Source organism: Meriones unguiculatus, chromosome 18 (genome assembly GCF_030254825.1).
Source record: "Meriones unguiculatus strain TT.TT164.6M chromosome 18, Bangor_MerUng_6.1, whole genome shotgun sequence".
Classification (NCBI taxonomy): Eukaryota; Metazoa; Chordata; class Mammalia; order Rodentia; family Muridae; genus Meriones; species Meriones unguiculatus.
The window spans coordinates 76,738,537-76,860,432 of NC_083365.1; the positions used below are offsets into that span (position 1 = coordinate 76,738,537).

General features: G+C 44.6%; 2 protein-coding genes and 1 pseudogene across 2 annotated transcripts; 1 reads left to right on the top strand and 2 right to left on the bottom strand.

The window, feature by feature from the left end:
- Positions 1-29,487: 29,487 nt before the first annotated feature.
- Il10 (interleukin 10) lies at positions 29,488-33,891 on the top strand. The gene is made up of 5 exons (XM_021640129.2): positions 29,488-29,733; positions 30,566-30,625; positions 30,912-31,064; positions 32,022-32,087; positions 33,093-33,891. Exons 1-5 carry the CDS (start codon positions 29,569-29,571, stop codon positions 33,183-33,185), a joined length of 537 nt encoding a protein of 178 aa, XP_021495804.1. The 5' UTR covers positions 29,488-29,568; the 3' UTR covers positions 33,186-33,891.
- Positions 33,892-65,282: 31,391 nt separating this feature from the next.
- Positions 65,283-107,764, bottom strand: Mapkapk2 (MAPK activated protein kinase 2). The gene is made up of 10 exons (XM_021640131.2): positions 107,206-107,764; positions 70,148-70,287; positions 69,887-69,951; positions 69,602-69,681; positions 69,056-69,182; positions 68,487-68,562; positions 68,000-68,124; positions 67,555-67,640; positions 67,360-67,440; positions 65,283-66,830 (listed from the first exon to the last, which is right to left on the bottom strand). Exons 1-10 carry the CDS (start codon positions 107,440-107,442, stop codon positions 66,687-66,689), a joined length of 1,161 nt encoding a protein of 386 aa, XP_021495806.1. The 5' UTR covers positions 107,443-107,764; the 3' UTR covers positions 65,283-66,686.
- Positions 83,165-83,260, bottom strand: LOC132649128 (U6 spliceosomal RNA; annotated as a pseudogene).
- Positions 107,765-121,896: the final 14,132 nt, after the last annotated feature.

Consider the following 121,896-nt stretch of genomic DNA (forward strand, 5'->3'; position numbering starts at 1 on the left):
TGACTAAATCAATTACCTGAGCTTCATTATGTGCCACACACAGTACCAAGACCTAGGAATTCAGAGGTGACCAGAATACATTTCGTCCTGACCTTCACGTACACATAACACAAGTGAACACAAATTATACATGTAAGTTAAAATTAGTGAGTAGTGGCCTGAATCAAAGTGGCCCCAAGAATATAGGATGAAACCTATTTTTAGAACATGGGACCAGTTAACACCTGAGGAGAAAGGATGAGTAAACTACAACATAATGAAGGAAAAGCAGCCAGAAGGAGAGGCTTGAAGAGAGTTCTAGATGTAGAAAACAGGGTGAATAATGAGGAGAATAAAGATGTGGCACCCTAACAGAAAGAACTAGTAAGTGACTATGTGACCAGAGTGTAGCAAATAAACAGAACAGCAGGAAATAACATGCAGAGTCATAATCAAGCAGGATCTTGAAGCACCATCAGTCATGGCCTTGAATTTGCTGTCATCATGGAACTCAAATGTATTCTATATGCTAGCTGGAAGAACAGGCTATGACATTGGATGGAGATTCTATTGACTTGGATGAGGTCAGTTAAGGCTAACCCAAGGTCAGCGGTACAAGTGAACAATACAGAAAGGATCTTTCTTCTTTTGGAGCTTGTAAGCTGGACAAACATGAACTTGGAGGTGCTGTTTCCCTGTAGAAATCTACTACCCAAAGCACAAAGCCAACCAACCCAGAGGGTAAGCAAGCAATAATAGGGGTGGCACTGAAAGCAAACCAACTTGTGGGGAAAGTCATGGGGGTTAATGATGATCTGTACCTGTTTATCTTTATTATTCATGAGCACAATTTTCTCAAGGACAGTCCTGAAACTTGTACTTTCATACATATATTATAATTGATAATTTGCTTACATATAGAATTCTGAGTTATATGTGGAGAAGAAATCTGAAGCATGCTTCCCATTCCCTACTCCCGGAATATGAGTTTTTATATACTTTATATATACCTATAAACTTTATAGGCTTCACTTTTTTAATCTTGTAGATTTAAAAGTCATACCTGGATAGATCTGGAAGGAGATATTTTGTTAACCAGCCCTACATGCTGTTATCCAACCATGAAGCATCCATTCTCCTTCCTTCTGGAATTGGTGGCCCCACAGTCCTCTGGGACCCTCTCTCCCTGACTTACAGCCCTCATGAGAATGGATAGAGCTGACCCCTCCTCATTCCATCTGCCAATGCATTTGAGGCAACAGCCCTTCTTAGTCACATGGAGATTGTTACAGAGGTTGGGCTGATTGACTTTGTCAGTTTGACACAACCTAGATTATGTGAGAAGAGAGTCTGAGTAAGGGATTGTCTAAATCCGGCCTGCCTGTGAACACACCTGTAAAGTGTTGTCTTAATTTACTTGCTATGGAAAGATGCAGTCTACTGTGGGCAGTATCATTCCTTAGGCAAGGGATCCTGAACTGTATAAGAATAGAACAATCAAGCTGAGCATATGCAAGCAAATGAACATGTATACATTCATTTCCTCTGCCCTTGACTATGTCTGCTACTTCAAACTCGTACTACTGCAACTCTCCCACAATGGTGGATTATAACCTAGAACTCTGAGCTGAAATAAACTTCTTCCCTATGAGAAACAAGAGACTATGAGACCGATTTCTGGTGATCCCTTGAACTTGATTTCTGTCTATCAGCTAGTTTGGGCTGGACATAGCCAATTCCTTGATTGTGTGTGTGTGTGTCTGTGTGTAAGGGTCACATTCATTTTTTATATAAGATTTTTCTTAAAGTGAATACATTTTTCTTCATAAAGCTTTTGCTTCATATAAGTCTGTAAATTAATTTTAGGAACTGTTATTTGTGGGATGACTTTTTGATATCTGTCATACACATTTGTTCTAGTTTTTCATTTTCATTTCTTTATCTTTTGATTTATTATTCTAGGAACTCTATCTTCAATTTGGTTTTACTCACTCAGTTGGTTTTCTTTGGTGTCCATTTGTGAGTCATGACTTCATTTTAAATTTTAATTCAATAACCTTGTATTTTGACCTAATAAAGTTTTCTTCTGCTTGGATTGTCTCTTTTGTAATACATATTTTGCAATTCATACAAGTAAAAATGTTGTCAGTATGTGGTAGTATATGACACTTTCAAATAAACATAGTATGAAGTTGTCATTCCTTTTTCCGATAAATTATTGTCTTAGTCATATTAGCACCTCTTAGTTGGCATTGTATTTTTTTTTACATTTTATTAGGGGTGTGTGTGCACACACACATACACAAATGCTCTGGCATGGATGTGTAGGGCAGAAAACAACGTGAGAACCAGAGATCAAACTCAATCTTGGTGGCAAGTCTCTTATTCACTGTGCCATCTCACTAGCCCTACATAGTTTTTAAAACCCTGTTACATGAGATCTGCATACATATAAAGAAGACCTAGCTAGACTCTGTCACTGAAATAACACATACTTTGGCTGCAGTACATGGAACAATCAATCTCAGACCAACCAAGAAACTTCCTTCATGTTGACTAGCTGTCATAGTGCCAGCAGGGGCTGGGCAGGCTGCAAGGGGAAAAAGGGTATCAGTGGTCTTACCCAGCATAGGGTCAGTATGCTACAATTCTGATATGCCAGGCAAGTTATACCCACTGATGCAATAGTGGCATGATTGTCTTGGGGTAATTAACCACTGTTAGATTGAATTGGCGACCTGCCTCACAGAAAGGCATTTCATACCTAGTACTGTAATCTTGATCAGGAGCCCAAAACAGGGAGGCCATTGGGTAGAGCCTGAAATTACTATTTTGATCAATGGTCATATTGTCAAATTCCTTCTAAATATTTGTTTATACCCAGAAAGCCTGGATGCTCTCAACATGTGTCAGAGAAGCCTTTTTTTTTTTTTCTGTAAGCAACAATCAATGCAGAGATACACAATTGGTCAAAGTGCTGAGATAAGTCCTAATAGGGCTTATTTATTAGGACTTCCCCTATTCCTCACCAAGACTCAGAGAACATTGTGGAAGAGGAGGTGGAAAGAATTTAAGAGCCAAAGGATGTGGAAGAGTGCTGTGAAATGCAGTCTTCTGGACATGACACAGCTGCCACACTCGTGAACTCACTGCATCAGTGGTTATGTATGATCAAGCCAGAATGCTAGCATATGTGGAAGAGGTGCTTCCAAGGATCCACCTCTTACTAAGGAGCTCCTGCAGGAGGAAGAAGCCCTGTTTTAGGGTGTTAGCACTGGGGGATTTCCCATGTGCCAGTGGTTGGCCCCAAACCACATATGGGCAATACACATTGGACTTAGTGAATTGAAGAAAGAAGGAAGAATGAAGAACAAAGAGGAGGAGGAAGAGGAGTAGGGGGAGAGGAGGAGGGAGATGGGAAGGAGGATGGAGAAGGAGAAAGAAGAGAAGGAGAAGAGGAAGAAGAGAGGGAGGAAATAGTGGTGTTGAAGAAGGTTATGGGAGGAGCTAGAGATAGGAAATGGGGGTTATTATGATAACGTCTCATTGAAAACGTGTGTAAAATTCTCAAGAATGAAGAAAAATCATAATAAATGCATGTGACCTAAGCTAATGCCTGATACAAGCTGCCATTCAAGAAAAATGTGCAGATAAGTGGTCAGATAGGAATAAGTTCCTACCCTTAATGTTCTCAAAGTCTTCTTGAGAAGGGAAAACCAATACATACACACACACACACCTACTGCGATTAACTGAGAGCAATCGGAAATTTGTACCTGATAAAAAACTACATGAATTGTTCAGTTAGATGTAGGCCAGCCCACATGCTGACAGAAACAAAAGTGACAATCCAAGCCATACAACAGGCAAGGGCAGTCACTTTGTATTTGAATGATCATAAAAGTCTCCACAGAAGACCCAAGGATCAAACAGAACTTTAAAGGAGTGTGGTCCAGAAGCAACAGGAGCTATTGATTCTACCTCCCAAGAGCATCCCTTAGATTCCCATCACTAACCACAGAGCACCCTTCATTCCCTGAGAGCAGCCACAGCTGTAATATCAGGGAACTTCAGGGCCTAAACTAATAAAGAAAATTCAGAGACAGCCCATCATCCTCTCCAGCTGAGGAAACTGGGTAAAAGAAGTTTGTGGGGAGGTGGTACTTTCTGGTATCTCCGGTACCCCAGGCTTCTCCAATCAGGACACCTTACAGTACCAAATCTCCGTCTTATGGGGCTTCCCTTGTGTCTGGAAAGATGCTGACATCAAGAAAAGTTTGCTGTTGAGAGCAAAGACGCAAGTTATGACTCAAATGGTGCACAAAAGGAGACCAGACACTCTGATTCCTTCCATTTCTAGTTACTTTCAACTTTTCACTACCCAAATTATTCCAAATCACCTAACCTGGGGCTTATCTCCAGGTAGGGGATCTAAGAAGGTACAGAAAACTGACAAAAATCAAGAAAACAACCACTATGTGTGGTGGTGCATGCTATGAATCCCAGCACTGGGAAAGCAGAGGCAAGGAAATCTCTGAATTTGAGGCTAGCCTGGTCTACACAGCAAGCTCTAAAACAGACAGGACTATATAGAGAGACCCTGTCTTGAAAGGAGGAATAGAGAGGGGGGGAGATATTTTTAAAAATCAGCTTAACACTGAAGCCATGAATGGTCTATGCTGGAAAAGATCCACCATTCTCCCCTAATTTCAATGTGCAGAAATCCTCATCACTGTGATCTGGACATATGTCCAACTCTGCTTTCAAGATTTGGGATCTCCCAGCTATAACTAACATGAGAATTCGGCATGCAATTATTAGAGACCAGCAACTCATATTTAAATATCCTTGAATGTTGCTATCCAAAGAGAACTGCTAAGGGTCAGGCATAGTAGCAGCACATCTTTAGTCCCTGCACTCAGGAGGCAGAGACAAAAGGATCTCTGTGAGTTTGAGGCCAGCCTGGTCTACATGGTCTACATGGTGAGTTTCAGAACAGCCAGGGATACATAATGAGACTCTGTCCCAAACCCTCACCTCCACCCCCAAAAAAAGAGAAATAAGGGAGGAAGTTTGTCTGGACTTTCTGCCTTTATACTAGAGAAGGAAAAGGGAAGGGGAGGGAAGCTGATGAGTGATGAAGAAAGAGTGGTAATATTACAGGGTCTGATATCTCTCTCTCTCTCTCTCTCTCTCTCTCTCTCTCTCTCTCTCTCTCTCTCTCTCAGACCCATTCTCAGGAGTGCTGTCAGATCGATTGTTCCAAAATCCCCAGCTTCCCAGATCCCCAGCTTCCCAGAGCCCACTCCCTGACAGTTGGATTTGTGTGTGAGATAAGACCTGAACATTAGTATTTTTAAAGTATCAGGTAATTTCAAAGCACATCCAGGTTGCGATTCACTTCCTCAGGGATCCCTCAACTCGACCACAGCTTTAAAAACTCAGGAAGGATGGCTCTTCTGTCCTCTGGAAGTTTTCTGTAAGCTGTGGTTTGTACTCAGTAGTCCTCAGAGGTTCTCCTGCTCTGCCCCCAACGTAGGCTGCCCCAAAGGCCCTGCAAGCTTTGAGGAGCCCCTCCAGCTCAACCCAATTCACCTTACTCTCTCTGCTGTGGGACAGCCAACATGCTGACAGGAACAAAAATGACTTGTTTTTGAGAGTAAAGATCCAGGCTATGAGTCAGATGACGCACACACGTTCACGGAGGGAGACTCTCACATCCGACCTACCTTCTTCCGTCTACAGAGAGTCACGTTGCTACTCTAACCACATCACTAATTCCGAAAGATGGGGACTCCTACACACAGCCTCTGGGTCACAGCCTCTATCAGCATAGGGACCTGGAAGGCGTTCAGCTCTGGGTTCCTGGCATCCCCAGCTCCTGTATCAATAACAGTGAAAGCCATGGGTGGGACTGCTATGAGGATGTAGTTCTCAGTCTGTAGAGTATCTGGGGTGCTGTTGCAAAAGGGAGACTCCTCAGTCCTACAGAAAGACATTTTACATACTAGAGTCGGGCTAGGAAATATGACTTTTGAGCAAGTGAGCCAAATTACCTCTGAGGGAGGCTAGTGTTTGAATTGTACCAATCTGGGATAAAATAGCTTTAAAAGCAAAGGTAGCTGGAAAGAGACACAACTTTTTGCTACCTCCCCGGGCCATAAACACAGTGTTTCTTCATAATGTAGCCAAGTCCCACATTTCTTTGACATTGTCTCACTTTTCTTTTATACTTAAGCAATGTTCATCACATCATCACCTGGTGTGATGGTGTATGTCAATAATTCCAGGACTCTGGAGGCAGAGACAGGAAGATTGAGAGCTCAAGACCAGACTGGACTATATAGCTCAAGACCAGACTGGACTATATAGCAAAGACCTAGCTAGAAAAGAGGAAAGGAGGTACCCTCTATCATCCATTACCATTTCATGAGCCCCAGTTTTCTTTTCTTTCTCTTGCTAAAAAACCTTTATCAGGTTTTTGAGTAATGAAATGTCACACCTAATGAACCAGCATCATCTCAGCTCTTAATATGAGGCCTCCAGCCTTTTCCATTCCTCCCTCCAGACCTCCATATTTGTCTGTACCTTCCCCTACCATTCCTTTGTACCATAGACTCTTGTCATTCTATACAAAATATCCTACCTCATTTTTCTGATTACTGGGATTCTTTCCAAAGCCATCTTCATTTTATCCAACCCCAGTAGATGAGATATCTGGATAAGCCATGTAGACTGACAGAAGTCAGCCTAGAGTATAGGGCACACATAGGACAGGTAGCTGTAGCATCTAGCTGGGAGGAGTGCTCGGAATGCCAGAACAGAGAGAAAGGCTCTGGGGTCTGCCCTGGAAGAGTGAATGATACCTGAGAGCCACAGAAGAGGAGAGATTCTGCCTAGATAGGAGCCAAATGTCAGCCAGCAGAGATGGACACTGAGAGGTTAGAGAATTAAGATGGAGCTGGAAAGATAGGAGGGACCTGGGGTGAACCGTCGAGACCCTGAGGAAAGGCCCCAGGAAGGGGCTCCACTACAGTCCTTCCCAGGCACATAAAGACAACAGCAAGTGAACCTATGAGAATCATCCTGCACAAGAAAACTCTAGAAGCCTCTTGTGCTGATCTTTAGCTTATCACTGGCTAATAAAATTCCTGAGTGAACTATCCCAGAAGCAGAAAGATGCACATGGTATATACTCATTCATATAGACATATAATATAGGATTATTATATATAGGATTATTATTATAAAATCTGTACACCTAAAGAAACTAATCAAGAGGGAGGACTCTTGCTAAAATGGTCAATTCCTATCCAGAAAGGAAAAGAGGATGGACATCAGAAGAAGGAGAAAAGAGGGAACAAGCCAGGAGCCTGACACAGAGGACCTCTGGAAGGCTCTGCCCAGCAGACTATCAATGTAGATGCTGAGACTTATGGGCAACCTTTGGGCAGAGTGCAGGGAATCTTAGGAAAGAAGTGGGAAACAGTAAGATCTGGAGAGGACAGGAACTCCACAAGGAGAGCAACAGAACCGAAAAATCTGCGCACAGGGGTCTTTCCTGAGACTGATACTCCAACCAAGGACTATGCATGGAGATAACTTAAGACCCCCACACAGATGTAGCCCATGGCAGTTTAGTATCCAAGTGGGTTCCACTGTAATAGGAACAGGGACTGTCTCTGACATGAACTGATTGGCCTGCTCTTTAATTACCTCCCCCTGAGGGGAAAGCAGCATTACCAGGTCACAGAAGAAGACAATGCAGCCACTCCTGATGAGACCTAATTGACTAGGATCAGAGGAAGAAAAAGAAGTCCTCCCCTATCAGTGGACTTGGGGAGGGGCATGCATGCAGAGTGAGGAGGAAGGAAGGGATTGGGACGGGAGGAGGGACGGAACCACGAGGGGGGGGATACAAAGTGAATAAAGTGTAATTAATAAAGAATTAAAAAAATTCACAAGGCATGGAATATGAGCCCATTTCTGCTGACCTTAACACTACACATTGTCAGACTTCCTTAAATCCAATTTCTTAAAGTACAATTTTTAAAAAGTCCCACTTCCCTTAGCAGGGGGAAAACCTGGAAGACCCAGTGCTTTTTGAAGAAGGTTGTGGTTTTGGAGTGAACCTTTCAAAAGCCAATGTCTTCCATCTCTCTGAAAGCCATAGAAAGCAACTACTCAGCTAACGTAAGGCCTCACCGTATAGCTTTCTAGAACACAGTCCTGGCCAGTGCTGTTTTCTAGGCTCAGTCTGGCCCTAGTGCTGACACCACTGACACCAATGACTGACACCATTGACATCCAGACCTCAAAGCAGCCAGCTTTAGACACTTACCCACTGAATTTATATTAATTTATTTATAATTTTTTTTATTTATTATTGCTGGCCTTAGTACATAAGCTCAGGAAAGTCCAATCTTCTCTTAATTTCCTTCAGATTCCTTGTTCCCCAAACATGTCAGCCTATATTTATACGCAAACTCTCCTTCATGATAAACCACCCTATCTGGACGGGTCTGATCACCAACATTAATACCTGCTTTCCCTTTTCTTCTGATCCCCAAGCACACAAACACTTGCACTCCTAACCATCGCTTCCCTGGAGCACTCCTACCTGCCCAGAGACACAGCCACAGGTGATTACTCTGAGTCAAGCCTCCTTTAGCCACCGTTTTTCACATCCCAGAACTCTGTGCTCTTGTACAACAGCATATCCCCACCCACCTGTGTTGTACCCCCCAGAGAAGCTTAGCTCTTTCAGGACAGTGATGGAAATTTAAGCCTAACTGTCTTCGGCGCCCAGCCGAAGTCCAGCTTGCAGCGACCCCTGTTCACTGATAGCTCCATCACCAGATTTGAAGTCAGTGGGATAAGGACTTTTTTTTTTTTTGTCATGTTGAGTGTCAGATCCTGTCAAGAAGAAAGAATTCTTCTTGATATGTGGAAGGTAGAAGTGAACAGTGGAACACTAATTTACCAGATCCTGCAGAGTATGAGGGAGAGGGATGGAGTGAGGATGGTCATGAAACATAAGGATGCAAATGAAAGGAAAGAATGGCTTCTAATGATCCTTGTAGTTGACAACAATTATTTCGGCACAGCTAGGACATATGAACAAGTGCACATACTATACACACCTGCACACATACACACAAAATAAATATGTAGATAAAAACGTATTTAAGAAAAATGATTTAATTTAATCAGCTCAAAATAATTCATGTGTTGCTTAAGTTTCCTAAACATTTATTTATTAGAGACTATTTTGACTTCAGACATTTATTGGGTTTTTTTTTCCATTCCTTTAACAAAAGCTGTAAGATGTAGACAGATGAACAAAACAGCTTGCAGATAGGCAGGGAAGGAAATGTTTACAAAAACAGCACTAGCACAAGGTCTCAGCACCGTCTGACAACAGTAAGTGCCAAGAAGAGCAAGAAATAAGCTTCTGTAAGGAGTTAGAGAAGACTTTCTCTATAGGGACTGGCCAGGGGTCTTTATGAAGGGCAAGATATTTGCCTTGGGACGTTGTTTATCGTGCATTCCTGGTGACCCAGGCAACCACAAGTACTGGTCTTTGATTGTGGCTGACGGCAGCACAGACACCTGATTTAGACTGCACTGTTCCTCCGTCTCCCAGTCATTTACACTTGGGACTGGGGACTTGAAAGCAGGAACGCGTCATTCCTGGACTCTTGACCTCAAAACAAGTAGCTTCCACAGCTGTGTTGTGTGCTGTCTACAAGCTTCTGAGAGAGGAGGAGCATGGTGTTCTGGGGAGAAAGCAGGATCCAAAAAATAAAATAAAATAAAAAGGCAGTGTGGCTTCTGAAAATGAGTGGCCAGAAGCTGACTTCCAGAGCACTGCTACCCTCACTCCAATTTCTACCTGAGCATATTCTGGATGCCCCAGACTTCCTTGGACTGCACAATTTCTATTGTTCAGCTACCTGGGCTATACTTTGGCAAAGACCACTAGCATAAAGAAATAGACCAAGAGAGGGCTCATGAAGGGAAAGGCACAAAAATAGTCTATTTGTCGTTTCACCTTGCCTTTCCTCATTTACCCTTCTTAACTTCAAACCAGAAATCTCACCATCCTTCCCTGTCCAAACTGAGCCAACATCCTTCCAGTAAGAACTCTCATGACCAGGTAAGGACAGCCTTGGACATTTGTGGGTGTCTGGAAGTCCCATCTTGTAGAGCCTGGGAACAAACTAGGCATCTCTGGTCCCAGAAAATTACTGTAACAGGTGATTCACTCTGCAAGCACAACAGAGCCCATGTGTGTCAACACATGTGCATGTCTATATGGATGTAAAAGACCTCACTTATCTGTATAAGTGCTCTCTCAACTTATACTAACTGTGTTGGTGTGTCCAAGCCCTCCTCTATGAAGAGAATTTGTAGTCATCATTATAAAAAGCTCACTAAGCTCCCCACATTCTCGTGGCTTTGAGGTCTGCAAAAGTGCACACATGGCAACCTCTTTACAAAAACTTAACCCAGCTACTCTGAGTTGAATCACACACACAATCAAGGCTCTGACTGTGTGGGAGGGCTCCAAAGCAGAGGAATCAACAGTATTTCTCAGAGACTTGTGAGACTGTGATACTAATGAGGTGGGACTGGGAAGGAGCAACCAGAGATAATGGGTACCTATAGCATATGAAGTTGGAGGAAAAGGTCTCTTTAGTGGAGATATATTGGGCCTGTACTGGGTACAGGGCCTTGGATAGGGCATCAAAGATATCTTAATGTTCTAGTTGCATTGGCATCACAAGAAATAGACTGGAGATGAAAGTTTGAACTTCAACTATACTTTTCTTTTCTCTGCCCTCTACTAACTGAAGTCTTTATGAACTGTGCTTCACCAACAGAAAGCAGGAAAGGCTGTGAAGGGGATGACTGGGGAGGGAAACAAATGAGAACAAAATATGTTCATGCTTTGTTACAGGTGTGTGAAAATGTCATGTTGGAACCCATTACTTTGTATGCTAAGTAAAGAAGAAGAAGGAAGAGGAGAAGGAGAAGGAGGAGAAAAGAAGAAGAAGAAGAAGAAGAAGAAGAAGAAGAAGAAGAAGAAGAAGAAGAAGAAGAAGAAGGAAAGAAAGAAAGAAAGAAAGAAAGAAAGAAAGAAAGAAAGAAAGAAAGAAAGAAAGAAAATGAAAAAGAATAAAAAGAAATTGTAGCTCCACAAATGTGTCTACTCCCTTGCGGGAATGAGGAGTGAGACAGAGTGGGGTCATCTACAGTCTGGCATAAACTGGAAAGGGCAACACTGAAAGAAGACCAACCGACAACAATAGACCAGTTTGGCCAATAGACGACAGAAAGTTAGCAGCTTGGAAAGGAGCGAAATAAGCAGTTAGTTTCTCTCCAATCTGCTATTCCTGTATTCCAGAAGCTCTCCAACTTTATCCCTAGTTTTTGTGCATCTCTGCTTCATAAGCAGCATCCTTGCTGCAGGTGGCGAAGCCTCTTTCTTTGGCAAGGCAGGAGGGAGACTCCATCTACCTTGCAATGTAGCTAAGAGTACAAGCCTGAGGCAGGCTGCTTAGATGTGAAGACCAACTCTGCCACTTCTAACTCGACACTGGACAGGTTTAGCTTTCAGTTTCCTCTTTATAAAAATGTGATAAAACTCAGCCCTTACATAATACAGTTTTAGTGGAAAAACTTGGGAACAAAGTCTCAGATGGTAAGAAAATGTAAGGTTGACTCTTATGAGTCATAATTCACCAGCATTACTGACTGTTGCTCCCTCTCTCCACTAACCTTCCCTCTCTTACCTAGGGTTAAGGGGTTGGTGGAAGGGAGGTAGAGACTTAAATTCCCCAAATAAAATAGCATTAAAAATGAATGTTAACAGTAGACAAAAAATTTACACAACTTACCCCACTCTGTAGCCAAGATAAAATCCAGAGCTGGTAAGAGGCAAGGCAATGCCTCAGTGAAAAGCAAAATCAGGCGTACAAGTGAACATAAGTTTTCATTTTCTCTTAGCACTATTCTTTGGCCTGGAAAGATCTGGGACTGCTCCCTGCTCATCTTGACCTTGACTGGTAAGGAGGAGATGTAGAAAATACGGGGTCCACAGAAAGTCACCTGTCCATACTACCTATAGCAAGTATCATCTGCTTTTTTGTAACTCCAACTCAATGCTCTGGGTTCTCTAAGAAAAGCCAGAAAGTCTGTGGTTCTGTCTGTTCCCAGCTCTACCACTGCCATTAAGATTCATTTTTAGTAATAAGATCATAGTTTGGACCGCGTGACATCCAAGGTTCTTGAATCAAAAGCCAATGTCTCAGAATGTGGCACTTTCTACCAACAACACTACCTCTGGTCTCCCTCCTAGTTCTGGAGAATCCTGATTTCTGATTTAACATGGGCTGAAATGAGTATTTCCATGGTACTTTGGCCATGGAACCTACAGCTTTTGTGAGTGATGAAAATGAGTACAGAGGAGGCAGCAGGAAGCCTGATGATCTCCCTGGGTAAACGGTAAGGCAAGGGGCTCAGGGTGAAGCTAAAGCAAACTTTTGCAAGAACCTCTGAACTCTGCGGGCTAATGAAAGGGTTACCACAGTCAATGTGGAAACCATTTACTGCCTCTGATTCTCGTGCGGTCTTCATAAGAGTGTGAATGACATAACCCTCTGCTTACCCCACTGTAGGTTGCTCCTCTGGCCTGAGAATTCTAGAACTCTACATGAGTTAAGCAACAAAGAACAAAGGACAAAGACTGACTTGACAAAAATCCCAAGGGGCCCTGGTGAAATGGGCAGGTTTGGCAATGAATGTGTCACAGTGTGACCCCAAACAAGTGACCTGACCATGCAAAAATCAAAGACATTCACATCCTGTCCAGCCAGCTTCTACAAAGCAAGGGAGAGTCCTGACCCCTAAACTGACCCAAGCAGATCATTCAGGGAACATTCTCTTCCCTAAAGTCTTACCCAAGCCTCAGACAAGGAGGATTTATGATTCAGTCATGAAGCTATGCTTCCCACCTGCTGAACTATAGACATCCACAAGTTTGTAGCTCCAGAATGGACATAGAGTAAGGGGATCTCCACATGCTGACAACAGTCTTTGCCTCCAAGGCATTAAAATGATGGATGACACTGCCAGGCTAACAGGGATGATAAAAGAAATACCAAGAATACCAAGGAGCTCATGGAAAGGAAAAGATGCCAATTATTCACAACACAATGTAAAATTGTGATAATTACTTTTATGTGTCAAACTAGTTGGCTTGAGCATGGGCTACCCAAATGGATGTCTAAGCAAGCATTTTTTCTGAATGTGTCTATAAGGGCACTTCTGAAAGAGATTAGCATCGGAATCTGAGGACTGTGTGAAGATGACCCTCATAGAGTGGGTGGGTATCATCCAATTCTGCTAACAGCCTGATAGAACAGAAGAGTGAAGAAAGAGAGGACACATCCTCTGTCTGACTGCTTGAGTTAAAGCACTTCTGTTCTGTTGTGGGTAAGCCTTGTTCTCAGCCCTTCAGACCTGGGCTGGCATCCTGAGCTTTGGAACCATACCAGGCTTCCCAGATCCCCAGCCCATAGTAATTCTCAGCTTCCAAAACTGTGCCAACAAGTTCCAATGTGTGTGTGTGTGTGTGTGTACTCATTATGTTGATCATGAAGAACTCCAGTAAAAATAAGGGAATTAATAAAGGGAAACTTCTCTGAGAAGGTAATAGCGATAATATAAAAAGAAAATGAAAGGAGTCATTAATACAAGCAGGGGGCAGGTGCTGATCTGGGAACAGGAAAGAAAACTAATGGCCCTTGTAGAGACTGTATGAGCTCACAGCAAGGCCCTTCCAAGCCTGGAGTCTCTCCCCATTCATTAAAAAAAAAAAAAAAAGGGAAGAGGGTAATCAAGCCTCAGGTCTTCTACTCCAGCAGGCAACACTGGGTGAGTCTAAAAGTGTAGGAAAGGGTCCAAGGATGCAGCAGGGCATGGTGGCACACGCCTTAATCCCAGCACTCAGGGAGGAAGAAACAGGCAGATCTCTGTGAGTTCGAGGCCAACCTCGTCTACACAGTAAGTTCAGGACAGAGAAACCTTGTTTCAATACCAAGCCCCCACAACCCATGTAGAGAGCCACAATGTCTGTAGGGGGTAGGAAGCGGAAAGGGGCTACACTTTGAGAGCTACACTCCCTCCTCTAACAGAGACCACTATCCACAGGCCAGGTAAGGTAGGCCCAGCATTAGTGTGCTCTCAAGTTCTTCAACTGGTTTTTATCTTCATCCAGACATATCCATGCCTGAGCATATTACACAGAAGCTGTAGAGGAAGCCTGGCCACAGTAGGCTAGCACACAATTTATCATATTCTATCACAGCAAGGCTATGAAATTGACACAGGGAGGGAAGTAACAGTGGGGTGTAGCAGACCTTGAGTTATCTATAGATCACAAAGCATTAAGTGCTTTATCTTACCCTACAGGGTACACACTGACCTGATGTGCCAATATTCTCCATCTGATAGCACTTTTGTCAGCTCAAATGAGTACCAGATGCAGAAAAAGTTTGGAAAATGGAGAATGAGGTGGGATTAGGGCTTGACAAAGCACCAGGCTCCATATGGGTCATAAAACAAAGGTCCAGGGAAATCCCCAAAAGAAGCAGCCCAGCTGGTCTCCTCACCACTTTGGGTAACTTCCCATTGCCACACACACCCTGCCCACCCTCCAGGTCTCTTCTCTAAAACCTATTGCTCACTTGGTGGCCTTGCAAGGCACGGGACTCAAAAGAAGCAATGAGCCCAACTTTTAAGCCTGAGAAGTGACACTCTTTGTAGGAAAACAAAACTCACACTCCCACTTCAAGGGAGGCCCCAAGGTGGCATAAAACGGTTGGGGCCAAACCACAATATCAGAGGCTCAGGGAAGGTCCAGCAGTGACCTCCAGAGCTTCATGTAAAAGGGCTGTATATGCACAGTGGCATTAGAATCAGTGGACATATGGGAAGCAGAGAGTAGGGATTGAGGAACAAGGAATAGAACTTTGAAGTGTAGGTAGAATACGATGAGTTGTAGAGGTAAATCAAAGTGAAACAAGCTACCATTACTGAGTGGTTACTGGTTACTATGCCAAGCCCTTGCCATCTGCCATTTCAGCTTAGCCTCCCAGCTGGAATGGCAGAATCTTTACTTCCATACTACAGCTGGAAGAAAGCAAAATGATCATGACTTTAAACTTGACGTGGCAGCCAATGAAAAGTGGTCTGTGGTGGAACTGGGGGAATAACCTGATTTGATGGTGATGGGGTTTGCTTGGCTGGAGATACCAGCTTGGTGTCCAGGGTACGGAAAGTCACGACCCGCCACCCAGAAATCTGACCTGGAGCCTCAGCACCATGACTCACATTAGCCTCAAGGACCTTTACTCACACTTGGTGCCAAGCTCACCCCTGCTGTTTCTGCTGGTATTCAGCCTCTTTCCCAACCTCAGCATGTTCCTCCTGGTTCTGTGATTGGCTACTGTGATTAATTAACACTGTTAAGGAGGCCTGGGGTGGTGTTATCAGAAGTACCCAAGCTTCAGCTATGACTAATTCAGTAGAGCTTGAGGTTCAAAAGGTACTGACAATTTCCTTAATTATTTCTTCCTGTCTTTGTGTTTTTCCTATTTTGAGGTTCCAAGTATGAAAAGGAAGATGGATGGAGGTCCCATCTTTCCAGAGTTGAAGGATGTAGTAGTTTGCTCAGCTCCCCACCCATCCTTGCCAATCAAACTCTTCAGTAGCACCTTGATGGAGTCTGAGCAATTAGGGGCTAGGGTGAATAATCAACATGGGGAATCGGAAGGTTCTATCAGAGTGCAACTGCCAGTCGAACCATCGGGGGAATCCCTCAAGAGAACAAGGACCCATGCTGACCAAATTAGCCTAAAGGAAAACCCTGTGTTGCTACATGCCTCCTGATTCATGGCTTTCTCCTTCTAGGGCCTGGCTCAGAGCTGCCCCAAAGTAGCTACCATCAGCTACCCTGTGCCATTATTTTTAAAAATCTAAATTCCATATCTAAATTCTTGATAGAACTGGAGAGAGGAGAGTGCCAGAAACCACAGACATTACCTGCAGGAGGTCCTGTTGGCAACAAGCTGTTGAAGTGCTGAAAGGAGGAAGAGCTTTTCCTACCTGAACAAAAGCCCAGCCAGGCCAGGCGGTTGTTGGTAGCCTGTATGTACCCCACAAATACATGCCCATCCACAAGCTCTAGTCCTTTGAACTCTGAGCCTGAAAACCCATCACACCACTGTTAAAGCACAAAGCATTCCTGATGTAAATTGACTGACATTCACTGTGCAATTTACACACAGGGTGTCAGAGAAAGTACTTTATTCCAGTAGTAAGCCACAGGTGCCCCAGCCACTCTGTTAAGGGACAGCAGAGTATCTACAGCCACACTGATGGATTCACATTTTGACCCTGGCACTTGCTAGATGTATCAACTTAGGTCATGCACATCATTGCCTGAGCTCAGTCTCTCCAGCTGTAAGATGGGCTAATTATAGGTACTCACATTGCCATTAGAAGTATGGTGAGGATAAAAGGATTAATATACACATACCATTTAGAGTCATGCCTGAGGGGTTTCAAGGGTTAGCTCTCAGTTTGTTTTTATTATTTATTTTAAAAAGCATATGACCATCTAAACATGAAATCTGGTTCCCTCTTCTGGCGTGCAGGTATACATGCTAACACACATTGCATAAGTAATAAATAAATCTTTTAAAAAAATAAATAAATAAAAAGCATATGACAAAAACAGTCCTGGAAACAGCTCTTAAAAGAGAGGGAAGATGAATGCACTAAACCCCATAGGTATAACCAAAGCATCGTTTCATTTCCATTGCCCCATTTTTCCTGAAACAGCCCTATTTGGGATCACACATCCCTGCTAACTAAGATGGAAGAGGCCATTCTCATTATGAGATGGTAGGAGGAGATGATGCTCTAGGGACTGAATTTATACCTGCCCCTCCCTCAGAAATCCCATTAGCATTCTCTTCCTAGTAAGTAGGTGGGCAGTTGGAAGACTGGTTTATATTCTTTTAAGGTCATGTTCTACATTGTTTCCCACATTGTCTCAAAGAAAATGTTCTCAGACTCAGTCTTCAGAGGCCACAGATATTCCCAAGATGAGGCAATTTCTGAGCATCTGCCTGACTTAGCACCATTCACATCAGGAAGAGTGGTAAATCCACAAATCTGGGGAAAGCCCTGCCCTCCAGTCCAGTGCACGACCAGGAATGTTCATTGGTTTAAATAGCACCAGTGTAAACTATAGGTATTTTCCTGGGAAGATAAGAGGTTGCCATTATAATCTATTTTGGGAGTGTTTAGGTACCTTCAAGAAAATGGGGTGATGTGGGGTTAAGAGGCAGGGGAGGGAACACCTGGTAAGGGTCTTCTGTGAAAAGAAAACCACATGGAGGCTGTGATGGCTGTAGACCTGATTAAGGGGTATTGGAGGGCCCGAGGTGGGATACAGGAAGAATTGGAGCTGGTATGGTGTGCAGAAAATTATGATGAAGATCTAAAGAACCCTCCTCCCTGCCCAGCCAACTCTAGCATCAGAGCCATGGGGAATTGTCTGAGCCTTGTCCTGAAGAATTAATTAAATAAATAAAAATATATAAATATAAATCCTTGTCACAGGTTAGTTCTCTCTATCCAAACTTGAAACTACCTTGCTTACCAGGAGAGGAGTAGAGACAGACACTTTTGTACTCTGATTAGAATCAGATTACTAGTGAGTGTAATTGGCACTAAACCCCTTCTGTGCCTTGATCAGCTACTGACTTGGTAAATATGACCAGGCCTGGGAAAGCCCCCTGCCCAGAAACGGCTTACATACATAAGCGCCACACAAGAGGGAAGAAAAATAATAAAGCACGAAAAAAGATTTCAAAGATGGCTCAAGTCATCCTCCTCTTAGATCACAGCTCAAGAGAAAGCCATTAGCAGCAATGCATCTCTGGCTCCTCCTGCCAAGCTACCTGACCTATAGGAGGACTCTGGGGCAAGAGATGTCATGTCAGAGGCCAGTGATGAATTTTTAAACCTCCTGACACCTGCCAGAGCCCTAACCCCATGTCAGAGTATGACTCCATTGAGAAGACTGAAAATAGCAAGTGCTGCAACCCAATGGCAACAGCCAGCGTGGAAAATACAGCTCTGCTGAGGCTGCTGCTTCTGGGGAAACAATGCCGTTTGGCTCCCTTGGTTGCTGAGTCTGTGGTGGGGGGGATTTTTGTTTTTTTAGTTGGTTGGTTTGGTTTCTTTCCCCTTTTTCTACCTGGGAGGTGGTGGGCTCATTTGCTTCATTGCAAGGCAGGGACTGTGTCTCATGTCTCCAGGCAGATTGCAATCAGAAGAAAATGGAATGTCATGGAGTTGAGGTTTTCTTTTGGGATAATGAGAGAATAGAAGATTTTTGTAATCTTAGAAATTATTAGATTGACTGTCTCAAAAGCAATGAAATAATTATCAAGACTTTAAAATCTAAATTACTACTTGAAGGTACTCTGGCCAGCTCTAGCATGGTGAGCATAGCTCTGGCAGGCCTGGCCCTTCTCCCAGGTTCCTAAAGCTAGCCACCAAGGTCTATTCCCTTATCCGCCCACTTCCCCCTCCTGAGGCTGACTACCAAGGTCCAGCTATTAAAGTATTGAAGTCCAGCGATCAAAAGCCCCCTTTGGCTCACCTAATTAACATGCCCAATCAAAATTAAACAGCTCATCCTAACATGGGGTTTCCCTTTTTACCTTTATAAACTGCCATTTTCCTACGTGCCAATTCTGTCTCCTCTCTATCTAGAGGCAGTCCTTTGTCACCTGGGACAAATATTTCTTCCCCTCCCCTTTTTCCTTTTCCCCTTCTCTCTCATCCTCTCATCCTCTATCTCCTGTCTTTGTCTCTTATTCTCTGTCCTATGACCTTCTGGGGCAAATAATCCCCTTTGTTCTGAGGACTTGGTCTTGGATGTCGTGAGCCAATACTTTTCCTTCCACTACTCTGCCATCCTGGTTAAGTCCTTTAAATGGTCTGGACTTCAGCTTCCTCGTCTGAACAAAAGAGGGGTGTAATATGAAAATAAACTAGAAAAGAAATCCCACATTTTCCCCCACCTCTGATAGCTCCAATTATTTGGTTTGTATTGACTCTTAACTGATACACCCTGGCCTGTGCATGTCAGCTAGCCTGCTTCTGTAAAAGAGCAGTGGTGTAACCCTGCCTTGCTTCCCTCATGGGACGATGGTGGACACTGAATGGCCTAATGCACATGAAAAGACTTTGTGGACCTTGGTGCTCCAGATGAACTGGAAGCATTTGAATCATTTCCACTTTCCAGGGAAAATGTGGATAGAAGGAGGTTTCAGTGACCCGGAAGTCCTGTCACTCTGCCAAGCTAACAACAGTGAAACAGGAGATGGTTTTCCCTATGGAAGAAACTCGGTGACCTGTGGCAGCACTGAGCATGATGGAGCCTATACTGAAAGCTTCAATGAAGAGTACACAATTGTGTCAGTCATGATGGTCAAGACTTAAAGACTCATCCAAACTCTTTAGTTCCCTTCTACTTTACAGAACTACTTTAGTTTCTCATGTAAGATTTGAACTGGGGAACAATCTGTGTGGATGACAGCTTTTCAATTTAAGCTGGTCTAGTTCCATTCTCCAAGGCTTACTGGAATCTGGGGGTGGCTTCCTGGAGAACGCTTTCAGGAGCCATGAGTTCATGGGAAAGATGACAGTGTTTCCCAAAACTCTCAATTGGGAGGATGGATGTCCTGGGGAGCAGCTAGGAGGAAAGGAAGAGGGGTAGTTTGGCAGTTGCCAAGCAGGGGTGCTCATGGGTAGCTGCTCAGGCAAAGTGTTTGCTCTACCAACCTAATGTTGCTTTTCTAAAGCATCTGGGAATCAAATCTGCATCCAGATTTTTGCCTCAATCATGAATTAAGAGCTCTTGAGCATTAATTTATACTTCTATAAGTAGTATTAACAATTGGGCAAATTTGGGGGGTTATCAAACAAAGTGAAATAACACAAAATATAGGAAATCAAAGAGTGAAGAAGGCAGCCTGCTGCAGTTAATCACAGGAGTATTCCAAGCAGCCACACACACACACACACACACACACACACACACACACGAGTGCACACTATGTGGGAACACATGTGATTGCTGAAGCTGGCATCTCCATGGTTGAGAAGATGACCTAAGAGCTCTATAGGCCAGGGAGGCCCATGGGGAACCAAAAATCCTGGAAAAAGATAGATTTTAGAGGAAAGATTAATGAAAATAACAGATTCCCACTGACGTGACTGTTGCTGCCAGAGAAAAGAAAGTATTACCTACTAGGCTGCATCATGTGGAAAAGACCACAAGGCTTGATGTTTTGTGGTATATCTGCACAGGAGAAACTCCTCCTACATCCTCATCTGAGTCTCTGGTTCTAGGAATGATGAGACAAGAGAAGGGCTCTTTCATCTATTTAGCCTTAACGTATTTTAAACACTTTGAAAGCCCCTGATCTTCTACAAGGGAGATGAAAATAGCGAAGCATCTCCTTATTTCACAGAAATAAAAACTGAGGCTAATCAGAGTTGGAAGACATCGTCATAGCCATACAAAAAAAAAAGACTGAAAGCCAGCTATTTAGTTACTGTCCCCTTGCTCCAAAGAGATATCATGGTCAACTAACTTATATAAGAAACAGGTTGGTCCCTGGCCATGGCAGAAAGTATGGAGGCAGATGGAGGCAGGCATCCAGGCATGGATCCGGAGAAAGCTAAGAGCTAACTTCCTGATCTACAAACAGGAGGCAGAGGGAATAGGAGACTGGGCCTTGTATGGGCTTTTGAAACCTCAAAGCCTGTGCCTGGTGACACACCTTGTCCAAAAAGGACAAACTGCTCCAACAAGGACAAACTTCCTAGTTCTTCCGAAACAGTTCCACTAACTGGGAACCAAGCATTCAAATATATGAGCCTATGGGGCTATCCTCATTCAAACCACCACCAGCTCTCAATTTTTTCTGGTTCAAAGTCATTACTATTTGAGAATCTTAAACTCATATCCTAAGTAAAATGTAGCAACAGCCACAAGCTAATTGTGTCTCCTTTCAATTATTAGCACACATGAAACATGAATCCTCATCTAAAGGACCAAATAAATACACACACACACACACACACACACACACACACACTATGGGGTACAAGAAAAAAAAAAACATTTCTCAACTCTAGATAGTGTACAAGAGCTGTCAAGTTTGTCATGAGTGCTAGAGGGTTTTGTTGTTGTTGTTTTGGGTTGTTTTTTGGGGTTTTTTTTTTTTTTTTTTGCTAATCACAAAATAATTTGTTATATTTTTAGAGAACATTTGGCACTTACAAACTGTGCTCTTTCAAAAGGTTGCTATTGCCACTGTTGCGTTTAACCATGAGCAGAGCCAGCTAGGTTTCTATTCGTAAGTCCACTTGTCATATATTTGTTTTATTACTGTATGAGATTTTGAGTAATGAGAAGGTACTGTTTAGAATTCAGATGACTTGGGGCTGGAAGATGCCTCAGCAGCTGAGAGGTTGTGCTGTTCTTACAGAAGACTGGGGTTTGGTTTCCAGCAGCCTGTGTTAGGCACCTTACATCTATAATGCCAGCTACAAGGATCACTCTGCCCTTCTCCCGGCCTCCATGGAAGCGTACACTCAAATGCCCATACAGAGACATATAAGTATATTTAAAAGAACTCTGAAAAAAATTTATAGGACTTTAAAATTGCAAATGAAAAAAAAACAGCTCTATAAAGGTTCTTAAGCTTATGTGAATGAAAATTTGGTGATGAAATTAGTTCACTGAAAATCAGATGAACCTGGCTTGCGATGCACAGAAATCTAAAATGATGTAAGACAAATTCTCTTCTCTTCATGGCCCAGGAGCTGGGAGGGATGGTGTATGAGTTGGTTAACCTCAGAATGTGAACAGTAATTAGAGCCAGCTGCAGTTGAACTTGCTCGTGGCCTTCAGCTCAGCTGAGGTGCAAAGTTCAGGAGATGGTGGGATCAGTGTGAATTCTCAGCATCCCTCACATCCTTTCTCTGACTCAGGTCATGGTTGGTTACCCTAGCCCTGTACCCTGAAACTCCATTTTTCCCACCACTGCAGCCATGAGAGCAGATTCTGGGTCTTTGTGGTCTGAGAAACACTAGCCTCTTCCCCCAGTCCCCAGTTCCTCACCAGGCTTACTCTAAAGCCTTCTGGCATTACATGAAATGGAACAGAAGTTTCAGCCATTGTGATGATCAGAAGTCCCACAGCCTGTCATGGGCCTCTACCAAAGACCTTACCTGGCTAGTCTCCATCAGCATCTGCACCCACAGACAGGACTTGGCTCGTGAAATATTATCTCTTCCTCAGCCTTTGGGTGTTCAGAACTAGTTTGGGAGGCTAAGAATGGAAAAAGCACAATTGAGGTGGTCCCAACAGTCATAGCTGTTCTGATAATCACTGTATAGTTCCAGTAGGTAGAGTATAGGATATAGGCCATCAGGGCCAGCTACAGAATACTCTCTCTGTACCAAGCAAAGGGTATTATTGTTTTCTCACCTTGCAGATATAATAAGGTTCTCTTGGAAGAAGTATATTAGGATTCTTAGTTCCAGCAGCAGAGATGCAAGGAGGTATCTAAAGATATCTTATCATCTTTGTTCTTCTACCTCCAGCCCCAGGACCCCCTTTACCACTGCTCAGTAACACACAGGTTAACGCATGGAGATCCTTCTGGCCAGGAACATGTTCGTATGCTGCAGTGGGAGTCATTTGAGGCTTTTCCACAAATGTTTATATTTTGGACCTAGAACAACATCTTCCTAAAAACTATCAAAGCTGATTGTGCTTCATCTATAAATCACCTGGATTACAGTACATCCTCAGTTAGGTTCTCAGGAGCTGGCTTCTATGAGATTTGGATAGGAGACTTTCTTTCTCTGATTAGCTTAGGTGACATGTAAATGAACAACATTGTCACCTCCTGTCATTATGTAGTCTCTCTCCTGATAACACACCTGGGAAGGCTCCTGCACAGTCACCTCTCTTAGAGGTGAACTCAGTCCTTCATTGAATCCCACGCTCTCTTCCACTCTTCTGCTTAGTCAGGTGATCCCAGCATATCTGCCCAGCATCCCAGCTTCCCATCCAGCCCTGTGCACTCTGAAGCTGTTGCTGGCTCCTAACTCTGAATCAGCTGTTGTTTGTTTCCCATGCTTCTTTCCCACCTCTGCACTTGACTCTGGCTTTCTAGAAGCTACTGACCACTTTATATGAGAGTGCCTCACATCAAGTATAAGGAAGAACCGGAAACGTGGCCATTCAAGCCTATAGAAATGGAGCATTTCTCCATTGGAAGCAGCCAGCATCCTCCTTTGGACTATCAATCTGTTTCTATTTTGTGGACTTCCAGCCACTTGCTCCACAGTGCTTCATTCATAGACCCTTGAAAATGTTGACACAGAGCCTACATTGCATTATGGAAGATTCATCCTCATGGTCAAGCACCCTGTTTTCGGCACTGGCCCTTGAATATTGTTTTGTTTCCTTTTCTCAGTCAGATACAATGGAAGGGTTGGAGGACCTTAATGCCCCTAAGCCTACAGCTTCGGGCAACCTCACCAACACTGAGCCAGCACTCAAGTTAGCCCCACTGAGCTCTTTCAGAAGAACCCAGTGTGACCCCAAAATCACCTTTGCTAAGAAAATCTGTCATTTGAATCCTCTGTTGTGAGCTAATTACATCAAAAGGCCTCGATATGGACCAGGCCTGCCTTGCAGCACACATTAAACTGCCATGGGTGTGCTCCAGCACAGTATGAACCATTTCTGACTTTGTTTGGTTGGTTGGCTCTGTGGGTCTTTTGTTTGTTTGTGTGTGTGTGTATGTTTGTTTGTTTGTTTGTTTGTTTGTCTGAAAGCTTTTAGGCAAGACAGGGCCTCATTCTGTAGTCCAGCTTGGCCTTAACATATGATCCTTCTGCCTCAGATTCCTGAATGCTAAGATCATAGGAAGGCTCCAGCAAACCATACTGTGAATAGACTATTTCTTAAGAAAGTGGCAGCTCTTCCGAATAGATGTGATGCTCTCGAGGGTTTTCCAGTAATTTCTCCCTGACACAGTCAATCCGAGAAACCCACCATCTCCCTCCCACACCCGCTCACCACCCTAGCCATGCTCTTGAGGAAAAGGCAGCATCATGTCCTGCCACTCAGTGAAGGCCCCTCTGGTTTCCACTGCTCTCAGCAGGCTTGACTCACAACGAAACTGCAACCTCAAAGCACCCGAGGGGCCAGGATGGCGAGAAGGAAACACAGGTGAGCACGCAAAAGCTGCCCCCCAGGAAAAAGTCTTGTTCCTCTTACAGAATAGCACTCCAGGGCTGGGCAGGGACACTAACTAGTAGAGACTAAAGGGCTGGTCTTGTTCTGACCTGGGGTTTTGGCAGGGAAAATACACATTGGAACCTTGAGTGCCAATTAATTTCTGCCAAAGCGAGTAGACTAAGGGAGAATGGGGGGTGGAGGCATGACCATAAAATTCTAGATCTTAAAAGCAGCTTAGAAAAATGGCTCTGACAACCCTCTAATCCCCAGAGGAAGAGAGAAGGTTCTGGAATAACAAAACAAAACAACAATAAAAACTTGTCTTGAAGCTCCTGATCCAGTACCGAAGGCTAGAAAGGGGCCCCAGTGCATAAGCCGAAACTCCTTCCAGCATGGCGCATGTATCTAGAGTCAAGGTCAAGACCCAGTGGACTATGGCTGATGATTTAGAGTTTCTGAAAGGAGATGGTGTGTTGAGAGTTCGTAGTGGGAAAGCACAAACCATCATGCTTTTACACTCCTGCAGTCAAGCCTGGCCATTTCCCCAAGACAAAAATAGCTCAGCAGTCGTCACCTCAAAGGCAGTTCCTAAACACCAGGCGGAGTGTGACAAGTGCAGAAGAGTCATGCTGTTTGGTGGAAGAAAACGTAATTTCAGACTTTTAGTTTCTCTTCATTACCACAAAAACCCACACACTGCACAAATCCCAGAATAACCCCCCTCCCCTAGACATTGGTGGCCCCAAAAACTCAGTGTCTTTTTTTTTAAGGATAATTTATTTAATTTATGTATATCTGCATGTACACCTGCACACCAGAAGACGGCATCAGATCACATTATGTATGGTTGCTGGGAATTGAACTCAGGACCTCTGGAGAACAAGCATAGCTCTTAACCACTGAACCATCTCTCCAGCCCAAACTCAGTGTCTTAATACCTAATCAGGAATTTGCTACTAACAAGCAAACTAGGATTAGGCTTGGACCCTACTTTTCAAATTAGCCTATGTAGTGCTTGGGAGAGTAATTTTCTTCTCTGCACCTTTATACCCTGTATAACTAAGAAGTATGTATTAGATAATGTCTAATCCTCCTTCTCTTCTGACCTCCTATAAGTAAGGCATTGTCTACATCCTAACTATCAGGGAAGATTTTGTTAACATGCTCAGTGTGTGCTCTGGGTGCACACCTGTATGACAAGAGGACCCAAATGCTCAGCAGCATCATAGGTTCAAAGCCAATCTACTCTACATTGTGAGCACCAGGCCAGTCTTTATTTTACAAAAGAGCAAAGCTGTGAATCACTTGAAAGTTTGATGAGCATAGTAATAGTCCTGTTGAGGTCTGGAAATGTTCACTCTGAATTAGAGATCAAGAGACATGAAAAAATGAGAGAAATGCTTATGAAGAAAAATCCAGAGCATCTAGTGATCAACTGAACATGGACTAGCAGAGGTGAGGGAGGAGCCCACAAATTATCTTTTGAGATAGGTGGTATCTCTGTACCAGACAAAGATGACATCACAGAAAAAAAAAACACTTTAGTTAAGATACTAATCAGTGGTTCTCAACCTGGGGTCCAATAACCCTTTCACATGGGTCACCTAAGGCCATTGGAAAACACAGACATTTATATTATGATTCATAACAGTAGTAAAATTACAGTTATGAAGTAGCAACAAAAATAACTTTATGGTTGGGGGGTCACCACAACATGAGGAATTCTGTTAAAGGGTTGCAACTTTAGGAAGGCTGAAAACCACTATACTACATAAATTGAGGGCCCAGGGCAAATTAAGAAACAAGATTTCCTGCTGAACAGTCACTAAAAATTTCAAGACAGTGAGAGCATGATCTTTTAAATGGTGGACCCCTGCGTGGCTGCTAAAGTCACCATCCACGCTGAGACCTATTTGTAGGGTTTAAAGTGTCAACCATACAGAGAGGTTTTGCAAAGACTAAATTTCATCAAAAGACGAGTTCTGAAGCTGAAAGATGCCACCGGTGCCCCAGGCTCAGGTACCTATAGTTATCCCTGGTAGGCAGTGGAACAGCACAAATGGCTGTCACCTTTGCATAGCCAGAAATATCACCTGGTGCCTCTGATAAGAAAAATTTCTCATGTGAGAAGTTAGAGAGCAAGGTGTTGGTCCCTGGGTATATGCCAAATTGCTTTATATGGCACCACAGTTACACAAAGGGGAATTCCACGTTGGCTGTCCAGTGATCAGCCCTTCCGTTGTACTTTGCAACATCAGCCTGGCCACAATTCTCAGGACAGCCAGTTCAGTTTGCATAACCCTTGTTTGATTTACCCTGAGGCTAGCCTTAACTTGGGCTCCTTCTAAATCTATGACCCTCCTGGTTTTCATTCCAAAGTATTTCTAAAGATTTCAAGGCCAATGTCCAAGGGGTTGCTCTGAGGAAGACAATGCTGGTAAGTATGTCTGTCTTCAGTACAAGTGGATATGGATGCAGCGAAGCCATCAAGAAAACTTCTGTTGAGGTTACTAAAGAAGGTTACTTGGAAAACACTAGAAATTTAAAACCCTTAAAACAGTTTCACTTAAAATTAAAGTGAAACTATTTTACATGCTAGATAAGAAGAAATGAAACTCCGTTATCAGCCTTTTAAAGTTTTTTAAAATTTATTTTATTATTATTTATTTAACTGTGTATATGTGTGTGTATGTTATATGTGCACGTGAGTACTGATTTCCACATGACTGAGGATGCCCACATAGACCAGAAAAGTCTATCAGATTTCCTGTGGCTGGAGTTGTAGGTAGTTGTGATTGGGAGCTGAGAACCAACCTCCAGGCCTCAGAAACAACAGCACACATTCTTTGGTGCTGAGACATCTCTCCAGTCCCCCAAAATAACTACTAATAGCAAATAGGGTCAAGAGAATCAAGATCTTTAAAAGACTTTTTATCATGTGTGAACAATCCCATCCTTTCTGCCCATATCACACACTTGTTCCCCAGTGCTGACTCTATTGCCAGGCAATCTGACTGTTCCCTGAGTCCAGCAGCCTGGGTCCCTTAGCTTTTTCCTAGCTGTTCTATTGTGCCACTCAGGGCTTCCAGACTGTTCTCTAGAATTGCAGAAAGACAAGGAACACCTATATCAAGAAAGATGCCATTTTGTTGGGCATGAGTGGATTCCTCAAAGATCTTATATACTGTACATAAGACTCTCTAAAATCCACTATTGTATAAACGCACACGTGCACACATGCACACACACACACACACACACACACACACACACATACTCTTCTTTTCTACCCAGATTCTTCTGCAGTTAAAATGATAAAGTATACCAAGTAGAGTTCCCCTAAAGCATTATGATGTCATACATCAATGTAGCACTGAACTTGGACATCTTTCAATGAAGCTCGCCTGTTGTTCTAGCACTTATTAGGCTAAGACAGGAAGATGGTGAGTTCAAGGTTATCCTTAGCTACATAGCGGAACCTTCTCAGAACAAACAACAAATACTATCTTTTAAAGCCATGTTTAATAAAACTTTCTTTCATTAGCATCTGACTAGAAATAGGGTAGTGAGAGTCTATTTTGTCCAGGTCAAGGAGGACCTTGAGCCTACCCTGGATTTCAGATCCCTAGTCTACAGCACTGTGTCCACACCTAAAACATGCAACTCAGAGAGAGGGTTGCTTCTGCTGGTGAAAACAGACATCTCAAAACCCCAGAAGTCAAAAAGAAAACATGGAAGGAGTGGAGCCCTGCTTGGCCCCTTGCTCTGTGCTTGCTTCAGGTAGAACTCAGCCTAGAATAAATGGGAGCAGCTGTTCCGGAGTCAACTCCATTCCACCTAGCTTCTAGAAGATTCTTTTCCCTTCATAATTAGTAAGTTTCTCCACCAACATTTACCAGAGTATTGGAAGGAGAGGCTACAGCCCTTGATCCTGGTTCATCAATCACCACATCAGGTAAGACTGGACAGGCCCAACTGCCTGACCCACCAGCTCTGGTGTGGTAGCCCTCTCCAATGGAGCAGCCATGGAACCCTGTGCCAACAGAGATTCTCTGTACTGATGCAGGAAAGAGAACCCTGGGGAAGAGCCTCTACATGGGTCTAGTGTTATTTAAGCAAAAAGCTACTAGTCAACAGGATATGTATCACTGCCCCCTTCGGTCAGAGAGAAAACAGGTACCAGGAGGACAAGTGGCTTGTCCAGGGTACACAGTGAAAAGAAATGGAGGACTCCCAGCCAATGCTCTTCCCACCAAATTGAGGTAGTAGGAGAAATCCCTGTTAAAGGGAAGGTCTAGACATAATCAAAGGACTAAGAGAGACTTCCCAGCTATCTGTAGAAGTACTAATATGGCCACCTCTGTCCTTTGGCAACTACAGGTTACACATCTCCAAGCCTGGGACACTGTAAATAAGGGCCATGATGAGGATGACCTGGCAGTCACAGAACAAGCTTCCTAGAAGTCTGCACTCCTTCTCCTATCTTCCCATGCTGAGATCTAAGTATCTCAATGAAACAAGGGCCAGAGAAGGCACTGGAACTCTCCTCTGACCTTCTGACCCACAACAAACATACCTTTTCAAGGGATAGTCTTGAATATGAGATAGGACAACCAAAGAGAGTAAGCTGTAAGGATAATCACCTTTCAGGTAACTGAGTGCTAAGGTGACTTCCTAGTCAGCAAGAAATAGCAGGCATTCAAGCCAGGTTGAGTTGGGGAACCAATTATTTCTCAATCCTAATATGCTCTGGAATGGCCCATTTATTCACGTCATTGTGACCTAGGAGTGCGTGAATGGCCTCTGCACATTGAACAGCTGTCTGCTTCAGGAAACACAACTTTTTGTGTTGAGAAGCTAAAAAAATTTTTTTAAAGAGAGGTAGCTCATACTAAAATTAGCTATAAGCAGAAGTTCATTTTCACCCATTTGCTTACAGTGCAAAAAAAAAAAAAAATTAAGCTCAAAATTGCATGGTCTAGAACTAGAAGGGGGGAGGAGCCTGAATAAAAAAAAAAAAAACCTTTGCCAGGAAATATGTAAATGGGAGGCCCCACTGAGCCTGAGCCTCAGTATAAAAGGGGGACACAGGAGGGGAGGTCTACACTTTAGGGGCTTGCTCTTGCAGCATCAAAGTCACAAGGCAGCCTTGCAGAAGACAGAGCTCCATCATGCCCAGCTCGGCACTGCTATATTGCCTAATCTTACTGGCTGGAGTCCGGCCCAGCAGAGGCGAGTACCCCCGGAATGAGAGTAACTGCACCCACTTCCCAGTCAGCCAGACCCACATGCTCCGAGAGCTTCGAGCTGCCTTCAGCCAGGTGAAGACTTTCTTTGTGAGTATGATGCCTACCTACCCTTTTTCCTTGGACTAGCTTGAAATATGCATGCAGTCTGTGGAACTGTGAGACGAGCCCTCCTCTTCTGCCTCCTGCTCTCTTCTTCCTCCTGATCCCAGCACATGCTCCTCCTCTCACTCTAGCATCTATCCCCCTTAAATTTAAATCAAGAGAGTCACAGGCCAATCCCTGGTTTAACCCAAAGCCAGGCACACAGGAAAAGCTAACTGGAAAGTGAGTGCATTATTTCTCCTGTGCTCAAACACTTTCTGTAAGTTCCTAATGAAGCTACATATTTTGTTGATGAGGACAAAAGTCCATGGTAGGAAGCACATTCTGTCTCTGCTTAGTCTCTGGGTCTGGAAGACCAAGGTTTGGGGGACCAGGCATGGAACACTTTTGTTACAAGAGTATTCCCCTTCCAGAGCTCCTGGAGCTGGTGTAGGAGGTCCAGAGAAGGCAGAGAGCCATGCAAAGCAGAAGCTCTCCATAAGGGACTTTTGGAAAAGAAGGGTTGACACAGGTGCACTTGAAGCCTGATGTGACTTATCTGAAGGAAGACTAGGCCTGGGTCAAACTTCTCCCAATCTGCCAAAGTCAGTCAGAAGTATTGTTTTAAAATAACTCAATCCTAAGAGGAAGGACTTTGATTTAACGCCAGGCCCTGGCACCATCAAATCCTTTTCTTAAAACTCTCCTTTCAATAGTTGCCAGGGCTACACTGATTACAAATTCAAAACAAATTCAGAAGACAGGCATGCTGGGTACCCCCCTCCCACATCCCATCCCCCACCCCACCCTTGCATCCATGCCCCTTTTGTTCTTCCAGCAAAAGAAGGACCAGTTGGACAACATACTGTTAACGGATTCCTTGCAGCAGGACTTTAAGGTAAGAGTCCAGTAGGTGCTGGGGAGTGATGGAGTCCTTAGGGAAAGGAGGACAGCAGGAGTTAAGTCTAATGCCCCTCAGCTTTCGAAAGGAGAAGTGGGAAGACCTTAACTCAGCATATTGCCAGCAGTCAAGGGTTATGAAGAGCTAGCTCTGTGGTAAAGGAAGAAAAATGTAACTGGGGGATGGGGTTGGGGGTGCATCCCTAGGGACAAGACTGACCATCAAGTTTAGTTGCAACAGGCCATGCTTCCAGTAAGCCCCAATCTTTGATCCCTGCCTCTAGGGTTACTTGGGTTGCCAAGCCTTATCAGAAATGATCCAGTTTTACCTGGTAGAAGTGATGCCCCAGGCAGAGAACCACGGCCCAGAAATCAAGGAGAACTTGAACTCCCTGGGAGAGAAGTTGAAGACCCTCAGAATGCAGCTGCGGCGCTGTGTGAGTGGACCAGTTCTTTCCCTTGAAGACCCACCAAATACCACCCTTACAGCCCAGCCAAGCCGCATGCATCTAGAGACACAAGCAGGCTAGACTGGGGACTAGGTAAATCTAGAGAGGCACCTGGAGTCAGATCTAGTGCCGTCTGTTCCTGAGCGAGAGTGGGGGTGGCTTTGAGGCACTTACACGTGAAGATTTGTGCATAGTCTTCCTGTTATTCATGAGTCACTGTGGGTTATTAGCTACTCCCCTCTCTTCGTGGGAAGGCCAGGGCATCAGTCATGGTTCCCTCGTCTCTGGACCTCGGTCCTGGGCTGCCAGCTGAGGCTCCCAAACGGAGGAAAACATTCACCTCTTCATTTCATCTTTTGGAAAGCACACAGCTGGGCTGATAGGACTCTCCCTGGCATTTCAGAAGTGCCAGAAGACTACTTATCCCTAAGCCAGTATCTATGAATAATATGCCTAAAGTATCTATTTCTCTGGCTGAAGTGATCCCTTCACCACTGTGGTTTGCTTTCTTCTCTGGCTGATACTTCAAAATCAGTTGGTGTCTATTTGTGCAGTGGTTCTAGGCAAATGATTTGGACCCAGTATCTGAGGCTTTATTTCCACTCCCAGACACCTAGTAATAGTTCATGCTGGTTGATATTGGAGATAGACAAGAAGAGACATTAAAAACATAATGGATGTCTTGGATTCTGAGAGACAAAGCCCAAGATGCTTTGCAAACATCTCAGTGACTCCAAAGACATACGTTGCATCTTCCTGGGCTGTTCTAATCTGCCCTACTGCAATTGATAAGGGCCAAGCAGGGCTCAGTTCTTCCTGGGAGCTAAGAGGTGAGCACTGAAAAGTAAATCTGGCCCCTTCTTCATGTATTCAGATTGTTTCCCCCAAGTGCCATGGATACAGGACACAAGCTAGAATTGTCAACACTCTCTTTTTCTTCTACAGCATCGATTTCTCCCCTGTGAAAATAAGAGCAAGGCTGTGGAACAGGTGAAGAATGATTTTAATAAGGTAGGCCTGGGTTGCAGCAAAGAGGGTGGGCATTGCATGACCGAAGGGCAGAAGGAGGGCAGGACCTACTCTGCACCTGGAGTGTGGGAACCTGGTAAACAGTATGACCTCCTCTGCCAGTTAGGAGGCACCACCTCAGTTACATTTGTTTTCTGCAAAGCGTCTGTGGCAGTTTCTAAATGACTGCTCCACTTCTGCAGGCTTTTGGCTTAGACTGACCAGCCAACCTATGAGCACAGAGCACTAGGTGCTGGGGAGAGTGACAAAGGAAACAGAAAGTACAGAAAGTACCTTGTTGGCAAACAAGCTGAACCCACAAGTGCAGAAAGCAGACATGAATTAATGCACACAGGCACATCTTAGGGCTCAGCCTAGATGCCCCAAAAATCAGAATGAGCAGGAAGCAGAATTCTTACTTGTCCCAGTACACTTTCCACTTGGCAAACAAAATGAGGTTTCACACTTCCAACTGCCTGTGAACCTATTAAACCCTAGTTCCCAGAAGCCATGTGGCCCTACACAATCTCCATGGGCTAGGTGGAGACACCTGGCAGGGCTCTGACATCAGTGAGCATGACTTCCATGACAGTATGTCAGAACAGCAGGGCGGGGACTGCTCAAAACATAAAAACATTTCCTTGTCTATCTCTGTCAGTGTCCTGCTTTCAAACTGCTTGCTTCCTCTAACATCTTAGCATTATATTCTGCATAAGCATTACATGAGCACAGGCCTCTAAAAAAAGTTGAAAAGCGCCACTCTGAAGACAGTGATTTGCGACCTAAATGCTCTCCTTGCTGAGCCCCAACAGTGCTTAAAGTTGGGAGAAGGTGCAGGTGAAGGCACAGCCCCCTCCCAAGGGAACTAGACAAATCTTTGGGTCCCCAAGGTTCCCCTCCCAACACGAGAAAGCAGAGCCTTCTATACTCAGAGTCTTTCCCAGACAAGTGCAGCGGTCTCCTCAGACCTCCAACAGGTCCTAACTGGGTGCTTCTCTTTCTACACAGCTCCAAGAGAAAGGTGTCTACAAGGCCATGAATGAATTTGACATCTTCATCAACTGCATAGAAGCATACATGACAATCAAAATGAAAAGCTGAACTGCCCAGAGCACGTGTTGAGTCTCCTGGGCCCCAGGTCATAAACAGAGCTCTCTAAACCTGATCCAAGGGTCTCAGCTAACAGAAGCACCTCCTTGGAAAACCTCATTGTACCTCTCTCCAAAATATTTATTACCTCTGATACCTCAGTTCCCATTCTATTTATTCACTGAGCTTCTATGTGAACTATTTAGAAAGAAGCCCAATATTATAATTTTGCAATATTTATTATTTTTACCTATGTTTAGCTGTTTCCATAGGGGATACTTTATAGCATTTGAGTGTTCTAAGGGAAATTATGGTATATAATGGGGGGATCCTCCTTGGGAAGCCAACTGAAGCTTCCGTTCTAAGTTTGGCCACACTTAATAGCTGCAGAGCTGTTTACTATAATGTCCCTTTAGTTTCTCTCATCCCTGAGTTCAGGGCTCCTGAAAGAGTTATGAAGACTCTCATGGGTCTTGGGAAGAGAACCTAGAGAGCGCCTTTGATGATTATCCTTGCAACAGCTCAGAGGGATTCCCCTGACCTCATTCTCCAACCACTTCATTCTCAAAAGCTGTGGCCAGTTTGTTATTTATAACCACCTAAAATTAGTTCTAATAGAACTCATTTTTAACTAGAAGTAATTCAATTCCTTTGGGAATGGTGTATCATTTGTCTGTTTTTGTAGCAGATTCTAATTTTGAATAAATGGATCTTATTCAAATCATGTTGTGGTGTCTGTTGAGCTGTCTGATTTAAAAAAAAAAGAAAAGAAAAGAAAAGAAAAGAAAAATCCCTCAAGCTCCAGAGGGCAAGAAGGGGTGAATGAATTTTAGATTCCACAGAAAGGATGCCAGCAACTTCTGCAGGAAGGGGTGGAGTGCAGATCCAATCAGTGGAAAATCTTGCCTTGCTTTCAAAGCATCAGCACAAACCACTGAGACCTTCAAGCTCAGTCCTTAAAAATGTGTCCTGAAACCATTAAAGGGCATGCTATCTTCCAAAGCCGGGAAAGGTGATTCACACATACGCAGCCAACACTAGGCAGGAGGTCCTGGGGTGAATGTAGATCCGTCTGTGGGCATTCTGGGGATTAACAGAAAGCTGTCAGGAACTCCTGGAACTCCAAGATAGTCCCACTCCACAGGTCTGCTTGCTACTGGCAATCACATTCACAGGCCCTTCACATGCTGAGCAAACAGCTGCAGCTCAGCTAACTTCCCAGCCCTGAAATTCAGGATGGCCTTGAACTCGGTTCTTCCTGCCTTCGCTGTGCAAGTACTGGAATTCTTCAGGCTGAGGGCAGAGGCAACAGAGTTGGGCCAAAAGAATTGAATATAGGTAAATTGGCCTGCTAAATAGGTACCCAAAGGATTCAACCAGTCACTTCTTCCTGCCCCCTTCTTGAGCCACCAGACATGGTTAGACTTCTGACTGGGGTGGGGGAGTGGTTGGGGAAGCCCTACTAAATGTCTCGTGACTTCAAGAATAAGGGGAAATAATGAGCTGAGTAACACACATACACACACACACACACACACACACACACACACACACACACGTGCTAGCCAGGCAGCCCTGGGACAGGGCGGGTGGGAGCTGACAGGCTGTGGTCATTTTTTCAGTAAGGCCTGACTCACTTCGGTTAAAGTAACCATCGGAAGGAAGTGGGAAGCATCAAAGCTGAAATTCTGAGATGAAAGATTGGGGTTAAGAATGGGAGCTAAGGGCAGGTGGGGAGGTGTGGGGGAGGGATGGTTCAGTGGTTAGAGTGCTTTCCGGGCAAGGGTGAGACCGGAGTTCAGATCCTTAGAATCCAAGCAGATGCTAGTGGGCATGGCAGGCTGGGAAGGCACAGATAGGGAACCTCAGAGAAGGGAGGCTAGTTATTAAGTTCCAAACCCAGGACACTGAGGTGTCTGTTTAACATTTCAAAGCAGAACTAGCCTCCAGGTTGTCCCAGCATCCCTCAGTCCCTACTTGTTATAGGACTGGCACACCCCGTCCTCTACCCTGAACTCTCCAGCCCAGGCTCTTCCCTGTATAATCCAGACATTTTGTATAATGTCTTTTTTGTCCCTTTGGCCTCCTGGCTACTGCACCTGGTCCCCTCTCTCCCTTAACTCCTCCCCTTCTTCCTGAGTGGCTCAGGGTTGTCTGCCTCTGGCTATGCTCTCCAACAGGTCGATAATGCACTTTCTCCTCCACCACCCCCAGGGGCAGCCATGTCCTTTCTTTTCTATTTCCATTTGTCATTCACTAGCAAGACTGGCTATTTTGGAGAGCTTTGGGTCTCAGGGTGCCTGGTTGAAAAGGTGGAAGATGAATGGAGTATGCTCACTCACATCCGTGTCAGGCCTGCGCTGCACGACCACACGTGTACACTCACACATGTGTATACCCACACATATACGAGGAATGCATGCACACAACCACAGGGAAATTAAAAAAGGACAATGGGGGCTAGCAGAGGAGGGGGAGGGGTGGGTGAAGTTTTCATCCTGATCTAGAGAATTTCTAAGCCCCTAGCCAGAAAACTTCCACAGCTGGGACCCCATGGCAGCCAAGGACACGCGAACTAGCAGGAGGCCAGATCTCACTCAAGAGGCTGGGCATTTGGAACAGAAACACATCTGCAAAGGAGCATAACTGATCTCAAACAATAGCTACAATGTTACTGGAACTTCGTATGGGTGTGTCAGCACCACAGTCATAAGTGTATCAGGCATACTACATGCTTTTTAGTCTTGACACGTCCTATAGACTCAGAAATGTGGGAACATTTTCATTATTCAGTTCAATAAGGCACCATCCTACAGCTCATGTTGGAAGTTCAAGATTTTTTTAATTACTTTATTAACCCAACACTCTCAACCATGTGTTGATCGTAAATTAATCTTACATACTTAGGCTCTGTATTTGCTGCTTAAACTCTGTGTGTATCTATCCCTGAACTTTTATACTTAATATTTATATTAATAATAATGTGGTCATTAATTAAAGCCATTTCTGGCTACTTTGCTATATACTTCGTATATATTAACACGTTTGTTATCCTGTAACATAATGAGGTACTATTAAATTAGTATCTCAATTTTTTGAGACAGAGTCACATTTATAGCCCTGACTAGCTTGTAACTCACTCTGTAGACAAGGCAGCCTCAAACTCAGAAATCCACCTGCCTCTGCCTCCTGAGTGCTGGGATTAAAGGTGTGTGCACACCTCACCTAGACAACATCTCAATTTCTTACACATGAGAATAAGATTCAGTTAAAGATTCTACCTTCGGTCATCCAACTACTAATGTCAGAGTTCACAATCTTAATGAAAATATCAAACTCCTAGATATCATTTTCATATACAAATTACTGAACAGCTCTTTTTTTTCTATATTGATCTGCCTCCTTAAAAGATAGAGATATTTTCCAAACTGGTTTATAAATCTATAATCCTAGGAATTTGAAAAGCTGAAACAGAGAAATTTAGAATTTGAAGCTAGACTGGGCTATACTTCAAGACTGTGCCTCGAAACAATAATAAAATACCATACATTTACATTCTCAGCTGCTCAAGAGGCTGAAGGAGGAGGGTCACTGAGTCCAGGAGTTCAAGGCCAGCCCAGGCAACATAGTATGACCCTGTACCAAATATAACAATATATATATTTTAGTACTATATGTCTCCTTTCTTATTTGTCTCAAGGCATTTTTAATTTCTCTTCTCATTACTCTTTGACTCGCTGGTTCTTCAAGATCATGAGAAATGTTCTCATGTCTAATGTAGCCCATCATGTGACTGCTTGTAAATGATTGTGGCTCCTTCATGAGTGTCCACAGCACAGGATATATCTTCTGAGCCAACGATCCAGGAGGGACCTAAAAGGAAGATAGGTACAGCAACATTTCTGGCCTAATCCAGGAAATCTCATAGCACTGGTCCTGCCACAGTATACCTGTTAAAAGGTAAGTACAGACATATATAAGTGAAGAGGAGTTGGATTTCACCTCTTGATGGAAGCATATCAAAGAATCTGTGCACATATTTTAACACTTCTATACCCTTCAAAACCTTAAAAGGTAGTAGCTCTTGGCTGGTAGGTAAATGGAGGGAAGAGCTGGCTTAGAACCACCTGCATAACTGAGCCATCAACATGGACATTCCCATTCTTAGGTTCCTGTCTTGTAGACTTATCCCAACATATTTACTTCTCTTAGCCTTTATTTCTCCTTTGGAAAACTGGCAAAAAAAAAAAAATCTCTTCCTAGATGCTAGAGATTTAATGTCGATGTCCCTCTTCTCCATATCCCAACCAAATTCATATTGGAGGCTTCATTGCAAAAGTGATGACATTTGAAGATAGGGCCTTTGGAAGATGACCAAGGTTAGACAGGTCGGTAAAGTCTTCATGGTGGAGTTAGTGCTAAGAAGAGACCGGTTCTATTTTCTTGTCATCTTTCAGAAACAATCAAAGAAGAGGTTTTATGAGCATACAATGAGATAGGATCTCTCTTGAAGCAAGAGAAGAGGCCTCAGGATGAAACTGCCTTCCTGGCACCTTGGTCTTAAACTTCTCAGCCTCCAGAACTTTAAGAAAATAAGTTCCTACAAGTTAAGCCAGGCCTCCTGCAGTACCTTTCTATGACAGCTGATGCTCACTGACCCACAAAGTTTGGCATGGAGATATCACAGGTGTGACAGAATGTGTCTGTTTTGAAGAGGTGATATACAGATGAGGTTTGGGTGAGGGTGTGGAAAGCAGTTAAAAGCCTTTATTCTCTAAGAAGACCAGCTATCTCATCTTCCAAATTGTGCCATAGATTTGGGAGATGGTGAGAATCTATACTCATCTGTGGTTCTGGCTGCTAAAATGACGAGGGTGGACATATGAAAGGAATTCCTGGAATCCGGATAACAACGTGATTGCTCTTCATAGATCCTGGCAGAAATTAGGCAGGGAAAAAAATGCAACCAGTCTCCTCCATTCTGGGGATGAGGTACATTTTTAAAGGATGTGCTTGACAGCATCAGATGAAAAGGAAGAGGTAGGAGCTAGCTCAGTGGCAGAAGTCTTCCATTCTGTGCCATGTTTCTCCTTAAAACTTAATTTGGGATTTAATTGTGATAACATTTAGGGAAAGTATAAATGAAAGCTGGGTTAGGAGAACATAAAGCCTGAATTTAAAATGAGAGGATAGCCTTTGACCTTCCTTTATGAGCTACAGAACTGCCTCCAGAATGAATGAACCAATCAACTCTACATCTCTAAAGGTACAATGGGTCCCGGTGCACATCAGTTTCATTAGTCAATGCTTTTCTTCCCATGATAACTCATGTGATGACTTTGGAGATTTCCTTAGCCTATCTGGTACTAGAATTCCTCAATATGAAAACACACAACTAGATAATTTTTATCCTCGGGCCATAAAAGGCACTTGAGGGATGGAAATGGGGGGCACTGAGCAAGTTCCCAAACTTGAAAACACCAGCAGCCCCTCCATCACCCTGGATGGGAGCATTCAGAAGCACCCCTTCCTGGATGGCGGGGCTCCCAGCCACTCTGCAGAAAAGAAATGTCCACTCACTACTCCTTTGTTACGTATTTGATTAGCAGTTAGAACATGGCTTTGATTTTTCTTTAAAGTTGTTTAGCAGATGGGAAGGCCCCGGGGGGAGGCACTAGCTGTGTTCCTTTGCAGGGTCAAGTCTCACCACCACCGACATAGTTGGCATCAGAGTTATGCTCCAGCCTCAGTCCGGAGCTTCTGAACACTTCACTCAGCCAAGCCCCTTTGCACTCTGGTCTCCCCAGGACACATTCCTGAATTTGTACCAGCAGCTTTCCAGCCATCTGTGTATCTCCCAGTAGCTCCCTTCTCCCAGCAGTGTTGGGCAACCACAAAGCCTTGAATTTCCAGAAGCTTCCTTGGCCCCCAGATGGAGAAGATACGGAAGGGGAAGAGAGGGCAAGGAAAATAATGCAGCACAAAATGTGCTCTTACCCTTACAGCACAGCTTCTGAGGGCTGGAGGCTTCAGCTCTAAGCCCACATCTGCCACTTGCCTACCAGGCACGACACTGAGATACTACCTACCTCATTATTCTCCTAAATACAGACAAAAGATTCATTTTTCAAAAGATTGTTTTAAGAGATAAATATATGGATGAAAATAAAGCTTCTGGCACAGAGCAAGTAATAAAATGAAACAACAACAAAAATCAGCCAGGTGGGGATGGCAAACAGCTTTAAATCCCAGCACTCCAAAGGCAGAGGCAGGTGGATCTCTGTAAGTTCAAGGCCAGCCTAGTCTACATAGTGAGATCCAGGACAGCTAGGGCTACACAGAGAAAGCAGTGGTTTTTTTTAATTTATTTATTTTATGTATATGAGTGTTCTATCTGCCAGAAGAGGGAATCAGTTCACATTATAGATGGTTGTGAGCCGCCATGTAGTTTCCAGGAATTGAACTCATAACCTTTGGAAGAGCAGACAGTGCTCTTAACCACTGAGCCATCTCTTCAGTCCCCAAGAGAAACCAGATTTTAAAATTCCAAATATATATATTTCCTTTATACATTTGGGAAAATGGTTGTGGAGAATCAGATGAAAAGATGGATACTGACATCCCAAAATAACAGCTGGGCACATCTGGCGTTTGTGCCAAAATTAGACCCCTGCCTTCCTACCTACCATTCATGGGTAGAAAGCAAAACGGGCCTATCGTTGCACCTGGAATGGAAAAAAAGAAACTGAATTTTTGACTGTCTACTTTCAGTTTCCTGAAATCAATCCCAGGGGTGGTTTTGGCTTGATGAAGTGACAGAACTGTGTATGAATTATAGCATGAGATGGTCATAAATCTAGGTAACTGATTAACATATGTTCCTAATTGCTATTAAGCACAATAAAAAGTTATCGGGCAATTAAAGGCAAGTTAGTCGAACCAAGTGTCATTTGATTTGATTACAATACTGGGTTTGTGGTGTATGTATAATCTCCATCACTGCTGCTTATCTGCTAGCATTTTAAAATGCTAGGACTGAACATTTTTGCAAGGTCACATAGTCACAGCATGACATGGTCCACCGTTTGTCCAGTACACCTCCCAGAATCTTATGCCTGCTTACAATTTTCCTGGGTTACTTAAAACAGAAAGATGTCACTTCCCCAACATGCCCCTACCAAATCCCTTCCAGCATGGCAGAATTAGTAACTCTGACTAACACATGGCATTAACAGCTAATCTAATCATCCATCATAATCTCTACCCTCATATTTACCACTGATGAAACCCAAACCAGAAGAGAGGCAGGCTAGCCTTTCCCTGACATTCTCTTCAAATCAAAAATTGTATTCTTTCAAAACTTATTGTGCTCTAGGAACTCCGTTGAGTGGTTGGGTAAAAGCTGCAAAGAAGGCACCTGTCCTCCTGGACTCAACAACTGCTACAAAGCTGAGTTGACTGTAAGTATTTTTTTCATACACACACACATTTGAGACAGAGCCATTGTCACATTTAAACTACTACGCTCAAGCAATCCTTCTGCTTCAACCATTATTCCCAGCTAATTGTGGTGATTTCTATTTGTTTGTTTGTTTTTGGTCTTTGAGACAAGATCTCACTAGGTAGTCCAAGCTGGCCTTGAATTTTTGACCAGCTTGCCTCCACTTCCCAAATGCAGAAGAACAGGTTCATGCCCCCATGTCTAGTATGATTCATATTAATGAGAAGTGGGAGATTTAACAAAGCAAGCAAGCTACATTGGAAGGTGCTGTCATGAGAAAATGACGTCTAGCTGGATGAAGGATGACAGATAATTGGCCAAATGAAGATGTTCAGCAGATAAACAAGCATAAAGATACCTTAACACTACAAAGAAGATTAGGGAGAAAGTATCCTCTTTGAAGTGATGAGATTTGTGTTGATTCCCAGCATAGGTAGACCCTCTGGATTCTCTACCTGTATGTTGCTGAGACCTGCAGTCAGAAAGGGACACAGATGGTTTGAATAACTAAAAGATAAACCACAAACAATGAAGGAGATTAAGCATTTGAGGGAGATTTGTAATGATCTTGGTCTGATCAATTAGGAATAGCAGACTATTCATAAAAATGTTAAACTTCACTGGCAAAGGGAAGCCATCGAAGGCTGTTAAGTAGGGAAAAGAAAATAGCTCTGTCTGTCTGAGACAGCCCTAGGCCATTTGTTCCTGGTCTAAGTAAGAGGGTGTTGTCGTGGACTGAAGCTTTAACAGGAGTTGACAAGTTCCACATGTTCAGCAATGTTTGGGTGAACAAACTTTTCTCCTCAAGTCATGGTGTTTTATCACCGCAAAGGAAGCCCTAACCAAGTTAATCAGGTAGAGGCAGAAATGTGTAGACTCAAGTGGTCTGGTAGAGTGCATCAGCTTTCTCAGGATTTTTGTCCATGGTCTTGTATGAATGTAGAAAAAGCAGACTCACTGTGCTCTGTGAACAAAGGATAACAAAGGAAAAGTTAGAGTCTGGATAACAAGAGAAGCAAAGACAGAGTGAGAGGATAAAATGGGTAGTGTAGTTGAGCTCACATATTAGAATTTCTTGACCTTGAGGTCAAAAACCAGTTGTGAGGGAGAATCTGAATGGAGAAGAGGCTGTGGCCAGACAGCAGAACGCATGAATGGGGGACTTTGGAGTTATGATACAATCTAGGCATCATCATAAGCAGCTGAGTAGAGGCAGAAGAGAAGGTCACCAGAAATTTGGAAGTCACGAAATTGAAAAGCCACAGTTTCAATGAGTCATCTACGAGCCTACCAGGCTCAGAGCTGTAGAAGGAAGGTCGGGAGGATTCAGGAGCTGGAAGAAGGTGCTTAAATAACTTGTGAATAAGAGCAAGAGGAAGAATTCTGAGCACCCTGAAATGTTTGTAGATTTCGGTTTCCACACATATCAAGCTCTCCAAGTTGCATACAACCAGCAAATGGACATTTCAGACTGACTAAGCCCCAGAGAACAAGTTTAGTTTTCTTGAGAGAACTCCCTAATGTAATTTCCTAATAAACAGGACCTAATTATACACACACACATATATCCAGATTCAAGCCACTCTTAAACCATAAAAACAAATTTCCAAGCATTAACAGTAGAATCACTCAATTAAGAAGCCTATACTTTGGGCCAAGATCAACTATCATCCAGTGGCATATCCAACTGAGAGCCTGGAGTAAGGCTCTAGGCACAGACCTTTCTTTCCCACCACCCACTCCTCTTCCAGCTGTACATCACCAGTAAGCTCAATCTGTTTTCTACAGTAGAGAACTGGAAAATCACCATCAACAAATTATGTCCTTAAGTCTAATATAAATCTTTTGAGGAAAAGAAGTTTGTCTAAAAACAGGACAAAAGTCTAAGTTCTTGCTCTTACATCTGGTTCAAAATGACTGTTGGAATTCAGACACAAGACAAGTAGCTAAGGTGCCTATTTAACCAAAGCAAACCTCGCGTCTACGTTATCCCAGTCCCATCCTCTCCCCCATAGGCTCTTCACTACAAAATCCAGACATTTTGGTTCCCTCCTCTCTCTCTCTCTCTCTCTCTCTCTCTCTCTCTCTCTCTCTCTCTCTCTCCATGCGTTCTTTCTTGCCTGGCCCACTGTTTTTCTATCTCTCTCTGCATGGCAACTTAAAGAAAGGAAGGCTTATTTGGGGATCACAGTTTCGAGAATTTTCATCAGTGGCCACTTGGCTCCATTGTTTCTGGAGCTGTGGTGAGGCAGAGAATAGCATGCCAGGCAGTGAGTGCTGGAGCACATCTGCTCACTTCCTGGTGTCCAGGAAGCAAAGAGAACACAATTGTAGATCAGTCCCTCCTCCTGGACCTATTAGTCCAGGAATCCACAAGTGACGTAATTTGATTTTGAGGTTAGAGCTCTCATAATCTGACCATATCCTGAAACCTTCCCTATACTGCTTTCCTGGAGACTAACTCACACCACACAAGGTCTGGGGAGACTATACCACAAGATAGGTATAACTGTTTATGAGCTTCTAGTGCACTTTTTGTGTGTATTTTTAGTAATTATTTGAAAATGGAACTTGTACTTTGTATATCTCTATGATATTTTCAATACATTTTCCTCATAATTATTTTATTTCATTTTATGAAAATGATGATCCCTAATAGATTGAAATTTTTAAAGTCAAGTTCTTAACCAATGAGAGCTTGAAAAACACAGCACTAAATCATACTCTTTGTCCTGTTTCTGGATTCATGGAAACTCTTTAAATGGACAAAAGAAAAAATGAGACACCAACATTCAAAATGCATATCCACAAACCAATCTAATTTCAATGCCTTATTGCTGGGTTTCAAACCTGAAACAAATGGCTGAGGTGTCTATTTAACACCAAAGCTGTACAGTGGCCATTATTTTCTCAGCATCCTTCAATCCCTACCTGTTACAGGGTCCTCCTGGCTACCATACCCCATCCCCTAATGTGAACTTCTCCAGCCCAGAGGGGTGGGTTGCTCTTCCTATATAATCCAACCATTTTGGTTACCTGCTTTCTTTGTACTTTTGAGCCTCCTGGCTGCTGCACCAGGTTCCCCTCTCTCCTCTCTCCCTTCCCTTTTTCCTCTCTCCTCACATGGCCCAACTCAGCCTGGTCAAGTACATATGCGATGGACCCTCCCAGAAGTCTCTCCCTCTGGCTATGCTCTTCCACATATCAGTAATAAACCTTCTCCCCTATAACTAAGAACAGTCATTGTAGTAGAAAGTTTTAGTGACTTTAAAGTTATGTCATTATATCCAAAAGAGGCTCAAGTACACAATAAGGACATTTACTCAACCATGTTTGTAGCAGCCTTATTTGTAATAGCCAGAAGCTGGAAACAGCCCAGATGCCCCTCAGTGGAGGAATGGATGTACAAATTGTGGTATATCTACACAATGGAATATTACTCAGCAATAAAAAACAAGGAAATCATGAAATTTACAGGTAAATGGTGGGACCTGGAAAAGGATCATCCTGAGTGAGCTGTCCCAGAAGCAGAAAGACACACACGGTATATACTCACTCATATAGACTTATAGGATAAACCTACTAAAATCTGTACATCTAAAGAAACTAATCAAGAGAGAGGACCCTGACTAAGGGAAATAGTAGGTTACGGAGAGGACAGGAACCCCATAAGGAAAGCAACAGAACCAGAAAATTTGAACACAGGGGTCTTCCCAGAGAGCCATACTCTAACCAAGTACCAGGCATGGAGATAACCTAGAACTCCTACGCAGATGTAATCCATGGCAGTTTAGTGTCTAAGTGGGTTACACAGTAATGGGAAGAGGGACTGCCTCTGACATAATCTGATTGGCCTGCTCTTTGATCACCTCCCGGACAGCAGTCTTACCAGGCCACAGAAGATGACAATGCAGCCACTCCTGATGTGATCTGATAGACAAAGATCAGAAGGAAGGAGAGGAGGACCTCCCCTATCAGTGGACTTGGGGAGGAGCATGCCTGAAGAAGAGGGAGGGAGGGTGGGATCGGGAGGGGAGGAGGGAGGGGCTTTTGGGGGGATACAAAGTGAATAAAGTGTAAAAAAAATATGAAATAAAACATTTTATATTTGTAAAATAAATAAATAAATAAATAAAATAAAGTTATGTCATGTAAACATGTTTTTGTTTTATCCCAGGTGTGTGATAGGCAGCTGAGTAAGATTGTCCACAGCACAACTATTTGCCCCATGCAGTCTCTGAGAGGAGGTCTTTGCCAGCTGCCAGTAGTTTAATTCTGAGGACTCTGAAAGGGAAGAAATGCCAGAGCCCAGAGAGAAGGGGGACTCTGAGAAAGAAGGCTGATGCTTCCCCCTTGCTGCTCCTGGTTGCTGTTGTGTGATTTGACAAGAAGTTGGAGATATTTTGAAATGAAGATTGCCCCAAGGAACCAGCTGAGAGTAGCTAAAGAGAACTACGACCCCTCTCCCTATTAACCTTTCTCTCCTACCTGGTGTTGGAAGGGATTGGGGAGGAAAAAGGAGAAAGAGGCATTAAAAAAAATAAAATAGAGTTAAAAAGTAGTGCCAACAAGTCGTGTTTCCTTTCTTTTCCTTTTTTATTTCTCTTATTCATGCACTTATCTGAAGGCAGAAATAACAGTCCTTGACCTGCAGTTCTTTCTGAGAGGACATTTTCAAGAGTTACCATGCTATGGGCCCACTGTGACAGCTATTAGTTCTTGAAGGTCATCTACTTAAACTTACAACCCATTGGTCCCATGAGATCTCGGGTCCCTCCAAAGAACAGATGTTCTACCACAGTCAGTACAAATTGACTGACTCCAGATTCAGCAAGGATAGCAATACAGTCCCACCATCCCTACCCTAACTTCCATCATACCTAAAGAAACCAGTGTCCTGCCTAGGAAAGAATGTGGACACCACCATTGTCCACCATTCCCCCAGTGTCTCATAATAAAGAGCCTTAATTGTGTGCCTCTATTAAGCACACATGTGCCATGTGCATGCGTCAGTGGAACGGGCCCCTCCTTAGATGTAATGGCCTAAAAGTGAAACAGCACCCACAGGCTCATGTTTTGAATGCTTGGTCCCCACCTTTTGAATGTTGTGGAGTGTTTAGCAGGAGGCCTGGCTGGTCACTAGGGGCAGTCTCTGTTTCCCATTCACTGTGAGAAGCCTCTGTCACAAGCTCCCACTGCCATGAACTCCCCCGAACATGACAAACAGAAACCTCCCTAACATAAGGAGCCAGTATAAATCCCTTCCCCTCAAAGATGCTTCTGTCACAGTGATGCAAAAAGTAAAAAATGCACATGATGATGAAATGCACATTTTTTTCTGATATGTTACTGATTGGGGATGGTTTATGCTATCACTTAGCCAGTGAAAACAAGCATGACCTGCTTTCTCTAGAACAAAAAGATTGCAGGGAAATATTGATTTCTTACCCCTAAAAGCATGGGCACTAGGCTGGAATGGTAGCACAGGTCTGAAATCCCAACCCTTCAGGTGTGGAGGCAGAGGATCAGAAGTTCAAGGTCATCATCAGCCTCAGAGAAACAACACAAGACATCCAGGTAAAATAAAAATGAAAAGCTTCACCTGAACAAGTTCTGGGCTGCAGTTAAAGGAAGTAGGACTAAAGCTGCCGAGCCATTGCGCCAGGCTTGCTCCACTGGCTACATGACCAGCATTTGACCTTCATGCCAAGCCAACACCAGCGCTGCCGCCACACCACCACTGCCATGGCTTCCCACGTTGCTACAGCAACCATTTCCATAAGCAGGCCCACAGCCAGCTGAGCCACCCTACAGGTCAGCATCAGCTGTGGCCCAAGGAATCTCAGAAAGAAAAACCCAACTTGTGGAAAGAAAATATGATGAGGACAAGGCAGCAGGAGAAGCATCAGGACACATGAATGTAAAGTGAGGCCATAGAACCTACACATGACCACTGCCACGTGGAGCTACAAGGAATGGGAGCACAGCACAGTAGAACTCTGGCCCTTTGCCACACACGAGTCTTCCACATGCCCTCAGAGTGGCAAGCATGGAAAGCCTGTCTGTGAAAAATTAGATCCCTAATTCCTAAGAGGCTAGAGGCTAGGAAACATGTCCAGCCTTTGCCACTGTGACACAATATCGCCATTTACAAAGTTCATACCTGACAACCACATACGACAAAAACAAAAAGCTCAATGTTTTTAGTTAGTTTACATTTGTGCTAGCTACGCTCGTGGCTATCCTGGGACACAGGTTGCACACTCCAACTTGCAAGGGAAGACAGAGGAACCTAGGCCAGAAAGTAACCCATGCTTAAAGAAGCCCTTCTCATCCAGAAGGGTAAACTGACTCAGCTCATCTGAACTGCTGGTCACCAGTTCTTCCCCTGACCTGTAGAGATGGATAAAAATACAATCTGAGGAAAAAAGATATCACTTCATCCACATGAGAGAAAAACAGAATTAAAAGCATAGTATCTTCCATTTTGTGCTACTGCCTTTTTAAATTTTTTTTGTATTTTGTTAAATTTTAGGGGTTTTTCCTAATTTTTCTTTTTTAATTAATAATTTTAACTTTACATATTTATTTTTATTGTTATTTAAATTTTTATATAATTGGGTTTTATCTCCCATCTCACAAGAAAAGAACTGTGATTGTTCCTTACTTTTCTATACCTACAAAAACCTTCTTTATACATTTGTTTTCATTACATAAATATTAATACCCTTTACTCTAATAAAAAAGTCAGTAAGCTATATTTTCCCAGCACCTCAACATAGCTGCCTTTGAGCCTGGAAAGAGACAGATGTGACGTACACAGGACACAAAGGCACACAAGTACTCAGGCTTGTCTGTAGTGAGGCCTATGCTAGCATCTGGGAAGTTAGTAGAGACACTACAGCCATGTCACACCTTGTTTATGGCTTCCGTTTGCTTGATGGGTTAATTTCCATCCTTTCTCACTCAATTTTTTTATATCTTTTGCTATCAAACTGCATATTTTAAAAAGGCACATTTACTCATTAAAATATGACAATTACAAATATGTATGTAGCACATTAGGGCAAGTCACCCAATTTTATAAAGTAACCACTGAAGGTATAAAAGGGTACAGATCTGACAGAACTATAGTGAGAGACTTCTATATCCCACTCTCATGTTCAGATATGTCTTCCAAACTAAAAATACGAGCAAAGAAATTTTATATGTATAATGATAACACAGATCACCATCCATAGTCTATGTGACAGAGAATACACACCCTTTTCAGAAGCATATGGAAACTTACCTAAAATTAATCACATCACAGCCACAAAGCAAACCTTAATTTAAAAATTGCAATAATTCTTTGTATCTTATCAGAGCAATAAAAATAGAAATCAACAGCAAAAGACACTTCAGAAAGTACACAAACATTCAGAGGCTAACAATACGCCTTTGAATGACAATGGGTCATTGAAGAAAGCAGGCAAGAAATTTAAATTTTTCTAGAAAAAAAAATGAAAATAATAGAACAACCTAACAAATGCTTTAGGATACATCTAAGTCAGTTCTAAGAGAAAAGCTGCAAGTGTTCATATTTAAAAGTCAGACATGTCTCAAATAAATAACCTAATGATGTAACTCTAGGCTCTAGACAAACACAAATACAGCAAACAGCAAGAAATAATAAAGATCAGGACAGATGTCAATGAAATGCAGAATAAAATGACAACAAATGAAATGAAACAAAGAATTGTTTGAAAGGACTAAAAACTTTGTAGCTAAAGTAACATAAAGAAAAAAGGCTACTCAGAATGGATAGAATGAAAGAGGGGGATGGAGAAAAAGGGAAGAAGAGCCAACAATAACAACAAAAAATGTTTGAAAAATGCCATAATTAAACTTGTTTGTATGTTAATTTAACACATATTTTTGAGACAGAATCTTACCATGTAAATCTGACTGGCTTAGAAATCACTATGTAGATCAGGTTGGCCTTGAATTCACTAAGACCAACCTGCCCTTGTTTTCCACATGCTGGGTTTAAAAGAGTGTGCTACCCCATTGAGTATTTTAATATGGTTGTTTAAAAGCAAGGTCACTGGGGTGTTTCATTTGTTTCCTGTATTTGAATGGTGAACATATCTGAGGCCAAAATCAGAAAAGACTTTGAGTGACTGATAGAAAACTAAACACAAGAGAATGAATCAATAAGCAAAACACAACAAACCAAACCTGGAAACAAGTCGGGATGTTATGACTTTGTTGAACTCATGACTTTACCAGTCCTAAATCAGAACTACGGCCACATTTCCATTATGTATGAGGTAATGATTTTCCTCTTGATTAAGTCATTGTTAATTGGGTTTCTGGTTACTTGTAACCAGGAATATGTATAAAAGAGCTACATGAACTCTTTGGTATCAACAGGAGAGGACTTAATTCAGGGGCTTCCCCTCCTCTGTTCCTCCTTCTCAGCAGCTGAGTCACCTCTGACTCACCCATGAGCCCCAAATATTTGAAGGAGTTCAGGAGGCATGGAGTCCCTTCGCTCTTACCACAAGACATGGGGAAACTGAGCTTTAGCAAATTCTCAAGCCATCTTCCAGCCTGTCTTCCTCAATAGTTTCAAATAAGAAAAACACACACTGAGGGAGGGGGCTGTGGCTGGGATACAAAGTAAATAACCTGTGATTAATATAAAAAATAAAAATTAATTAAAAAAAACATACACACACACACAGAGCTAGAAAGATAACTGTAGACTTGAGGCATGAGTGAAAGCCATGATAAGCCTGACTATTGGTGGTTCTATCACAGGCTCCACTACAAGCCTTCTTGGCTGTCTGTGGCCCACAAGGGCCCAACAGTGGCCATCTGTTTCACACTTTAGTGTTTGCAATGAAACAGTCCTCGTTGCTTTGTGTACCACCTGCTTCATTTCCAGACAACTCTCATTATGCAAAGTTCTTTCAATTTTACTACCAGGCCCAAATCTGCTCCCTTATAACTTGTCTTCTTTACTTTTACTTACCTTCCCAAGATAAAATAGAAGACAACTGTTCCATGCACTCACATGATAGCACTACATATCCCATCAGCTATTAGTACAAAGCTCCATTTCTCAACTTACTTTCCGTTCAATTTTTCATAGTATGTGTAGCTTCTCTATTTTCCATATTTGTTTTATACATTTCAATTGGCTATTTCTCTCTGTACTGGGTAGGTTTGGGACTAGTTGACCAACACAAAACAAACTCAATGGTTATTTTTGTGAACTTTTTGCTTTGTTTTGGCTTTTTTTTTTTTTTTTTGGTCTTTTGTTTTTTATTTTTGGGAGGGCTTTTTCTTCTTTTGTTTTGTTTCAGAGAGAGAGGAAAAACAGAATAAAGTAGAGAGGAAGGTAAAGAAGATCTGGGAGAAGTTGGGAGAGGAGAAAGGGAAAAACATGATTAAAAATATACTACATGAAAACAATTTGAGAAAGAGAGAGAGAAGCAAAAAAGAAAAGGAAGGAAGGAAGGAAGGAAGGAAGGAAGGAAGGAAGGAAGGAAGGAAGGAAGGAAGAGGGCTGCGTAAGCTATGGGAACAAGCCAGTAAGGAACACTCCTCCATGGCCTCTGCATCAGTTCCTGCTTCCACTTGAGGCTTTGGAAAACGGTCACCAGGGTCTAACCTCATTAATAAAGCCACTGGTGTATTTATAAAACTTAAGTAGACTATTGGAGACGGGCAGGGCTTGTGGGAGGAAGGTTACACCTTATCTCTGGTTATCCCTCTTCCCATCTTTTTCTCTTCCCTTGCTGCCATGAGGTAAGCACCTTTGATCCACTATATATACTTCTCCATGATATGCAGCCTCATTTTACTCCCAAATTGCTTTGGGTCAAACAACTACAAACCAAAACCCTCTTGAGTCCAGATGAGTCCTTGAATGCATAGCCTGGAACTGCAAGATTTGGTGTTTTTCCCTGCTGGGTGTGGGCATTGGTCTGATCTTGTCTTGCTATTCCTTCATTCTCCCCTTTCTGAATGGGAATATTCACTCTGTGCCATTATATACTGAAGTAGAGCTTGACTTTTTGATTTTATAGAAACAACTCACGGATTGTCTTGAGTGTCAAGAGAGATAGGACTCTTGGAGTGTTGGGACTGTCAAAGACTATGGGAACTTTTTCTGGTAGAGTCTGTGATGTTTAAAGTGACATCACAACTTGATACGCACTAGAGAGACAAGGCTCAGGGCACATCTGTGAAGTTTGTACATTGGGTTAATACACAAATATCGCACCACTATTCATAGGCTAAGGTTCAGACTGAATTTTAAAAAGCAAGCTGAGCAGTGTCTCTTCTCCGTGTCATGAGGATGTTAGCTGAACAGCTGCCTCACGTTCCTGACGCCAGGCTTCCCCCCACCATGATAAACCAGAACCTCAGACTGAGCCAAAATAAACTCATCCTTAAGTGGATTCTTTCACAGCAATGAGATATCAAGTTTGTATGTGGTCCTTTCAAGGCTCTGAAATTCATAGTGTATTAAGGTTCCCAGTGGTGGCCTCTCTCTGTATTCTACCGTGGAGGATTCTAAATGGACTTCCCATGCCTACTGAGGAGCAACCAAAGAGGTATAATTCCTGATACACTCTCAGAACTTTTTTCTAGGAGGGATTAAACTCTGGGATTGTAGTGTTTGTGGAAGTTCACACAATTGTAATTATATGAAAACAATCTCAGTATGTTGAGGACTGGACCTGGCAGTGCTGTTTCCTTCCTGTTAATGAAAAAGAACACGATTACCTCTTTGCAACCTCAACACCTGAAGAAACCTCATTTCTGCTCTGAAGGAGTCATTCAGAGGTTGGAAGTGGGGATTCTTTAAGTAAAAGGCTTGCAGAAGAAGCTGAACTGTTACTATCAATTGGTGGTGTGACTTCAGAAAGCCCAAGAGAGACACTAGAAGCCTTCTGTGGGCCTCTGAGTCTGAGGTGTACAGGTGCCCACCCTCTGGAGCAGCGAGCAGCTGGGACAGGAACAGGGCTTTGGTCTGTTTGGATTTCTGTTCCACTGGGTAGAGTTCCTGATACATATATGGGTCTCCTTACAGTCTCATTTCCATTTTATTTCCTGGATTTGGATTTTCATTATTTGTGTTTGTAACTTACTGAAAATAAGTCTGTAAGTTTCTACGCAGGAAAGAGTGGAATACAGTGCTAAAAACAAATATATAACAAAGGGGAAAAGCAGCCACACACTTGTTTATATGATACCACTGCTGTGTCTAGAGGAAGCCAGATAACGTTCTAACCTTCAGCTTCACTCTTACAATTATCCAAGTGCAGGGATTCCTGAGTTTTACTCCAAGGGCACATTGTCTTGTTTGGGCTTCATCTGGGCTCCAAAGCCTATAGCACTTTTGTGTACAGCAGCCACATATGGTGAGTCAGGAGTGAAAACAGGCTGCAAATTAAGGAGGGCTGTGAAGGACAATCACCCACTGAGGACAGAGCAAGAGGAAATAGGTTGAACAGCAGACAGAGACATTGGAATTTGACAGAGAAGCTTTCTCCTCAGGAAGGAGCTATCTCAGGTCACAGGGACACTTTAAAAACGTCCTCTGGAGAATTTTATTGACTTCTCAGGTCTGGGGGCCTACTGCTGGCACCCAACATGTACTGCTGCCCCCACCAGTCATTTGGCACATATGATACCATATGTATCATGCAGTACCTTGTGTTCTCACACATTTGCATGTCCTGTATACTGCCTGATGCTTACCAACCTCCAGCCTTTATTAAAGAGCCTGCTCTGACAGGAGTCTTTCCTGAGACTGATACTCCAACCAAGGACTATGCATGGAGATAACCTAAGACACCCCCCGCCCCTGCACAGATGTAGCCCATGGCAGTTCAGTATCCAAGTGGGTTCCACTGTAATAGGAACAGGGACTGTCTCTGACATGAACTGATTGGCCTGCTCTTTAATTTCCTCCCCCTGAGGGGGAAGCAGCATTACCAGGCCACAGAAGACAATGCAGCCACTCCTGATGAGACCTAATTGACTAGGATCAGAAGGAAGGAAAAGAAGACCTCCCCTATCAGTGGACTTGGGGAGAGGCATGCATGCAGAGGGAGGAGGAAGGGAGGGATTGGGACAGGAGGAGGGAGGGAACCACGGGGTTGGGGGGGGGGATACAAAGTGAATAAAGTGTAATTAATAAAGAATTTTAGAAAAAAAGAATTTAGAGATGTAGACTGTTGTTAGCAAAGTTAGGTTAAGAAATTTTTGCCAGTGGCTCTGAGGTAGAAAATCTTGGGGGACAATTTAAAGTGTAAAGTTTCTGAAAGGCACACTCTTAACCCTTGAGCTAGGGAATTTTTTTTGTGGTCAGGGAACAAAATCAAGAGCAGCCTGACTGGCACTAGCTGACTTGCCTCTCTTTTGCTAAAGCTGGGCTGGTGGTCAAGGTGATGGATGATTAATTTCTTGTACCCATTTTTGCCCTCAACTTCCCAATAAGATTTAATTAAAAAAAAAAAACTGTTGATGAGTAGGTATGCACTTTGAGAATTTAAAGTAGGAATCACTGTTTTTATATGGAAGTTTTAGGTTTGTGATTCTCTTAAGTTTTTTTTTTTATAAGATTACTTTTTAAGATAAATAATAAGGTGATTGTTCCTTTCTTTGCAACTGCAATTTGCAGCCTGCCAGTAAGAGAAACTGGCCAACCAAAACATCTTGCTTGCTTACTTTCTTAATCTATAACAGTTGCTTAGATACAGACGTATGTGGGTTCTTGGGAATAACTTGTTTTCACCTGTAACACATAAAATATGTAATTATGTAAGGGTATTGGGAAACTCATTGTAATCATTAAAGAAAAGTAACCACACTGTAAAAAAAATAAAATATATATTAAAAAAAGAGCCTGCTCAGCTAAGAACATAAGAAATGAAGGTGACATCGAGGTGCTTGAGGAGCCAACATTCCAGACTCAACATATTTTCAGTTATCAGGTCTATGGAGAGGAGGGAAGAGTTTAAGCAGGGTATTTCTTTTTATCCATGTTGTAACTCATAAAACTAGCTTTTAAAATTAAGCCACAGAGGTACAGGATAGGTAGCAGCGCAGAGTGAGGGAAGTGTGTTCATCAGCTTTCTGACATTGTGATAAACAAGATTTTTTTTTTTTTTTTTTTTTTTTTTTTTTTTTTTTTTGCGGCTCACAGTTTAGAGGTTTTAATACATGGCCACTTGGTTCCATTGTTTTGAGCCTGAGGCTGAATGTCACAGCAAGGGGCACACAGTATAAAAAGCCTACTTACTTTCTAGCCACCAAGAAGCAAAAAAGACTGGGGTCCCAATATCCTCTTCAAGGTCATGCTCTCTACTAGAGCCCACCTGTTGAATGCAGCACCACAGACTGGAGACCAACCCTTTAGTACAGTCTTTAGAGACATCCCCTAACCCTAACAGGGAGCAGGGGACGGTCCAGTTTTAAATTAAACAATAAGGGTGGGCATCACTGAAAAAGTGACACAAAACAAAGAAAATAAGTTGTTGACTTCTCTGAAAGAAGAATTTTTCCATCTTGGGAACTAAGAGTGTACAAATTGTCTCATACTGGGACCTTCAGTCAAATACTTAAGTTCCAACTGGCTTGCCAGAGCTTTCCCTTGTCTCTTCACTGCCTGCACCGAGTGTCCCAAGTAAGCTTCAAACCTCCCCCAGGTGTCTGGGTCCAGTACTATGATGGCTTTCTTCCTGTGGACTTAGTTTAACTGAGTCTGTTTGCAAAGTAGAGTAAAGCCTTAGGAATGTTAGAAGTCACAGATTTAATAATTCACAAAAGATGAGCGAGCAATCTCTAAAACAAGCTTAGAGTTTACCCACTGGGTACCAAGTGTCTGCAATTGGACGGAGGGTTGATGTTAGCAGGCTGCTTCATTCTCACACACCATAACACTATCTCCCTACACTGTCTTCTTCTCAGGAAGACACTGAAGCTTTCAGAGGTTACAGGCTCTGAGCTGGCAGTGGCAGAGTCTGAACGGGAGCCCCGATCTGCCAAGACCCCACCACCTCATCCTGCATGCTTCTCTCTACTCTCAGGCTGAATTTTGTTTGATGTAATGATCTGAAAGAAACTCAGGAGCACAGTCAGCTCCTCCTATGCCCCCACTACAGATCTGTGCTAATGTCTGTGGTCTCTTTTGCCAGGATTCAGCCTAGGGGGTTTCCACTGCCAAATTCTTGTAAGAAAACAGTAACCCCTTCCCAAGCCTGGTTCCTTTTGTCAGCTGTGGGAGGGTTGGGAGGAGAAAGATCTGAGAACTGGGGAGCTCACTCAGCACATTCTAGAGAGCATGGAATAGGGTTCCTCACCTTTAACCCCTGACCTATCACTCTCAAGAGCCCACTCTTTCTAATATCTGACGCCACCAACTCTAGATGGTCCACTGAAACTCCAATGACCTCCTACCATGCTAAGCCCAGAAAGTTCACACATAAACATGGCCAAGATCCCTTTCCACTGTACACAAGAGTCACACGTCTTGCTGCAGCAGACTCTTGGCAGTAGCCTTCTTACAAAGCCAAAGCCACATGGTGTTCTTAACTTCCTTTTTCCCCAGGAAGGGGCCAACCCAGTGCACCCAGAAAGACAACTACCAGTGTTAGGAAAAGTAGGAAAGATGAGATGTTGGCACACACTGCTATCCCAGCTGTTCAGTAACATATATTTTGAGTTCAAAGCCAACCTGGGCTACAGACTGAAAGCCTATGTGGGCAGTGGGGAAGTCGATCATAAAGAATTGAGTCTACAGAACTAAAGGAAGAGTCAAGAAAACATGCTTCCTGATCTTCATATCCCACTCCTATGAATCTAAACCAATTTGACCAAACTGTATAACAATCAAGACTGCCAATGGAGATACATAACTAGCCAAAATGCTGAGAACAAAAGACTAAATGTTCAGCCCCAAATAGAACACCTGAATCAAAACCTCCACACCCCAAGGCTCAGGGAAGACATCAGGAGAGGAGGCATAAAGAACGTAAGAGCCAGATGATGGGGCAGAGTGCAAAGCAGCTGTGGTTACCTGCACAGGGAGAAAGCGGGATGTTGGTCTTCGGGTCATCACCTTTGTAGTGTCAACCAGCCTGGAGTGAGTTAAAAAATGGGTGAAGTTGAGAAAGGCAAGAAGATTTTTGTTCAGAAGTGTGCCCAGTGCCACAATGTAGAAAATGAAGGCAAGCATAAAATTGGGACCAAATCTCCATGGTCTTTTTGGGCACAGACCAGGCTGCTGGAGTATCCTACCCAGATGCCAACAAGAACAAAGGTATCACCCAGGAGAGGATACCCTGATGGAGTATTAGGAGAATACCAAAAAGTACATCCCTGGAACAAAAAATTGATCTTTGCTGGAATTAAGAAGAAGGGAAAAATAGCTTACTAGCTATTTCTATAGCTATTAATAGACCTAATAGCTTATCTTAAAAAGGCTACTAATGAGTACCTTTGTTTCAAAACAAATGTTTCATGACTTTTAATGTATCCCATAATTTAATTTATACATCAAAATTCAAATCATGAATGGCTAACAATGTTTTTGTTGGACAGTCCTGATTTAAGTAAAACTGACTTGTAGAAAAAAAAAAAAAAAAAAAACAACCTGCACAGGATCAAGCCAGCCAACTGGGGTAGATGATCTCCAGGATCCAGCCCTTGCTGAGAAGCAACTAGAAGTTGATAGCTGTTGGGGGAGGGAGAATGATTGTTTTTGGAGGATGTGACCAGCCACTGGTAAGATTCCCATGCTCCAGTGTGAGCCCCAAACCCATGCACAGATGGGCAGTACTAAAGAGACTTTGTAGGTTATCAAAAGACATGAAGATAGAAGAGGGACATGTTACATAGCTGGAGGGGGAAGGGCATAGATATATTTTATCATATGTCTGTATAAAATTCCCAACAAAGGATTTTTTATAATAACAAAGACTGCTTACTATGGTGTGTGACTGTAGAATAACAAACAAGTGTTATATGCCAGGCTGAGGCATCTACACAGTATTCTAATAGTTTAACTGTTAATGGGGCTTTCATAAAGCGTTAAAGCCGAGGAAGTAAGAAACATTAGCCTGTACTTGCCAAGAAATAAATGTCAAACTATGCAAGGTTTTCAGCTTTAAAGTCCTTATATAAGAAAATCAATAGTGTGAAGTGAGACTAGATAAGCCAACAGATCACATCTACCCCACTGAGAAGAGCAGGGGCCAACTGTTCTGACTACTACATAGTGTAGAAGCCTCCACAAGCTTCAGGGACTCCTACACCAAAAGCCAGCCAGTCATGATTCTTCCAAGAAAATGTGCCTCGTTCAGTGGCTGGGAGCAAAGTAAAGAGAAGGACATCCTCCACACAGATTCAACCAGCCTTCTAAGCACAGCAGTTGAAGCCCATGGACTATTAATTTCCCTGTCCAAGTCTCATGGTTGCCCTGTCTGCATTACATCAGCCGATAAACAGAAGCTCACAAAGGTCAAATCATCTACTCACAGCCCTAAGCTTTCTCCTGTGAGTATCTGAGCTATTACGGCATTACAGGCCTGATTCCACAATAATCCCAGATGACTGAGGTGTGATGAGTGAACACCCTATCGAGGTTTCTCTACAGGCAACGAGCTCCTGTACAGAAGAATGCTTGCATGTGTTCTGAGTCTTGTAACACCTAAACCTCTGAGCAAGAGCCATCTCCTCTACCACACACCTTTCCTGAATCTCCCTTACCTGACCCACCGTCTCCTGCACACTGGGTGTATTTTACGACCCCCACCTCCAGCCTGCCTATTATCTGCTCACCTGCTACCTTCTTCATGCACCATGGTCTGAGAAGCAGGCCAGGCAGCCCAGTTGAGACAACAAGGCCCAAACTAAAACTTTTGTCTGTGCCTTCAGCCTGCATGCCCCAAGTATATGCAAATAGCCACCATTTACCAAGCAAGCCTCTATGGCAGGGAGAGGCTTAAGGAATCCCCTTGCCCTGATTTTTCCAGTCGCCCACAGCTCTGCCAACTGTATGCATCTGTGAGTTTGGGGAAGTGCTTCAAATCTCCTCTTGTTCTTGGCTGACTTACACCATGCCCAGATTGCTCCACTGCTGGGGGAAAGTCCTTTCACAGACCTCTCACTCATAAAGCAACATGCAAAGCATGCTCATCACTGAACAAGCCACACTGTCTTTTTGACAATGCCTATGGCGCAGACAGCCTCAGATGAAACATCTCCGCTTCTAGGAAAGAATCCTACAGAATTACCGGTGTACTCAAAAGCACTGCACAATACATTCAAGACATCTATGATTACTAAAGAGGAGAGGGGGTTTCTGGACTGATGGCTCAGCAAGTAAAGGCACTTACTCCCAACCCTGAAGACCTGAGTTCAATCCCTAAGATCCACATGGTGGAAGGTCACACATGCAGAGTGTATAAAACATACCTGGGTGTACAGATATAAACAAATAATAAAATTTTTAAAGGAGGGTAGTGGAAAAAAAAATACCCATTAACACGTAAGTTAAATAATTATGGTATTTTATACCATAGAGTTAAATTTGTGTTTGTTTGTTTGGTTGGTTGGTTGGATGGCTGTTTGGTTGGTTAAGATTTCAAAACAGAGAGAAGGAAGATGGCTCAGTGGCTAAGGGAGTAAAGTTCAGCTCCCAGAACCTACTTAAAGGCCAAGCATGCATGCTAGCCTCCTGTAAAACTGGGACTCAGGGAGCAGAGACAGGGAGATCCCCACAACAACCTGACTAGCCAGGACCCCAGAATCTACAAATTCCAGATTCAGCAAAAGATCCTGCTCAGTAATTATAGTGTTGCAAAGAGGGCACTGGGTATCAACTTCAATACACACATATATGTAAACACACACACCTGCATGCTCAAACATGTATACATGCATATACACATGCATGCATACTATACATTCACATGCAAACAAAAAAAAAAACATTGAGGGTATAGGCCAGTGGGAAAGCATTTGCACTGAAAAATAAGTAAATATGAATGAACTGACTTTAGTCATAAAAATCCATAAGCTCTAAGAAGCCAAGGTATCAGCTCTAAAGCTAAGTTGCATATTATTTTATGAGCAGGAGAAAAGTCTGAAGGTTGCTTACACAACACCTAAAATAAACTACCAAACAACACACTTAAAAACAGTGAAGTCGTGAATGTGACATGGCCTTTGATCACAGCACTGTGGAGGCAAAGACAGGTGGATTTCTGTGATTTGGAGGCCAGTCTGAGGTTCGGGACAGCCTTGTGGGAGTAGAGGGGAGGTGAAGGTAGGAGCTAAAGAGATGGCTCAGGGGCTAAGAGTGCTTGCTGTGGAATCCTAAGGACTAGAGCTCAGAAAACAAGCTGGCCATCCAGCAAACACCTGAAACCCCAGCTCCTACTAGGTTCAGACAGGAGGATCAATGGGGTTTGGTGGATTCCAGTACAGCTGAGAAAACAGGACCCTCAGCTTCAGGGAGAGATCATGCCTTACTAGGAGAGCAATAGAGAACACCGAACTCTTCTGGCCTCCACATGAGCATAAACACATTCGCACTGCACACCCACAGGCACACAGATACATACACATATAAGTACATAAATCTTTCAAATTATTCCGAATGATGGAGATAAGTTTTGTCACTTTTTTTTTTAAAGCAAAAATCCAAAGCCCAGTTTTTAATGTACATTTTTTCCTTTGGGGCTTGAGCCTGATGTTGAGGGGAGAAGGATCCCAGGCTAGACGGCACCAGCCAATGGGCTTATAACCTCCCATCATTTGTGTCTTCTCTTTTCCTCATCACCCCACAGACCATCCTCCCATTCTGATCCCGTCCCTCCCCTCTGGCTTCCGGCCATTCCTCTCCTTTCCCTGCTGCCTCTGTGCTTCAGATGTCCCCTGCCCTCTTCCCACCACCACACTGCGACAACCCGCGTGTACACGCACTCACGCCGGGTCCATCCTTCCACTCCTGCGGAGCACTGAGCTGCAGACACACTGGGCAAGGCCGAGCGCCAGTGGAAGGCCGAGTTCCACCGCTGGAGCTTCTCCTACCTGGTGCACTGGAAGAACTAGTTCGACCATTACAGCAAGCAGGAGCGCTGGGCGGACCTGTGATCCCCGGACCCAGGGGCGGGGGGCTTCTGCCACGGAGCCCTCGCTATGTATATACTATTTAACTAAGGACTGGAGCATAGCACAACCAAGTCCAGCCCTGCGCGCGCGCGCGCGCACACACACACACACACACACACACGCCCTGGCCTCCAAGGGGTGCTTCTGCCTCTGCATGTCCCGATTAAGCTTCCCTCCCTGAGGTACCTTCGCCCCTCTGGGCTGCCAATAAACTCGTATTGTCACAACTTTTAAACGCAAATTGCAGAACAATATGCCTAATGACACGTTCAAAGCAGTTTGCCGTCTGTATATATAAGCTATGGATAATAAACTCTGAATACAAATCTAAGGTATAAAAGAATGGGTTTGTTGGTTGGTTGGTTGGCTGTTGGTTTTGTTTTTCAAGACAAGGTTTCTCTGTGTAGCCCTGGCTGTCCTGGAACTCACTCTGTTGACTACGCTGGCCTCAAACTCAGAGAGATGTACCTGCTTCTGCTTCCCAAAGGCGTGCACCACCATACCCAGCTCCAAAGGAGGTTTTTCTGAAGAAACTGGTATCAGGACAGAGAGGATCTACAAGAAGCTGTCACTCCACTCTGCATGGCGAAACAATTCTGTATCATCTCTACCACACTTGAACCACTACTGTTTGGTTTTGCTCAGATGGGGACCCTGCAACAGATACCAAGCACCCCTCTTTTTTGGAACCTTGAATAAGCAGGTCAGCCTGGCTTTTTCATCTGCAACCCTCTTCTTTGCAAGCTAGCTGAGAGCCCACCCCATCCTTCCTGTTCTTCCTTCAGATGAAGTAGGAGGTAGGGTTCCTGTCTTTTTTACAACAGTTTATGACCAGAAAAGAAGGCAACCAAGTGCCAGAAACCCAGAGGGGGTCCCCTTACTGCAAAAGCAAGCACTCTGCATCACAGACTCTGGCTAACCAAGGTCTAGGCCTCAACCCCAGAAGATGTCATGGTTTCTTTGCAATGTAAACCTTTGACTGGGGAATTCAGAACCACAGGTTTACAAATCAGAGGATGAGGCTGGAGACTCATCTCACTCTGAAACCTGAGGCCTGGCTATCTCAAAGGACATTTAGAAACCAGAGACTCACAGCTGTCAAGTCTGAGCAACAAGCAATCCCTCACATTTCCCAGGGACTAGAGCAGTCTGCCTTGGGCTTTGGCCAGAGCTCTGACAGGGACTCTCACTCACAGCCTTTGTGGCTACTCTAAAGCCCCAGGAACCAGACTCATTTAGGATTAGTAAGGCTGATACCAGTTCATATTTGGCCACACAGGGCCTCAAAGGTGGCAAAGGGGGGAAATTAGTTCTAGTATTTCACTTGCAAATCCTAGCAGGGGTATGAGTTGAGAGTAAGAAACTTTGCTTGCTGTCCCTGAGGTCATGAAAGTTAAGCAAATGAAGACATTTGCATGACAGCCCTGGTCTCTAATGATAATTTACCATACACAGGTTCTACTACCCCAGGACCCCTCCTGAAATCCCACAGCTTTGACAGTTGTAAGACTTCCAGGTCAAAGCTTTGGATAGTAACTTAGCTTCATAGTAATTCTCTAAAGAACACGTGTAAATGCCCAGGTAAGCTTAGCTTTGAGACGTACAAAAGGTGGGAAGCTTGTGCACATTGACTTTACCACTCGTTCCAAGGTGGCTCCCAAAGTCTTCCTATCTACTGACAAGATTTGCACATCAGGGCACATGGAAAACATCAAAGACCCATGGTAGTTAAGGCAGCCCTCAGGGACTACTCTTTCCAGTGTTCCAAAATTGGCTCAATTTCATGCAAAGCCAGCTTTTTCTAGTGATTCACAAAATGTCTAACTAAAAGTGACTTCAGACAAAGGTATCATCATGCAGTTTTTCATTATTAAATATTAATGAACTGAAAAATGAATGGGGAAATCCCTATTCAAGTATGTTCCCAATTTTTGGTTGTGGAAAGCAGACACTTGAGAATGAAGGAGGCTAAAGGAGTACGAAAGAGATGCAGGTGCCTTCCCACTGAAAGGGGCAAGCCAGTCTTCGGTGGACAGTGTCCACAGGCCTAACCATCAAACAAAAATGCTGAGTGGACAGCAGCTGAGGAAAAAAAACAAAAACAAAAAAAAAACAAAAAACAAAAAAACAAGGGGGTTGCCTACCCTTGAGGGGGAAAAAAAAAAAGGCCTGGCTCAGCAGAGAGACAGAGACCAGTGAGAGCTCACAATACTATTCCCTTATTTCTACCAGAGTCCCCTATGAGTATCAACCCTAAGGGCCATAGGGAAGCTCTCCCGGGACTCTGATAGCAGCTGCTTCTCTGAAGGCAGCATAGTCGACCCCTGCCTTGGTGACACCTGTGAACTCCTCAGAACCCACTGCCAATCTGTCTGCATGTTTCCACGAGACACCAAGGGGGTGTCTCCAAGGGGGACCAAAGGTGACATCTATACTCAATGGTGGCTGATCACCGCCACTGATCCTAAAGCAAAGGAAATGACACTAACCTCCAAACTCAAAAACTGCTCCCCACATTCAAAGTTCTTACTTAACGCTGACATACCACAAAGCAAGGATATGAAGGCTTTATCCATTTCTGGCTTTATCCATGCCACTCGCTAATCTCTCCTGTCTCAAAATTTCTAAGACTCTGAAAGGCTGAGGAAAGGGTAACATGTAAAAGTGGACAGTGTAGCCCTCTCCAACTGCAATAGTTCCTAAGCATCCAGGCATGTAAGAGTGGCACACACACTTGGCTCTGTGAAGCTCCCTAGGGCACAGTCTGGCTTTACACTCTCCCTCTCTCTCAGCATGGGGCATACTGAAATGCCTGGATATTAAATGTAGTAGGAAACCTCCATATGCTAGCCCCGACTCAGTGCAGGGTGAGGGTAAAACAATCTCAGTGATAGGTCCCTGGAGCTAAAGCCTGATGTCCCTTCTAAAAAGCAGCTTTTCCCAAACTCAGGCTCATGTAAGATAGCCAGGCACCTAACTGTGGGCTTGGTGAGGCAGATCCAGGAAGGGGTTGTGTCATCCAGGGTGGGGACAGAGGCTGCTCCCCAGACCTCTGTGCCTTCACTCAACCCCACATGTAACAGTAAGTGGTTTGCTTACACTCATGGTGGGGTGGCCACTTTCCCTAACCTCCTCCCTTGAATAACTGAATTTTCACACTTTTCAAAAGCTCCACCTATGACTTACCCACTCAGGCCCACACATGTGCTCTCTTGCCAATCACAGCCCTCTCTCTTCCTGTCTCCAACACAACCAAAAGAAAACCCTAGCTACCTGGTTACCAAGCCAAGCCCAGGGCAGACTTAACCCTCAGCAGGGACTAGAAGAGCAGGACAAAGACCCAACCTAGACTCCTGGCCCTGCTTAGTGGACCAGCCCCTAGAAGGAGGACCTATGCTCATACAAAGCCACCCTGGCAGGGCACTACAGAAAACATTAAATCTGTGGTCTCCTAAAACCCTCACAACACCCCCAGGACTTAGAATATCCTCAGGGGACACAATCCAATTGCTTCTCTTACTCCCAAAGGACTTATGTATTTTGAAGGAGCCCTAACAGCAGAAGCAGAAAACCCAACCAGCTGTGTGATCTCAGACAAAGCCCATCTATGAACCCAAATCTTTTCAGATAAAGGAAAAGATGGCTACCTAGAAGGACTTACAAGAATCAACCCAGCATCAGCATTTCACTCAGTAAGCACCCAAGGATGCCAAGAATTCCCCCTTCATATCTTTGAGAAATATACCCAGCCTGTTTACCACCCCCAACCTCCTAGTATCATCACGGGTTGGCTGAGTTGGACAAAAAGGGCTACAGAGCAGGTACCAGGGCCAACAGACTGTTTCCTCTCTTCCAGCTGACCCACATCCAATGGCTCACAATCACTTTTAACCCAGCTTCAAGAGATCTGACACCCTCTTCAGGCATCCATGGATATCTCTAAATATGTTCCATATATTAACAGTCACACAGAAATAACAAAACCAAACAAACAAACACAAAAAACACCCTGAAGTTAGTGATAGGGAATCTGAGGACCATGGGGAGAGGGGGAAGAGAGTAGGACAGAGGCCATGGCCAGACCTTTTTTAGTCATTTTCCTTAGAAGCTAACATTAGACCTTGTAAGATGGACTGAGAAGGAGGCAAAACACAGGGTTGATTAGTACTGGTGCCCTAAGACGAGGAAGCTGTAAGACAGTCCTCTGTGGCAGAACACTACCTCCCAAAGAAACACACTCTGTTCTGGTCTAGTATATATGTCATTGTCCACAGCATAAAGGACTTTGCATATGGGAGCAAGGTGAAGGCTTTAAGCAATAGGCTACCTGGACTAGCCCAATCTCAGGGAAATCATTTCCTCAGGGAAGTCCTTCAGGCTGTGTCAGGGAGGTGACAACACAAGGATAGGAGAGGTACAAAGTGGCTGGCATCAAAGACAGAGAAAGGGGACCCAAGCCAAGGAATGAGGCAAAACATAGAGTGTGGCCCTGCAGAGCCCTGAAAGTACACTGAGGCCCTAGCATGCTTCTCACCCACATAACCAGCAAGTGACATCCAAATCCGTGCCACTGCATTTATCACAGCCACAACAGGGACCCGCTCAAGCCTGTCACAAAGATGGCAGGCTTCTGACAACTTTCCTTCTACCAGCCCTCCTTCCTCCCCCACCCTGTACCCATCACTCTGAGTCTCTTAGAAGTGCAGGCAGAGTTCTTTAAAAGCAGAAAGGTCTGCTGGGTGATTCTCAACAGTGCTCAAGGTGAATGCTCTTAGGTTGAGCAGCAGAGACAAGATCCCTTTGATGGCTAGGCTATCAGGCAAGTGCATCTTCCAGAGAGAAGGCTGGTGGAAGACAGAACACTCCAGGCCCCAAGATGCTGGGTTCTAACCCAAACCAACAGCTGTGTGACTATAGGCATGGTGCCTCCCCTTCAGGGTTGGTAAACTCACAAAGCCAAGCTAACTAGTCATGCAGCCCCTGCCTTTCTCCCTGGACTGGAAAAAGAAGCAGTAGAGTCAGCAAACCAGCTTCTACGCTAGGCTCTGCCAAGGACACTCAGTTCATCACAGGGTTTTTCTTTGGAGTCTGGGTCACTGCATAACTCAAGGCACTTTTGTTTCTGCCTGACCTGTACTGCCCCCTCCTGGAATTCTAAGGTACTATGCCACCCTATTTTCCTAGTCTTAAGATTAGAACCCTTCATCACAGGCTCCAAAGGAGATCAGCTCATTGTCACAGGCCCTCAACAAAGAGGGGCTGATCCCATGCTCATCCATCCAGGAGGCCCTCTTCTCCTCCAACCCCCACACCCAGGGCATAGGGCTCTGCTACCCATCACAGAAAACCCCTTCTCCACAGGCTGGAAGAGTGAGGTAAGTAAGTGGTCACAGGCCTACGCCCTAGGAAGGAAGAGAATGAAAAACTTTCAACTATTAAATTTGTTTAGTAAAGACAATTTTGCTCATACAAAACAACAGTTTACAACAGTCTGAGTGCTGAACACACCATCAAAGACAAGGGAGGAGCTGCAGACATCTGGGCCCTGCCCCAAGGCCCAGAGATGCCCAGGAGCCCCTCCTCCACCAACCCCTGAGGGAGCCACCCCTCCTCCAGTAGGAGGGGCATGGGGGACCATGGCACAAAGACTCTTCCCCACCTGCTCCTCCTCAATCCTGGGGAGCCCCCACCCAGGCGGAGTAGTTAGAGGGTAAGGTGGCTAGTGGGCAGAGACAGAGTCAATACATCTTTGGTGCGAAGACTGTCCCACCCACCAGGCCACGTGGTGGAAATTCAGGAAGACCACTTGTGGTCCTGCCCTTGCCAAAGGGAGGTCGGCAGGTACCCTAGAGATCAGGGGAGATGCATGAAATGCAAACGCCTTTCCAGGCGTAGAACCTTTCCAGGCTCACCCATGGGAGCAGAGAGACAGCCATTGAGAAATGACTAAAAATTTCAGAGAACTCAACAAGAGTGGGTTAATAATGGCAAGAAGGGCAAGCAGAGGCTACTCAGGGGATTAGTGCCTCAGAGACCTAGAACCAGCACTAGTTTAGGGAAAGGTGTCCTGAGGGGACCAGTCCTCCTGATGGCTGCCAATGCCCACGCACCCCTCCCTGCCTCCCCTGCCCAGCTAACACAGAGGCTATGACTACCTAGGAGTTAGACTAAGGCTAGACTAAGCTACCTAGGAGTTTAGGCAGGCTCAGTTTAAGCAGGATTCCCTGCAACCCTGCCTTCCCTAGACCTTCCCAAGCCTGGTCACTGGCATGGACCCAGGCATAAAAGACATGTACACAAACATATCCCTCTCTTGTGCACACTGGTGATGGCTAAGGGCCTCAGCGAAAGGCAAATGGCCACTCCTTCCCCCTCTCCCTGGAGCTCCCACATTCTAGTGCCTAGGAACCTCAAGTTATAGTAGGAGGCCAAGGAGGACAGATGGAACGGACAACCCAGGGACATTTTCTGTAACAATCTCTACAACACCCTTGGGAAAGCCCCAGCATTTGCAGATGGGAAAACCTGGTGAAAGGTTGAGGAGTGAGGAAAAAGACAACAAAAAAGATTCCATAAAAATTCTACGCCAAATTACAGATAAAATGCAAAAGGAGCATGGGCTCAAGAGCACCTCACCCCTCCTCACACATCCTCCAGCCTCCATCTCTGGAGAGGCCAGAGCCAAAGGCAGAATTACGCTGGAGGCATTTCTGGGCTCCACCTAGCCCAGGAGAACAGGAGGCAGCAGTGGGCAACTTGTGTCTCTTTGTTTAAAAAATATATTCATGTAGTTATTGCTTGTCCTCCAGTGGGGTGGGAGACACAGCGGCTCAGTGGGCAAGGGCTGCAGCCTCAACGGCACGGGCTTTCTTCCGCCTCTTCAGAAGCAGAGGATTGGATGCATCTTCTATCTTCTTTATCTTGATCTGTTCATAGTCAACACGCATTGTGGCCAAGGCACTGGTCATCTCCTCCTGGGAGCAGGGTCGGGATTATGCAGCAGGGAAAGAGGGCAGAAAAAGATATAAGCAGTGAGAGACACACAGGCAAGGCAGTTTTCCTGTGGCACAGTGAGAACAGGCCAGTTGTGGGTCCACATTGCTGATAGCAGCATCCCCAGCACTAGGTCAGCACAGGCTGGCCACTGTGTAGCTATTCTCCCAGAAACCCTCTGACAAGCCCACAAAAGGGGAAAGAGCCCTAGTCCAGCCATCCTGTCTGGGGATTTAATGCCCTCATCTGAAAACTGAGGAGATAGTACCCGATGCCCTTCCGGTCACACTAGAGCTTCAGGGAGAGAAGGGCTCATGAGAAACAGACAGTAGAGTCTGGCCACAACCTTTGCCACAAGCCAGGGAAAGCAATGGCTCCCAGTCGTCTTTTTATTGCTGTGGAGACACTGGGATGAAGTAGACAGACCCAAACTGTCTTCGGCCATCACTCATGCTGGGGACTTTGTCTACATTGCTTCCCTAAGCTCTCTCACTCAGTTGTGTCCCTCACCTTGACATCCTCCCATCGTTCCTTGTCCTCCTTTAGGACACGGCTGGTGTGCAGTGGAGTCTGAGGGACCTTCGTAGATTGCTGAGGAGAGAGAAATGGGATCGAGTGGCACTCTGGGGCAGTAAAGTCCTGGTGAAGACACCATACTGAGCAACAGTCCCTTGCACCCAGGTGTTCCCAGCCCACAAAGCTTACCATGATCCAGGGGTGGTTCATAAATTCTGTGATGGTCATTCTCTGGGTGGGCTCTGTCTTCAGCAGATTCCGGATAAGCATCTTTACTATGGGGTGAGAAGGCAGAGGACACAACAGCTCAGAGGACTGGACAGCTCAACGGACAGAGACAGACAGCTCAGGGGACAGAACAGCTCAGGGACAAGGATGGCTCAGGAGCTATACTTTCTCTGCACTCTCCTGCATTAATCAGCTCAAAAGGGACTACATGGAGGCAGCTACCCAAGAAGCAGTGACTCCAAGGACCAACATGCTAAAGCACTGGAAAAGCCCTACACAGATAGCTCTGACCCCGCCTCAGGTCCTTCACAGAAGCAAAAGATCCCAAGAAAAAGAAGCACAGGCACCATGTGAGATAAACACCTACACCTACATTCACGCATACTCCCGGAAGGCTGGTTCCTACCTTCTTCTGATACTTCTGACCATTCTGGGTTAGGAAATTCATACTGGCCCATTCGAATACGAGTCTTCATGCCCGGAGAGATGGCAAGGCCATGATTGGAATAGAAGGGGGGATACCCACAGAGCCTAAGGAACAGAAGGGCAAAGTGGGTGTTATTTAGGAACCCTGCACCAAGAATTGGGTGAGAAACAGGCTCTTCTTGTAATAGTCATAGAGAAATAGGAAACTGCTGATAAAGACACAGCACGACTCAGAAGTCTAATGTGCCAAGAATGTCAACTAAACGGCCTAGCCCATTAGCTAGTTTCTACCACCACTTAGGAACCAGAAGCCACTAAGCATCAAGTGAAGGAGTGGTACAGGGGATTCCCAGGGAATACCCCACCCAAAGGGGAAATCCTAATGCCTGCCTCTTCCTCTTGTCCTATAGATGGACAAGCTTCCCCAGCTCCCTAACGCACTGCATCCCACGCCCCAATCCACTTACAGAATATACATGATGACACCCAAGGACCACATGTCACAGGACTTGTCATACTTCTCTGGGCCCAGCACTTCCGGAGCTGCAAAGCAAAGATCACTGTAAATTGTCCTGGCTCTTTGAATCCTGAGACCTACCCTGTTTCAGAGTTCTTCACCCCATCCTGACGGAAGAGCAGCTGGAGCGGGAGGGGTTAAATAGAAGCACTCCCAGAGAAGGGACCCTGCAGTGGAAGCTGAAGTGAAAACACTGCTGAACTGCTGACAACTTGCAGTCGCATGCTGCCCACAAACATGCTTTGAGAGTTCATTCTATGAGTCCGCAGGTACTTCAGAGCAAAATCAGAATTCCCAGGCTCCACAGAGAATGTGACAGGAAGAGAACACAGACACCCAATTCTGCCCTAAGCCCTGCAGACTATTTCTATAACCCTCGGTCACAGCTGACCTCTGGCAGTCCACTTATGGTAGGGTCCCAACATGCCTAGGACCTATGGTCTCCTGAGACAAGCAGAACAAGGGGCTGGGGCAGAGCCTTGGGTAAAGACTCAATCCCTGGGCCTCTCCTGAACTCACCCACATAGTATGGTGTGTAACACGGAGTGGTCAGAGAGTTGTGACTGGTGGTTTCCTTGGCAAAGCCAAAATCAGTGAGTTTCAGAATGGCATTGGGCCTTTTGGAAGTATATAAGAGGTTTTCAGGCTGGAGAGAGAGAGAAAGATGAGTAAGTAACAACCCTGCGGAAATGCTGAGAAACCCAAGTGGAAGGATTGTGCATTCCCTTATGGAACCAACACCCCCATCCAGTCCCTCTGCACTGTACACAATGAGGACGGAGTGAGAACGAAGAAGGAGGGCATGGAGTGAGGTACCCTGCTGCCTCAGAAAGCTGTATGGGACAGTGAGATGCTGATGAGGAGACCTACCTCATCATTTTGGAGTGCAGCCAAAGAGGGCTTCATTACTAAGTTTGTGGGTCCCACTGTTCCAGAATCCCACAGACCATAGACTTGGCCACAGACCCACCCTGCTCCAAGGAACCAGGCAACCAGGGAACCAGGCAAGGGGAATCACACTGTCTCATTCATCCTCACAGCTCATGGGGTATAAATAGGTGGTACCTTGACATCCCGATGAGCAATGTTGATAGAGTGCAAATACTGGATGGCCTCACCGATGCTCTTCATGATTTCTGATGCTTCTGAAGAGAAGAGAGAAAAACACAAGCTAAAAGTCTGAAAGCTGTATACACCAGCTTGCCAATGCAGCCTCAGTCTCCAACCAACTCATAGAGACACAAGGAGCTAGAAGCTGGCGTGACCTCTCCTATAAGCAGGTCCTGCAAAGGATCTACAGTTGCCTACTGCCCTGTCCACCCAAAGCTATCCCCACAGCAGACCCTCTACCTCTTTCTGTGAATGCCTGGTCTCCTCGGTCCTGGATTCGACTAAAAAGCTCTCCACCATCGAGACTAGAAAAAAAAGGCACAGTAAAAGACCTGGCAACCAGCAAATGCCTCTCCACCCCGCACCGCACTCCACTGCCCCCAAAGAAAGTTGGACACTGATATTCTAAATTTTAAGATCTACAATGGGCTGTACCCAGAGGCAGGAGGCACCTCAGTGTGGCATGGGGATAGGTGGGGCGGAACCCAGCAGGCTGCTTACCACTCCATGACAATCAGCAGACACTTCCTCCCAGCATACAGGTTCTCATAGACATCCACAATGTGCACAATGTGCGGGCACTGGGAGGCCCTCCAGTGCAGTTCCACCTCTCTGCGAGCCTTAGGACAGTCCTGGAGCATCTGCAAGACCAGCAAGTCCTGAGTGATACAAGTCTACAGAAAATGGCTAATGACCCCCGCCCCAGGCTTGCCGGAGGCCTGTGCCCACGTGTCAGCTTTCCCAGCAACACGACAAACGTTATTTCCCCAGGCAAAGGCCACTTCCGTGGCACCTTCCCCAGTCTCTCCTGCTCTAGGACCCTAGATGACTCTGCAGCAACTTTAACCACTCAACACAAAACTCAACTTGACTCTCCAGAACCTGGACAGCAAGGCTGAGACAACTCTCATTCCCAACAGGCAGCAAGGCCTCCCATCAGCTAACAGCATGAAGTCTATGGGCAGCAGTCGCGTACTGGAGAACAGTGTCCCATGGAGACAGACTGAAAAGAACCACTACAAGAAAAGAGATGGATTCCAGGATCAGCAGGGACAGAAACCAAAACCACCCAAACCCTATAGCAGATTCAGGTAGATAGCCTCTGGAGTCAGCCAAGTACTGGTCGGAACCCCGGAGTTTACCACATCTGCAGTCTTGACTAAGTTGTGCAACTCAGTCAGTGAGCTGCCTTCCCAGCCCTGCTTCTTTCCTAGACCAGGTGTCCAGGTGCATGCAGTGAAGCTGGACCCTCAGCAGACTATAAGGCTGGATTCTGTTCGGTCTAAATCAGCTCACTGATTTCCATCCTTTTGCTACTGGCTAGCTTAGGAACAAGCCTAGGATCCAAATGGCCCAGAAGAACTCTGAAGGCAATTTACTGAGAGACAACCACAAAAAAAGCACACACACACACACTTTCCATCCTTTTGCTACTGGCTAGCTTAGGAACAAGCCTAGGATCCAAATGGCCCAGAAGAACTCTGAAGGCAATTTACTGAGAGACAACCACAAAAAAAGCACGCACACACACACACAAAAAAAAAAACATTGTCTCTCCTGCACCTGGCAGGCAGGAGCATACTGTCACCATGCTGCCAGTAAAAGGACAGGCCTAAGGCTACAGAGTAGCACACTGAGAGAAGCAAGTGAGAAACAGCAGCTCCCTGAAACATCACCAAACATCCCATTTCCTGCCAGGCACACCTGCAATGCCGGCAACTAGGAGACCAGGCAAGACAGCAAGAGTTCAAGCTCAATGTTGGTTCCAATTAATCCAAGGCAAGTCTGAGCTATGTGAGACGCTGCCTCCAAAACAAAACAAAACAAAACAAAACAAAAAAAAAAAACCAACAAATAAGAATAATTTCCTGATTGCATAAACTCTTTTAGTAGAATTCCAAAAGAATTCTGGAATTCTTTTGGAATTTGCTGGAATCAAAGTCATCCTAACACACCTCTGCTTTGTACAACGGAGTAGCCGCTTTTGCTCACAGATACGCTATGAGGATTTAAACTGTGCTCAGTATTAATAGCTATCATTTTTACTGACATGCCAGTGCAGGCCACAGATGCCAAAATCCTTACGTCACAGACCCACACAGATTTGCCAATAACATCACTCTTCCAACAGTTCTGAACATTTTGTAGGCTGAGCTGGTGAGGAAACAGGGCAGAGAGCAACCAGACAGGCAGGCAGTAGGAAGGCACCCAGGCATGTGATAAGGTGAGGGCTGGGCACTGACAAACATGAGGTCAATTCGGCTGAGCAGATAAGCAGGGAGGGCCGAGGGGATAGCTGAAGTCTGGTAACTGGTATCAGACAGCCAAAAGCAAGCAGAGGACTCTTCAACAATAAAGCTAACGTGCTTTTATGCTGTGGTCATGCTGAACCATTTCAGAGAAGTAGCCTGTCCAAGGCTAAGCTAAGAAGACAGCTATGGTCTGAATCAGGCTTGACAGACGCCAAATTCCAATTCCTTCCACCCTAATGCCCAAAGCCTAAGAGAAGGCTAGAGGCTGAACCTTCTCAGAGTGGCTTCAAAGAGTCAGCTTCCCAAGCTGAAGCCCACAAAGAATCAAGCAGACAGCTACCTCCCAAGTCAGTAAGCAGGATGCAAAAGCTTCTCCACTGTGTCACACTACCACCTTGTGGTCAAATGAGGACCTGGCACAAGCTCTGTATTTTGGGGTTTGCTGTGTGGGTGTATTTTTACTTTCCCATGCTGTAGGAGGAACAGAAAGAGACACTGGCCACTTCCATGTGCATGTAATTCAATTCAAGAAGTGACTGAACTACTAGAGGCCACACATGCTATTAAATGTCAAAACCCAATGAGACTGACAATCTGAATGTTCAGACTAGTGCAGAAGTGAGAAGAGATATGGAGGTGGGCACTGGAAGTACTTATAATTCAATTCTCTCTTCCATGCTCCATCACAGTGTAGAATGAAGTAAAAAGAATCCCATGGGCAAACTCACACCCTCACACCCTCAAACCCTGCCTCCACATCTGGCAGCAGAAGCTATCAGAGATGAGCAGCCAGGCAACCAAGGTATCAAAGCAGGTTCGTGGCCAGGCCCTTGTGTTTTCCAGAGCCAAGTGCATCACTAGATCCACATATGTCAAACACTCAGCCCCACCCCCCCACCCCTGTACAGGCCACAAGGCCAAAGTAGACAAAATCCTAAAGATGGCAGATGGTACAGGCAAGTGTGCTGAGGAAAATCAATCCTCAGGCTGGCCACTTGGTTTGGGTTCCAGGAACATAACTGTTTTAGACTCAAACAAGACCCAAGCATGGTAGCCACAGCCTGGATTCGTTCGTGGCACTGGGTGGGCCAAGTTTCCCCTCAGAGACAGGAGGGTGGGACAGACAGGGTTAGGGTCAAAAACAATCAGCAGGGGAAGGTGTGTGCAGTTCCAGCTTAAGCAGGACAAATTAATTTCCAGTAGTGTCACATACCCATAATCCCAGCACTCATGGCTAAGCAGGCGTTCTCCACCAGCCTGGGCAATACAGCAAGGCCAGGCCAGCCTGGGCTACACAAAGAGATCTTATTACAAACACAACAAAAACAACCAAGAAGCTCTACTTAGGATACTCTTCTCTTACTCTAAAATGAACCCTTTTCATACTGATGCCTTCTCTCCACGACCCAAGTTTCAAACAGGTGAAATAAGATTTGATTTTTTCAAATCCCCCCTTCTCTCTTCCTGCACCTAGTACTAAATGTATTTTCTAGTTCTCCCCTACAGAAAAAAAGGGTATTGGGGGTGTACCCTTTTCCAACTCTACTTTTGTAGTGATAATTTTGGATCCTTTAAAACACAGAAATATTGTAAGAATATGTTTTCATTTTAATCCCAAGTGTGGGGATATGGGGCTGCTTCAAAGCATCTGACTATGATTTGATTTGCCTCGTGCTCTGGCAAGGGCATGATTTTCCCAGCTGCAGACAGTTTCTGCAATTGTGTTAACATTTGGAATTCTGGGGATTTTTCAGAGGATATACAGATGCTAGGGCCCCGAGAGAGACGGGGTGGTTTGTTGCTGTTGGTCCTGGTTTGTTAAGTACTTCTGCAAGAGGAAGAAACAAGAAATCAGATCTCCTGACAGTGAAGATCAAACTTGCTCCAAGGAGCTTGATGCCCCTAATCAACAGGAAGTAGTCTAACAATAGCATCACCCCTTCCAACCCCTGGCTTTATTCAGGGATCTCTTTCCTTTCTTCTCTATCCTTTTTTCTCTCATAGCTAATTTTTTGGAGGGTGAAAGGGTGGAAGAAAGAAGAACCCACAAAGTAGCAAAGGCTGGTCACATACTTTGCCTTATTATCTAAACTCTCTTCTCCCTCCTAACAGCGGGGGTCGTGGGGTGCTTACAGGCAGGCCCCTCTCCTCCCTCACAGCAGCTGGGGGTGGGGGGTGGGAGGGACACTAAAGGCACTCCTCTCTCCTCAGAGCAGCCAGGAAGAGGGCTGCGGGCAGGCCCCTCTCCTCCAGGTAAAATCAACTGGAACAGGAGTAGGAGAATTCTCAATTCTTAGAGCAACCTAAAATTTCCCAGGAAGGCAAGTAACCGAAATGAAATTAGGTCTTATCCTCTAGAAACTTGTTCAGGTTGGAAAGATGAGGCATAACTGTGAAGTGTTGGTTTTTGAAATATGCATCGAGTTTTTCGTGGAGTTCGATATTTGTTTTGTTTCATTTAAGATGGGCTCTCCCTAAATATCCCAGACACATGCTTATCAGACCTTCACTGGATGTGAAAACTAACTGAAGCTATAAAAGACCTTCCCACCAGTCAGGCAGGCTGGGTAACATCACAGGTCAGGGCCATGAGATGCCAAGGACACTTGCAGACAAGTGTAGCACACAGAAAACCTGGACAGATAAACCCAGAACATGCAAATCTGAAGTACATGACTAAGTAAAGAAAGTCAAGAGAGGTGGCCTAAGCCCTCCAAGCAGAGAGGGGACAGAAAGCTGTCAGAACCTCAGAGTGAGCTGTCACAGCAGGTGCACAGAAGCCAAGAGAGTCTCCTGTGAAAGGTCCCCCTCCTCTATGCAGCAAGGACACTGGAGAACAAAGGGCTCAGGACCTCAGGAGTGGGGCAGAAAATAGACTTTTCCACTAAAAAACCACAGGCTCCAAGAGAAGGCCTGGAAGAAACTGCAAAGTCTGTGGTATCCATGCCAAGCTTGGAACCATTTCTGTGCCTTGGCTCAGGCCTATATGGTATGTCTGAATTTCTCTTGAGAAAAAGGTCAAAAGATATGTGTTCTAAACCAAGTGCAAAAGTCAAGGTGACCCAACAAGTATGTCAGGGGTCAGGATCAGGACAGCCCACAATCCAGGAAGAAGTCCTAGGATAGTGCAGTGAGGGAATGTGAAAAACGGGCCCTAGACTCTGGTTATATACCTCTGACTCCCTTGCCTTCCCTCCAGATCTTCCATCGTGGGATCCCCTGAAAACAGTCTAAAATCAAACCAAAAGTCAGATAGGAAAGAGACAGAGAGGAGCTTGGGCCTGCGGTACTATTGACCACCAGCAGACATGAGAACAATAGCAACGAATTAGCTGCCTACACACACTCACACACTCTGCGAACTCCAGGGAGGCGGGGGGGGGGCTGCTAACCCTTGTGCCTCCCATTTTCTCATCTTCTAAACAGGCCAATAACAGGCCTCTGGGGTCGCTACATTAAGCAAATATAATGTACACAGATGAACACTACCACGAGCGGCTTGGCACAAAGTAAGCAGTTTATCAGTGTTGTGCTATCATTATTCTGCTCCTATTCCTGTATATTAGTTCCCCTGAGATGGGCAGCTGGGATCCCAGTCACACCCACTTCACTTAGGGGTTATTCATAGCTCTAGTCACCAGCCAGCAGGAATCCAGTTTACTTGTGCAGTCTTGAGTTTTCCCTCCACATACCACTTAAAGGAAAAGCTGGAGTGGGGAAGTGCTGATTCTGATTTGATGCCAAGAGTGATGCAAAAGTCCAATTCAGGCACCAAGAGTGTTGTCTTGTTAATCAAGACCTCTGCATTTCCAGGAAGCAGTTGGGGGTCAGAGGAAAGCCCTGTGGCACCAACTCACCACTCTCTCAGTCCAGGGTGTTCAACTCGTCAATCTGGACCACAAACACTTCTTTTGTAGCACATTGCCTCGGATGCTTTGCAGGATAAAAGAAAGGAGGACCTGGAAAGTCAGCCACTGTAGGCAAGTCTCAGCAGCCTCTTGAGTGAGCACTCAAGTAGCAGCAGGCACAGCTGATGACTGAGATAGAGGGGCACCTGTCTCCAAGTAAGTACTTCCACTGTGTTAGTTCGCCTGGCTGATGCGCACTCTGAGACGGAACATCCTGTTTTATAAATGAGGTCATCCATTATAAAGTAATCCCTCCATAGAACCTTTCATCCAGCTGTGGCAGCACTGGAATATGAAGCCCTCTGTGGTAGCACTTCTGCGCAGGCAACAACCAACAAATGCACAGACTAAGCTCTCAATCTCCAGCAAGAAAGCGGCTCACCCCCAGGGTGCAGGCTCAACGTCCCCTCAATTGTCTGCCATCCTCACCCAGAAAGGAACAGAGGAGACTGAGCATGCTCAGCCATTTTCTGACCCACTCCAGCTCTACTCATTCCTATCCTAGCACCCCAGAGAGCCCTTCGCATGGAGAAGTGGAATGTCATGTCTCCTCAAAAATGTTTAGGCCTCCCCTTCCAGCATAAAGCCTGGGGAGTTGAGCCTCCACACAAAACACAGAGAAAGTAACTTAACTCTAGTTAGACAACTGTAAAAGAAGAAAGGCCTGGAGAAGTCACAAAGCTTTGAGACCAGAACATACTGTCCTTACATCATTTGCTATCTCCACCAGATCCTCAGGAGTCCACATCCCAAAGCCAGAGGGGCCCAGTGAAGAGGCACACACACACACACACACACACACACACACACACACACAAGGCCCTCATTCTGAAAAATCTAGAGTGCTAAGTGTGCACTCTCACTGGCTCAAGGGGTGAGGGTACAATGGAAAACATTAACAACTACAGCATGAGACCCCAGCCATGGGACTTAATTATATTGTAAGGAGATACACAAGCTCCAGGCACATACACATACACATACACCTACACATACACACACACACACACACACACACACACACACACACACACGCAAAATGATTATAGTCTGGAATTTGTTCTGCAAATGAAATAGAAAAGATGCTTCTATAGAAGCAGCCACGGTGGTGAGGCAGTCTCTCAACTCCCAAACCCACTGAGAGATGCCAACAGGCTAGAAAGACAGGCCACATTTCTCTCTGTGTTCCCCCAGCTCTGCTCCAGAGTACAAGAGATGACCGGCAAATTATTTGAAAAGCACATCGGCTGCTAGGGCCTTGGCAAAGCTCAATGAGGATGGCAGATGAGCTTCCCTAAACCCTGTCTCAACATCAAAGCAACAACAGACCCTGACCCCTTAGAAGCAGGCAAACGGAAGTACCACACCCAGCCCTATGTGCCGGGGCACATAGACCATACATTTGGTCAGGACATAAAAATCAACTCTCCACTTGTTACTTGATTTTATAACTATGACTGGGGAAATCTTTACCCAAAGCAACACTGACAATGAGGGATCCTAGTCCCAAAAGCCCTAAACACCCTTGCCACACTGCCCAGAAGTGACCTCCAATAAGGGTGACTCTCCCTGCTATGATCCCTCATGCCCCAGAAAGAACTGCAAAGAACTGAGGTACAAAAAAAGGGTCACACTGTAAACGAGAGATTTTCCAAAGAGTTGCAATGCACAATGGATAAATGCCACCTGAACTTTAGCAAAGATCACCAACAACATAAAAATGACTACAGGATAAGAAAGACAGTTCAATGAAAAGAAGCAGTGATGGCCAACTTAAAATGTCTGCTGCAACTCAGGAAAAGGATCACTTATTAAAAGGGCCAATAACTGCACTGGGCTGGCAAAACTTTAACATCTGAACAAACTCCTAGACTGGCAAAGATTCAGGAAACATATTCTCACTGAGGACTGAAAATTCTAATTCTGGATAAATCTGACCATACCTATCAAAACTGTTTAAATCTTAGATCCAATAATGGCCCTACACATCCTTTTCTTGAAGCACTGCAAGGGCAGGAAGCCTATTAGCACCCAAATGTCGACAAATGAAATGCTGATCAAGACGTGTAACCTGTAGACCACAGAACATGGTGCACTCAGTGGGAGACTGAAGTGGCTTCTCAGCTGTTACTATGGGAGAACAGGATGTCATTATTGGGAAAGCAAACAAGGAACCAGGTGAGGCTTGGGCTGTGTTTAATGTCCTAAGTTTTTAAATGGAACTGCACTCACATTTCATTAGTAAATGTGAAAGCACAGTTCTCAAGACAAGACACAAACACAATAACAGATTAATTTAGGTTTATTATAAGTGGGAAGGATTACGGACAGCATTTTTCTTTTGTGTAGCTCTTAAGTTTCAAGAAAGAATTAAAGAAAGAAAAAATGACACTAAACATATAACTCCCCTTGTATGTTTTGTTGACGCTTTGTTTCTTAAAACAGAGGAAAGAGAGGCTAGTAAAGATTAGTCAATGAATAAAAGCACAAACTGTCAAGCCTGATGACCTGAGTTCAACCCCAGACCCATTTGATAGGAGAGAATAGAATCACACAAGTTGTAAATAAGGGTGTGTGTGTGTGTGTGTGTGTGTGTGTGTGTGTGTTCGTGTGTGTCAGAAGAGAAAGAATATACAGCCTCATGGATGCCTACAGTCTTCTTGGAAGAATATTTTTAGTCAATAATGCTGGGCTGGAGAGATGGTTCAGTGTTTAGGAGCACTAGCCTTAAGGAAAGAGGACCTGAATTCAATTCCCAGTACTCATGGTGGCTCACAGTCATCTATAACACTACTCATGGGGATTCAATGCCTTCTTCTGGCCTCTACACATGGTGCACAGATGTGGATTCAGGAAAAATACTCACATAAAATAAAAATAAAATCTCAAAAAAAAGAGTTAACAGTGCTGATCACCAGTAAGTAGGTTCTATAGAGAAAATTGTATTTTAACACCGCCCCCGCCCCACTTTTGGTCTACTTTTTGTTTGTCTGCAATGTCTTTATGATTTTCTTTTAAAGAAGAGCAGTGTGCCTTAGGTCTTGCATTTGAACCCCTCACCTGACACTGGGTGGAGTTGGCAGGCCAGGTATCCTTCCTTCCAGAAGAAAAGGAGCAGAGTTGAAGGACAGCATGGTGATGCAGGAGGATGGACCCTCTGCACAGGTACACAGGACAGTGAGAAGGCAAAACTACATCCTGGAGAACGGAGTCAAAGTATGACAAGATAAAATAAAATAGGTCCAAACTAGCTCTGCTCACAACATCCAACCTGTGTGGAAATTAACCCTCTGCACTACTGCTCAAGAGTCCTGGGTAGTATGGTGGTTTGAATAAGAAGTGACCCCAGAGGCTCAGAGTATTGGAACACTTGGTCCCTGGTAGGTGACATTTTTAAACAATGGAAGCAGAGACTTTAGGGTGTATAGCCTTGCTGGAGGAGGACATCACTGAGGTGGGCTTAAGGGCTCACAGCCTCCTCTACTCCTTTTCTCTGCTTCCTCTGTGCTACAGAAATGTAGTTAGCCAGCTTCCTCCCCATGTAAGCACTGCATGGATTCTGACTCTCTGGAATCATAAGCCAAAATAAACTCTTAAGTTGCTTTTGATCAAATGCTTTTGATCAAAGTATTTATCACAGAAAAATAGTAATCTAATCTAGATAAGAGGATGAAAGACTAGGGGAAACAGGTGTTCCTTTCTGTTCCAACAGATGACTATGATGTAGAAACAAAAAGAAGAATTTTCATTTATACAAAACCATCTTGTGGCAGTTATACTTCATGCAAGACAATATTGCTGCATTTACACCTAAGAGTCCTACAGGATACAATCAAGCAATTTGTCCAAGTTGCTAGTAAATGATAAATCTAAGAATCACACACCAATCTTCAAGTTTTGGGTGGGTTTTGGTTTGTGTGATGGTGGTGGTTTGTTTTTTCCATAAATGAGTTTTACGGAGTCTGAGTGACGAATACTTACTGGTGTCGCAGCTCATCCATCCTAGACATCTCCTGGTGTGCTCGCTACTTTTATGTCAACTCAAGGTGGACTGGAGTCATCTGACAGGAGGGAAACCAAATTAAGAAAATGCTTCCCTAAGACTGCTGTAGGCAAACCTAAAGGGCATTTTCTTAATTAGTGATCAGCGGGGCCATATCTGGGATGGTAGTACTGGGTCTGGTAAGAAAGCAGGCTGAACAAGCTATGGGGAGGAAGAAAACTTAGGAGAGGAAAGAGTTTATAATTAGCTTATAATTCCAAGTCACACGCATCATTGAGGGAGGTCAGGGCAGAACTTGAAGCAGAAACCACGAAGGAATGCTGCTTGCTGGATTGCTTTCTTACACAGGCCAGGACCGCCTACCTGCCTAGAAATGGTGCTACCCACAGCAGGCTGGGCCCTCCTTTATTAATTAATAATCAAGACAATCCCACAGACATGCCCACAAGCCAATCCAGTCTAAGCAGTTCCTCAGTGGAGGCTTGCCCCTCAATTTGACTCCAGACTCTGTCAAGCTAATGGTTAATGCTGACTAGGACACCTTCTGAAATGCCAACCTGAGCAGGACCTGCTTTTCTGTAAGCATCTCCATTGGATAACAAAATCCAAATTCTGAATTTGGTCCTTCCACATCTACTCTCATCTCCCAACATTCCCAAGATTAAAGCTGCATTACATGTAATGACACCAGGTATTTCTGGACTCCCTCTCTTTGTAACTATTAAAAAAAAAAATCAGCACAGTGTCCTCCATTCCTGTGAACTTCTTCAGCTGCTTCAAGGCAGAGCCAGCCCCTTTTCCTTCCCATAAACTTCTAAGTCACATCATTTAATAGTTGTTTTGGCTTGAGTATAAAATGTTCCCCTGGGTTCATGTGTTAAAGCCTAGGCCTCCATCGGTGGTGCTATTTTGGGAGATTCTGGATACTCTAAGAGGTTGAGACCTGGCTGGAGAAAGCAGGTCACTAGAGGTGAGTCCTTGGATGGATCCTGTCACTGGCTCCTCCTGTCTTGCTATTATGTATCCCTGTCTGACACAGGTAAAGATCGCTCCTCTACCATATTCTTTGAAGCACATGGGGCCAACAGACCATGATCTAGACTGTCTGGAACTTGAGCCAGTATGAAACAGTCCTCAGACTGTGTTTGCTTAAGTCTTTGGTCATAACAAAGCAAGCATTAAAACACAGATGTTAATCACTACATGGCTCTTTTCCTACCACACAACAAGGCAATGTCTTGTCCATTCTTTGATTCCAAGTCTTAACCCCCACTAGATGGCAACTGAGAGGTATTCCATTGAAGAATCTGCGTGCTGACTAACCCTGAGAATATGCCCCATGACAAAACAAGGAGTGCCCTCCTTGGCTTTGTCTAACAGTACCAGTGGGTTGACTGAACACCTCAGAGACAACAAGCTTATCAAACCTGCAAGTGACAAAAGGCAAATAGAGAAGAGACCAGGAAATGTTTTAGGGAACAGGCTTTCTGTTTGTTTGATGCAACAGGAGAAAACATGAGCCAAAATCACCTCCCCAAAGTCCTGTTAATATTTCCAAAGAGTCACTACAATAGCAAAAGAATAAAGAGTCTTCTCCCAAGAGTCAGATCCAGATAGCAAGGGAGCAAAGGCCCTGCCTGCCTGGGGTGGGACCCAGTCAGTTTGCCATCATCTGTGCTGGGGCTCTGAAGAGTTTCCTACTGTTCCACCTTGAGTTCCCTCTGCCACACACAATGTATGGATAATGGCTCTACCTCACTGAGTGTGAGTAAAACGTACTTAGAAAATTATGCCTTCTTCAGCTAACTTATTTATTGTTGGTCTTTATTATTAAGCTACTTCTAAGAAGAATAGAGGGTGTAAAGAATTGTGATTAAAAGCATAGTTCCAAAATTAATTCAAATACCACCTTCAGTTGGGAGCTTGCCAGGCCGTAACCAATTATTTTACTTTCTAAATCTACATTGCCCTCAACCATTAAATGGAGACAACAATAGTACGTATCAAAGATACTCAACACTGCCTATGTCTAGTTAGTTGGGGTGGGAAAACATTGAAAATAAACTAGCATTCTTAATAGAAAACTGGTTTGAAAAAATACATGATCTAGCTATACCACAGAATGATGAAACTGCTAGAGAGATCAAATGAATATAGATACCATGAAACCACAAGCTCTTCGGATACTCTTGCCTGGGAAAGCAAGTTTAAATGTAATACACACAGTCTGATCCCATTTTTAAGTAATGTTTTGAAACAGAAAAGCAAATATATACATGCATATATGTTCACCTACACTTCTGAAAACCGAGGCAGGGGCTGGAAAGAAGCCACAACTGTTCCATGACCTAGAAGGACTAAAATTTCCTTCAAGTTATAAATGAATACAGAAATTTTAGAACACAACTTGTACTTCTTCATTTAAAACATTAGAGACATTGAGATGAGTGTTTCACTTTCTTACAACAGAAACTGTGCCTGCCTCTGTGCTGTGTTTGCCAGCTTCATAAGCTGTCTTCCTTCCCAGGTTGGGACTGGTTGGTAACTCCACACTCTGCATCCAAGAGTGAGAGTTTCCCAATGCAGAGGCCTCCTTACCGCTGCTCAGCAGAACCCCTTCCCATGGTGATGGTGGTGGGCTGCCTTCTGAGTTCCTTTCTGCACACAGTCCTGGACGGCAGCAGTATATGTCTGACACTTTTAGGTATTAGTTCTAGAATTCTACTTATATTTGGCTCCATCCTCATTTCCAGACTTACCACTTTGCATTTCTTGGCAGATATGCCATCTCTATTACTAACTATCAACTATCTGTGTTTACAAAATTCCCGATGAGTTTCTCACTAGGAGTCAATGAAGAAACACAACCTCAAACCTTCCCAGGATGTTAGCCAACCAATAACCAACTGACTTTTTAAAAAGAAAGATGATTTGTTACTACCCACTGTAAGCATCTGCCACACAGTGACCCATGGGCTAAAGAGCGCACAGCAAAGTTTATACTCAAAGTTTGTACATAATTATGCAGTATTAATACACCATGGTTGCTGAAATCTGAGCTGTGCTGCCAAGGACTGGTTATTTGATCTGTATAAGTGAAATTCATGAACAATGGAAAATGAAGACTAAAACCATGTAACTTGGAAGTGTGCACACTAAACAGCTGTAGCGATTAGCTCTAGGAAAAGCTACAGCTGATTTTCAAACTAGGTTGCTATACCCACCTGGATCTATTTCCTGATAGGCAAGAACAAATTATTCCAATCCAGCTCTACATGATTATCTCCAAGAGGAATACTGCCCCACATTCCTAACACAGACTCATCCTCTAGAAAGTGGAGAAGAAACAAAACTTAAAAATATGGACTACTTCATGAATGTGCATGAAATGTGCAGGGGCCATGTTAATCTTCTAACTATTGGTTCCAATTTTAGTGAACTGGTACCACCAAACTAGTATGATGTTTGCCCCTAAACGCACACTTGGCAGTGTCTGGCAAAACTGTTGAACATCACTGCTTTGGGGAACATGTTGCAACTGCACCTATTGAGTAGAGGCCGTAATGCTGCTAATTCCTATAAAGCATAGGACAATATCACCCTCTGCCCCAACCCCACTCCCGAGCCCCCAACACAAAGATGAATCTAGTCAATAAGGAAGACTGACTTAAACAAGAGTCCTGATTAAGCTAATTTTAGCAGAAGCTTCTTCATCAGATGGAAGCAAGGATTAAATGACACAATGGCGAGCACAACATATACAGCTATGTTTTCAGTATCAAAGGCTCAACATGACATCATGCTGAGTATCTTAATAGCATAACAGAGGGGCAGCACTTTGATGGCGCATCTGATGTGGCACAGCTCCATGCACTTTCTGCACTGCTCACATAAAAATCATATCGAGAGCTGTTTGCTCAGTTCTAGGCCACACAGTGAGATCTGTGCTCCTTCTCAGAAGAAAACAACCAGGCTGTAGAGCTGAGAACCACAATGCAAGAGAAATAGTCTGGTAAACCACAGCAACAGACCTGAAGAAGAGAACCCTCCAGGGGCAGTCAAGGAGTCAAAGCAGTAACAGTCCTAAAATTCCATGGGGTATGACCAAGAGAGGACTAAACTCTACTTTCCTCAGTGGCAGCGAGCAAGTCAACAATGGTAAAGTTTTATAAGATAGCCACTTTCCTCTTCCTGAAAAAGTTGGGTGGGCTCCAAGGAGAGGCCACCATCTTGGGGAGAGTAAGTCGATTGAGAAGGAGGTGCTTTCTAGTCTTGTACTGTGAGAAGATGGGTCAGTTGGTTTAGAAACAAGAAGCAACTGCCTCCAGTACCCAAGCAGTCGCATGCCAGCTATTTACCAAAGAGAAGCGAAAACATAAGGGTCACAAGAAAAATACCTACAAAAGAAGGCACGTGGAGGTTTATTCATCAGTTCTCAAAACTGGGAACAACCCAAACACCCATCCACAGGAGCAAAGATGAACAAATTATTGTGCCCAAACAATGGAACAGAACTCAGCACAAGAAGGAACAGACCACCAACACATGCAGCCATGTGGATAACCTCACACCACAGATCATGCACACATACATACACAGGTACACACATATGTACACATACAAGTGGAATGGTGTATGCACGTGTGAACCTCCATCTTGTAAAAGGGTAGGTATTGGTATGGTTGGGAACAACGTGGGGGAACTTAGTAGAATAATAACTTTTTTGTTACATAAAGATTTGGGTTGTATATGGAACCTCTGTCAAGCTTCATCAAATTAAGATGAATGTATCTCATTGCTACTTAATTTCACTACAAAAAAAACCCCACATTCATTGGCAAATACTAGATTCTAATACATATGTGTGCTGAAAGTATGGGGTGAAATGCACAGATGTCTAAACCAGCTATGAAATGTATAGTTTCAAAATACAATGAACTACATGGATCGGTCAGCTGAAAGTGAAAAGAGTGACGAAACAATACAGTAAATAGTGTGGGAACTAGGTAACTGGCTCACAGGAAGAAGTGATGGAGAGGAGAAGGAACAGCCAGTCTCCAGCACCACAAGGGACCAGTGGCCAGAGGTCATGGGAGAAAGTGTACAGAGAGTGCTGGTTTCAGCCCACAAAAGGGCCTCTCAAAACAAGAACTGAGAAAGTCAAGCTGACCTGGAACAGGCAACTCTGGCCAGCACAGAGCAAACGTAAAGCTAGTGCTTAGACGGTGGACATCATCAATTCCTGCTCCTAGGGGACCAGCTGCATTGTTGTGACAGTCAGAAGTAAGTTCCGCCCACTCTAGCCTTGGCTGAAGAGATCAGGGCCCAGTGAAGGGATTAGAGCACATGTGCTGCCCAGCTTTGATAACCCACTATTTATAACATCTCCAAAAACCACTCTTCCAGATAGAAACCAAATACACAGATGCCAATCAGAGCTTTGCTCATCTCCAGCAGTCTACACACGTCAAAAGCCTGCTGTTCCACCAAGGGCTCCTCCGGCCTTGATCGTAGCTGCTCCACTCTGCCAGTGAGCCACAGCAAAAACTTAAATCAATAAACAGAAGCCTGCTCCTCTAGCCCCAGTCTGTCTGTGTATGCCTTTGTGGAATATAGAACATTATTCTATATTCTTTGGAAGCCAAAGAGAATTAAAGATAAGAATTTTCTGGATAAAAAAAAAATTCACTCATATTTTCAAAAGTCCAACTTCAATAACTGTAAGATTACCTTCTCTGTCTCCACTTCCTAATCCAGTAACATAGATCATCTAAATCTGGCTGCTTAGACAACATGTGATAGACCTTGTCAAAAAAATCAAAGAATATGAAGGAATGCAGAGCAAGCTGGTTCTAACTTAAGCGCTACAATTAGCTTCCTGAGAAACTGCAGACAAGTTACTCTTACTATTTTCTTCCTTGTATGATCTAAGACACACCTGGCATGAATACACCTGTGGGTCTCCCCAGAAAAGCATAGGACGCCAGGAACCAACCCCTCCTAGCTATCACAGCCTACAAGAAACCTGAACCATCTGGAGCTTCTTAACTCAAAAACTTAAAAGAAAGAGAAAATATACATTTCAAATAAAAACGTCTCACAAAATAAAACAACTACTAGGCCACTGGCAGAAGTCAAAGATGGATGGATGAGTGACAGCTTGAACAAGAAATGCCCCTTACAGACTCAGGCATTTCAACACCTGGGCCCCAGATGGTGGCACTGTTTGGAGATTACAGCCTATCTAGAGTAAAGATAGTCACTGGGATCTTTGAGAGTTTAAAAGCTTCACTTCCGGTTCCTCTACACTTCAAGATGTACTTAGTCTCTTAGTTCTGCTCCTGCCACCATGCCTACTGCTGGCTTGCCATGATGGACTCTCATCCTTCTGAAACTGTAAAGCAAAATAAACTCTTTCCTTAAATTGCCTTTGTTTGGTCATGGTACTTTATCATAGCAACAACAAAATAACGAATACAGAGGTCAAGACCCTGAAAAAGAGCTCGGTAGAAGTCCCTGCAGTGCCTGGGGTACAGGAAGTCCTGCTCCTACCATGGCATAACTGTGCCAGTCACCAAGGAAAAACCTGAGATCCTCAGCACACAAAACAGCAGGATATCATCTAGATCCGGATCGGCTGCATCTGCAAGCTGACACAAGGTCTACAAGAGGCAATGGTGGGGCAATGCCAGCTTTTCCCAACTACAAGCACACTGCATTCTGGCTAGAACCCTACGATCAGTTAGAGGCGCCGACCTGAAGATATGGACAGGCAGCCACTAGAGCATTAGGCTCAGCCACCACCCTGCTTCCTAGCCTTCAGGAACTTGGGTAAATAGCTGACACCTCCTCAACCTGGAAAAAGTGAAGATTTCTGAATAAATAAAGCTCAACCAGGGGGTAAGTTTCCACATGACCAATTCCTCTGGAAGCTGTCTTCCCATCAGCAGTGATGCATCCCCAGCTGATGGGGCAGTCATCCCACGCTCCTCTCACGTGTTCAGCTTCTCTACCCCTCAGCCCACTTCCACCTCAGTGACTAGAGGTTCCTTCCCTACCAGAGAACTATACCAGTCTTGGAGAGTCACAACTAATGGTCCCTTCAGACACCCTGGTGGCCAAGAGTCTGTAGCCACAACCCCAGTTGGCAGCAGTGGCTAATGCTGCTGCTTCTCAAACCAAGGCTGGCCTTCCCAGTCTCAAGACTGGCATGACCCTTTTCTCCACAGAGCTTGCCCCTCCCCCATTTCAGTGACTGGGCCTCCAGTTATGTATGAGACCAGTGAACATGCCAAAGAACTGAAAAATTAAGGACATCCCACTTAGTCCTTGCTGAGGACACACTAACTCCTCTGTAAAAGCTCAAAAGGGAGAAAGCAGACTAAAAACAGTTAAACCAGTACAACAGAGATAGGAAACCTGGCTAAGCCTGAGTCACACTGAGGCCTCCTGGCAGTGCCAGCATATGAACCCCAGGAAAGGACTGATTCCTACTTGTCCCCAAGTATGAATTATCCTAGAAAAACCAGACAATGCCGGTGGTGGCACATGCCTTTAATCCTAGCACTTGTGAAAGAATCAGACTAACTTTGTAACCTATGTTTAATTGCCTTATAACTTATATTTTCAAGTTTTAGGTCCATGTTAATTAAAGCCTCTTAGTGCTTCTCCAGGGAGCCTAGGAATGTAAAAGTTCCTGACATTAGCCATCTGTGAGGGCAGAGATAAGGAAGAGAACAAGCAGAGATCTCTACTAAATGGAGAGAAAATCACCGGCTGGTGCCTGTGAGATGAGCTTTGTTTGGAAACTGGGCCAAATGGCCCCAATCCTTCTCCTGACCTTTGATCCAAAGCCTGTAACCCCCACTCCTCAGAACAGACACGAGATGAGTTAATCACTCTCCCACCTTTAACTGTGGCTATATCTCATATGGCAGGAAATTCCAAACTGACTTGAAGATCAGATATTTACTACAGAGCTGACCAGACCTAAGGGTGCCCAGAACCAACCAATTATTTTAAAAGTTAAATACCTCATCCAATCATGAATTGCCAAGAAGGCAACCCCTAGAATTCCTCGTGCCTTGTCTTTTAAAAACCTAAGGTCTTTGTCTCCCAGTGCCACTCCTTGCTGACCAGCAGGCGTGACCCCATTGCACAGTGGTCAGAATGAACCTCTTGCAATTTTGCATCGATGGATGATTAGTTTCCTGAGTTCTCTTCATACCTTCCTATATTTAGGCTCTTGCTGAGCCTAACACTTGGAAGGCAGAGGCAAGCCTCTCTGAGTTCAAGGCCAGCCTGGTCTACAAAGAGAGTTCTGGGACAGCTAGGACTGCCACACGGAGAAACTGTGAAGGAAGAAGGAAGAAGAAAGAAGGAAGAAGGAAAAAGGAAGGAAGGAAGGAAGGAAAGAAGGAAAGAAGGAAAGAAGGAAAGAAGGAAAGAAGGAAGCAAAAACAAAAACAAAATAAAAAACAAAAAAAGAAATAATCAGACTCCCAGCATGGTGCCTAGGAAGAGCACTGAGCCATCGAAACTCCCTTGGCCTAGGTTTGTTCCAGGTAAAGAATCCAGTTAGGCCTTCCAGAAATGTCTCAGGGAGCCTGACATCTAGAGATCATCCACTCACCTTCAACCAATACCAACAATGCTCTAAACAGAATTCCAGTCAGGACTCTGAAAAATACAACAAAGGCCTGGAGAGGTGGTCCAGTGGTTAAGATCACCACAAATGCTCTTCCAGGGGACCTGTGTTTGATTCCGAGCACACAAGGTGGCTCACAACAGTCTGTAACTTCAATCCCTGGGGCGTCTGACACCTTCTTCTGGTCCCCACAGCAACAATGTGCTGCTCAGACATACACACAGGCAAAACTCCATCCACATAAAATAAAAAAAGGAAAAATAATTTTAAAAAAGTATTTTTAAACCTCCACAAGCCTTAGTCAATCTAACTCTACTTATTTCACAATTTTGAATTTCAGTACGGATAATGGAGAATTAAGTGGGTGCCTTTATCTTCTGGTCTGTTGCCCAAAGCCCTCCAGCCAGTGAGGGGAGAAAACCTTCAAGTCACCTGCTTTTGCCTAGCTGTTCCCTCAAGAGTCAGTATAGCTGCCTGGCATTGTAGTCAGAAAAGAATTCAGGGAGATAAAAGCAGGCTAAATCTTACTCCTCCCATTGCCTAGATTAGCAAGCAGCTGCCTAAGGAGCCCCAGCCCCTCCTTCCCCTAATACCAAGAAGCTCTGGGCAGTGGGAGCCTCCAGCCACCGTGTCTGCCAATTACTCAGTTCACCCCCAACACTGCAAACTGCACTTCCCAGGCCTGGCAGATGTAGCTTCTATTCATTGCTTCCAAAGCAGGACAAAGCTTCCCCAGAAACACAAAGCAAAAGGGCTTCAGGCAGAGCCACCTTTAACAGAAGCCACCTGCCGAGTCCCTCCTCCACCACACCTACCCCCATCATGAATGCTCACATACATACACATGAACACATACACAAAACGCACAGCTTTCTTAAACCTTTCCAACAGGTGTTGGCTCAGTTTGGGTGACTTTCTCTGAATCGCCAGACTTCTCTCAAGATAGTATGCCATAGGATGCTAATGCTACATGAGAGAGAGGGAGAGAAGGAGGGATTAGAGGACAGGAAGAGGGAGAGGAAGGGAGGGAGAGGGAGAGAGAGAAAGAGAGAGACCTGTATGTCCAGATCATAAAGTATAACTGCTTCTATTACTGAGAACTTCTCAGGCCCTTTAATGTGGCGACACACACATGCAGAATGTCTCCCCAGCTATGTGACAAACACACGGGGATTTGCTTCAGAGCTTGGAGAAATGAGCAGCCCCTTCCTTCCTAGTCACCTAGGCCCTGGGTACAAACACCTTGCTTACATGTTTCCTCTTCTATGAGGTTCCACAAGAGGGAGAGGAACAGCTGGGTGAATGCACACGCACACTCACGATGCCTTTGCTGCTTGGGTCCAATGGTGATGGGGCTTCTGCAGGGACCATCAGAAACTGGTAAGAGGGCCAGAATTTACACATCACTCAAACTAACTCTGGCTATGAATCATCTGTGCACACGTCACAGAAAACAAGGGCATGCCTCACCATGAACTAGCTAGTTTTTAATTGTTGCAGTTGCTGAGGGTTTTTTTCATTGTTGTTTATTTTTATTTTGTGTATAGGAGTGTTTTGTCTGAATATATGTAAGTGTACCACATAAGTGCAAAGTCCAAGGAGGCCAAGCCCTCTGCAAGAATAACAAGTAACCTTACCACTGAGCCATCTCTCCAACTGAGCCAAGTAGTTTTATTCTTTATGGAGGCTTCCCTGATCCTAACCCTTACCAGTCATCTTACATTGTCAGTCAGAACACTTGAATGGCTGTGCTCTATGAACATACCTATGGTGTAAGCCATCAACACCGTAACCTTCACACATGACCTAGGGGAGCTCAGCCCCCAGCACTCCTAATTCCAGCAGAGAACGAAGCAAGGGGAAGACCCACAGGTATGGACCATAAAGGCTTCCTGAGTACTTCTTACCCAACCATCCAGATAAATAACATCACACAGATCCTCCTCCACTGCTCAAAAACTTCATATTCAAATTACAGATTTTCTTTCAAACTTGAAAACTTACTCCCCCCAAAAAAAACTATCTGTTAAATAGATCCAAGCACCTGGCCCTTGGGTTGAACTTAAAGAAAATAAGCCTCCAGCTGCCTCTTTGCCTTTCTGGGGACTTTCTACTTTGTTCACAATGAAGCTAACCTTGGAAGGTCTCTCCTGACCAGGGTGGTTGAGCACAAATAGGTATATGCACTACAGTGTACATACAAATACACAAACACACACAAGTAGGAGGTAGAGCACTCTTAAACACTACCCAACACACAGGAGGCCTCTCATGAGCTAGCTGTTCTTCTCTGAAAGTTCAGACTATTCCTGGCACATGCATTTCTCAGAACACCTTTGACCTAGCTGCTGGCTGTGGTTAGTGTCTGGGCACCATCAAGAGGCTGGGGAATTCCTCCAGCTCTGTGCATCCTGGAAGGGAGGAAGCCCAGTGTTAGTCCTCTATCCATCTGTCATCTCAACTACATCAGAAAAAAACAAAAACAAAAAACTCATGAGATTTCACCAAGCAGTACTGAAGGAGCACTATTTAAAAATAAAAATGCAGGGCTGGAGATGTGGCTCCGTGGTTAAGAGCACTGATTGTTCTTTCAGAAGCCCTAGGTTCAACTTCCAGCACCTACATGATGGCTCAGAACCATCTGTAACTCCAGTTCCAGGGAATCTGATGCCCTCTTCTCACCTCCACAGGCACAAGGTCTGTATCTGCATACAGGCAGGCACAATACTCAAACATGAAATAATAATTAATAATAACAAAAAATGTTTAAAATAAAAATACTTTAGTGTGCTTTATACCCTATAGAAATCCAAGTTTATTCCTACCCTGTCTCTCCAAATTCTCTTCGTGCTCACTCTACAAAATTAATCTAACCTGGGAGACACTGGACTTGAAGGGAATGCTGGCAGCCTCTCTCTTCTCAAGGCTATGGGAACTTCTTTGGCTCTACCCATTTCTTTGTCACTGTAGCTGGGAAGGGCTATGTTAATAGTAGCTGGTGCTTAAATACTTGATTTAAAATACTTTATTGTTTAAATACCAGTTTTGCCTCTGAGGCAGCCCAGCCTTGAAGGCTGCTAGCTAATTATCAGCTGCTAAACAGCACTTTTCTCATTGGAGCCGATAAGCTGCAGGGTGCTGAGGGTGAGGATGCTGGCAGGGGAAAGGGCTCCCGGTCTCCTCGGAGCCTCCTCAAAAACCCCAAAAGAACCAAAAGGCAAAAACATGGATCCACTCCCACGGTAAGATGGCACCTTAAAGAATCTGGGCACTGGGCCTGCTTGTGGGAATACGAGACAATGAGCCACTCTGATTGTCCTTCCAGAGCTAAAGGGGGGTGGGGCATGGACAGTAATTCAAGTTTGTGCAACCATGCAGGCAGCATCACCTGCCCCTGGTCCATCTGCGGTTGGTTTTGCCCGGAGTGGTAGAATGTGGGCAAGTAAAATCTTATATGAGTCTCAGAAGATGAATGAAACCTCAGCAAAAAGGATGCAGAAGAATAAGCGTAAGGAAGGTGTCAAGAGAAAATAAAGGGTTAACTGTGTGTGTTTGGCAGGGAGAAGGAAGTAAGTGCCTAGCAGAGAGATCATAGATTTAGGGGTATATGCTTAGGAAACAGGGGAGCCTACTGAAGATCTCTAGACAGAAGCCATAGGGATGGCTGAGTTTCTCAAAGTCACCACAGGAAGCAGATGGGTATCCTGTAGGGCATGTGCTAACCATGAAGAGCGATGACAGCAGGAGGGGACACAGAGTCATGAAAGGTAACTGTGGCCATTCCAGCCAGGTCATTCCCAGGGATCCAGATCTCTCTACTCAGTCTGTCAGTCAGGTCTGACAGCCAAAAAGATCCTGGGAATGGTGCTGCATCTCTACTCTCCCTTGAACCCTGGCTACTGAGGCGTCCTGAAAATGTGCCTGGCAGGGTCCACGCTGCTGCATGCCTAACCATCCACTGAGACTAAACACAGCATAGGGTGATGCATTTTGCCATGGGTCTGAAGAAGGTAAGAGCATCAAAGTTTTTTTTACAAGGTCAAGAACAAACGTTTTACTTAATAAACAGTAATTAGATTATTTTTTTTAATATGTAAGGTTTCCTTGAAAAAGAATAAAGCCCCTGTCACTGAAAAATGTAAAAATACGCTAGACAGATGGGTGGTTGCCAGACTCGGGCAACTCTGACTTGACTGTATCCTAAAAATATACATTCCTAGTCAGGTAGCGGGATGATATAGAACAATATATAATGACATATCTATATGAACATGCTATAATATAAGCTGGCAAGATGGCTCAGCACATGGGAACCTTGCTATGCAAGCCTAATGATCAGAGTTCTATCTGGAGAACCAATTCCACAAAGTATCCTTGACCTCTGACATACCCAACATGCAAAATGTGCATGGGAACATGCATACACACAAGAAAAAAGAACAAAGCTTTTCTAAAAAGAAAATGCTACAATGAAACCCATCCCTGCATGATAACTTGAGAATTTTTACTTTTTTTCAAAAAAGATAATACACTTTTGAATACTTCCGCTACAAGTCTAGGACACAGGAGAATTGCCCAGAAAGCTATATCTTCAAATGTTAACCACAAACAAATCTGATGGTCAGTTGGGGTTAGAGTCCACAGCCTAGATGAACATCTTTATGATAGGATATTGTCTGAAATAAACCAGCTAAATGCTTTAAAAAGATTCTTTTCTAAACAATTGATTTCTAGTTGCCCAGGTCCCTCCAAGTTTAAATGACTGGACCAGAATGACTACCCTATTTAGAAAGTGTTCTGTATGACAGAATGTCCTCCACTTGTGCTGCATAAAAACTGTAGCCTCCAGCTGACAAATGGGCACCGGAGACGTAGGTAGGGCTTATTTAATTTCCATTCAAACAACTACATGTGAGAACTACATTGGCCAACGAGGTTTCTTTGAGATAAGGCTTATTTCATAGTTCAGTAACTATGAAATCCAGGGGTACAAATTCTGACCCCAACCTTCTACTTCTTTCCAGCCTGAAGACAGGATAATTAAGTCCAACGAAAACAGCATGAGAGGAAAGTCCTGTGTTCCCAGGACCTGAGTGCTGCAAACAAGGAACAAAGGCTCTCATGCCAGAAGATATACCTTTTTCTCTCTGGAAGACAATTAACACAACACCTGCCCTGGGCAATGTAACATCCTACCAGCAAGGAGCCCTCATTCCCAAGGATGACCCACACACAAGCATCATTAGAGGACTAAAGCTAGAACCTCAAAGCTGAACTGCACTGGAAATTTTGGGTTTTGTTGAAGTACAAAAAGCCAAGACAAAGGAAATTATTCTGACCAAAGAAATACAGAAAGTCAGTTAAGTTCCTCGACTTTTCCAAATCTCACAGTTTTCATCATGAAAATACGTCATCTCTACATTTCCAAATACAACTGGATTCTTGCCCAGCTCCAGCTGAGAGGCCAAAATCAAACATGACCACAATTCTACCTGAACATGAGTGATTGTTCCAGTGTTGGTCTCTGCCTCGCACACTGCTTGTTCCTAAACACACAAATCCACCAAGAAGGTGGGAGATGTGAGAGTGGAGAACCAATAGCTGCTTCAACCTTATGACATACCACATGAACACAGACCCAGGTGGCTGGAAGAGAGATAGGTGGGCATCAGGGCCCACTTGTTCTAGTCAAACAGCCCTCAACACCCAAGCAGAGCCAGCAACCTTCCAAGTGCATGTCCGCACAGCAACCACTCAGGAGCCGCAGACAGGCACCTTCCTTCAGGGGATCCTCTGTCCAAGTCATGGCTACTTCCCTCCCTAGAGATGGAGCTAGCTTGCCACAAGGACAGCCTCTCAGAGAAGGACAGAAAGGTGTGGATGGGAAAGAATACCCTAAAAAGTCTACATAAGAAAAGAACAGGGAGGTGGAGGCAGGCAAACAATAAACCATCCAAGACCACACACACTTTTTTTTTTTTTTGAAGTTTACTGGAAGATAAGGTTTTTTCCCTCCATCTTACTCTATAAAAAGAAAAAAAAAATGTTGCAACTTCCTTTGTCATAGCACATGCTTAGGAAAAAAAAAAAAAACAGGCCTAACCATTGCTTCACTTTCTCAAATGCATTAACAGACAGACCTTCCTACCCCAGAGCTGCCCTCTGCTTGCCCAGAAGCTGAGGGGACCAGGGCTGTGGGCCTCCACCTATGTGCCTAAACACAATTAATGATGTAGAGTGCTCTGAGGCCCAGGGAGGAGAAAAACAAAACAAAACAAAAATGCTGCCACAGTTTCAGCACTCCTTACCTCACTCCTCTCCAGCTCTTTACAATAGTCAATTAACAGAAACATTCTCTCCTTGGTCAAACAAAAGGGAGCAGCCTGCAGTCCCACCCACTTCCTAGAGACCAGCTGCTGCCTAGAGCTCTGCCCCAACCCTCTACAGGTGTGTGTCCATGCACCGTCCCTGGCTGCCCCATGAAGTGATCCAATCTCTACCCACCCTCTTTTAGGGAGCCCACCCATATGTCTGTTTCCTTTACTGGCCACCTGTGGCCCTTTCTCTGCCACTTAGCCAGCACCAGCTCCATGAACCTTTCTGTTAATCCATTAATCCAGAGGAGGATCTAGATTGGAGGGCAAAGTGGAGTAGCCATGCCTGTTTTCATTCATTTAATACATTTTTGTATAAAACTGTAAGCTCCAAAGGCAAGGCCTACTAACTATGGCTTACCATTGTGGCAATTTGTACAAGTAAGCATTTCATAAATATTAAAAAAAGAACATTAACTGATAGGTCACCTATGTTACAATGGGACCGTGAAAGAACTACTTGGAGATAGTCCCACGAACTGCAAAAGGCCCAGGTTTTCGAGTAAGGCACTCTCAGAGCCCAGCAAGGTAGCCCACACTTGTTATCTTAGCACTTGGGATGCCAAAGCAGGAAGACACTAACTCTGGGGTCAGCTTTAGCTACAAAGTGAAACCGTCTTTAAAAAAAAAAAAAAGATGAAGAAGAAGGGGGAGGAGGAGGGGAGGAGGGAAGGAGGGAAGAAAGAAGAAAGAAAGAAAGAGAGAGAGAGAGAGAGAGAAGGAAGGAAGGAAGGAAGGAAGGAAGGAAGGAAGGAAGGAAGGAAAGAAGAAAGAAAGAAAGAAAGAAAGAAAGAAAGAAAGAAAGAAAGAAAGAAAAGAAAAGAAAAGAAAAGAAAAGAAAAGAAAAGAAAAGAAAAGAAAAGAAAAGAAAAGAAAAGAGAAAACCAAAGCTTAGAGTTAGGCCATTCCTTCGGTCTTATACACCCTCTTCTACCAAGGTTCAGCCACGAGTCACCTTCTCCAGGAAAGCTTTTCCTAACCTGTCAACTAAACTGAAACACAGGCTGGAGAGATGGCTCAGCTATTACGAGCACTCATCGCTCTTCTAAAGGGCCTAGCTTACAGCCATCTGTAACTCCAGTCCTGGAGGATCCAACACCCTCTTTTGTGGACACTGCACGTACATATACATAGTCATATAGGCAGGCAAAATGTGCACCTACAAAAAAATACTATTCAAAATAAATGTAAATATAAAAAATAAAAATAAAACATCACACAGACAGCCTCTTCCCTTTTTATTTCCTCCTCGTTCCTACTAATACCTGGCCAGATATATCACTTAATTACTGTGCTCTGTTTTCCCCAACAGGAATACAAGCCCCTAAAGATAAGACTGGTTTTTGTCTGTTTTATAAGCTGATATGTCCCTAGAACCTAAAATAATGCTTAGCACTTGGTGTTCAATAACTGCTAATGAATTCATTATTCTGAATACAGTTTCTCTTCCGTGGAAGACTGGCTTTTACTTCTCGGAACTGTTGCGAGGACTAACAAGGGCGTGCACAGCATCAGCTGCCTTGCCCCATCACACCTGCTCCATAAGAACCTGTTATTAACTCAAAAGCCCCTAGAGCAGCTGAGCTTACAATGGAGGTCTGAAAGACAGAAGGTTGCTATATGAATCAAAGCCAGCATGAGGCTCTGATCTATCCAATGGGAGGCCACAAAAGTCATTCTCGGCACTGCTAGTTTTCTTTTTATTACTTACATCTAATGGAGATGGGGTTAAGACACACACATGTGGATCCTGAGGATCAAACTCAGGTTAGGCTTAGCAGCAAGGCACCCAATGAGCCATCTCACCAAACCTAATTACTGTCTTAAGCAGCAAGTTATTCAGGATCTGGAGGGGAAGGGGGAATGGAGAGGATAAGAGATACCCTAAGACAAACCCTGCTTAGAAATGCACAGTCTAGCCCACACTGCTAAAACAAAAAGAATGAACGAACTAATGAATGAATGAATGAATGAATGCTTTTAGCCTTCAACTTCCTCTCATAGCACAGCAGAGACACAGAAAGGTATAAACCCAAGGGATGAATGACAATGACTACTTTCCCATTCCAGGCCAGCCCAGACTCCCTGATAGCAGGGAAAACAGGAGGAATCATGGGGGGAAACAAACATTTACAAACACTGGATGAGAGAATAAAAATGCTACAGCTGAGAGGAGATTAAAATAACACTGGCCAAAAAAAAAAAAAAAAAAAAAAAAAGTTGAGGACGGCTCCCTGTGTAGCTCTTCCTATCTTTCTCTCTTTCTCTCTGGGACCCAGGTGATCATGGCTTCCCAGCATGAAGTCATTCTCTCAGCAATGGAACTGCAGTAACAATGAAGGAAAGGCATTCAGTGCACAAGTCTTGCTAAGTCTCATCCTTCTGATTTAGAAACAGAGAAATTGTGAGGAATCCAAAAGTGGCCTAGGACTTGCTCACAGCCACAACAGTAGGGCTGGAAATCAGGTCAAAGCTCGCGTTCTCTTTCCTATGCAAGCGGTGGGGCATAGGAGATAAGTGGCCCCATGAGAATGAAAGCTCTGACCTCATACCCAGCAGTGTGACGCTCAACACTGCTCTGTCTTGCAACACACAGGCACAAGACAAACAGACGGAAAACACTAGCCCGCCTCTATGTCTCTACTGTGGGTCTAGAGCTAGCCAAGAACTGTAGAAAAAGTTGGCACACTTCACATGTATGGCAAGAGGGTCTTCTTCACAGACAGGAAAGTGAGGGGCCAGATGAGCAGAAAAGGGGGAAGGGAGAAGCATTAACTCTTGTAATGCTCACTTTAAGAACGAGAACTTGGGGGCTGGAGAGATGGCTCAGTGGTTAAGAGCACTGTCTGCTCTTCCAAAGGTCATGAGTTCAATTCCCAGCAACCACATGGTGGCTCACAACCATCTATAATGTGAACTGATTCCCTCTTCTGGCAGGTGTATACATAAAATAAATAAATCTTAAAAAAAAAAAAAAAAAAAAGAATGAGAACTCCACTAACAGAAACATGAGTTGCCTCCTTGAATCAGAAGGTCTGAGTGGTCACCCAGAAGATGACTCTGGAGCAGCTACCAGAAGACAGGGCAGGGACACACTGACAGGGGAGGGCTTTACTGTACCCTAGCTAAATCTCAGAGCTCAGCCAGCACTGTGTCATCCATGTGCTACCATGCACCCAATCCTGAATTTTGCTTTTAGTGAGAGAATCAAGTCACTATGTTGAAATAAGAGGATATGGTTGGTCAGAGGGGTTAGTAAGCAAAGGTGTTTATTGACAAACATAATGATTTGAGTTCAGCCCAAGGAACCCAAGAAAGTAGATGGAAGCACACACACGAATATACACAAAATAAATGAATAAATAAATAAATAATGTATTGTATAAATTTAAGGAAAGAAATGATGATATAATTTAAAAAAAAAAACAAAGATATAGGTTTCCAAGGAAGCAACTACCTAATCTAGTATTAAATCAAACATCTTGCACATGGAGAAATGCACTTAAGATGTGAATAACAAGTAAGAATCTCTTCCCTTGACAGGAAAGGTTATTACTTTTTTTTCCCTTGGGGCAGGGAGAGTAGCTGTAAAGAGTTCTAGGACTTGAACCCAGGGCCCTTCCATACATGCTAACCACAGACTCTGATACTTAGCTACATATGCTTCCATTTCGGAACTCAGTTGGAAAGACTTCATGAAAGGCCAAACTTTGTTCTGGGCAGAAAAAGTTAACATAGTTAGAATGGGAAAGAGGAGGACAAAGAAGACACAGAGAGATAAATGCATAGGAATGAGATTGGGGGGAAAAAAAAGCAAATATTCAAGCATGGCAGGAGGGAGGTGGTGGGGAGCTCACTAGACCTGGGAAGCGTCTGGCTAAGACATTATACTAGGCAGAAGAGAGGAAGTTACCTGCATGATCACAGTGGGCTTCAGACAAACTAACACCCAGAGCACACCAAGGAGCTGGAGAGAGAGAGACCCGTTCCAATGCTCCCTGGCCTCTAATTTTTACTGTTTCTCATACTCCCTGTCATTATCTCTGTGCTTCCTTTCCTAATTACACCTCAAGCCAATTTTTTTTTTCAAAGACTGAGCCTCGGTGATCGAGTTTATGATGTAAGGAGAGTGGAATCCAGGGGAGGAGTGCTGCCAATGCTCTCTTACAGCACAGAGGAAGGGAAATAGAGGTCATGAAGTCACTGAGCATCCCTGGCCTGCTCCGGGGAACATCTGAGGAGGACACCAAGCTTTCCGTAGGAAGCATTAACAAAATGTTGTGATACAGTTTGCTCTCTCATTGTGGCCTAGATGCCAGTAGTGAGGAGGGGACAGGCATGAGACACCCACCCCCATCCCGTAGTAGCTTAACCTCTCCAACCCCACTCCAGGGCCTGGGTGGTCTCCACCAGTCTACCTGCATTCCTAGGATGCTCTGAGTTCCTTCCACTCATGGCCCTGGCCATCCTCCACTCCCCCACAGCAAGACACTTAGAGGTCTACAGAAGCCAAGCATGGCAAGCAATCTGCAGAGTCTTCCCTTAGTGTCTTTCCTCCCCAGCTCCTGAAAAGCCTGCTCCTTCAGAGTCTACCAGCTTTCTCCTAAGAATTAAGAGGCTGGGGAAGAAGGCTTAGATGGGAAAGCGAGAATGTGTGCTATTCCTAGAACAGGGGCCCCTTCTGTCACAGTTAAAAATAAACTCTTACCAACTACACCCAACTCCTCCCATCTAGAGAGACCATGGGGCCATGGTGGATGGTGATACAGTAAGACCTCGGGGACAACAGACCAAAGAAGGCAGCCAGTGAAATATGGTCCAGATGGCTAACTCCACCAAGGCAGAGGACTCCTTGAGTCCTACCTCTTGGCTCCTATCATTCATTCCACATACCTTTGCCCCTCAAATACACCTTAATTCCAGAAAGCAGGCACAGACCATGGATGTGAGTCATGGCTTGTATCTGCGCCTGTCCTCAGATGGAAGTGAAGGAGATACCCTGCCCAGTGTCTCCAGCTAAGACACTCGACCTCACCCCACCTCACAAGCCTCCTCATCTTGCTCCACAGAACCCCAGCAGTTAGAGACAGAGGATGCACCTCAATGGACACAAATCAATTTCTCTGCCAGAGCAGTGAGAGGGTAAAGGGCCTTCTGTTCTTGGTGCCCTTCTTAGGTGGCTGAGCTAAGAGGCCCTGCAGGGCCCTGCCCATCTCAGCAAGGAGGTACTCAGAAAGCCAGGGCCCAGTTACTCCTGGAAGTCAATATAATGAGGTCATACCTCAGGATGTGGTAACATGAAGCCACACTGTGGGGTGGAGAGTGTAACTTAGGAATTGGGCAGGAGGACAACAAGGTAGCACACTGAATCCCAGGCCAGACAGGCTAGGCACCTGGGCAAACTCATACGCACTGACAAGAAGAAGCAGAGATGGAGGCAAGCACAGCAGAAGGCCTAACCATCTAAAAACTCACCTTCCTCTGTGTGGCCTTCTCCTATCCCGGGGACAGCCCCTGAGAGCCTTTGTCCAAGTGAATCAAGACACCTGTAGAAAACCCACCCAGAGCATCACCTAGCCCACAGGACAGAGGTTTGGCCCAAACTCCCACCAAGCTCAGGCTAGAAGGAAAAAGGGCTCAGATGGAGGGCACAGGTGAAAATGAAATAAATAGTTCAGTGTGTGGCAAGACCTGAGACAGACACCAGGGACTGGCTATGAAGAGAGAAGTGCAGCAGTAGCGAGTTTATTTTTAGACACTGAGACAGAGGGGCCGCATGTCAGTCCTGGGCCCGAGGCAGGAGGCCAGGCTGTAAATGGCCAGTGTGGTCTGGGGGGCTCCTAATAACATGGATAATCAATATGCCGTCAAAGAGACCAACTCAATCACCTGCCACAAAGACGACAAATAGCAAGGAGCTCCAAGGGAAGAAGCAGGAGTCAGCCATAAGCCAGTAAGACTGGTCCAGGTTCCCTCTCCTTCCAGGGACAAAAGATCATGTCACCTCTGCTTCAAAATGAGTCTTCCTCATTTTGAAGACTCATTTTGAAGCTAAACTAGAAGGAAGGCAACAACAACACAGCTCCCTCCAGTCGGCAGAGGCATCTTACACGGATGGCCACCTGCAGTCACCACTCTCACCTCCCAGATGAGTCCAAATTGGCACTAGTTAGGGGATGCCTAAAGCCATCCCTCAAGAATAAGGTGCCCTTTCATGTGACCTTTCTGGAGAGCTCAAGTTCACAGCAGAATAAACATGTAGCTTTTCTGATCTCGAAGGGGAACATCCCATGCAGATAGAGGTTGACCTTGAGCTAAGTCCCAGGCGCCACCACCTCCCAGCTGGCATACAGGGATGTTTACTGAACCACAGAATAAAGTCTCCAAGAACACGACAATGCCAGAGGCCAAGCCCAACCTCATGATCCCTCGTCCTCTGTGCCTCAAACAAATCAGGACAGCCTAGAACACAAGAGCCCATGTGCTTGAACCACTGCTCTTGACTGGTACGCAAGAAGGAGAAGCAGTCTCCTCTAGATGTGCCCTCTCCACCTGCTTCCTTAAACACCAGCCCTCTTGGAGGGCCAATGGACCCACACAGAAATCCTAACATCCTCCTCCATTCTGGGAATCAGTCCCCATCAGTATCAGAACAGTCCCTTGCCTATAACTGAGACTGTGGATGAATTAAAAGGCATTCCTTTGAATGAATGAAGTCTACTACCAACACAGAGGTTAGCTAACAGCAATATCACAGCTTCGGTTCAGCCATACTTACCCACAAGTCAGGTGCCCCACTGTAGGGCACAGTCTTGACAGCCAATCACAGTGACCTTCAAATGTCCCAATGTCTTCAAAAGGCACAGAGTCTAGGGAAGGAAAGCAAGGGATGCCCATCTCCACCTTGTCCTTCCACTCCACTAAGATTGTTCTAATTTCAAGGCAAGAGTTGACTCGGCCTGTTCTCTCCACTGAGCAGCGAGCTGGAATACTTTCTAAGCTTTCCTATGAGAACGAGCAGCTAGCCAGGAAAGATTACTAGCTGGCTGGACACAGCACACCTAACAAAGGGCATCTACACTGGCCCAGGTACTGCTGACCATTCAATACCGAGCGAGTCAGCCAGTATCTCTATTGCCACTCGCCTGTGGCCTCCTGCATGGCCTCTTCTACCACCCCACACTTGCCTAGTGATGGCTAGAGCCCAACTCTCAGATGTGGGCAGTGAGGCCCCAGAAGGTGATGACCTACTCAAAGCCACACAATGTGTTAGCAGGGCCCAAAACCAAGACCACTTGAGAGCTTAGGATTGTTTTGTTGCTGTTAATGTATAGTTTTGATTATTTTACTTTTTTATCTAGTACATGGGCCCCCAAAACAGGCTTGTCTCTGTTCATTTATATTTGAACTTATGTATGAACTTATAAACCTCAACATATAAAATGTCAGTCTTAATGATCCTAATGATTAGTCCTCATGATTAGAAAAGACACTTCAGTCTTACTGGTATACATATTATCTAGCTGTTCTGACATGGCCCTTTTTTCTCACTGATGCCCTCATTTACGAGAACAGCTATGTGAAAGCTCCTTGTGAGGGGACCAGGGAGCTGAGTATGAGGCTGACAGTTGTCAGTTACCAGACCCACTTCCTGCTGGTAACCAAACAGCCTATGGAACTCACACCAAAAGCAGGTTCCACAGCATATGGCTCCATTGCCCACACTCGAGCAAGACATTGGGACATACCATGTGCCTTTTCTACAGGAGCCCAGCCTCTTCCTCAATAGGATAGAAGAGGTGACAGAGATGACCAAGGAATGTCCATTATTATCAACTACCAAGAGGTGTTGCAGTGCCCTGCCCACTTAACCTCGATCCAAGGCACAGAACCACACAAAAGGTGCACGGGGGTGAGGAGACCTCAACATGACCCTCAGGAGGGTGTGAAGCAGAGAGAAGGCAGGCCAGTATGGACTGCTGTACCACAAAAACAACCAGGGAGAGCAATGGTTCCAAGCAAAGCAGGTCTACTCTGGAGCCTCAAAACTACTCACACCCAGATGCCCACCTCACATGGATGCCCTCTGGCGCAGACCCCTAATATCCTGATTCCTGAAGGTAACAGGAGTTTGACTCTACCTCCAGCCCCCATTCTCACACCTGCTTCACTGACAACACCCCCAACTCCTTGTCGTTCCAATCATGGTTACCCATGCCTTCATCCCCCCACCCCCCAAAGAATGCTGTTTCCCAGACCGCCACTAAAATGTGGCCCTGGGGCCCTATGATGGTTTTTCTCTTCCCTCCTTTCAGCCACCAACCATAACTGTGATTCTGTGAAAGTCCAGAGTTCACAAATAAAGGACCATGAACTAACCCACTTCTAATCTTGCATCAAAGGGTGGCCAGAGCTCCGACTGCACCAGGATGGCATGCCTGGAGTCTTCTTCCAAAAGAGGGAAATATTCACAAAAGGCAAAAATTTGACCCTTCATCCAAAAGTCCACAAACCCCAACTTCAATGAATGCCTAGCTTCTGGACCCACTGCTCCTGACCTACTTGGTCTCCTACTCTTCCCCTCAGCTCTAGCCACAGCCAGTTTCCCGACTTCTGGCAAACCCACTCATTCCTCAGAAGCCCAGCAAGTTCCCACTGTCACCAGCCAAAGCTTCCCTTGGCGTCATCAATTCTCACAGGTGTCCCTCCTTTAGAATCCCTCTATTCCTGCTCACATAATTTAGCCCCCAGGCTAGCAAAGTCCAGTAGACTTTCCTGTGAGGATGAGAAATCTTCTTAGAACTCAAATTGTGGCTGGCAACTTCATTTTTCATTTGATTTTATGCTTTCATGTTGGCTACTTTTAAACAGCTTTTAACAGCTATATGCAAAGAGTGACTACTATATTTGACAACACTGCCCTACACAACTTTTACTGATCTTGGCATGATCATGAGACTTTCCTCACATCATCCAGCAAACGTCAAACTTAGACACTGGCCCCTGCCAGCCACACTATCAGGTCATCTCTCCAGTGAGGACACAGAACAAGGACACTGGCTGTACTGGGTATCGGGGGAGGTGAGAGTGGTGACGGTGCCCTTCAACAATGCCCAGGCCAACTGTGAGAGGCTCTAATCTGTCCATCATGTTACCAAAAGCAGCTACGTGACTGTGGCACTTAAATGACCCAGTGAAGGAGGTATACTGGAGAAAGGGAAGAAACTGCAGGACCTTGCTTCCTCCAGTCTACGCAATGGAAAGATAAACAGAGATAAGTTATGACAACATCCCGTATTCTGTAAAGCAATAACATGATCATCACCAAACAGCAGATGGAACAATACCACAAGCTTTAATTAAATTTGTTCAGCTAATAAGTACCTAAGCGTCACCATCACACACTGAAGCAGAATGCAGCTATGTAACCCATGGGGAAAAATAGTCACATCATACACAAATGGATTGAGGCTAAGTGTCCCTACCAAAGAAATAGCAGAATACCCAAAAAGTAATAAATAGGATTTCTACCACAAACTCCCTAATGGGCATAGAAGGGCTTGTTATAAATCCAAAACTTATGGAAATGCTAGTTTAGAAGCTGCCTCTCCAACTACAGTTAGTATGGCTGGGAGGCAGCATATACCCACCAGTATCCTCTGGCCAACAAATGGAGCCAATAGGGCAGGTTCAAGGCACTCTGAAATAACAACCAGCTGCAGGCCTGTTAGGTGTCCTGAGACTAGGAAACAGAAGAACTAGGTTCAGTTCCTGCCTTTGTCAAGAGAATGGCAAGAATTACCAATTGCCTTGAACAAGTCATGCCTTCTTCATTCTGGGCCTTGGTTTTCCTCATTTACTAAATGAATGTGTTGGAAGGTGAGGCCCTCTCAGCTGGCTTCTAACTGACTGGAAGTGGGTGCATGACTCAGAGGCTGGCAAGGAGGGACAAAGAAGCAAGGTGACAGCATCCATCAGAAGCATCTAAACATCAGCTTTCCAAAGAGCATAAAGAAAAGCAACAGGGTCAGTTGGTTCCTCTATCTATTTACTCACTTTTATTTTATGTGTATGGTTGCCTGCATGTACGCACGTATGTACTCCTAGTGCATAACGTGAGCACACAGGATAGAAAAGGGTGTCAGAAGCCCCAGAACTGGAGTCACAGATAGTTGTTACCCACCTGGGTCCTCTGCAAAAGCAGAAAATGCTCCTAAGTGCTAAGCCATCTTTGGATCATTTTTAAAGCTCTGGTTTCACTTAAGAGAACAAGAGTAAAACCTATGAGCAGCCTTCATTTCCCATTGTTTCTCAGGGCTACAAGACAGCAGCCTTCCAAGGCAGGCCCCACAAGAGCCAGGCTGCTGGCCACACTGCACACTAAGCTCCTGGGCATGGGCTCAGTATACTCTACAGCACATAGGTCTCCTCTTGTCTGACACCCAGAGACCATCAACCCAGCCTATTCCACTGTATCCCCTTCTCTCGCTACTGCATAAAAAGGCTCCTACTCAGCACCTAAAGTTTTTAAAGTGTAAGGAAGTAGAAATCTCTGTGGTGCAGATCACTGAAACAGGGTTTCTTTTAACCAGATTCCCCAACCACTGTGATTATGGCTTAGCCAATATTTGGGTATGGAAGCACTGTCAACACTACTGCCATCCTGCAAACATCTTGGCTCTCCTTCCTTCCTCTGTTATTAAATCTTAACACAAAGTCGTATGAGAAATCTGGAATACAGCAGCTGAGTCAGCCTCTAAGATCTAGGAGCAGGCTGGCTGTCAAAACAGACTGACTTCAGTCTTCACCCACTTCTGACTAGAGAAGGATAAGCATGAGGATTGTTTAATATGCTGCTAGGATCTTTCCTTTCAAAACCGTTCAAAGGAGGAAAGTACACAAACTCCTCTTCTGTTAATTATACCAGAAATCTGAATCCACAACCTAAAGCATTTCAGAGAATGCTGTGTGTGTTTAAACAGAATTGGAAAGGATGAAATGTTTTTGTTGTGAAGTCTTCATATTGTGTTCCAACTATCCAAGAGGATGAACAGCCACCCTCTCAGCCTGCTGCTGGGTGAAGGCAGATGGCATCTCAGAGGACGGAGAAATCTTTCCGGGAAAGAACATCTGTCACTTCCTCAACAATACAGTTAACTGTGGTCAAACCGTTCACTCACTTCCAGTCCCCAAGGTCAGAGCCATGTTCAACCCAATCAGCTCCTTTCCTCATTTGGATACTAATACAGATGGAAATCGAAGTGGAAAGAACAAGTACTGCAGTATTCAGGCAGTGCTGAGTCCCTCCCCAACATTCGGCACCAAGCAACAACCACAAGAGCTTATAGTTAAAAATATATATTTTTTTTAATCTGATGTTGAGGATGAAAATAGAAAAAAAAAAAAACATTATCATAGAAACTGGACTTCCTTGCTCCCTACAAAGTACCAGGGCTTTGGTCCAGTTACTGTGTCTGACAACAGTCTCACCCATAACTCATCTGTACTATATAATAGCTGAAACAAAGCAAGTTGTGTGGGCTGAAGGGGAAGAGAAAAACATAACACAGGAAGTAGTTTGCTCCTCCAATCATTGAGACACCCAGGGGAAAGACACTTGACAAGTGACCTTTAGAGATATGGTGTAACCTGAAACCCTGGAGAAGAAAACTTTATAATGACCCTGAATGACAGACTCACATTTCAGTGGGACCTTTGAAAGCCCCATCCTCAGGCAGCATAGAAGCAGAGACACAGAGACGACACAGAGAGACGGGAAGACCTAAAAAGATTAAGAGTGGGTTTCCCAAACGCAAGAATAGCGTTTCCTGACTTGAGTGGCCAGCAACCGGGGCCAGTTTGTCACCACTGGGCCAAACCTGGCTTACAGACAAGTTTTCCTACGGTGCATAGAGCAATGGAAACAGCGCGGGCCAGGCGCCGGCGATTCCAGACAATCGCCGGCCACGGAGGCGGGGTCCCCAGTCTCCAAAGCCGCGCCGACGCGCCCCACCGCTGCGCGCCGACCTCGCTAGGCCAGGGAGAGCGAAGTCACATTCCGGCTCCCAAATAAGGAGCAGGGTTGAGTAAACCTCAGAGAACGAACTTCTCCAAACCGACCGACCAACCAGCTCAATGAGTAAAGGGCCTTTTGTGCCCGCAGAAAGGAAGGAGAGAGGAACGGTGAGGCCACTGTGTCCTCGGCGCCGGGTGAAGCGAGCAGACGCCGTCCCGGACCCAAGCGTGGCCATTCGGCTGGATACCACTCACACCCCAACATGGCAGTCCCCGTAAGTCCTCTCGGGTCGCGGCCACTCGCGGGGTGACCGGAAACTGCCCCGGATCCCAGCGCGCTCCACGGAGGCCCAGACTTACCTTCAGGGCGAATTTTTGCTGGGTTCTCTTGTCGAAGATCCTCAGCACCTTCCCGTTGATGCCCAGGCCCAGCACCTGGCTGGTGACCTTGTAATCGTCGGTGATGGCGTTCTTTCGGATCTGCAGGCCCGACTTGACGTGGAACTGGGGGAACGGCGGCGGCGGCTGGGCCGGAGCGGGCGGCGGCGGGCTGGGGAACGGCGCCGGCGGGGTCTGGCCCGGAGAGCCCGACAGCATGGTTCCCGGGGACTCGAGCGCAGAGGCAGGGGCCGCGGCCGCCCCCTCCTCCGGCTCGGGTCCGGGTCCCCGCCACGCCCCGCCCGGCGGCGAAGTTTGCTCCGGGCTGGAGCCGGCTGCCCCGCCCCGGCCCGGCTCCAGGCTCGGCGGGTCGCGGGGCCCCGTGGGTCCCGCTGCGCGCCGCGGGCGCCCACCAGCCCTGCTCCCTGCCCCCGGAGACCTGCGCTCCGGGGAACCCGGGACGGCGGGGCCCGCAGGTGGGAAATCGCCGCGCCAAGAAGTACCAGCCCGGGGGCGGCGGCCGCGTCACAGGCTGCTCTGCGTCCTGGGCTAGTCCTTAAAGGGGAGGATCGAGGGTGGGGCTTGGGGGAGGCGTGGGCATGGGGGAGGGGTGGGCCTTAAAGGGGAGGAAGAAGTCCAGTGGCGGGAGCGCGGAGGGACCTGGCTGGCAGGGTCTGTGAGCCGAGGGAGAGAGCACCGAGAAATTTGAATTCTTAACCAGGGCCAGGCAAAGGGAAGGGAAAGGGCAAAAGAAAAGCGTCTGGATAAATCAAACAAACCTACAGTTCTCCAGCTGCTTGGATGTAGAAGACAGGTCATCGGAGAATTTGAGAAGGAGGTATATTTTAAAAGAAACGTCGATTGAATCTTCCTACGTAGAGCCTGGGGGTGGGGGCTACCCGTTCAGTTCTGTGGTTATAGAAACTACTCAGCCTAGGATCAGTAGGATCAGGAGTCAGGCAATAGTTTCCTTAATAGTCTCGTCAGCTTCACATTTTTTCTTCGTGGACTTACTGTTTTCCAGTAAAAATGTATTGCTATGTAATCATAAACAATTCAGTTATTATGAATTTGAACATATTTTTATGTAAATCCAAAATGGCCCAAGATGGGAACAAATGGGGCACTGTAGCTATCTGTGATCTAAGCTACATGCAGAAGGCTAAAGCAGGAGGCTGACAAATCGGAAGACCAGCCTGAGCAATAAAGGCAGACTCTATCTCAAAATAGCCACAAACAACCCAGCAGAGTGTGGTGGCACAGACCTCCTCCTCCTCCTCTTCCCTCCCTCACCTCCTCCTTCATTTTCGAGACAGTGTTTCTCTGGACTCGCTGTCCTCGAACTCACAGAGACCTGCCTGCCTCTGCCTCCCTGAGGGCTGGAATTTTACAGGTAACTTGAAATCCCATGCCCAGCTGCACGAACCTTTAATCCCAGCACGCCAGGAGGCAGAGGCAGGAAGATCTCTGTGAGTTCTAGGTCAGCTTGGTCTACAGATTGGGTCCAGGACAGCCAGGGCTACACAAAACAAACAAAAACCTCATGCCTCTCTGGGACAAACACCTGTACATTTTCACTGTGTGCTGAATTCATTGAGAGTATGTAGCAAGGGGGCAGGGCTGGGGAATGGTTCAAGGGTTGGGGGAAATTCATCCCTGAGGCTACAACCAATAAGTATTTCTGAAGCAACCTAGTTCTAGAACAAGTCTCTTAGGAAAAAGGGTCTAACTGGCCTACAGCTCAGATCCACAAGGATTTGACTGTTAGAGCAGCTAAGAAATGAGACAATGGGACAAAATAGCTCCACAGCTCCAGTTTACTTACTGATTCAGACAAATTAGAGATGAGGCCAGACCCATGGCCACACATAGTCTTTAATATGTCCCAACAAAACTGTGGAGGTGAAGCAGGAAGCGTCCTTGGAGACATAGCCCAGGAAGGATATGTGCATTTGCTGGTTTCTATTCCCTGTTGAGCTTTCCAGAAGATGCTTGCCCCAAGGAAGACAGAGATGAAAAGGTAAAAAACTTAGTCACCCTTTCAGGATCCAGCAAAACTCACTATGGACCAAGGAGACACCTGGTCCCCTTTTAGGCAGCCCTTTCTTCAGTGCTGTGCTCAGCGCTCTACCATCAGCCCAGTGGTGATAACCCTAATGGGGGTTGGGAGGTACAGTAGTTGGATCAGCAGTGTGGCAGATAGAAGGCAGATTAACTCACTTCAGTCTGCAGCAGGTTAACTTCCTTCTACCCTGAAGATGGGGCTAGACAATTCTCAGTTCTACAGGCACTGAGGCCATGGAGATGCAGGAACAGAAAAGATCAGGGGATGAGGAAGAGGAAGGCCTCAATAGCTCCCATGGAAGGGATTCCCACCCTGACTGCCTCAGCTCTGTGTTGGCCCATGCCCCCACAGAGGTTTTCAGGACTTCTTGTTGCCGTTTGGCCATCATCTGTTTCTTCCCACAAGGGTGGAAAGAGAATGAGCTATTCAAAGGCATCAAGACACAGTGAGAAACTGCAAAATCGAAATGAGCAGAATCCAATTGTCCTAGTAAGGCACCTTAACCAAACCACTTAGCACCACTCTCTGGGAAAATGAGGAAAACCTTAACGTTTCCATTCACAACTGGGGAAGAATTAAATGAGATGACATCTATGAGAACTCTTCATAAGGCATACAACATCAATTCTTATGAGATATTAAACAGCAGCATTCCTCAAGTATTACTTTCTTGCTTTGTTCTCATTGCCTAGTGACCTGTTCCTGACACCGCACGGCCTTCCTATGTAAGGGGAATTCTGGAAAGGTGCCTAAACCTGAGATCCTAGGAATGATGGATCACAGAAACCCAGTGGGCATTTCTCCTGGAGTTACAAAAGCCAGATGTACCTAGTGAGCACATGGGACAGCCAGGATACATATTCAATACACAAACAAAAGTACAGTCATGTGAACACAGCTCAAAAGGACAAGGCATCTGGAACTGTATAAATGAGTAGCCAATGAGTAGCTGGATGATAGGATGAGCCATAGGAAAAGACACTCTACAAGAGACCCAGAGCCTTCCATTCTAACACTAGCTAAGCTAACATGTGACCATATGAAAGTCCCTTGCCCCTAAGTTTCTTCCTTCCTGTCTAAAAAGTAGTAGAAATAACATCTGCTCTTCCCACGTCGTAGAGATATTATAAGGACAAAATAAAGCCCAAAGGTCTGCTTTTCTAACATCAAGCTCTCAGCCATCTGTAGTAAGCTACTTAAGCAATAGTTGTTAAGTTGGTGTAAAAGCAATTCAAAAGTGGAAGCCAGGCTGAGGCTGTAGCTCAGCAATAGAGTATATGCTTATCCTGTGCAAAGCCCCTGGTATGGGCCCCAGCAAAGCATTACAAAAATGTTGGAAATTTATTTGCAAAAAAAATATGATTATACTGACATATAAATGTATGTATCATGTAATAAAGTATACATGAAAACAATTTAAGGACCATGAGTATATAGAATTGCATCAGCTTTATTCCCAGATTCATGGCACATGTTTGTTGTTAGATATCTGCATTTCTGTTTTTATTTAATAATGTCATAGTCTCCTGTGGATCCACTACTAGAACACAAACTCCTTGGACTTGGATAACAGCATGCCTCTAAAGAGGTGATTCCTCAGGACTACCCTCCAGCCCATCCCCGTGTATGTTACCCAAGATAGCCATCCTAATTTGTGAAAACATATTTAAAGGTACCCTTAAGAGCTGGATAGAATGGCTTAAACTGTAATCTCCACACTTTGGAGAATAACACAGGAGGATTGATGCAAACTTGAGGCCTCTCTAGACCACATAGTTTAAGGGCAGCCCTGGCCACATAGCATGATTCTGTCTCAAACAAACCAAAATTAAATAAAATGACACAAATAATGACGCTCAAAGCATCTTCTTTAAGAGAAGAGGAGAAGAGAAATGGACTTCTTTATCATGGTTTCAGAGCATTCCCCACCAGCTCATAGAGATGAAGATGGCAATGACAGGTGAGCGATGATGAGCCTACACCCATCAATTGTTTAGGTTTCTCTGAGCTTGGATTGTCTTCTTTAAATCTCACGAATGTCTGTAGCTCAGATTGCTGGTTGGTTTTGCCAATCAACGCTATTTTATTCTCCCGCTCTTTGACGATGACAAAGATCCAATAGCAAGGCATACGCCTGCCTATATACAAATTTTATCTCCTAATTTCCCTACCTCCGTAATAGCTGGTTCCTATGCAAGATTTAAGTTCTATCCAGTGACATATAAGTGAAAGTGTTCTAAAGAGAAATGAAAGGTCTCCTTCCTTCTCCTTCCTTGTGGAGGAGTTTCCTCTGAGATTACAACATCCCATCTTGGAGGGTACTCCTTAAATTGTAGGTGAAACAATAGGGGAAGTGAAACATTCTATAGTGTAGGGAAGCTCCTTGAGATAGGAAGTAAACTATTCAAAGGCTTCAGGAAGTCCCTGAAACTCCCTGACACACTAGGTCCCTCCTTCCCCAAGCATACATAGGTATAGACTGCTAAGAGACACCATCAGACAAGCTAAGTTGCCTAAAAGACCAGCCAAGTTACCTTGAAGAAATAGGTACCAGCCCAGTTGCCTAAAAAGGGCTTAGACCAACCTCATTACCTGAAAAGGACACTTTCCAGTCAGTTAAGCTACTTGTAGGTTGTTAAATGGACTCTGTGTTTCAACCAACTCTGGTATAAATAGCAAGATGTCATAAACAGATTGCCCTCACACCCATCCACACACATATCCTCCATGTCTAGGACGTGGTTTTCCCATTCCTAAGCAAAAACATCCTAAAGACGCATTGGCTATAACCCCACTTTTGATCAGCTTTAAATCTAACAGACTTCTTTCCATCTTGGCCTATTCTGGTTTTATAACATAAGTTGATGCAAATCTGTATGGCTGGAATGATATAGGAGCCAATGACAGCCAATATTTTCTCCAAACTCCCCTAACCCTCAATTCAAACCACCAAGGAGTAAATGTTTCCTGTTTTGTTCTGATGTGGTATAACTAGTGGATGATGTGGAGTGGAGAGCTAAGGAGGTCAGTTTCTTAGAATGTTCAGAGAGCTTCTCTGGACAAGATAGAACCACCCACTGCCTGACTGAAAGGCAGGTGCACACAGGTGAGTCAGCTTAGTGTCTGTGGCTGGCATGGCTCACAGAGCAGGCCTCCTTCCGAAGACTCACCCTTCCAAAGGACCATGACTTGATGCCAAAAGGAACGAAGCTGTCTTCAAGCCATTGGGCTAAATTTCATAGGTAAAATGAGAGATTTTTTTTCCCAAAGCAGAACAATGACACATATATTAAAAACACTAGCAACAGAAATTTCTCACCTAGAAAGCCACTTCAAAATAGTAGTCTCCATGCTTCCCATCCTCCCTTCCACCTCACAAAAAGAAACTCCACCCAAACCAAGTGTTGTTGGCAATGTCTTCCCTGAGACCTCCTAGAAGAGGAAGTGCTATGATTCCCCCCACAGGGACCCTTATCTGCACCTCATTCTTGAGACCACAGTGAGGAGCAGCTGGAGCAGCTGTGAAGGATAGGAATGGAAAGAGAAAGAGGAAGAACACCCAAAGCGGAATAGAAACTTCACCTCTGCAAGTCAACAGACACAGCAAGATCCAGGCAAATGGCTCTTAAGTCCAAATCCCACCACTAACTGGCAAGTGTCGGAAAGAGAGGGAACTATCTACCTGCATGCCAAAAGACCCAGCCCAGGTTCCTGTATCAAGAATTTCGCCCCCTGTTTATCATGTATCTTGCATACTGCTTGCTACTCAGGCGAATATACAGTCTGAAAAATTCGATGGGGAAGGATTAAAAAAGAAAGAGAAAGAAGAAACCATCCAGGAATACAACTAGGGTGGATTAATGAAAAGGATTTATGGGTCTGTGCCTGGCAAACAAAGGAAGGAGGGTAGGAAACGTAATGAAGACCCCTGTGTGTAGTGGCTGAGGTTTCCTGAGAATTTAAGGATGAACAGCTTTACTAAGGAATTTTAAGTTTGAGGCAGCCAAATACAGTGGAATCAAATCCAGGGGTTCAAATTCCAATCACACCTTAATGCTGCCTTGTATGATGAAGAGATGTTATTCCCTTGATTCAATAGAAGAGCAACATTTTAAGCTGTTCTTGGTCATGGTAATTAGCTTCTATCAATGTGAATTGTTTTATGGCACATACTTTCATAAGAATCATCTTATTTTGTTGGGAATGTAGCTAAGTGGCATAGCATGTACACACACACCCATCTTGGGTTACATAATAAATTCCAGGACAGCATGGGCTACAGGGTAAGGCCCTGTCTCAACAGCAATAACAATGAAAAGAATCATCCCATTCTACCTTCTCAGCTAACACTCTAAAATAATATCCATTTCTGCTACACTGACCCCTGAAAACACGCTCACTCAAAGAACTGGTAACCAGTTCAGATCTTGAATGCCCCTCCCAAGCTACTGGATTGTGGGAGGTGTTAGGCTTTTAGGAAGCAGAGCCTAAGGAGAAGAGTTAGGCCATTGGGGGTGAGCTTTCAGAGGGGAATGTGGGCCACTAGTCTCTTCTCTTTCCTATTTCCTTCTGGGCATGAAGTGAATGGGCCTTCACTATGTATGCTCTTCTAGCCTTACCAGAAACCCCAAAGCAACAGCTTAAAAGCCCAGAATGTGAGCCTTTCCTCTTTTAAGTTTGTCTTGGGTGTTTTGTTGCAGTAAAGGAACAGTGACTAATATACCAGTTAAAGTCATCACCCAACCAGAGAAAGGATAACCAGAATTCCAACCTTCGTTGTGTCTTACCCCAGGATCCTAAATGCTCATGAGGGTGGTCCAGCCTCTTAACACCCGCTGGTCTCTTGGTGGCTCAAGGGAGGGAAACACAGTCTGAAGCTGAAAAATACTCTGTAAAATTCCCAGAGGCTTTCATCTATGACAGTGTCAAAGGCAGAGAAGAGAGTCAGGAAGCAATAAGGAATATGAACTCAGAGCATTTGCAAGCTTGTGAGGAAAGACCTAATATAAGAAAGACAGACAGATAGACACACAGACAGATTGCATATGCTTATTCAAAATGCTTGGGACTCACTAGTTGAGCATGCCTAATTAAAAGATCCCAAATGTTCCAAACTCTAAAATTTCAGACCATCCTGTTACTGCTCAAAAAGTCCTGGGTTTCCAGATTAGGGCTATTGGACCTGCTCTTTGTGTTATTTTTTTTTTGTCATCCAATGATAGATAGAGTGAGGTTTCTCTCCCCCTACATTGCCCAATGAAAGAGAAATCTGAAGACCTGATCCATCTCTTGTCCTAAGCCCAAATCTACACCACCATACACACAAGTGAGTGACTTTACAAAGCAGGTTCTCAAAACTCCATGTGCCTCATTATATCATAAAGGGAGTCTTCTTACAGAAGCTCTTGCTGTAGACAAGTCCCTCAGTCCTAGAAGAACATCAATGATTCTGCCATCGTCCTCCAGTGGGAGCAATCATGATGCAAGAAACAGCACAATGTCCTGAAAGGGCACGTGGTTTTGAACTTATACGCATATCTTTGTCCATTATTGACCCCATGGCCCCTTGCAAAGCAACCAGTGTTGGCTGAACATGTGTGCTGTGGCTGAACATCAGTTACTACCATGTGTGCTGACCATCAGAGTGCCCAAGATCTCTGATGCACTTGTCATCAAATAGTGAGCCTTTAGATGGCACACACACACACACACACAGAGAGAGAGAGAGAGAGAGGCACGAGAATAAAATACACATAATGTAAAATTTAATGTGTGTGGTATGTATGTATGTAGGTGTTCACGTGTTTATAGGTGTGTATGCACAAGTATACATGGGAGTGGAGGTCGGAGGTCATCAGATGTCTTCCTCAGCTGTGCACCTTACTGTTTTGTTTTTTTAGTAATTTATTTAAATTTAAGTGCATTAGTGTTAAGGTGTCAGATCCCTTGGAACTGCCATTACAGACAGTTTTGTGAGCTGTCATGTGGGCGTTGGAAATTGAATCTGGATCCTTTAGAAGAACAGACAGCGATCTTAACCACTGAGCCATCTCTTCAGCCCTGGTTTGGTTTTTTAGACAGGGTTTCTCTGTGTTCCGTTTTATGTTTTGAGACAAGGTATTCCAGCTAGGATTCTGTTGCTTCAATAAAAACTATAACCAAGCCAGGCAGTCATGGTGCACGTCTTTGAAGCTCAGCACTCGGGAGGCAGGTGGATCTCTGTGAGTTCAAGGCCAGCCTGGTCTACAGAGCAAGTTCTTGGACAGCCATCGCTATATAGAGAAACACTGTCTTGAAAAACAAAAACAAGACAACAACAACAATAAAGACATGACCAAAAGCAACTTGAAGAGGAAATAAAGTTACAGTCCATTGTTGATGGAAGTCAGGGCAGGAACTCAAGGTACGAAGCTGGAGACAGGAATCATAGAGGAATGCTGCTGACTGCCTTATTGTCTCTGGCTGTACTCAGACTCTTTCCCATACAACCTAGGACCACTTTCCCAGACGTGTCACCACTCACAGTGGGCTGGGTCCTCCTCTCTCAAGAATCAAGGCATTCCCAAAAACACAGCCTGCAGGCCAATCTGATACAGGCAATCTGTCGATTGAGACTCCCTCTTCCTAGGCAACTGTTAATTGTGTCACGTTGACAATGAAAAACAACCAGCATGAGGTCTCTCTGTGAACCTGGAGCTCACCACTTTGGCTAGGCTGGCTGGCCAATGAGCTCCAAGCAGTACAGACACACACCACTATGCCCATCTTTTTCTTGTATAGATGCTGGGGGTCCAAACTCAGGTGGCAAGTGCTTTGCCAATGGAGCTATCTCCTCAGCCTTTAAAATTCACTTTTAGCTTTTTTACAATGCACACAGTTCAGTTCAGTGGCATTGTGTACAGCCACACTATTGTACAACTACTGTTGCCATCCATCTGCAGAGCGTTTCGTTGTTGTTTTTGTTTCAAAACTGAAATCCTACACCTGTTAAATGGTAGCTCCCTCTTACCCCTCTACATGCATGGAAAACAGTGGCAACCTCTGGCTTTAGGAGAACACTGTCTCCAGGGTGCTGACCTTGGCTTAGCCACTCTAAATACAAAGGTAACCAACAGAGGACACAGATGGACTGCTCCTGTGACCCTTAAGGTCTACAGAGGTCCCGACTAGCCATTACCTGGCAGCTTCATAGCCTGCAAAGGCCTCCTCCTTCCTGGACACAGCACACAGCAGTGGCCTCCTTTACTGTACTGAGCCTCTCAAACTAAATCAGCCTTCAGCAGTCCTCACTAAGGCTGAAGACTGGCCATCTTCCTGGTGTGCCGTCTTACAGCTTTCTGCCATGAGGACCCAAGCAAAGGCTGTGCTCTAGATTGCCATACTAAGAGTATAGGAAACCACAGAAATATTTTCCTTCTTACCTCTCCTCTCTCTCTCTCTCTCTCTCTCTCTCTCTCTCTCTCTCTCTCTCTCATGTATGTGTGTGTGTGTGTATGTGTGTGTGTATCTCTATCTCTTTCTCTCTCTTTCTGAAGGCCTTTGATGCATTCTTATAGTTCAAAAGTCTAAAAGGTTTTACCTTAACCTCAGGGAAGCTGAAATGATACACATAAATCACCTATTTTAGAAGAAAATCCAGCCTCCTGAATCAGCCAACACTGACCACCTATGGACAGGTACCAAACTCCAGCATAGCTTCCGTCTGGAGCTTGTCCTCCGAGGACCCTGAGTCAGGGTGAGTTCCTGACACCATGAGGCCCTTCCAGTGAGAAAAGCAATCCTCAGAATCCTGCCTGATGCAGAAACAAGAATGGAAAGCAACAACAAAGGGTGGGAGGTGAACATGTGAGGAAGGGGATGGGGAGGTAGGAAAACAGACTCTTAAAGTGAAGTACAGAGGACATCAGGCTGCTTGTTTATTTGCATCTGCAAAGCCAATTGGTGGAAAGACCCTCTAATACAGGCCAAGGAAAACTGGCAGTGGGGGGGGGATTGTGGTGGGGGAAAGGGTGGAAGGGTGAGGGGGCAGAGCAAAACAGATCCAAGGGCAGGTTCTCCCTTGAGCCCTCCCAACATAGGTCAGGCTTGCACAGAGGTGTTTCTTCACTTCTCCAAGTGATCACAGCCACTTGGACCAGTGTGCCCACCCACATCACTGCTCAGGAATCTGGTTCTTATTTACCTAACACAGCAGCCTTCCAAACCCAGCTTCCCAGAGAGCTAGTGGAGAAGCCTGGGGCCTGGGAGGGGGAACCTGTAGAGAAGAATTGCTGAATGGGAGGATCAGTGAACTCCAAAACTTCAGCCCAGCCAAGGCCTCCCTCACCAAGAAGAGCCTGGAAAGATCCTGGCTTTCTTTGATCAAGATACTTGAAGCCAAAATTCTTGCAGAATTTGGGGGTAGGGGGGAGAGAAAAGGAGTTGTTTAAAATGCCACCTATTGTGTGCTCTGTTTTTGTCAAGAAATGACTGGAGAAACAATACAGGCCAGTGGTGGAGCACTCACCTAGAAAGAGGAAGGTCCTAGATCCTGTCCCCAAATGGGGGTGGTGGTGATAAAAATATCAGAAGCCTGAGGAAGTAGAATAACCTTGAGATTTATGCTATGGTAACTTTGCATTATCCTGGTGACATGCCAGGTGCCTGTCACAAAGGAGGACACTTGTGTTTTTACTGGCTGGATAGTCTGGAGGATGACTGATGGCAGAGAAGCAAATTTAAAAGGTCATGATAATAGATCCCATTTGGTGAGTAATTACTGTGATCCAACATGACTGCAGGTCCACATGCTGACTCAGTCAATACCCCAGAAAAAGTCATAAAATAGGTGTCACCCAGCTTTCCAGTGGCCTAGATGAAGAAGCTTGGGCCAGGTGAACCTCTGCAGATTCCCTTCCGTGAGCCTTGTCCCCATCTTAACATGTGAGGTTGCTTCTCTGGACTACTAGTCTAGGCTCAGGAAAATGATAGACAGGACAAGACTGTCACTCTGCTCAGGTGCACCACTGTGTCATTGAGGTCACATATTCCATGTGAACTGTGTCATGTTCTGGTCTAGGGCTGTTTTGCTGTGCTTATGTCACCCCATGTCATGTCTTATCATGCCACTGTGGTAAGAACCCCTAACACGAGGTCTAACCCTTTGAAGCTTACTACAGTCTCTTATTCATGACTACAGATTCCATTGCACAGAAGATCTCTAGCACATATTTATAATGGTTTCATGAAACTATATACCCACTCTATACTAACTTATTTTTCTCCCCAACACCAATCCCTAGAAAAAAAATTTTTAAATATAGGAATTTTACTTTTTCAGATACCTCATAGAAGTGAAATCTTCAGAATTTATATTCCTTTTTTGTTTCACTATACATGCTGCCCTCAAGGTTCATCCATGCTGGTATTGAAAATTCCTCTTTTAAGAAAAAAAAAAAAAAGTGAATTGTAGTCCATAACCTATACTGGCTAGTTTTGTTGTGTTTGTTTATGTTTGTCAACTTGATATAAGCTGGAATCATCTGAGAAGAAGGAGTATAAGTTGAGAAGATGTCTCCGTAAGATCAATCTGTAGGCAAGCTTACGGAGCATTTTCCTGATTAATAATTAACATGGGAAGGCCAACCCACCATGCAGGTGGTACCATTCCTGGTCCCTTGGTCTTAGATGGTATAAAAAAGCAGGCTGAAAAAGCCATGGAAAGCAAGCTAGTAAGCAGCATTCCTCCATGGCTTCTGCTTCAGTTCCTGCCTTCAGTGACTTCACTAACTTTCCTCAGTGATGGACTGTGATATGAAAATTTAAGCCAAATAAACTTTTCCTTCAAGTTGGTTTTGGTTATGGTGTTTTATCACAGCAATAGAAATCCTAACTAAAACAACAGCCTATGTATATACCACTTTCTTTAAGTGCTGTTTATTAGATCATGCATATTTTGGTTGTTGTTACATCTTGGCTATTGTGAATACTGCTGTAATAAACATAAGAATGAGATAATGAACCGTGGCTGTTGGGCTATTACCCTGGCCCAGATGCTCTATTTTCTGACCACTATTTATCCACAATCTGTTCCTGAAAAAGATAAAGGACATGAGTAATCATCCAAGCAGATGGAGTGTCAGGCAACCAGGCCAGGAGAAAGCACAGCCCCCTAAAGGGAGAAGGAAAAAAGGCTCAGGCAGACCTATGAAATATGTCTGCTGTGGGAATAAAAGAATGGTGGGTGGTTTGGTCCTGACTTAGATAGGTGAGGTATGAGCCAGGGTACCAATCAATCATGCAATTAATCATGGGCTTCTCCTAAATAGCCACAAGAAGCTCTCTGGGAAATAGGGCAGGAGGCAGTGAAGTGCCCCGAAGATATCAGATGAAGAAGGAAGAAAGGGTGAATCATAATAGAATAATAATGGATGATCACAGAAGGTTCTGAAAACTGTGTGTTTAAAGATAATCCTGTGACACCCATATCACCACACCCCAACACTGGAAGTTGCTACAGCCTGTGGTTGGTTGGGCTACAATTTTCTTTGGCTGTCTTCTTTGCCTTTAGGTTCAACTGAGGAGATAGGAACAGGCATTTATCAGAGGGCAGTTTCATTTCCTGTTTTCTCAGACTGAAAGCATAGTCATCACTGTGATGATAGTTCCACAGCTCACCTCTGCCTTCTGTTTACCTGCAGCCTCTCAGAAGTATACAGCATGTAAGGGAGAAGGGAGGAAACACAGCAGTTCTACCTTGCTAATCCAAAATGAAGACAGCAGTTAGCAATGGAAATGATTAACCTCACTTCTTCAAAAACAATTATCAATGATTTAGTAGTTCCCCAAATGACTATCCTCACCAGAGGCATTTGTAAATCCCTTCTTCTAAACACCTCCAAAAATAAATCCTTCTTTAAACCTTTTCATCCTCCAGTTGGCCCCTAGCCAAGGTGATTTTTGTGATTGGAGGTACAGAAGCTCAAGCTAACTTCCCGAACTTGCATATTGGGTCAGAAGGGAGAGCTATAACCAAGAAGGGAGTTTCCAGCTCCGTGGGGGAACTTGCAAGGTTGTAAGGGAAAACCACAGCTATTTCTGTCAAGAAGAAAAAAAAAATGTGTGTGTGTGTGTGCAATTGCTGGCAACGTGCCATCCTCTGAAAGATGGTTTCCCTCTCAGTGGGAATTTGCTGTGAGCAACTAAGATTAAAGGTTCTTGCCAGGTTCTGGCCAAGGCAACAGGATAGCAAAGGTGTAACAGCTAAGGTCAAAGGCTGAGAGTTTCCTGGGCTCTGGGGAAGAGAGCCGTTATCTTGACTATCCTGGCAGCCATGGTGGCACAGTCTTTACAGCCTGCCCAGAGGGACCTGAGGAGATGGAAGAAGCAGGTGGCTTAAGGGTCTTTTTGAAAAATAAGCAGGTAAAGATTTAAAAAAAAAAAAAGTAGGAACAACAAAGAGAACTTCTAATTGAGTAGAGAAACAAAAACCAAACAAACACTCCTCATACACAAAGACACAACCACAGAGACACTTTGAAGCACTCTCCAGTTGCACAATGGAAACAGGGAGGATGTGGTAACTACACATTTATTTATTGTGTAATTACTACTGTTTGATTTTGTTTTCTTCAAAGAACAGCCTGGGGCTGGATGGTGGGTGGCTGGTAAAAAAGTCTGAAAGTAAAAAAGCTTGCTATCACCCCCTGAATAGTTAGCCTCATATTGTCAGAGTTGGATCCATGCGGGAGGGAATCATTCTTGTGATATTGAGCTCTCTCATCAAATTCACTATGCACCAAATATGGTTCTAAGTACTTTCAAGGCATTAATTCATTGAGCAGCTCTGACATAGACTACTGCTAAAGTGCTGGTGTCCTTCCTATCCATTCCTAATTCATAGCCGTTTGTTCATTGTCTTATTGTCTCTGATTCTAGGCAAAAATTGTGTTTCTTAGTCCCTCCCTTCTTCTTAGAAGCAGTTACCTGTGCAAAATGAAAATGCATCCTTGATTGTGCTTGTTTTCTAAAGAAGGAGTCAGGGCCACTGTGTGTGTCTGTGTGTGTGTGTGTCTTGCTGTATAGCCCAGGTTCCCAGACTAGCCTTGAACTCTATGGCCGTCACTCATTCAAATACTCTTAAAACTGAACCTGGTATTGCAGGCCTTTAGCTACTCTGGCTAAAACAGGAGAATTGGAAGTTCAAGGCCTGCCTGGGCTAAAGAGAGAGTTCAAGGCCAGTCTAGGCAACTTAGTGAGATCCTTTCCTATACTAAAAAGTAAAAGGAGTATGGGGTGTGTCTCAGCCACACAGTGCTTGCCCAGCATGTGAGACTCTAGGTTTAATCCCCAGTATTGCAAAAACAAACAAAAGACTAATCTTGCCCCCCCCCCCCCCCCGAGCTGAGGACCAAACCCAGGTCCTTGCACTTGCTAGGCAAGTGCTCTACCACTGAGCTAAATCCCCAACCCCCCCCCCAAAAGACTAATCTTGACCGTTTAAACAAACTGTTTACTTTCCGTGGTGGTGAAGACTGCGGAAATCTGGTCTCTTTCTGGATTAAGTCCAGCCAAGCAAACCTCCCAACCAAGAAATACCCATCAGCCTTCTCCATAGCTTTTCAGCAATG

What these genes read in the sequence shown, in the direction of transcription:
- Il10 (XM_021640129.2), top strand. Translation starts at nt 29,569, where the DNA reads ATGCCCAGCTCGGCACTGCTATATTGCCTAATCTTACTGGCTGGAGTC. An exon ending in GAATGCAGCTGCGGCGCTGT is followed by an intron (nt 31,065 to 32,021) that starts GTGAGTGGACCA and finishes TTTCTTCTACAG; the next exon opens with CATCGATTTCTCCCCTGTGA. An exon ending in TGAAGAATGATTTTAATAAG is followed by an intron (nt 32,088 to 33,092) that starts GTAGGCCTGGGT and finishes CTTTCTACACAG; the next exon opens with CTCCAAGAGAAAGGTGTCTA.
- Mapkapk2 (XM_021640131.2), bottom strand. Translation starts at nt 107,442, where the DNA reads ATGCTGTCGGGCTCTCCGGGCCAGACCCCGCCGGCGCCGTTCCCCAGC. An exon ending in CCAGGCATTCACAGAAAGAG is followed by an intron (nt 69,682 to 69,886) that starts GTAGAGGGTCTG and finishes TCTTCTCTTCAG; the next exon opens with AAGCATCAGAAATCATGAAG. An exon ending in GTCAGAAGTATCAGAAGAAG is followed by an intron (nt 67,641 to 67,999) that starts GTAGGAACCAGC and finishes CTCACCCCATAG; the next exon opens with TAAAGATGCTTATCCGGAAT.